This window comes from Ruditapes philippinarum, unplaced genomic scaffold (assembly GCF_026571515.1).
Source record: "Ruditapes philippinarum isolate M1 unplaced genomic scaffold, ASM2657151v2 ctg2695_1_1_1_1, whole genome shotgun sequence".
In the NCBI taxonomy this organism is placed as follows: domain Eukaryota; kingdom Metazoa; phylum Mollusca; class Bivalvia; order Venerida; family Veneridae; genus Ruditapes; species Ruditapes philippinarum.
In genome coordinates this window covers 1-144179 of record NW_026863612.1, presented here as the reverse complement: position 1 = coordinate 144179, position 144179 = coordinate 1, and the positions used below count along the sequence as shown (strand labels likewise).

The 144179-nt window shown below is 31.4% G+C and overlaps 4 protein-coding genes and 2 long non-coding RNA genes across 8 annotated transcripts; 4 read left to right on the top strand and 2 right to left on the bottom strand.

The window, feature by feature from the left end:
• Positions 1 to 31279: 31279 nt before the first annotated feature.
• Positions 31280 to 34080, bottom strand: LOC132722699 (uncharacterized). Its single transcript, XM_060707222.1, has 3 exons — positions 34031 to 34080; positions 33504 to 33589; positions 31280 to 32343 (listed from the first exon to the last, which is right to left on the bottom strand). The coding sequence occupies exons 2-3, from the start codon at positions 33559 to 33561 to the stop codon at positions 31343 to 31345; spliced, it is 1059 nt and encodes a 352-aa protein (XP_060563205.1). The 5' UTR covers positions 33562 to 33589; positions 34031 to 34080; the 3' UTR covers positions 31280 to 31342.
• Positions 34081 to 38055: 3975 nt separating this feature from the next.
• Positions 38056 to 129261, bottom strand: LOC132722701 (protein YIPF5-like). 3 transcript variants are annotated; one of them, XM_060707224.1, is made up of 8 exons: positions 129193 to 129261; positions 125114 to 125254; positions 122851 to 122892; positions 118484 to 118659; positions 117034 to 117068; positions 42888 to 42998; positions 42210 to 42391; positions 38056 to 39431 (listed from the first exon to the last, which is right to left on the bottom strand). In XM_060707224.1, exons 2-8 carry the CDS (start codon positions 125224 to 125226, stop codon positions 39269 to 39271), a joined length of 822 nt encoding a protein of 273 aa, XP_060563207.1. In that variant the 5' UTR covers positions 125227 to 125254; positions 129193 to 129261; the 3' UTR covers positions 38056 to 39268. The 3 variants fall into 3 exon arrangements, with proteins under 3 accessions (XP_060563207.1, XP_060563206.1, XP_060563208.1); XM_060707223.1 differs by having other exon boundaries at positions 129155 to 129238; XM_060707225.1 differs by lacking the exon at positions 122851 to 122892 and having other exon boundaries at positions 129155 to 129240.
• Positions 54711 to 57215, top strand: LOC132722698 (uncharacterized). The gene is made up of 3 exons (XR_009624649.1): positions 54711 to 55021; positions 55774 to 55857; positions 56169 to 57215. It is a non-coding gene; the product is annotated as an uncharacterized LOC132722698 (long non-coding RNA).
• On the top strand, positions 99015 to 102439 carry LOC132722703 (SLIT and NTRK-like protein 6). Its single transcript, XM_060707227.1, has 2 exons — positions 99015 to 99532; positions 100388 to 102439. The coding sequence occupies exons 1-2, from the start codon at positions 99055 to 99057 to the stop codon at positions 100819 to 100821; spliced, it is 912 nt and encodes a 303-aa protein (XP_060563210.1). The 5' UTR covers positions 99015 to 99054; the 3' UTR covers positions 100822 to 102439.
• LOC132722702 (large ribosomal subunit protein uL6-like) lies at positions 129213 to 142996 on the top strand. The gene is made up of 5 exons (XM_060707226.1): positions 129213 to 129292; positions 134013 to 134063; positions 134721 to 134926; positions 138152 to 138365; positions 142846 to 142996. The coding sequence occupies exons 2-5, from the start codon at positions 134018 to 134020 to the stop codon at positions 142950 to 142952; spliced, it is 573 nt and encodes a 190-aa protein (XP_060563209.1). The 5' UTR covers positions 129213 to 129292; positions 134013 to 134017; the 3' UTR covers positions 142953 to 142996.
• Positions 131626 to 133529, top strand: LOC132722700 (uncharacterized). The gene is made up of 2 exons (XR_009624650.1): positions 131626 to 131760; positions 132476 to 133529. It is a non-coding gene; the product is annotated as an uncharacterized LOC132722700 (long non-coding RNA).
• Positions 142997 to 144179: the final 1183 nt, after the last annotated feature.

Below are 144179 nucleotides of genomic sequence, written 5' to 3'. Positions count from 1 at the left end.
TTGTTCACCTGTAAGTAATCAGGTTGAATGCAATTACAAAAATCAGCTTTAATTTTATTACTGAACAGAAGAAAAAAATTAGATATTATTACATACAGTCGTTGAAAAAATATATTAATTTTACCTGTAAAAAGATGTCAATTACTTTCGCAATAAAAATGTCATAACATTTCAATAAATGTGCTATGTTATCAAGAGACCAACAGCTGAAAGACCTAAAGCTAGTATGAAAAGTGCCATAAAAACGTTGGTGCAATGCTCTTGTATCTCTGTCCTCTAATCATATTGGATTTATATGGCCTCCTGTCGTATGCCCATAATGTCTTTCTTTAGGATCTACATAGTGTACACATATCGTTATCAGTGCGTAGATGTAATTTCCTGGTTAAGAGTGCAATATTTTCTAACATTGAAGACGCTCCCTAATCTTTAAATATACGATCATTATCGTCCCTACTTTTTAAATGCACTTTTGTTTTACTAATATAAGGGTTAGACAAGAAAGGGTTGCGACTAAGTACGTCATATTCTCGATGTTAAAACTTTCATATTTGATATTAATCTCAAACTGGTACTAAACCACGTGTCAAACTGGTTCTAAACCTTGTGTGAGTCCTTTCATAGCTCGAGTCAATTTCCATACTATAATTCTGTTAAACTTAGAGACATTTTCCTAACTATGGTTCTGCCATAGTTAGAGTCACTTTCCTTACTATGATTCTTTTATAGCTAATCAATGGTCATTTCCTTACTATTATTCTGTCATGGCTAGAAACTTTTTCCGTACTATGACGTCTTTTTGTTTTCATATAGGGAAGGTCATTTCTGTTATTACCTTAAATGGAATTTATAGTTACTTAAGGCTCCTTGAATTATAAATAATAATAAAGAGAAAGAAAGCGCGTATAAAGTTACAATAAAACACAAAAATAGAAATATTACGTTATTATTAATGTTACTTCTTTAATTATTAATGATTCAGATTAAAATATGTGTGTCGTAAGTGGGTGATTTCTAGAAAAAAATCTTTATTGGTGTTTCGCTGTTTTTTGGGTTTTTTTGGGGTTTTTTTTGTCAACTAATTTCATCAATAATTATTCTTAATTACATCTACTTAATAAGTCTGATTTTATTAATATAGCTTTAAAGCATTTTTTCTTGTGCTATTGATGTAAACCCTGACTTGTGTTCATTTTTCATTTCTAAAACATATGTGAAATTGTGTTCTAATAATATCTGCTGTATACACATAAACGAGTAGACATATAGACTGTTATACCCAAGATGTTATTATTTGAAGATAAAAGTAAAATTCATAGTGAATCGGAGGTCTTTATGCACCAGTAAACCTGGAAAGTCACTGTTTCACCATAACTGTGTGGTTGGAAACCCGAACAACATAAAAAATATCTAGTATTTTCAAACACACCTTAGCCATTGCTGCGGTTGCAAACCTTAAAGTTACATCATAATTTACCTAGGGTCACGAGTTGGTAATTCCAGATGTTCAAATCATAGAATCCATATGTAATTTGAATAAATCGTAACGAAATGTTAATATAATTGAAATGCTTTGTTTCAGGCTATGGAAATTTTAAAAAAGTAATCTTATTTAATGCTTATTACTCGAACTTATTAGTGTATTGGATCACAAGAAATATTAATCAGTCATTAATTCCAGATGAAGCTAAAGTGTGCAGTGATGCACTTTAAGATGCAAAAAGATGTAAAGCTTTATTCACATTTTTACAAAGGTGTAGGTGTAAACCTTTTCCACTTTGAGTATTCTTCACATGTACATTTGATATGAAATTTCTAGTAAACTTGAAGATAGATTTAGACATTCATCTGCAGATACCTTTATAGTTTATGTTAGTGGTTCAAGTCCCGTTTGATTTAAATTATCCTTGAATTGGAAATAAAATATTATTAATGAAATGAAGCAGATGATGTTATTAAATTAACCTTACCAAATAAATAAAACCTGAATTAGAAATTTAAAACATACAAAAAGTTATTGATAAAATTGTAAATAGCAAAAATATATGATTTTTTGCATTTTCTTGGGCCTCTTTTAGCGATGGGACGCCCTGGGATAGGGTATGAAAAATGTTATAATCATCTTAAATGGTTAATGGAAAGCGTTTTTCCATGTGTTGAACTTAAACAGTGAATTATAATTATGTCCAATGTCCGTATGGAACTTACGACTATTTTAATTACAGTTTCATTTACAAATATATATTTTACAACAAAATATATTGTATATTTGGTCCTTAATTTTCAATTTGATGTCACATTTCATGCTTATATTTGTAAATATGATAATTTACGAAGGTTAGGTGTAAGGGAGGTGATATGTAACAAATTTATTGCTTAAACTGTTGAATTTTGTATGGTCTCTTTTTTAGAGTCGGGATAATGATATTTAAGTCATCTAACTCAATCATTGAGATATGCAGATCCTAGGAGCTTTTGCAAAGCTCAGTAGGTTTTTTGCTTTCATAATCATTCGGTACTTTAAATTAAATGCGGATGGTGTATTTTAGTAATATGGATAGCACTAGATACTCTTAACCAATATCTCTTTTTGATATATCCGTGACTGGATTTCGCATTCACTGCAAAAATACCCGCCTGTGAGCATTCCATACGCAAATTAAGTCTAGACAGTATTTATTCTTCTATACTATTTAAAAACTGAAACCAATTTCTATGCTTTTTCGAACCACTTTATAAGCAATATTTATCTTTGTGATAGCTTAAAAAGTTGTTTCTCCTGCACAAGGTGATGAAAAACACATGGGAATCATATTTGCAAGATGGTAAAAAAGGTGAACCTAATGTCAACAACAGACTGATTTCAAAGAGCTATGTATATAAATAAAATCTAAATTAGTAGTAGTTTTTTCTATTGCATAATCATAACGAACAGTTTCTAGGAGGGGAAAGACGTTTAATAGTATATATATTAGGATACCATCTCTATTTTACATAACTAGGTAGAATTTTACAAGCAGAAACATTCAAAATATAACAGAGCTAGTCTAAACAAACCTTTATTCGAAGTGTCAAAAGGTTTTCTTACAAAAATATTTAAAAAAGAAATTGTTTAACATAGCTTACACCAGGACCAGTGTATATTGTAACCTATCGCAAAAGAAGAATCACTTTGACATTAATGTGGTTGCACAAATTTCTTTATGATAAATACAAAGGTTATACGGAATGTATTGTATGTGCAACCTATTTACAATTTTAGGGTATCTCAACTCTTACCATGCTTAATATCTTAAAGGCAAACTCCGCAGATATAGAATGAATTCGTCTGCACTGACACTATTTTTGAAAACAATTATATGCATGTTAAGATTATAGAAGAATTTTTGCAACGTAAAATAAGTGTGTTTTGGCACTAACAAACTATTAGAGCTATCAGAGTAACTGATAACGTAATTTCCTGCATCGAAGACTAATGTGTGTAAAGCTATAATCTAAATACTTCGGGAATTATGAAGACATCTGATCATGTTCTTGAATTGTTGGTTACTCTATCATATTTGTTTAGGCCAGCAAATAATTATTTATAGTTTTTCAATAAATTTCAAGATGGTATCATCAAAACGAAAATATCTCAATCATGCAGCTACCATCTGCATAATAGTTATTATTAACTTATTTTACGAATTTGACTGGTGGGTTCCAGGAAGCGGACGCGAAAGTGATTTATATACGAGGGACGGTCAGAAAATATCCGCACTTTTCATGTTCCTCTCTTTCCACGTGCAGCTATATACACACATTATATATTGGTGAAAACTACATTTCATTCGCCAAATAACGTGGTCAGTTTATTTTCAATTATAGTTGACATGTGTATTACACAGTATTTTGCCCTCTGATATATGATAGGTGTTTCGTCTATCATGGACTCTTTTGTTTAGAGGAACAACGCTCTGTAATAAAGTTTCTGGTTGCAGAAGATGAAAAGCCCTGCAACATCTTTCAGAGGCTTAAAAAAGATGTTCTGATAAATGTGTATCACGTTCAACCTTCTACAACTGGGTTTCTTTCAGTTTCGTGAAGGCAGAAACAAGTGTTTGTGACAGGCCTAGGACTGGGTGTTAAAGGTTTTGTCAACAAAAATCGTCGAGTAACTTTGGAGGAGGTAGCCAACAAGTTTAGCATCGGTAAGGCAATCGGCACACAAAGATTTTTACCCAGTAACACCTAGGCATGAGCAAGGTAAGTGCCAGGTGGGTGCCCAGACAGCTGTCCGCAGATCAAAAGGCAACCAGAGTAACCAATGCAAAAGAACATTTAAGTCGTTTTAATCGTGAAGGAGATAAGTTTTTGAAACGCATTATTACTGAGATGTGGGCGTTCATTATTCCGAACCTGAGACAAAAGCTCAGTCAAAGCAGTGGAAACGAGCTGGTCCCCACCTCCTAAAAAGTTTATGTCTCCTTCGGCTGGCAAAGTCATGCTTGTTGCCTTTTGGGATTCACGAGGAATGATACTTACTCATTTCATGCCAAAAAGTTCAAACTGTTACCGCCAAGTACTAATCTGAAGTAATTCTGAAACATCTCAGAGAAAAGCTGAAGCAAATGCGTCTACGTCATGGTTCACAGCGGGAATACAAAAGCTCCCACGAAGATGGCAAAAGTGCGTAGACGTAGGTTGAGAATATTTTGAAAAAGAGTAGAAAGATTTTTTTAAAATGTTGAATGGTTTTCGAGAACGAGTCAAAAGTCCGGATATTTTCTGACCGTCCCTCGTAAGTTGTAAAAACTTGTTTCGCAATCGAGCTAAAATAAATATGTTTTAACCAACGTTACTCATGGCAATCGCACTTTTTATCAAGTAAGGCAAAGTCTGTGATATTTTAACACATCATTATAGTTTATAACATCAACTACAAAATTTCAATACTTTTCACATCAATCATGAGGATATACAGATCAAAGGCTTAACTTCAATTTTTCATTTTTATCTGCCGATCATATCACTATAAAACAAGAGCAAAAATAACATTCAAAACCAAAATGCTTATGAATTGAGATTCTTACTACATCAGTTCTTTGAAATAGAAATCTAATAATCACAGTAAATAGAAAATTAAGGTTATAATAAGTCAAAAGTTGAAAAACAACCGTTGACATATGTTTCATCTTCATCGTATATAAAACATCAATCTTTTTTGCGATGATTTTTTACCATTTTTGAGAATACAACAAATACCAAAACATATGTAAATATATACTCTTTTGACATCATATCATAGTTTGTATACATTTCAAGGTACGTTATATCTAATATGTATCATCTTCACACCTTTTTGAACAGAGATAAGATAAGAATCTTATAACGTGATATTGTATATATTGCACAACCTAATCAATCACTTAGCGGAGACAGATTTCTGATTTATATAATGAAAATTTCATCAAGGTATGCATTATAATTCTGCTTGCATCTGACAACTGATAATGTCAAGGTGACAAGTTGATGATAAAGTTAATAATGGAGGCTAATGTTTCTTTTGACCAGCATGCCGCTATGATGAAGACCTCATGTATAAATAAATCTAATACCATCGTATCCCTTTTCATGAATTATTCAATGAATTTAAATTGAATCTGAAAAAATGTTTGGGAATTGTTAACGAGTATAATAACATTTTTAATAAAAACATCCGCTATCAAATAAATATGTCTAAAGGAGCAGTGTTAAAATCATATTGGTTTAAACAATATCTAATTCTTCTTCCATATTTTCAAACCAAAATGCTATGCGTAAAAAACGTCTATGGTTGAGTAGAAAGCTTAAATCTTATATGAAACTCTCTCCTATAAAAACATTTCAACAACTCAGTTCAGTGACAACATATAATATAGCTTTTGTAATTACAATTTATTGTACCAGTAAAATATCATTTTGTTGCACATAATGAAGTGAAATAATATCCTCTTTGGGGCGTCCTTGGCCGAGTGGTTAAGGTCGTTGAGGGTTCGCTGGGGGTTCGAATCCCGACAGGGACTTTTTCATGTGAGGAAGCTATGGAACGTCGGTGGTTCTACTCAGGTTCCCTTTCGTGCCTGAAAAAAAATGCACAGAGGGGCACATGAGATCTTCCTCCACCAGTAAAGCTGGAACGTCGCCAAATGACCTATACTGTGTCGGTGTGACGTAAAACCCAAATCAAACAAAACAAACAAACAAATATCCTCTTTTTATTCATAATTAACAAGAGTATGGGACTGCATAGATATACAATTATTGAAAATTAATTTACCCTCAAACGATTTATATCAATACCAAATTGTGATAAGCATAATGACGGTTTCCTTAGGACAAATAGGACAAATAGTGCAATAGACAATTAGGCAGTTAAATCATGTTTCATTATGGTTTGTTTTTAAAAGTGTAGGATACGAAACAATATATCAATTAACAGTAGTCACTAATATAACTGTTGTAATTGCATCTGAACAATGGATAATTAAGAAAAACTTAAAAACATTGCCAAATAATTCTTACAATAAACATTAATAGTGCCATGAATATAATCACAAAACATTTATATAATACAAATGCTTTTCGTTTATTATTATTATCATTTTATTATGAGTAACAAAAAGGCAATAAGAAATGAACTCAAATTTGAATCATTAAAATATTTGTCTTAGGAATGCTTCAAATTCTTTATAAATTATTAAAATGTATTAACATAAAATATTTTAAAAGCATAGCAATTTTACAAAATATTAATTTGATGCTTGTTTGTTATGTTAAACGAGAGCTGGATATGTCATGGAAGAGATTCATAAGAAAGTGTACATACTTAACCAAAGTCTGCAATTCTCATTAATTTTGATGTGATTAATGCTTACGAGGGATCACTTTGTTTCCAGATTTTTATACTGCACAACAGCAAGTGTCAAGTGCCGTGTGGCAGCTGTAAAAAGTTGCCCCGTACTTCACTTCTGTGTTTTTATATTTTTTCTGGTCCTTCGGGATCATTGATGCCAGCACTATTAAGTGATGAGAATTGAGTACCGCTCAAGCTGGTGCAAGGGGCGTGAGGGATGTTGCACTTATTCATTATTCCTCATGTACAGACTCAATCAAACCGAGTCTGCACTTCTCAATAATTTTGATGTGATAAATGCTTCCGAGGGATAACTTTGTTTCTTCAATCACTGTACAGACTTAGGGCCTGAAATTATTCAATACTGTAGGCTATCCATGTTGCAGTAATTTGCCGTAAGTTTTAATTCTAAGATAAGCAACTTCTTGCTTGATACATTAAAGACATTCACCACTTTAGAACAAATCAACTTCATTGAAACATTTTTCATATAAAAACAAATGAGCAAAAACATCTAAAAAATAACAAAGTAAGTTAAAAACACATCAACTTAATTTTTCATAATTATACAAACAAATGAGCAAAAACATCTAAAATTTACACCGAGCATCTTAACCGATAGTACATGTATCTAATTTGTACTAGAATTCTATATTAAGCTAGTGAAAAGTTAATTTGACGTTCTCTATATACGTTAGTCTTTTTTTCAAATGAAAAATGAATCAAATTGAACAAACACAATGTTTCCCTTGAAACAGTAATTACTCCGTGTGCAAAATAGACTCAAAGCCCAACTTTACATGGTATTTCTCAAGCTTAAATACACATTTGGTTGCAATTAACATATCACGTTAATATTATTTTTAAACATCAATCAATTAGTAAAGTAATGAAATAGTATTATTCCATAAATATGAACAGTGTTAAAACATTCAAATGCAGCTTAAGTTATTATCCTAACAACATCTGCATCATTATTTTCCAGACAAGAGGACGAGAATTATGTTATGATTGGTTTCTATTTATCTAGGTATTTTGTGAAATTGCTGACAGTCTTGAGCTTCGGAGCTTGTTTCATGCTTTAGCACTTACTCGGCTAAAAGTATGTAATTTGCTTGTCCTTTTATTTCAAATTCAATTAGTAGTAAATGGGATTTAAATAAATGATACTAAAATTAAGTAACTACAAAACGTTGAAAATGAACATGTATTTCCAATTTGTTTCATCTGACTTTGAGTTTATTTTAACTATAAAACAGGACAAATATACATAAATATATAAAACAAAACAATATTCAAACCTGTGTCAAACTCAAAGGACAGTCTTATTGTGTCATTTTACTAATTTGCTAAATGAGTCACTTGCTAAAATATTCGATTTAGAATCATGTTTAAAATCTTATTTTTCTTGGCTTTTTTTGTACATTGTACATTATATCGGCATGTAACTACCATTTTCAAAAGAATCAATATAAGATTATGTATAAAGTTCAGGATCAAAACGGAAATGAACATGAAGAAAGCAAAATTTTTTCAGAAAGAAACTTAACATTTAACATCGAATATATACAAAATATAATACCATTCTGTATGCAACTGACATCTAGATAGATAGTTTGTACTAAAATAATAAAATCTTTCGTTCATAAAAGTACATAACATATTTTATAAGATATCGTGGTACCAAAACTGATATTGACTTAAAATGTTGACTTAATTGATATTCTTTGTATGATTGGTTACTCTGGTAGTTTTGGAGCTGTAGAAATAGGTAGGGATGGTTGCTTCCCCATTGCCTCTAGTTTTTATTTCTTTGATTAACGCCCCCCCTCCCCCAGTCTCCTGTCCCCATCCCCTTTGTGGGCATATTATTCTTTTCTTTTAATTCCTAATCAGTTACAAATTATTTATCATTTAATGATTAACCCGTCCATGCTCTGTCCTGTTTTTGTTTGGGGTCCGCCTGGGCTCCTTGCCACTGGTTCTTGTTGCTGGGTCATATGGGGGTTGCGTTCATTGAACGCCGCCTTTCCTTGTTGATCTTGTTTATCATATTAAATACTAAAACGTTATTTGACGCGATATGATATGTTAAAAAGCCGATGAATTGAAATAAATTACGATTGAATTATCAGTTTAATACCTATTAACAGATACATAGCAATTCAGCCTCTGACAATTTCAAAAATGTATAATGACTCTTTAGAAATTCAATTTATTCAGAATGATTTTGCCGAGGGAGCATAAATTATTCATTGCATATTACTATATCTTGCAAAATCAGCATGTTTTGCTTATATATATATATAATTTAAATAAGTTACAGCTTGAAAAAACTTGTTCAGTTCTTTAGATCTCATAAACCACGGTGTACCAATAAAATAATTCACTTTCGTATTATTATAATACACCCTCGGGTTTCTTAAAGCAATCATTGAGTAGAAAATAATGTGAAAATGTGGTTAGATCAGTGCATGCCATAGATTTTATAGTATTCTTGCAATGTTCTTGCCAGGAGTATTACAGTACAGCTTTATTACCTGAATCAATATGCATAATGATCAGTTAACAAGCAAAATCGCATTTTTGTATATTTGTGAACGTGTTGAAGAGTTTTCAATATATGATTTTACCAAAAACCCGAAACTTTGTGTTTGAATCCGCTGATTTGAAAAAGGACTTAAAAAGAATAGTGTTATATATATATATATATCAAACAAAATTTATGCATAACAATTCAACATCTATGACAAGGAAAGCGGTGGCCTAGTGGTTAATGTGTCTGCCATTCAACCCAGAGATCATGGGTTCGAGCCCTACTCGGGTCACGACCATGTTTCTCCATGTGACACCAGTACTGGTTGGTTCCAGGAAGCGGACTCGAAAGTGATTAATATAAGTTGGAAGAACTTGTTTCGCAATCGAGCTTAAATAAATATGTTTAAACCAACATCTATGATAATTCCTCATATATATTTAAAGATAGTTTGAAAATAAATTCTATTCATTAATCTTTATTTCAATATTAATCTAGACTTTAATAACTTATTATATATCACGAGATGTACATATTTCCAAACAAACAACGAGTGCATATAACTTGTAAATATACACAAACTATCTTCTAAAATGAACATTAAATCAGCAAAACTAACCTTAGATATCTAGATTGTTTTCCTCTTAGAAACACACTTGTTCAGTTCTTCAGATCTCCTAAGCCATGAAGTACTAATGAAATAATTCACTTTAGTAAAATAATGATAATACAGCTCACGGTTTCTTTATCAGAAATTGAGTAATAAATAAATTGAAAATGCGGTTAGATACAGCACATGACAACGAGTTTATAGCTTTAATAGTACTTGCCTAGAGTCTTACAGCTGTTTGACCTAAATCAGTGAAGATTAGTATGTAAAAAATTGTAATTTTTCACATATTTCTGAACAAATATCTGAAAAAAGATGATCCCTCGGAAGCATTTAAAACTGCAAAATTACATGAAAATTGCAGACTCGGTTTGATTGAGTCCGACATGAGGGATAATGAAAAAGTGCAACATCCCTCACGCCCCCTAGCACCGACTTGAGCGGTACTTAATTTTCCACACTTAAAAAAGCTGGACTCAATGATCTATATATTTTGATGTAAGGGATATTGATATCCCTACTGTCCTCAGATATAAACTTATAATGAAAATATGAAGACATTTGATCTTATCCATTGGTAACGATGTATAAGTTTAGTGATAAAAGAATTGAATTCTGTCATATTTTGGATTATTCATTCACATTTCTGCCTGTATGGTAAATAATTGTACAATGTGTTTTAGTGCCGCATGGCATCTGTAAAAGTTGCCCTGTACTTCAGTGTTGATTTTCTTTCTGGTCCCGAAAATCAAAAGATTCCAGCACATTTAATTGAAAATTTGGGTTTAGCTTTTTTAAACCGGGGCTAGGGGGTTGAGGATTTTTTCACTATCACCCTGTACAAAAATGAAACAGACCGGGGGTGGCAATTTTCATGCCCTATTTTTTGGGTTTTTTTGTTAAGCCCCAGGGGGTCACCCTTTCTCCAGATTTCTTACTTCACTCATTTTCAGTTTTGACAGTTTAACGAAAATATTTTCATTCCTTGGATAATTCTGGTGTCTGATATATATCTATGTCCAAACAAAATATGTGTGACATTATGCTCATTACTTGGTATCAAAGTGAATTGAATTAGTAATATAATTCAAACGATCGGCTATAATAACGGTGAATAACCAATAATTGATAACGCAAAATGTGTATGTTGCAATATATAACTACCTAAAGTATAAAAAACAGCCCCTTTTAATAATTTAAAAAAGAAAAAGAAAAAAAGAAAGAAAAAAAAACAATGGAAAAGGTAAATTAAAACAGGTTACCGTCACTTTAGATAAACAAGAAAGAAATGGGTTCAGAAAACCCATCAGGTATTGCAATCTATCAATAGGGCATCGCTACGTTTACCATATAGATAGGAAATATAATCATTGTAAGTCTTAAGCTTACTATTTGTGTTCACACTAAAATATATATTATTATGTGTCTATATATTATTTGAATATAAAAAAGTTAACCTTCATACGATAATGAGATACACATGTAGTAATAATAATAAAAAGTCAAATTTCAGTTAATTACTATACAGGCAGGAGGTTTGCACTAGGCATCTCATAGTTGACAACAAGCACATTTGTCAATTGCCTAACAGGAGAAAAAAACAACTTCGGAAAAGACAACAAAAATGACGATGCTTTCATTGTTATTACTTGTTGAAAATTTCCGGAAGTATTTCTCAATTCTATGTCAAGGACTGGTGTGTTGCTCTGGTGAAGTTAAGGTAAACCATTTTATTGTCTTAAAGACAAAATTTTTTCACATATTCAAATCATCTAGAAAAATACAAAGAGGATATTCAAGATTTACAATTATTGAGTTATGAAGACCTGATTTATTATTATCATTGATATGAAAATAAATAGTGAGTGAAATATGATAATTTTCATGCCACGAGATTTTGAAAAAATTTCTTTATTGGATTTTACGTCGCACCAGGGACTTTCAAGCTTTGCGGGCGGAGTAGTAGAGAAAGACCGCAGGTGCATCTCCGTTCATTTTTCAGGCACAAATAGGTACTTAAGTAGGACCACCGACGTTCCGTCATTTAGCTGGATAGCTTCCTCACATATGCACTGGCCCACGGCAGTGAAGGACAAGTGGTTTAGATTAAACACCCCTAAACTCTCTTGTTTGAACATATCTAGATAAAAACGTGCCAAAATGACATATAGTATAAAAATATTAAATTTAAGGCTATGCAAAGTTCAAAAGAAATGCGTTGTCTCCGTAATTAATCTTCATTTTTTTTAATCACCAACACTTAATGCATTAAATAAAGCACTGAAGTATATTTTGATTTTATGTTTAAATCCCTATCAAAGTAATGTAGTATATTTAGATGTATGTTTAAGATACGTGTCAATGCTTATAAACCACAAAATTATTAAATAATTGCTAGATTGATATCAAATTTTTACAACTAGTTAACATTTAAAAATAAAATTCAAATAAATAAAAAAATAGAAAGGAGATTTGAAAACGGTTCGTCAATTTATTTTAATTTCCTTTTTTATTGAATGTAAATTTAAATTCTTTATGATATCGTGTGATTATTTTTTCAAAATGTTTTCTGATCCTTAACATTTGCAACCCTTTGAAACTACATTTTTCTCCTTTGCTTTAATTTACATTTAAATAAAAAATTTAAAAACAAAAAAAAAAACACTTAACCTTATGCTTAAATATAATATCATTATAAATTATATTGGTTACAACATAACCTTGAATTTGACAAATTATAGAGATACATTACTCTTGGCTTGCAAAACGTTTTTCTTTGTGAAAATTATTAGAATCAGCACAAAAGCAAATTTTGTAACATAAACATGCATTTTTATCTATCACATAAAATAGGACGACTAAATATTAAAAATTTCTTACGTAGATTTTCAAGTCACAAGTTAGATTGGGCAAAAAGCTGGCAAAAATAATGAATCTCTGGAATAATATATTTCTTCAACTAAAACAGAGGGACATGATACTATCATAAAAAGAATATATTCCTGCAGCTTAAATACACATTTGCCTGCCATTAGATATATCTCATGCAGCTTATTTTGACACAGCACTCAATTTGCTATGTTATTAAATAGTATTTTGCCATAAGTATGAATGGTGTAATAGCATTGCAATGCTTCCTAAGTTATTATAGCTACAACATCTGCATCATTATTAACCAGGCAAGAGAGCTATAGGCACGCTATGATTCATTTACTATAACCAGTGTATATAGTGTATTATGTATGATAAAATGTTTGCTTTGAATTGTATTATTTGATTTATACATGAATTTAATGTGAATATTGATATTTTGGATGTAGAATATAATATTATAAAATTTTAAATGAAGAGTACAACATCTTATTATGCTTAAGGAATCAGACATTAGATATAACATTTGAAACACAATGGTCCATAACAAGCTAAAGGCTAAAATAATGTTGTTATACATTTTTAAAGCTATAGCGTATATTATTTATAAAGAGAGTTTTCGCTACATCATTTTAACGTGAAATATATAACATTATATGGTCAGGGTATCGCATTTTAACATGGCCAGCGATTGGCTGAAAAAAAGTGCAGGGAAAACCGTATGAATCACTTTATACATGAGGTGATTGGATGAGAATGAGGTATTTTTAAGTGTAAAAACTAAATTAAAAAGTAACACTATACTGTTTTCTGAAGAAATATTTCATGAGTCTCTATGATAATTTTGACATGGATATTTGCATTTATTAAAAGTGTATGTCAGTCCTGTGATCAGCAGAAAATTTCAATGAAATGGGGGGTAATCCTCTTTGAAGTCATTTTGCAAAAAATTTGGTTGGCTACCACTATATAACAGGACCATTTTTATGTGTCAGGTATTTCATTCTGCTAGAAAAATCACCTCTTTAGCATGAAAACTCAATTTTAAGGTAGGTCTATGAAAATATCAATGTGAGTGTCTGACCATATGGTTTATCTGCTGCCGATAATTATTGTTGGAAAAAAATACCGAAATACCTTTATGAAAAAAAGTTTGTCAATTGTTTTAAGAGCAAATTGTACATCCATGAAATCTTTGCTAAACGGATTTTAAAAGCCATATGAATTCGCTTTTAATGGCAAATGCTTAGTTTTGTACAACATTTTGTATCATAGTGTACGTTTTCAAAAAAGGTACACTTGCAGCAAATAGTAGTATGATGTAATTGATCTTAAAACAGTTTTAATTTTCCATAAGAAAGTAAAGAATTTGAAAATATTGTATTTTCCTTGACATTTTAGTTGCAGATATAAACGTATATTCTCAAATTACTTTCCTAGAAATGATTGTAATTCATTTAATTCATTTATGGTGTTGAGGCTCAAAAGTCTAAAAACATAAAATTTGAATTTCTTACATGGATCAGTTGGGACACTTAAAACAGAAAATATCCAAAAGATAATTAAGAATTTTATTCAGAAATGAATTGGAAATCGTATTTTGTGTCATTCTTAGCCTGGTTTGAGTGAAAGGCGTTATAACGCTTTTCAATTTTGGGTCATTATTTTCATAACTAGAATCATTATTTTGGAATACGGAGTAGGCCAATGATCTGATATTTTGCATACAAGTTATAGGTCTAGACTTACATCAAATGGAACGTTAATCTCGAAAAATTATGTTTGTCCCGTCATGTAAAAAAACCTCTATGTAGTACCTTTTAAATAGAATGCATAGAATGTTAATTAATTATACTATGTCCGAATAAATACGTAAATTCATTTAACAAATTTCATACTGGAATGTAATGGTTGTTTGATATGTGAACATATGGTTTGGATAAATTGATATAATCTACATACCAGCTTTTTCAACAATTAATTTACGAAGTTGTTACGTTTTTTATGTTAAAAACTTCAAACTATTTTTCGATAACTCAAATAACATTTACGTATAGTTATCACATAAAAGTTGCAATATATAAAAAATAATTAAATGATATATAACATGTTAGCATCTGACAATTTTATAAAGATGTGGAGATAGTTTTGAAATTAAATGTATTCACATAAAATTTTGTCAATTCATTGATAATTTACATTTTAGTGTCTCATATATATAACGGTACACATTCCGAAGTAAACGACATGTGCACACATTATGCTTAACATAATAATCAACGCTGAATCAGCAAATCGTGCTGAAATATGTAATAAAGATCGGTTACCACTTTTAATTTTTTAAATCTTCTCAATTGCTTCACACTACAGAAATATTAGAAATAATTCTCTCAACAAAATAAATGATAATACACACAGATTCATTCTCATTTAAAATAAGAGTAGGTGATATTTGAAAATGTGGTTTAGATTAAGATGATGGCATTAGTTCTTTTGGTTTTATAGGTACTTGCCTCGAGAAATACAGCTGTCTCATTTGAATCTTTCAAACAGATACAACGGTCCAGGACTATAAGTTGCTATTTGAGCCGCGTCACGACAAAACCAACATAATGGGTTTGCGACCAGCCTGGATCCAGACAACGGACAGAACCGTGGATGAGTGATGACATTTTGCAAAGTATAAGTGCCAGAGACAAAGCTTTTAACTTGTATAAAACAATAAAACGTTAGATCATTATAATAGTTTTACAGAGCTTAGAAATAATACGCAGTCTCTAATTCACAATGCCAAGAAAAACTATTTGAAAGACAGTATTGAAAACAATAAATCTGACTCCAAATCTCTTTGGAAATCTTTAAAACAGCTTGGCTTACCATCGAAAAAAGGTGTTAGTTCTTCTAGTAACATTGGTTTAAAAATAAATGGAGAAATCTGCTTTGATTTTTTAAATGTTGCTGAAAAATTTAACAGTTTTTATACTACTGTTGCTGAAAAATTAGTTGAAAAATTACCAAGAAGTTGTTTTAAATATGATAAATCTTTTGTAAGAAAATTTTATGTGTCTAAAGGTATTTTTCCAGATAGCTTTTCATTTTCAATTGTTTCAGAGAACAAAATTCTAAATTACCTTAATAGGCTCAGTGCTAATAAGGCCACTGGGTTAGATGGTATCCCCAGTAGGTTCTTAAGGGACAGTGCAACAGTTATAGCATGTCCTTTGACTCATATAGTCAATCTCTCCATTATTCAGGGTTCTGTTCCCGATGATCTTAAGAATGCACGGGTTATCCCTCTTTATAAGAAAAGTGATAAAACTGAAGTCGGTAATTATCGGCCAGTGTCTATTTTGTGTGTTTTTTCGAAAATTTTTGAAAGGGCCATATATGATCAAATGGAAGGGTATTTGAGTAAGAACAAGATTTTATACAGTTTTCAGTCCGGTTTTAGACGCGGTTTTTCTACAGACACGTGTCTTATCCATTTAACTGATTTTGTAAAATTTCAAATGGATAAAGGTAACATGGTGGGAATGGTTCTCCTTGATTTGCAGAAAGCGTTCGACACGGTCAATCATAGTATTTTATTAATGAAACTGAATGCAATTGGCCTCAGTTCTGATGCTGTCCGATTGTTTCAATCTTATCTTTCAGATAGGCAACAGTTAGTTCAGGTATCTGGTGTTTATTCCAGCCAGGCTCCCGTCACTTGTGGGGTACCCCAAGGATCAATATTGGGCCCCCTTCTATTTTTAATTTATGTTAATGATATGTCGGCTGTTGTCAGAAACAAACTTTTATTGTATGCCGACGACTCTGGGATTCTTGTGTGTGGTAAAAGTACTTCCGACATTGAATCTCTTTTATCACTTGAGATGGAGTATGTTAGTGAATGGCTTGTCGATAACAAGCTTTCACTTCATCTTGGCAAAACAGAATCTATTCTGTTTGGTTCAAAACCAAGGTTAAGGTCAAAAGGCAATTTAAATATTTCATGTAATGGTATAAATATCCAGGCTACCAGCTCAGTTAAATATCTCGGTGCAACTTTGGACCAGAACCTTTCCTGTGAAGAAATTGCACGGTCAGTGGTTACGAAAGCAAATGCCGGCTGAAATACCTGTATAGGAAAAGTCAATTCTTGGATCTCCACACTAGGAAACTCTTGGTCATGTCCTTAATTCAATGCCATTTTGATTATGTTTGTTCTTTTTGGTACCCAAGTTTGACTCAGTATTGGAAGAAAAGGCTCCAAACAACCCAGAATAAATTGGTTCGTTTTGTTTTTGAATAAGGACAGCAGGTCACATGTTGGGCCAGAGCAATTTAAGGTTCTTAACTGGTTACCGGTCTCCAAAAGAGTTGATCAGATAACTCTTTGCCATGTCCATAAAATAAAGTCTGACACAGCCCCAAGATACCTTAAGGAGCATTTTGTACCCCTTAATCAGGTCCATGACCGCTGTACCAGGTCCAGAGTGTCTGCTCTTTCAACATCAGATTCCTGTGTAAGCTATTCTTTTAGTGACACAGGACGATTTTCTTTACCAAAGGTTGGAAGCTTTGGTAGAAAATCTTTTGCTTTTAATGGTATTTCACTATGGAACGGCCTTCCTCAAAATCTTAGAGATATTCAATCTTCCCACACCTTCAAGCATGCCATCAAAGCCCATTTAATGGCCAGTTAATTTTAGTTGATTTTTCAATAGTATTGAATCTTTTAATAGTCTTAATAAAGTCCCAGATTTTACTTATTCTTTAGTTTAAGCACAACACACATATGTTGTGTCCTTTAGTAATTAACCCATTTTTAGCTTGCACATTTAACGTTTTATAATATTTTTATTAAATTTTTACAGTTTGACTGACAATTTCTGTGATGCACTATTTCATTAATTATTGATGTGATACAAACTTGAACTGTGATTTTAATGTGATACAAACTTGGACTGTGATATATTGTGATCTCAACTAAATTATTGCAATTTATGTCTTATTAGTAAAAGAATTAATTTCAATTTCATACAAATTAACATGACTTTCTGTGTCATGCCTCCAATATCAGGGACCACAATGGAAATAAGAGGAATCCTTTCCTCTTTTTTGTGTTATCCCTGGTATTGGTGGGCACTACATGGCTCATATATTTATATTTTGTCGTATACTTATGTCATGTGATATTTCTAGTCTCTTTAATCTTTTGATTATTGTTATATGTATTGTATCTTTATGCATCATTATGTCATTGCCATGTCATGTACACCTTTTACCGAATAAAATTAATTATTATTATTATTATTAAATTATTATTATTATTATTATTATTATTATTACAGACCAGCCTGCGCATCCGCGCAGTCCGATCAGGATCCATGCTGTTCGCTTACAGACCCTATAACAAGTAGAGAGACTGATAGCGAACAGCATGGATCCTGATCAGACTGCGCGGATGCGCAGGCTGGATCCATGATGGTCGCAAACGCACTATGTTGGTTTTGTCGTGACGCGGCTCATTTTTCTTAGTAGCTAAGTATTCATGTTAAAAGATTGGCATATAAAGTACATTTATGAATACTCACCATTCTCGCTTATTTGTAATGAATTTGATTAGCATTAAACAATATAAGTAGTTGAATAAATAAGATTTGAACAGACACAATAATTGAGAATTTGATTGTTTTTCTTCTTTTTTTCTGGTGAGATATTCCCTTTCCAGATTTTGTATGCACAACAACAGGTGCCAAATGTTGAAAGGCAGCTGTGAATTGTTGCCCCATGCTTCATCTCTGTGCTTTTATATTTCTTCTTGTCCTCTGAGATCATTGATCTATACTTATAGTGTTGATAATTGAATACCGCTTTAGACGGTGCTAGGGGTATGAGATACGTTGCAAAAGTTACGTTTTAAGTAGTTTTAGTGCAGGGTGACCATTCATTGCCTCGTTCTTTGGTTCTTTGAAAATACAAACACAACCACGGAACAATAAGAAAAATAAATGTACTGAATTAGGGAAACTTTCTTTGAAGAATTACATATTTGTTTCATCCACATCATACATGAAACAATATGTACCTACAAGAACTTAAATCAGATCCGGTTAGACGTAGATAAATTCTTTTGAGTGGTTTTAATAATGAAGAATCTGATACATTTTATACATATTATGTGTAAAGTAGTTTAAAAGTATATTTTAGCTACTTTACATTACGACAATGTATTAAACTCTTAAGTTCAAATGAATCAAATATATAGTTATGAAAGGTTCAAAAGAAATTTGATAACTTCATAAATCTAATGATTTTTATTTTCTGAATTTATGATGCTTGACAAAACTGTTTTCAGAATCAAATCATTCAAGTATATGCAGGTTCATGTTTAAGATCTTCTTCAATAGTTTTTAAATGCGTTTAAAAGTTCATGCCATCGAACAAGCAAAAATATTTTTTCTAAATGAACTTTTTTTTAAAATGTACTAAGATTTTCAAAAGTAGAAAGATTCAAGATCAATGCAATAATTAACATGTTATGTGCGAGTGATGACAGATTTTGCACTATTTTGCACTATTTATCATCATATTTCTACAGCAAGACTAACTCAGTAGCGTGAAAGCAGAAAGGACTAGTTTTGCATATTATGACCATTTTTTATAATTTATGTGAATTTTAAGTGCCGATTGAAATGTGTAAATTGCATTCTTTGCTCACATCATAATATTTTATTTTCAAATACATTTTCAAAACTTTCATGAAAATTACCATAAATCTAGTAATATGCTGTTTTAACCTACAAAATCATGAAATAATTTTCAGAGTCAGATAAATTATTATGAATGAGTAAACGTTTCAGAATTATTCAAACATAAATAACCAATAAATAGTGACATGAAAACTATGTGATATATCTAATTCTTTTTTATTGCTGCAAAAACATCAATTTCATAATTATGATGTGTGGTGGGAATAATTTGTAACTAATGTGGTTGAACGAAAACTTTTTTATAAACTTGTCATTTACTTTAGGACTAGGACACCTGTGAATAAAATCCTAAACATATAAAACTTAATATTTTTCAGATCCTTTGGGAAAATTGATGCAAGTTCTATGAAGTGTTGAGAATTAAGTACCGCTCAAGCCGGTGCTACGGAGGGTATGAGGGATATTGCACTTATTAAATTCCTCAGTAATGTACAAACTCAATCAAACTGAGTCTGCAATTTTCATGTAATTTTGTTGTGATTAATGCTTCCGAGGGATCACTTTGTTTCCAGATTTTTATAAAAATACATTTGACATACAATAAACATTAAAGTAAAAATATAGGAATATTTGATTGGTCAAAGATTTTGAAAAATATTATGTAACAGCTTGATTTCTTTTTTCAGGACTTTTGTCAGATTTATCATTTCAGATGCGTTTTTATGCAATTCCCTTACATATATGCATTATTTTTGTTAACCAGACAGTACATAAACAATTTTTCTGGTGTTAAGATTCAATTCCGATCTGAAGACATACAAGTATATGATACGCAAAATATCACTCAACAGGAAGTCTGTGATCTGCATTACACAAACGTTTATTCTATGGGCTATGAGGTGGGTCTTAGATCTTTCTTTTTTCAGTTCAAAAAATGTGTTAGTGTTTCATCTTTATCTAGACATATTAAATAATGTTTAACCTTTAAATCATTTCCTTGTGAATTTTCAATTTCTGAAATGTTCATTGCTTCGATTAATGTTAAAAATCATGATAATAAATCTTGCGGTGAAAGTTTTATTGTCAATCACGTCAATGTACAATAATTATACTGACACAAAAATTGTACAAAATACATCATCGGTATAAAACTTACCTTATATAAAGTCGAACTAAGTCTTGTTTTTACCAATAAAAAGGCTTGTATTATAATTGTGGCCGTACATTCTACTTGTTACTGAACATTCACAGCCATTTTAAAGCTATTTGAGGTCGAATAACTGCAAATAACTAAGCCATTCTAACCAGATTATTATTCTTTTACTTAATTTCAACAATACATTAAAAATGTAAATCAGAATCATAATTTGGCAAACAAACAAGAGATCTTTTTATAGTTTATAATTTAAACTTGAACAAACTTTCTTTTCGTATTTTGATCACGTTGATATTGCTTTTCTTTAATTTTAAAATGAATTCATGTGAAATTCTAAGTTTATTGTAATAACATCTGTCTTTATAATCAAAATTGACTGTAAAATTTTAAAAATGATATTTTAAACTTAATTAAGAAACTTTACTGTGTTGTTCAATCAGGCCTTGGACATATTTTGCTTCCAAATTCCTAAGCACTTAACTGCAAATGTTTGTTTATTAACATTTACTTATTATTTTCTTACATCTGTTCTCGATTTTATATTGCTAACAAGAAGCAAAAAAAAGCAACACTCAAGCCCCCTTTAAAGATACAATTCATTTTCTGTACTTGATACAACCCGGGGCAGGGGAATTGTAGAACGATCAGAACTTTGTCATTATCTGTTCTTTATATGTGTCAATCGAATTTATTAGCAGATACCAGTTAAATTAATCTGAGCCAAATTTGCGTTAAAAGAAAGGAAAATGAATTTAAAGGGACTCCACTGAGGGTTTTTGACAAGACGGGACTCGAAATAATTTTCTAAGATTTATGTTCCATTTGATGTATGTTTTGACTAATAACTTGTATTCAATTTTTTTTAGCTCATTCGCTCATTCCGTTTTAGCAAAATAATCATATTATTTGTGATAAATGACCCAAAATTGAAAAGTGTTCAGCGCTTTTCATCCAAATCGGGATAAGAACAGCACAAAGATACCATTTTCAATTTATTTCTTACACAATTTTTAGTTATCTCTAGAATAATTTTCTGTTTAAAGTGACCTAGATGTTCTTTGTGAGAAATTCAGGTTTTAGGCTTTTGGACCTCTGTGGAGTTCCTTTAAAGATGGTCAAAGAATAATCATGATCATATCTATATCGATGGCTCAGCGCAATACTGGTCTAACTGCTATTTTTGAAAATGTTCAGGAGAGACAAAAAACTGATTTTATTCAAATATACTTATATTAGAAAATATTTTTTTGCTATGTTAACATTAATTATAATAAGAAATAATGCCATTTATATAATTTTTTATTAAAGTGTTACAAATTGTGTATTTAAGAGTTAGACCTTTATTGCACTGAAATTCTGAGCGCAATACAAGACTAACTTGAGTTAGACTCAAATTCCCTCTTGCAATTTGGTAAAAGTGGTACAAATATTTGAGTTAGACCTGTTTTATGTTAAATATTCTGATATAAATTTGAACAAAATTGTTTTGTTAATTTAAACATTGTTTAAAATATTTTGCAAGTCTGTAGAAGAACTTTACAAAGACTAAATCCTTTAATATTTTTCTATAAATATATCATGCTAGCTGACTTTAGATGAAAGTACACTTCTATAATTCTTCTTTTTCAATTTGTTTGAGATTCAGATTTACTTAAGATCTTTTGCAGATTATCTGTGCAATAAATTTGAATTCTAAACAAAATGCAAACAGTTTTGATTCATATAGTGTTATGAACAGTAGTCATGAACAATGATGACTGACAATCCAGGTATATATTATGATATCATCAAAGTTTGAAAACAGGGATTAACGTACATTTTCTATAACTCACATTTGTACAAAGAAGAAACATTTTATTTTCTCAATGCACACCATTACCACCATTGGTGCTTAAATGCTGTGATTCCGATATTACTGTTATGCGCTAAATCTTAATGAATTTAATGTATGTGGTCCTCTTTTCTGATGATATAATCATTTATAAATATCAAATATTTTCAAAAATGAAAGCCGCTGTTAGACCATGATTTTATTACATATTTTGTATTTACTTTCTCAACTGTTTAGAGTATATTTTGAACGTGAAATGTGCAAATTTTATGACATCACCGCTCAACGGTTTTGCTGAAAACTGTGCATATCTTAAGAAAAGTGTTTCATTTTATATATCAAAGTCATTTTACCTCTAAATTTTGACCAAATAACAGGAGGTTGTCAAACATATTTTAGAGAAAAAAGTAGGGCAGTACAACCCACTATCAGGTATTCATAGAACAAAGTATTGTTAGCACATGATATAATTCAGAATCATTTTTGTAAAGTTAGATGTGCTTTAAACACTTGCAACCACTTACTCATTCAGATATGAAAAGGCGCACACCTGAAGCACCATGTACACACCTTAGATTGGCACTAATTACAATTACCATGGATAAATGTTTGAATTTTGTCATTGACACTGATACCAAAAGCAGTTGATAGTGAATTACATTTTTAATTTCATTAAATTTGATAGGTAAAATTAATGTCTTTTAGATCTAAAATGAAACATTTTTATCAACTTATAGCTGTTTCTGCCACAAAAGTCAAAGAGTTTTGACAATTGCACTCTCGAATATTCAATGGAGCTGTGTGATGTAAAAAATTGTCAGAATACAAGAACTGAAAAGGTCATTATAATATATATTTTTGATTTTTTTTCTGCACATATCACATCAGACAGAAAGATATTGTATCAATAATGCTTGTATGTTCTCACTGCCGATCAGATCAACTCGATCAACCCGATCACATTAATTCCCCGATGAAGCCCCACCAAGCTGGACCTCTGCTCAATCATTGCCAGATTTCCATCCGACCAGATCGCATTGATCGTAATCGAGAATTTGGAAGTTGCTCTTTCTTCCAATTTGTAACAGCTAATAAGTTTACATCTATATATTATCTAGGTCATGTGAACTCGTGTATGGTCGAATAACTATCGGGAAGCGATCGTGTGTGATCATGTAGCAGTCAGGTAGCAGTCTAGTTATTCTGGACAATAGATCAGACAGAGGTCGAGTTGCGATCGGATAATGCTCGAGTAGAAGTCGAGATGATCGTGTACAGATCGGGTAATATCATGTATACCTGATGTATACCCGACCAAACTAGATTGTTACACGATTTATTCTCGATCACTAGATCTTCTACTCGATCACTATACGATTGCTTCTCGACCGCTTATCTACTCGATCGCTACATGTCAAAAAAATTCGGGTAGGAAGCCCCAGCCATGCCGACCAAGCTAGACCGCTCCGACCACTCCCGATCACGCATGCAGACCGAGCTAGACCGGTACCCGATCGCTTGATCGAGTTGATCTGATTGGCGGTGAGAACACAGCATAATATAAGTATTGTGAAGAGTGTGATTTGCACATGTTGACGCTATGTTGCCATTGTACTGCTGGAGTTCATAGTGTAAAGTTTACTTATAACTTTACTTGATTAAAGAGAGTGATACAGTAGTAGATACATTATTTGAAAATAAAAACCCAAGAACGCCCCCAAAAAAACCCTGAAATTGTTCATTGTGCTACTAAGTTTGATTTGGCAGTGAAACAATGTACAATAATTATAAATATGAAACAAAGTGTAAAACTAAGAATTAGGAAATCTCAGCATATGATTAAACAAAGGTCAAACTAAACAAAAGAATTTTTTGAGGGGATCAGAGGTTATGAATCCACTAGTGTAACACGTGTTATTTTCCATTTTTTAAATGTGTGCAAGAGAAATATACACTGTCTTTTACTAAATTGTACAAAAATGATAGTTTCAACTGCACTTTATGTTATCAAATAATACAGTATGAGTATGATGTAATGACTTCAAAGACAAAATAAATGTTTGTGACACTAAATTATTATTAATTTTTTTCAAGGTTACTTGTACATGATATGCAATTGGCTAATATTTTGCGATTAATACAAAGCACTGATGGAGGCAAATAATTTCTAGTGTTTTCATGAATTCTCACATTCTTTATAACACATTTCAATGGGATATGCATATAATTCTGTACCTGGAAGTGAAACATTTAAGGTCTAACTCAAGCATTTTTGAGGAAATGTGATATATTTGACATCGCAATAAGAGACCAACTCAAGTTAGACCTATATTGCACTGACGGAATTGATCTACCTGAGATAGTCTTTTATTTTAAATGTAAATAAAAAAGGCAAAAAAAGCATAAATTACCCTAAACTTTTCACAGAATGTGTATTTGACCTTACATTATTAAAATATGTATAAAAGTGATTTTTGGTAAAAATGTCACTTAGACCAGTATTGCGCTGAGCCATCGATATGTCTTTATTACATAAAGGTATTGTCGGAGTCAAAGTCAAATAATAATATTCACACCAGCTCAATATCTGGCAATATGACAAATGTCGGAACCAATATAAGTAAAGTACACCGACCTTTGTTTATATGTATTATCACTGTGTACTCTCGAAGTCAGTCTTTATAGTTTAGTTAAAATGCAATAGTAAACAGACGACAAGCGAATAAAAACAAGTAAACTATTGGAATATCTTTACTCTTTTAATCTGTACTTAATTTATTCTTGATAGTTAATTCTTCATAATATTTTGTTTGTGTGTGTGTGCGTGTGTGCGTGCGTGTGTTGGTGTGCGTGTGTGTGTGTTTTGGTTCTTCTTTGTGTTTTATTATTATTATTATTATTATTATTATTTGATATCACACCAGCGAGAACCAGTTCACTTTGACAAGCGTTTCCATTGTGCTTTACATTTAAAAATGTTCGTTTTTTTAAAGGCACATTATACCTCAGAAATCTTTTTTAAAGGTCAAATATGTGTTTAATAATATTAAAAAATGTATTTACAGCATGTTAGATGAGGTGAATATGTCGTGAAGATAGCAAAATGTGAAATGTAAAAAATTGTATTTTGACTTCCATACAAAATACTGCACCACTATATTCATACCAATTGTCAGAGATTAAAAGAAGCAAAAGATAGTTCATCTTTATTGCCAACGAGTAACCTTTCTGAAAAGTTACCAAAAAGGTTTTTTTTTCTTTTGTTGTTTTTCTGTACGAAATCTGCAGTGGTCATAGTATTATTTTTACAATAGGTTTATCTCTTAGATTTGGTTTGCTAAATTGCTAATCATGGTCATGCAACTACATAGTTAGGTGAAGAAGCAGGCGCTTGTTTTGGTTGAGTCTATTATGTTTTGTTTAGGGGGTTGAGTTGTCATACACAAATTTACAATTTATATGCATTTATTTTTTTTCCAGTGATTGTTATTATCTTAAATGCTTCTGGGATTGTTGTTTTATCAATTCATTTGTAAATAAGATTGTTATATGTCTATTAACGGAATAATTTTAATGTCAATATTATTACAATCAGGCAGAGAAAAAGTTTGCAAAGAGTAAATCGATAATCTTTATGTAGCAAACAAACTTTGAATTGCAAGTATTTTTTCATATCTTTTCGGCAGGATAAACTGTCCGAGGATTCGTATCGTAAAATGGCTGCCATTTACAATATCAAGTGATTATCCCAAGCACCACCGCGACTTAGCGCGGGAATTTTAATTATAGCTAACTTTGGCGCGTATACCTTTTTCATATTTTATTGTAATAAATATTTACAAACTGTGTCTTTCGCGGTTTTTTTTATCAATATATAACCAATAATGATGTTAATATGAATAAATAATCATATCTCAAATCTTTGAATATGATTTACAATGAAATTCTACCTTAAGTGTATTAAAAAGGTTTTTAATTTCCTGTAATTTTATTTTGTGATTATGCTTCAAAGCAGTCAATTGACCGTGAATTTTCTTTTCATATTTTGATTTCCTTGAAATCATTTTTCTCATCTGAAGGCATGCAACTTTAATATGGTGATACATTTATTACATTCCATGAAAATGTTTAAAGATATAAAATATCTCATGACATGTTTGTTCATTTTACATTACACCTTTAATTCAGCAAACATAAAGTTTTCACAAAAAGTAGTATGCAATCGTACCTATATTACATACGAATGTATGTAATATTTTTTCTTGTTATTTTAGAAATAAGAATTATAGAATTTGGGAGGCTTAATTGGCCTTCAAAGAGAATGCAATTAAACATTGAAGCATGTGTTTTAATAAAACAACTAATATTAATAGACCAATTAACTGAAAATGAACATAAACTTCAACAGTGCCTACGGTTATTTTGTGCACAGTAAAGATAAAATTCTTTTTTCAAAATTATTGTTATTAACACAATTATTATGAAAACGACAGCTATTGTAGAATCATATTTCTTTCGATGTTTTATAAGTTTATTTTGCAATTTCATAAAATTCATATATATATATATATATATATATATATATATATATATATATATATATATATATATATATATATATATATATATATATATATATATATATATATATATATATATATATATATATATATATATATGATTTGTTAAAAAGCGGTTGCAACAGTATTATCAAATGGTTTCATTGGGATCATTGATGGAAACATTTTTAAGTGTTGATAATTGAGTAACGCTGAAGCCGGTGCTAGGGGTTGTGAGGGATGCTGCTCATTTTCATTATCCCTCATGTACAGACTCAATCAAACCGAGTCTGCAAAATTAATTAATTTTGTTCTGATTAGTGCTTCCGAGGGATCACTCTGTCTCCAGATTTTAATAGTGCTTATAAATATAATATAGATAAAGTGACACTATGTAACACACGTAAAAGAGTCTATTTTGACAAAGTTATGATAATTGTATTCAAATGTTATTCAATACCAGACATATCAACTTTGATATAACATTAAATGATCAAGATATAGATTATCACTAAGTAAAATGGCATCTTAATTAAGATAAGATAAGAAGTTGGTGTATTATCGTGACTTGTATGAACCAACAAAATTGGTTCCATATGAATTATAAACAACACAAACACACCCGACCCAATGGGCTTATAAGTCACAGTATAACATATAGCAATTAATTATCATCATGTCAAATAGTAAACAGAAGGAAATTAAATCTAGTATTTAATGACGTTTTATCATAGGAAATGCCATAAACAAGAACTGATTTCGATTATTCTTAGATTTAATAAAACTCAAAGTTATATAACATGTACATTATCAGAAATGAAAACGTACGTGTATTACACAATGCAATGCCCAGCAACCTGATATCATAGGGCTCTACCAAAAATGATGCTATAAATTTGAGTATTTGTAATGATATATAATTTATATATATTCTTATACAGAAATGAAAAACTCGGTGTTTTCTTGTTATGTATTTTTACTTTGATATACAGTACAAACTTTAAATAAATGATACTTACATTATAAAATTTCAATTGCTTAAGCAATTAAATAGATAAAAACTTCGCCCTATATTTTCTTTATAATTTAAATTTAGTGCTTATATATCAAAGCTGCATGATTGGCAGAAATAGATAACAGATTTATATCAAGACGTTTATTCAGGGATGGTAGAGAATTATTGTCAATTTGACTTCGTGATAAAACCTTGATAAAAGTGTATCATATTGCTAATTTTAGATACTTTACTAAATAAAAAAAACAAAATTACTGACGAACGCCCAAAACGACAAAATAGCCTGTTCATGGACGGTAATCGGGTAATGGTTGAGGTGAGCTACCGTCCACGCCCCTAGCAGTTGTCAACATTTATGAAGGCAAATGGTGAAACTTTGAATTTAGAATCATCAGTAGAACATAGATCATGATTCAAAACGACACTTTTCTACCATTCTACGGAAAGTGGCGTACTAGAAGTTAATTACGTTTTTTTAGAATTCTACAACGAAAGGCTCGCGTTGTCTTAAACATTATTTATGCAAAATAAGCTTCAAAGAGGTTAATCCTGCACATCTCACTCTAATGTGTTGTGTGTTTTTCTTTCTATGCATATTCTCATTTTAAAACTCAAAATTGTTGACTTATTTTCATTGCACAGAAAACATAAATTTTCCATTGGTCTCCAACAGTTTACATAACATTAACAGCAAAAGAATGGCGCAGCGGTATTGGATCGCGACAGTGAAGTAGAAACAAGTGTTTGTTTTAACTCCCTTTATCGCCAGGAACTGTGTCATTATTTTACATATTTGGCAGAATTGCTGAGTTAGGTACAACTTTTCATTTTAAATGTATTTTTATTTTCAATCTATTTGTTCTAATCAGATTTACACAAATATGACTCAAACGTTAAGGTTATATTACAATTACATATTAAACGAGACTTAAAGTTACTCCACTTAGGTGAATAAGTCGGAAAACATGTTATTTAAAATTCTTACATCAGTCGATTGAATCGCTCAAAATGTAACAATTTGCAAAGGGTAATAAAGAAATATGTTCAGAATTAAAATGAAAATCGATATTGTTTTCTTATTCCAAGCCCAATTTGATTGAAAAGCATTGCGTGTAAATGTAGTATTTGAACAAATTGGCCAAATCTGCAAGAATGTCTCATGGTGAAATTGTACTTTAAAAATAATTTTAATACTTTTAATACCAAAGTTCATTAGTACATGTAAGTATTCAAACATTATCTTTGAAATATTTTGGTGTTTAATAAATAAAACATTTCGTTCTTGAATAGTTTTGTTTATCTATTAAACAAGAAGTTGATCAGTAAATAACACATAATTATGCAGCTATATTATGTCAGTTATTCAGTTATTAGAATATGGAAGAGGTTGAATTGAGAAATAAGTAAGTTCATAGTACCATAGCAACGATAGTGCTGACGGAACAACGTAGTGTTTCTCCAAATTCACAGAGTAGTATAAACAATAAAAATACAATTCCTTGCAATTCCTTCAACAAAAACTAATGATATACGGGAACTTAATTCTTGATTAATGTAACATCTCGGATATAATTAGCATCTAATGTTTAATAAGATTAATTTTATTTACATAAACATTTCTCTGATTGATGTATTGCATTTAAACTGCAATAATTAGGCAACTCTTTGCAATGCCGACGGTGCATCAAATTCAAATCAAATATCAATTAGTACAAAAACCATCACTGCAGGTTTTAATTTGGAACAATTTGTATCAAAAAGAGATAATCAGAAGGCGGTATAATTATGATGTAAGTAATGATTTGTTAATGAACTCAGATGCAAAATGAATGGGAAATGTTATCACAGAATAACAGATGGGATGTGAATAGAGTATTATAGTGAGTAAATACGTTAAGAACAAATTGAGACACGCATTTTTACAAATAAATACTCGTAAAGTCGCATACTATGCTCGTTATAAACTTATTGTCTTGTTATCAGTGTTGTTGGTGCTGTTTTCCTTTCATACACGTTAAGCATTGTTAGTTGGAATATGAAATAGACCAACCGTATATCATTAGCTATGATATCAGCTGATTCCATGCAACGCCAACAATTTTGTCAGTGATAGAAATTTGTCGTTACTTATACAAGTTTATCTTTCGTAGACAATTTAATTCTTTTAAGAGCGACTGCTAATCAATTGCTTTATGAGGAATGCCAGTGAGAAGCATTATGACATAACAAAATTACCTTACTGCAAATCGGCGCGTTACTTCATAAACTTACATAAGAAAAAAATACCCCAATCCTCAGTTATTCGTGTATTGATGCCATGATGGATAATGTAACATATCTTTAATCAACAACACTTAAATGCATATTATTAATGATTAAAGAAAAAACATTCGCCATAAAATAAAATGCGTATGTAAGCAAATGCAAATGTGACCTATCATGTAACGAACCAACGTATTGATGACCAGATGACTAAAATATGCAACGGTTGCAACGGAGTGCACTTTGTTTTATTAGATGTCCATTGTGCATATCTTTTGTCATTATCAGAAATCATCCAAATGCAATATCATTTGATTGAAGTCAGTTCATAGTATATAAATAAGATCTTGTACTGTTCATGTACTTGTTTTGCTCACACAGTGTAAAAAATGTCAACAAGAGGAGATCCATCGAGAGCAATGTAAGCAAAGTTTAAAAGTGGAGATTGCAGAAATAGGAAAGAACAGCATCACCCGACATAGGCAGTATTCTATCTTAAACGCAGTTAAGTTTTGAAATCAATGATTCCGAAGGACGAGGAAAATATAACGCGACACCTTACTACAACACTCAATTCTTAAGTAGGTGTCAGCTAGTCTATTTTTGTATTTCAGACAGCGTCACGTCTTCCTATACTATCTTGTGTCGTTCAGACAGTCTTCAAAACAAGTTAGCCTTTTCAATTTTAAGATAGGAAAGTGCAAAGTCTTAGGCACGCTTGAGCCTGTTCGATTTTGTATTGTTCAAGAGATTAGTATCAAATCTTAATCACGTGTTACAGACGTATTACTGAAAACAGCACATCGAGCGTAACTCGAATACTTTTTTTGCGTCTTTTAGCAGACGATTTTTATAACAACATCAAAGAACTTGTAATATATTTATTGTTCAGTCTTTTAGAAAAGAAATGTCATGTTACATAATTCATAATCATCGAGTATAATTGTGATTATTATCATTGTCGACAGAATCAACCAACCGATTTTTTGAACATGGTATGCAACAGGAAGATGATATTGATCGCGAAGCTGATAAATCTACATGTTGTGGAATGTTTTCTGGCCTTGGTGTCGTTGACACCGCTCTTGGTCCAAGTACTGGCGGAAGCTTGGTTAAACAACTGTTTAAATCCGGTCTCGTTGTTTCAGATAAAGAAATTTTCTCAACATTTTGTTCGTCATTTGGTGTGTTGCAGGGTTCACCTTCCTCATTAGCTGTCGTAATATACCTTTTCAGATAGTTGTAATGATTTCTTGTTGATAACAGTTCTTGCTGAATAGTCTTACTCTTTTCCTCTTCCATGTTTATTTCCGCTTTGAGATTTTCAAGCTCATGCCTAAGAGCTTCATCATACTCCTCATCCATCTGATTTGCTATCGTTTCGGTATCGATTTCAAATTTTGTTTCATCAATATCATAATATGGCGGTACATCTCCGAAGCCGTATCCGTATGTGGCATCATCGACGCAAGATTTTCGTGCATCATGAAAGTGACGGTTAACATTCGTCTCATCTTTTTGCACAGTTACATTCAGATCACACAGTTCTGCAATAGAGGCAATAATGGCTTCCAATTCTTTGTCCTGCATGTCTAGTTTTACTTCATTATTACCAATATCTTTATTATCGTGCTCGGTTATTTTCTTTAACCTGGTATATTCATCAGCTAAAAGAGCAGCGTCTAGATCAAAGTCAGCTGTTCCATTTTTGAATGGTTTGTGGTTTTCCATCAGTCTAAGAGCATCGACTTGTTTTTGTATGTTTGGTATGTGCTCTATGTCAGACGTTCCATTAGGATTGCGTAATGGAAAGCTGGTGCTCTGAAGTTCTTCAGATTCACATGAAAGTGTTGGGTTAAACTCGTCATCTACTTCAATGTTAAACCACTGATAAAACTGTGAAGAAGACGGGAGCTCCTGCTCCATGACATCTGTCAAAAATTTATACAAAAATCATAATTTTTGAACTTTTTTGAATGACTTTATAAATGACAGATTTATGTGGGTGTAAATTCAATTTGATGCTTTAAAAACTTGTGTTAATGCCTTTGATATGTTGTGATCTGCCTGTCGTTAACGATGCATTATGATTCAAACTAGAGGAAATGCTACATTTATAAAAAAATAATAACAAGGTTCAGCATTATGTAATGGTATTAGAATTTAAAACACTTTAGTGAGTCTGATACAAAATTGAGCAAGTATGTCCATTTATTATTTCTATGAGTGTTTTTATTTGGAAAAACCAAAGATCGGTTATATATGCTGCATGTACAACAGCATGAACTATACACTACTTGAAGAACCATGAAACTACTCTGCAAGATCAGACAAGAAAAACAATAACATCCAATAATAAAGTTCTTGCGATGCTACATTGCAGTCGGGGAAAAAAATGCCATATATATGAAAGACACAAAAACAAGGAATTTTCCTTTATAAAGCTATAATCAGTGTTTACTGAACACGGTCATTTTATGTAGAACGCAATTGTTTTGAATTTAATTACAAATACAATTAAAAAAGCTATGAAGACCACCAACGGTATTGGACCAGCGGGGTGATCTCATTTGTTGATATAATTACCAAAGCATATTCATTTTATGCCCATTTTCTATATGAACATTTCTAAACAATATGTATTACAACCTTCAACCGAACAAAATAAATGTGCAAAAAACAACGTTAAACCACTCTGACATTTATGTTCGCACCTTACTTTATGCAATATTCTAACAGTTTTAAATCATTATTTCATCAAGTCCCATGCCTAAGAACATTTAAACAAATAAAAACGGCAAAATTGTGGTATTAATATGTGTTGATTCGATTATAAGTGGTCTTAATAGTGGGGTAAAGTAAAGAATAAAACAAAGAATTGGGACTGAAACTGGTGGTCTTAATAGCGAAAAGCGGTCTGGTCTTAATGTGACACATGTAACCATTGACATAAAGAACAAAAATTTCTGTTCTGGTAAAATTGGTCTTATAGCGGGGTGGTCTTAATCGCGGGTTGATCTTTGCTAAGAAGTTAATATCCGTTTTGTTTATATGTTACTACAACATGTTCTAGATGTATATACTTCTTTACCTAATGTTAAGTCAGAAATACTTTCTAGATTACAGTTTCCAGATTCTGCTTCTATCATTTACAGTCTTTTGCAATGGACTTTATCCCTGAAAATATTAATGAAATAATGCTTAAATCTGATGAAATATTCCCATATTATGTATCACAATATGTTAATAAAGTTTCGTGAACAAATAACGCCAGGTTGTGTTGGTAACGATTTTACGCGAAATAAAAAAATCATTAGTAATGATATTGAGCATATTTCACTTAATTATTAAATTGTACAACTATATGTGCATGTATTCTTATAACTCTGTATATTCAAATGTCATTAAAATTGAAATTTGTCAGTAGTATGACGATTACAGATGCATTTCTGAAACCATTTTTAAGTTAAAAATCATCATCCTTGGAAAAAAAATCAAAAACAAAAATTACTTTTTTATGAATTGATTTTTTTTTGTTTAACAAAAATATGAAAATAAGCAATGATAAACTTTTAATGTCTATAAAAAAATAAATAAGTAAAAAAGATTGACACTTACTTGAAATAATGGGCCCGGTCTTGTCGGGTGGCAACAACGTTAACATTAATGACGTCAACGCAAATTACGTCACATGTAACGTCAAAATTTCACAACACAAAGCTACATTACAGGATTAAATAGAGTCTGTCGTGAATGAATAAAAGATATTCAAGTTTTTTCTCTCTATAAATACGGGGTTTATTTTCACTGAGTGATATGAAAATAAATATTTCACGAGATAAAAATAAATCCTATATAAATAGAAAAAAAAAATGAAATTGTTTATTATTATCATATCATTTTTTTTTCTTCTCATTTTTTTTACCTTATATTCGAAAGGCCTCCCCTTTAATTGTGTATATTGGCTGGATTCAGAAAGTAATCCGGCAGAAATCCGGCAAGACACCAGTGAAAATAAGGAAAATATGGTTAACTGCAGTGAATTGAAAAATATTTATTTTACAGTGAAAATACGGAAAATGGAATTATGCACTTTATTTCATCAATTTTTCCTCGCGCGAGCATAACATTATTTTATTCAACGAGTTCAATAAATTCAGTAATGAACCTACACGAATATAATATTCTATTTATCACATATCCAAAATAAAGACTGTTTAAAGTGAAAAAGTAACATTTTTCATTGACGCGCCGATAGTATAATGCTAACATACATGTAAGCGCGTCATTTTACACTATGTTTGTAAATCGCAAATGACGCGCCACGTCAAAATATATGCACGGTCGTGCGATGTCGTAAAAGCGGCATGTGATAAAGCATTTGATATGAATTCAGTAAAAATCATTGAAGTTTATAGCCTTTTAATTTGGGATATGAAATTAAAAAAAAACCCTTAAAGGCCCATTATGTCCCATAAATGCTTTTACTTTTATTACTCAAAAGCTTTAAATATTGGTGCACTTTTATAGTATCCAAAAATAACTCAATAGCCAATTACCTGAATATTTTTCATTTGTTGCTTTTTGGCAATGAGTACAGTAAAAGTGAATTTTTTGTATGGCAGTCAAAATACTACTTTGATTACATTTTGCTACTTTTATGGCAATTATTTTACATTTATCGCTACTTTTTTATGTAACATACATCTAACATTCTCTAAAACTATTGCTAAAACATTATGAAGTCCGTGTTTGCCTTTTCTGAAGAAATAAAAATTGATTTGTTTCTGAAGCACAATGTGCCTTTAACCAAGGGAACATTACGCCGATGCATTGGTGATCATATTCTTTGAGCTAGGACATCACCATTTAAAGTGCTATTTTTTCAATGATTGGCTATTTTGTTCAGCAGGCGAAACCGGTTATAACTACATGTAAGTGTGAATACACTATTTCTGTATTATAACAATTGGTTTAGGTATTTCTGGAAGGTTTCTTTTTAAATGGAAGACTGACAAAGGCCAATAAGGGTACCTCACCATGCTTTAGTGAGCTAAACATTTCATTATAAATTGCCTTAATTATATATTCCTTCCTTTTTATTGTTCATTAAAGCTGCGTTTATAATATATTGAAAAGGAAAACAACTATCAATAACCAATTTTCATAGATAATAAAATACATGTACTGTATTGACAAATCTCATAAAAAAAACAAAAAAAAACTACTTTAAAAAGGGACGTAACTCCAACGACTTTGAGAATAGTGTCCCTTGTTTTACCACTTTATCTTGTCATGTAATGAACAGGTATTTTAAATTTCATGTTGATACCTTTCAACTTTTTGAAATTATTGTATCAGTATTTGCTTTGACCTTATTAAATGTTTGAATAGTGGAATATATTAAAGATTTTGCATGACAACAACTACGCACAACTTTCAGCTAAAATTATTTAAACTGTATCTTAGAAATTAAAACAAGAACACACAGCAAAATTGCAATATTTTATTACTGTTAAGAAGAATTTTAAACTTCAATTCCAGCATATCAAAAGTCAAATTTCAGGCAAAAAAGTTCTTACGATTTAGCATGAAAAATACACAGCAGAAATCAGAAACCAATTGGAAGTAAAAACAAACAAGGCATCTATTCACAGTTTATAAATTTCACAGCCTCCTGCAAACTTTAATTTCAATCATCTTAACATTTCTTAACTTTAATTTCAAGATAACTTTAAATAAAACACAGAATTAACACTTCTAACATCTGTTTCTTCAATCAAAATTTAATAATCTTAAAACAACATAAAACAAAATTGCTTGCATAAACAATTATATACTGTTAAACAATGTTTTTAACATTATTTAACTAAAAATCTTATATGCAATATTTCTCCCGAAATTGACAACAAGCTTTCTGACATTACTAGCAAACTTTCTGACATTATTAGAATCTATCAGTGACATTACTAACAGTCTTTCATGACATTACTAACAGTTTTTCCTGACATTACTAACAGTCTTTCCTGCCATTACTAGCAGTCTTTCTTGATATTTCTTACATTCTTTTCTGACATTACTAACAGTCTAAGACAGTATTTCCTGTCAATACTAACAGACCAAAGACAGTCTTTCCTGACATTACTAGCAGTCTTTCCTGACATTACAAGCAGTCTTTTATGACATAATAAACAGCATTTCCTGGCGATACTAACATCCTTTCCTGACATTATTAACATTCTTTCCTGACATTAGCCTTTCACGGCATTACTAACATCCTTTCCTGACATTACTAGCAGTCTTTCTTGACATTACCAGCAATCTTTCCTGACATTACTTACAGTCTTTCCTGACATTACTTACAGTCTGAAGATGTTTTCCCTGACATTACTAACAGGCTTCCTGAATTACTTACAGTCACATTATTAACAGCATTCCCTAACATTACTTACAGTCTAAAGACAGTATTTTTTGACATAACTAACAGACTTCTTGAATTAATAACAGGCTTTCCTGACATTACTAATAGTCTCTTTCTGGCATTACTAACAGTCTCTTTCTGGCATTACTAAGAGTCTTTCAGACATTACTTACAGTCTTTATGACATTACTCACAATATTTCTGATATTACTTACAGTATGACAATTCTTCACAACATTATTAACAATATTACAAATGATGCAAATAATAATTCCCGCATTACTTACAATTATTTTGACATTTCAAAAATATTCCCATTATTTCAGCTGCAAACCATCTTCCCAATATTAATCATGCACATATTGATCCCATACTTTAATACATGCACCAACTATATTTATTATCTATATTTCTTTTACAAATTATGGATCATTAATATTTTCTTGGATTTTGTTTCGTGCTCATTACTATTTCTAATTAGATAATGTTTTTAATGTAAAATTCAGTCTTTCATAATCCCTCACCACCCTAAACATCTTTCAATCATTTGTAAGTTTTTAATAGCAAATTTCAAAATATGAACTGATTGAATTAATAGCAAACAGTGCAGACCATGATCAGATAGCATGAATGTGACCACTGATTGTGGTCTGCACTGGTTACTTTATGTGTCCTTAAATCTTGGGGTGGATTCACGACATCTCATCTATAACTTGTCGCTTAATTTATTTTTTTTTTATTTCTTCTGAAATACCACTAGGAAGATTAATGAATTCTTCCCTATATCAAAATTCTTTTTTCTTTTTAAAATAACTTGAATTTAGTTAAACACCGAGTTAAAAATATGACACAGAACCTTTGAATAACAATTAAATTAAAACGCCCATTGTGCTCATTTACATTTATGTCTATATATTTGAGTTTTCTTTTTTCTTTGTTTATATAAATTTTTTGTTTGTAACTGTATATATGTACATTTGATAGAGGCTCATAGGGAAGACTGGGCTCGCCTATGCTGCCTCTTTAAATAAAGTCTTTATTATTATTATTATCAATATTGTCCCAATACAGCAAAAATAACCCCAAAAATAAATAAAATAAAGAAAAAAGAAAACATGTCAGAAGTTTTTAAGCTTTTATTAAATATTCTTTGAAATATATGATAAAAATGAAATCCAACGTTCTCTTTCATAAATACTCTACAAATTTGAGAACAAAATAGTTACTTTCATTCCTGTATTTTTTAATGATCATATCATATGCATACAATAAATATAAAATATTCAGCATTATGACTAAAGCAGAAATTTGTCTCTAGCTGTAGGATTACAGAATTATGTGACATTTACAAATAAAAATATTATCTAATACTCTCTCCGCTACAATAAATTTATATTATCCCCCCAATAAACAATGTTTGACACACAGATTTCTCAGTAAATAGATATTTAAATTACTTGAGTCCTGCTGTTTCATGCAAATAAATTGCCTCCTTAACATTGTTTTAGGAATAAATCAGAAATTTTCTTATGCTGAAATATGCAAATGTGGCATTTACTTTAGGATGTCTCATGCAAATAAATATAATTTTATTAGATACCACAACTTTTGAAATAGACAAAAACCTTGGTCCAAAAAAATTATGTTAAATTTGTTTACAATGAAAACAGTCAGGAATAGAATTAATGTTTTTGCAATTATTTTTGTTATGCCTGATTTATAAAGATAATGTAAACATTTTAATACACTTCTCTGAAAATAACAAGCTGATAACATGATAACAATCAATTGCTAAGTTTCAAGACCAGCTTATTAAGTATTTATACACACAATAATTATGTATGTTAAAGGAACTCCACTGAGATTTCAGGTTTTTATTATAAGGCAGCTAGAAACATCTTTTTAGACATAAGTTCTGGACCAATAACTTGTGGATCAAATTTTTAAAAGATCATTCCCTCAACCTATTTTATAAGAATAATCATTTTAATAATGCAAAATGGCTGAAAAAAACATTTTTCACACAAATTGGCTAAAAATCAAACAAAAATCAATATTCAATTTGATTCTGAGTAAATTTCTTAATCATTCATGGCAGATTTTTCCATTTTAGGTGATTTACCTGATCTATGTAAGAAATATGTTTTTTTTTATGTTTTTGTTTTACCTCAGTGTAGCTCCTTTAATTATTGAGGTTAAAACTAGTCAATTTGTATTCATTTAATAAACACATATTGATAAGTTTTACACAAAACCTTCACATTGTTCTTTCAGATAATATCAAGAGAAGTATTTTCACAGCGCAGCTTGAAAATTCACAGCATTTTTATCTAGCAGTTAAATAATTTTAATCAGCATTATACACAGTTAGTTTTTTTTTTCCCGATAAAAGCGTTTCTCTTTTCAGAACACTGTCTTTTCAGAACACTGTCTTTTCAGAACACAGTAAGGAGTGCAAACACTCCGTACACCAGGCAGCATGGGTATGCTACTAGTAACTGTTGATGATCCATCTCTAGTGCCGACACAAATAACTTAGAGGCTGAAATACTACACCATAGTACTGTCACGGCTGTTAGTACTACACCAACAAGACCCCTGTAAGATAAACACAGAAACATAATTATAACTGGTTAAGAGTACAATTTTCAGGATCCAAATAATGCAAAATTATTTGTCTGTTTCAAATTAATATATTTAATGGTGGAGGCATGGCCGAGTGGTTAACGCGTCAGACTAGTAATCTAATGATCGCTAGCAGCATGGGTTCAAACCCCGTCAGGGGCTTAGTCGTTGTTTCCTAAAAAAAATTGAGCAAGAAACTTTTAACACATTGCTCAGAACTGGTTGGTTCCATGAACGGATTCGAAAGAGTGTTTATAAGCTAATAGCTTCCTACGCAATCAAACTAACATAAATTCTGTATAAACCAAATTAATATATTTATATCATTATCTTTTTCTATCAGTATGTAGAAAGATATGGATTTTATTTTGATATTCTGATAGATCGGTAAAAACACATTTTCTTTTGCAAAAATTTCACTGAATGCAATTTATAACCCCACCAATGGCTTCTGTTGACTTATTAATGGACAGCAGGAAAAGAGAAAATCTTGTGGCGAAATAATACACAGGAAATTGACCTTGATCATTTTATTTAGCAAGAGCACTGCATGAGGCTTTAAAGCTCTTCTATTAAAAGTTCTTAATTTAAAAGAGGGAAAAACTATTGCTTTTGGAATTTTGTCCATTGTCATGATAAGCAAGTATTCCAAGTTTCATGTTGATACCTTTTGAAATGTTTGAATAATGGGCTACAATAAAGATTTTGCATGACTACACAACACCACCGCAATCATAACAGCTTGATTTTTTCATCGAAACAGACGAGCTAAAAATTCCATCATGAAGAGTTTGTTTAAATATGACCTATCAGGTTTAAAAACTGTCAATTCAAAATTCATATAAATTTCAAATTAAAGGGGCATAACTTTGTCACAAAGCAATGAAGAGTTACAAAACTTGACTCAAGTCTAAGCACTCTGTGCCTTTATCAGCAAAAATATACCACTAAAATTTATCTAAAACACAAAACAGCTGATTATTTAAAACCATGCAGATTTAGGTGGCCTTGATGATTATATAATTAACCACAAGAACAGCTGTATTTAATTCACCCAGAAAACTTGAACCATCTAATGAGCATAAAACTTCTAAAGTACCTTCTTGCATTTAATGTACAATAAGATTATTGCCTCTGTTAATTAGCAGATGTTATATTTAATGCTGAAATAATGTTCTTGTTTTCTTTCCCATGAAAGACAAACTAAAAGTGTACACAAATGTTACATTAAATCAGTACCCCTTCCAGATTCATTTCAAATTATCATGAATATTTTGAAAATGTATTTAAAAGTAAAATATTGTGAGGTGAACAAAATATTGCAATCTTGAAATCCACCCAAAATACCAAAAAGATGTCAAAATATGTAAAAAAAACAGCCCTTACTGCGTTAGTAATGCAGTAGAAATATGGTGATTACATACTGGAAAATAGTCTTAAAATGCACATAACATGTAAACTATAACTTGGATGTTGAATCTTTTTACATCTCTTAAAATTTAAGTACATTTTTTTCAATATTAATTTTCTTGAAATATGTTGGCTTATCTGGAGGCATGCAGCTTTAAATCAGCACCCCCCCCCCCCCACTCATGTTGGTTGGTTACTGATGATGAGTGATAAATAAATGTAAAGTATGGATAATTGGTGAATTTAAGTGACAAATACTATCAAAATAACACTATGTCGACGTCCCTCAGGGTAAAAGTGCATATTAGCAATCCGAGAACTGAAAATAACACCAGAGGTGGATACATGTTACCCTTAGAGACTTGATTTTTTCTTTTACTATACCGAACCTACATGCTAATATAATTTTTCACCGCTATGCATTTTTATTACTCATAGAGCCATTTATCATTGATTTTTTTTATTTATCGACCAGGGGAGAGGACTAGAACATTATATTTTCTTAAGTCTATGTAGATTACTTCCCCCTGGGGAATATTGTAAAAAAAATAATTGCCCAGGTGATATTCATTTCCAGGATGATAGATCAAAATAACACCATGTAACATCACATTCAAGGCTATATAGTAAAACGTTTATGTGGGGTATAATAAATGTACATTCTGTTTATTTTTCGTCCTGATAATGGCAGAACCAGTTTTCATTTCTCAATTACTAAATAGAGATTATTTCTAATTATAAAGGGGAGACAATTTTTAAACAAAATAGATAGAACAGGAAAGACATAACAAAGATACTGTAAAAAGCAGAGTGGAGTACTAATTGTAGAGAGAGCTAGCACATTGGGGACAACCAATGAATGATTACTGTATAGAGATCAGGGGAGAGAACTAATGAATAATAGAGTAGGTGGTGGTGGTGGTGGTAGTTTACCCTCTAGAGCATGACATTAAGCCACCATGAATTCAGCACAGCACAGTTAAGCTACCACATCCTTCCTCACCAGGCAGGCTGTTAAGCAGTTTACCATTGTGCCCTCATTTTCACAAGGAATTAAAAATTTCTATACATGCCAGAGCAAATGACCATATAAAGGACTTTATGAATCACTCACAATGAAAAAGACCTGCAATGGCTGGGAATTGAACCCAAATTGCACTCCAATGTTCAACCTATTGAACTAACTGGTTGGTTTACATAGTGTAGGGGAGGTTAAAAAGACTAAATATTCCTGTAGCAAGAACAGGGTGGGAGGGGTCAACTAATAAGCAAAAACAGGGGAGACAATCTGATGAAATGAATAGAGGACAAGGGGTGACAACTTATTATATAAATACTTACTGTAAAGATAAAAGAGCCGATGAGAAAGAGAGGAACACCATGGGTAGTAAACAATACCCCAGTACACTGATGATACACCCGCTGGAAACTCCCGTCATAGACATCAGGTTCAGTAAACAATACATTGCTAGGCAACCAACCACACCAATACCATAGATGTAACCGAAATGAAGTTTTCCAGACTGAAATCATATTGAACAATCTTTGTTAAAGTGTATAAAGCTATATAATTACATGCTGCAAAAATTATTGTTTGAATTTTTTAAAATGAATACTTCCAAAATGCTTGTGTAGTAAATTGCTTTAAAAGTGAATGGCAAAAGCACGATATCATCACTAAACCGATAAACCCTACTTAAAATGGCAGAATGATTATTTGTTCCACAACATTTTACTCTGTTTAAGAACAATATTCATGTGTGTTAAGTAACAGAGACATTCTATCTTACAACTGTTTCAAAAATCAAGCATTATAAGATCATGGAAACAATATAATTTTACTGTTGATTAATTTTATCAGAATATTACAAAAGATAAAGATTTTTATCCTCTTTTAAAGTATTAACATGGCAAACAAAATCCTATGTAGCATGCAGCACAGGAATAAGATGCTGTTATTTTATAAATCTTGTTGCCCCCTACAATTTTTCTACAATAATTATTCTCCCATGTACTTACAAGCATAAGACTGCCTCCAAAAGCCAGACAGAAGACCAGTGGTCCAGCCAGATCTGTGTCCTGCATCAGCTCATGCTGTGTCTGTTTTAATGGGTTCAAAACTGCCATAGTCTGTGAAATAGAAAGAAGAAATTTGATAAAGGGATGTAACTTTTCCTTACACTATCATATTATATCTCTGGAAAGTTGCTTCCCTTTTATAATTTCGTTAATACACATTTTTTTCATGCAATTACATCTGCAGAAGCACATGGTGGCATTTAAAGCCTAAGCCAGCAGGGCCTGCGATTTATTTTATCCAAGGGCTTCTTCATACTTTAATGCACAAAAATAAGGTGCATTAGCCCTCATCTTGCATAAAAGTAAAAATCTGATTTGGTAATTCTGCAATTTGTTATCCATTTTCATATAAAGAAACCATTTTGTCAAATGTTCAATGTGCTAGTGCAATGTCATTTGACAGTTATGTTATGATAATAAAGCTAACAGGGTCACCATTGCAGTAAGTTATTTTTTTTACATAGCGCCAAGGTCACACATGGTAAAAACATGCAACAACAGTATCTGTTAATGCATGTAATTCTTCTCCATTTATGTAATATACTTGCATGGGCAATTTTATGCAAGAATATTTATTAATGCACATCATGAAAAAAGCCTATTTCTTATCTAAACAACTCCCGAGTCCACCCACTGGAACTAACTGATATTCTAGTACTGATTCTTAACCATAAAAAATCTTCCAGGACAAAACTACAGAAATCTCTGACAACATGTTAACGTTATATCACCAACAAATCCAATCCAATTTGCAATGCCATTACTGAAGTCCTATCAGGCAGAAAATAAAAATAGGCAGTTAATAACTAGAACTTTGTAAGTGGCCACTCCATCAATTGACAAGATTGTTTTGAAATGGACAACTCGCACTTAATTGCCAAAAGCATTAATACCTTAAAGTACAATGTGAAAAGTAGGTCACGGTAATTACAAATACAATAAAAAAGTTGATTGAGATGCAATAAAAATATCATAATTCCAGGAAGATATCTATAATGACACTATATAAAATAATAATAATTTCCTTGCAATTATTCTTAAGTGCTTTTAGTCTTCAGACAATAAATCAAAACTGGCAGACACATTGGCTTTCTTATGTACGACAGACATGGTTTTAAATTGACACAGATTTCTGTCATCTACAGATTTTATGTTTTAAATTACATACCCTTGAGACTGTATTCTAAATCATATAAGACTAAAACTTTTCAGGCAGCAATCACGAAAGAACCAAGATTATGATGTAACTAATCTACAACAAAAACTCATATAAACTATAGCTGATAAGGCAAAATCAAAATATGAAGCGATAAGTTGCCAAGTATCATTGAAAATGCATTTCATTATGAGCAATTAACTTAAATTGAAATAATTTGGACAAACTTCAATTCATTGTATAGGTAACTTTTAAGAAAGCAAGAGAGAATTTCTCTGTTCTCTTGTTTTGCCTTAATTAGGCTATTGGTGATATAACTTGTTAACAAATTGGATTTATTTTCTTCATTTGCAATTTAGTTTAAAACACAATATACTCAGATTCAATAATCTCATCACATATTCACTATTATGAAACTTGATCTTGTAATCTTTAATTAGAATGAATATTATTCATTTTTGATGTCAAGTATATTTTTTTCAAGACTTAAGTGTATTTAAATAAGTTAATAAAAAGTCATATAAAACAAACCCAAAACATTATAAGCAATTTAAAAAGCCCAATCATAAGCTATATGGATTTATTCAATTCAATTAATTAATAAAAAAATTTCCCAACCATGTTCATAATCAAGTTGTACATTATAACACTGTTATTTAAGGTATATTAGCATTTTTCCAAACATGCGACCATTTCCTGAGATTCACCACTTCATTAAGAAATCATAGTAACCACAAGATAATTAAATGGTCAATTCCATATAATCCTTAAATTGCTGCCAGGTCAACTCTGCCCATGCAAACTGAATGCAAGTCATCTGTAACCCCAACAAATTAACAACTTGACAGAATATTTCTGATTAACACTGCAGCCTCTGAATAAAGACAGAATTCAATACATGCATTATAGCTATAAATGTGACCCTGTAATCCCCTATATTGGATTCTGGTGCAGCAGGAAATAGAAACCCTAAGTATTCCTTTAGGGAATAGCAAAAATTCCAATCTCTTTTTATGAGATTACAAAGCAGAAGGTCAGGGTGAGTCACTGAAAGATTACACTATTTTCTTAAATTTCTAAGTTTCCAGTTATTCTTGCAGGGCTAAAATTAGTTTATTTTATACTCTGAACTTATTAAAGAATTAATAACTCATCTCTAGAATTTGTAAGAGGGGGGAAACAGATTTAAATCTTATGAAAGGAGATAACTGTCAAAGTTTATTTTGTTATCTTGTTACCAGAAATTCAGAATCATAAGTCACAGCGCACATTTACAAAAAAATAAAAAGAACAGAAAATAAATCTAAATGCTAAATTGTATATAAGAAACTGTTTAAAATTGTTTGAATCTTTGAAACACAGTCAGCCATAGGAAATATCTTTAATAATTTACCAAATTCTTTTAGAACAAAGAACAACGTAATGCTGAAGAACAATTACACATGCAATTACAGAACACAACAAAACATGGACAAGTGAAGAACAATTATTAAGATATGAAGACTTGAAGGGCAGTGAACAACACATGAAGAGTGGAGATAAACATATGAAGAGCAAAGAACACGTATATTAAACAAATAATGATTGAAGGGCATAGAACATTTTTAAACAAGAAGTGCAAAGAACAACACATTAACAGCAAAAATCAACGTATGAACAGAACAGAACCACACAGGAAGACCAAAAAGATCAACACATGAAGAGCAAACAACACAATGGTAAACAAAAACATATTAAAAGCAAAGAACAACACAATTGAAAGCAGAGATCAACATATGAAGAACAAACAACACAAATTTATATCACCAAGAATAAAGAACAACATAATTATAAACAACAAAGAAATGGATAATCATGGAACCTTTTCCAACACCTAGCTTTAACTGTAAACATGTTAATCTTACATTTTCAACATCACAAGCTAATTATGCATCTTAATAACTAGTAACTCATTGACCATTCATTATCAACTGACCACCAGGAATGCCCAATAACCCTTGGGACCAAACAGTCACATGTATAATTAATTGGCTGCCAACTGCAGGCTAGTAGCAAGAAAATAATTTCATTAACAGCCTTAAAAGACAGAAATTCAATCATTTACATGAATGTCTGCATAATTCAATCATTAATTTACATGCTTAATGCTCTTTCTAAACCATTCAAAATATATTAGTTTTCTGTCTCCCAATGTAGTTTGATAATTATAAAAGGTTCACCAGAAAATGGCACACAACATTTTAATAAAGACATCTTTCAAAATAACTTAAACTTTTATGTTGCCTGGTGTCTCAAATCTTAATTCAATAGGTTAAAATTAAAGTCTTAACCCTTTACCACATATATACGCGAAACAACACACTTTCGACCCCCCTCCCTTTTTGGGGCCTCAAATAGTGAAAAAATGTCCTATTTGGGCCCTAAACATAAGTTTTCGTTTGAGCAATGTTGCTAAAAAAATTGAGCACTTTTTCGGCGCCGCCCCCCATCCAAAAGATACATCAGGGGGTTGCCAGAAGGGGGATGTGCCCCCTTCTGTTAGGGGGGGTTTGAAGGGGGGCGGAGTCCCCCTCATCGCCAAGAAAATTTTGGACTTGTGAAAGGCTAAAAATGACCCCAGGTCGACCATAATGTAACGTTTAACCAAAGCTGAAAAGCCTTTGACTCTATCTCAATCCCTTGAGAAGTTGCAGCACTTTGAAATAAATTTTGATGGAAAAAATCGAGGCAAAATAGTGATTTTTGGCAATTTTGAGATGTCCCCTCGTTGCCATGGTAACAGGAATTTTAAGACTGAGCATGTCGTTACAAAGGCAATGGTCCAGTCAACATTTGTGCCAAGTTTGATTAGTATTGAAGCATTTTTCATAGTTTCATAGTAGTTTGAACTTGTAACAGGAGGCTTTTCAGTGAAAACGGCCATTTTTCACAATATGCTCATGGGGGAAAGGGTTAACGTATTTTCTACAGTGAAAATTATATTTAAGATACTTCAGTTTCAATACTATATATATAAAACAATTCTAAATTTGTTTGTGAAAATATCCAATAATCAATATAATGATTATAACAGTCATTAAAGCATTTTCAGCTTAATTTGCATTCATTCTGTTATTGCTTTAAGTTATGGAAAGTGCATGATCTATGATTTCCTTTGATTGTATGTAAAGATGATCTCAATGTGGCTCCAATTTGATAATTAGTGCATACAAGTTTCTTTTCAACTGACAATGACAAATGGGTAAAAGCCTCAATGGCCAGATGGCCAGAATCATTTATAATATTTCTATTTCTCACTATATTTGCCAACTAAAAGGCTTTTTAGCATGGAATGAATTGGACATCCTTGGAGTCTTAAACATTCATTCATTGATTTATTTATTGCTTTTTAACAATTATTTGTCAATGAAAAAAAAACACACAAAGAAACTGAAATTAATACCCTGAATTAGCTTTCAAAAGCATATCATTAGCAATATCTATCAATTTTTAAAATTCAAATTAAAGAAATGTCGTAAATGTTTACATTTATCAAAAACTACTAAGTCAAATTTAAATACTCTCCAAACTTAACTTCATAGTCAGGCTTTTCAAACAGAAGGGGAATGGGTATTTAAAAGGTATTCATTAAATAGCTGACATTTCTTATTTATTCTGTAGTTTAATTAATTATTCAACTAAACTATGTTTACAAATGTTTCATTGTGTTTTCATTGGGGAACATTTTCACAAGCCAAACATACTGGGATCAACTAGTATTTGTTAAGCCAAAATCTGTTTGACAGCTTCTAAAATCTGTTTAATCTAGGCTCCTCATTTATTGACATTCAGGCTACATCAAAGGTGTACCATAATGTTCAGATAATATCAAAATGCATCAGTGTTTGATTTAGAAATATTTAACCAACTAGAAATTAAGTGTGCATGATATTGTTTGTTCATAATTTGACAAACAAATTTGAAATTAACAAAATTTTAATGATCATTTTAACCATGAATTCTTTATATATTTTACTGTAACTGTATAATCAGACAAATAATAAAGCAATTTAACTGTTGAGTGATGTGAAAGATCTACATGCAGACACATTTATTACAGAATTAACAAAACAAAATTTATTTACATAATACTTGTAGAAAAAGAAAATAAACATGAAAATACATATACCATTAAAAATGGAAGATTTTTTTATTATCATTCATTTATATATCACAACAAGCAGTGTAACAAACAACTTATCTTGAAATGAAAATCTAAAAGCTACAATAAAGCTAGAGCAGTGGAGACAGTTCAAAGCAAGAGAATAAACATCAAACTGACCATACCCAGACAACCTTAACACCATGTTTACGATAAAATAATCCAATCCAATTTACAATGCCATTGGTGCCGAAAATCAGAATTGACAACAATAAAGACAAACTTAGAGTTAGTGCCATACATTTAATTGCCAAGATTAGCAAGATGGACACATCTTTAAAGGAATGAATTTGTTTACAACAAATATCTGATGAAAATTCCAAATTATAATATTAATAACTAGACAAGGCTTTGCTTGTATTTTACACTGAACAGCTACTGTGAAATCTTGCTGGCATGAAAATTTGCCCAAATGACATAAAAAGTAGTTAAATTAACTACCAACGCTATTTGTTTTAAAGAATCTCAATATGTAAAATAAAAGAACAAACTAAATAATTATTGTACCCCTCAGTATTGAAAAGTGGCGGAATGGATGAGTGGTTAAAGCGTCCGACTTTCAAAGGATCGCCACATATGTTTAGTCCTTGTCACTCTGGGGCAAGAGAAAGAAAATTTACATGATTCACAAGTTTAGCTTCCTACACAATCAAACTTAACTAAATCCTGTACAAAATTAAATGCCCCTGAGGTTCCGCATTCAAGAATACACCTCAAGTTATCCATCAGAATTAGCCGGAACCTCACCATATAATGATATTATGACAGCTTCATTGTGGCTTTAAAACCAACTCAAATAAAAATGATTAACAGTCTGTTTCTCCTGAAATGTAAATCTAATCAAGCTAAGAAAATTAGTAATGATCGCTGTCCATGCAAGGCTAGAGAAATAAGACATCTAAATGATCAAACACAGGAAACCCTAAACACCATGTTTATGGTCAACAAATCCAATCCAATTTGCAATGCTATTAGTGGAATGCTTCCAGGCAGAAGAAGTTACATACATCAGGCAAACAATCATGACTACTTTTTAACATGATATTAACCATGATTTATCTACAAAATTGCTGCAAAATGGGCTTTTAAAAGTCCTTTCACAACACAATACAGCAACTTACTTCAGAACTAATAATATTTTGGGTTTTCCCCGCTAATCCGGAAATTATTTTTACAGTAACAGGCTGTAACAAAATTGGAACTTATTACAATGCTATTTAAAATACTGGCTATATGTTTTTGTTTGAAGACTAAATGAGTATCATAAAGTATTTAGAATTTATTTAGGTTGATTATGATCATAATTGGTATTTTGTGTAAGACTATAACAACTTAAGTAACTCAAGTAAAAACAGCCCTTTATTATAAAGATGCTGACTAAAATAATTATTATGATAATATTTACCAAGAAAAAACAAAGAAAAAACTACTGATTAACTGCACAAATTTCCGAGGCTGAAACTTCATCGAAGGAATTTCCTATGGATGACAACTTGCTGACCTAACTTTCTCATTTCTTATTTCTGACTGACCAATCAATATCATTTAATGACAAAAGAGAAACAGGAGTTTTTACATGATTATCCGACAATGAAGAACAAATTGATTTGGTCATCCTTTCAAGTAATCATGCCAAAAAAAGTGATACAAATTGATTAGATTTCTGTAGTGAAAATCATCATAAGAGTGATAATTGAAATAGGCAATGAAACAAAATTACTTTCGTCCCTATTTTCGTCTAAAATAATATCATATAATAATAACTCATAACCAGTCTTTTAACCCTGAGCTTACTGAATGTTTTAAATGGACTTGTCCAGCAACCATTTTTGGAACTATTTTTTGTTTGATTGGGTTTTATGCCGCAGCAACACAATATAGGTCATAATTGGGGACTGTCCGGCTATACTGGTGAAGGAAGACCTGAAGTGCTAAATCTCTGTGCATTATTTCAGATATGAACCTGAGTAGAACAATTGGCATTTCGTAAGATAACTGGATAGCAAAATTCTTCACATGAAAGAATCAAAAGTCCCTGTCTTGATATTTTTGGACCTGTCCATTATAAATTTTGGGGATATCAAGATGAAAATAAGAAGTTCCTCAGCCAACAGTTAACTGACAGATATGTGCATGCTGGCCTGGCTCTTAGATAAAACTGGAGTAATACTTAAATGACAAAAGTAAATCAATTGTGGTTCCATCAGGTAATAGGTTAGATATAAGTAAAGAAATATTAAACCACCACATTAATACAAAATTTGTATTCATATCTAAAAGCAGTTCATTTGTTATATAGAACAAAAACATTCTTGGTAAATATTCTGACCCTTTTAAGAGAGACACAATAATCATAAATGGAATCTAAATAAAATCATAAAGTAACCCCATGATCAATCTGTTGGTTTCCTGAGCAGAAAATAGGAAAATATAATGCCCATTTAGGATTAATAAAACTTCTGATTTATGTCTAGAGGATTATGAACCCCAACTTCTTTAATCTTATACAAAGGCTTTCATGCCATTCTTTCTATATCTCTGAATAAATATTCCCAGGAATTCTGCTTTATTGCAGTATCTCAACATATTACAAAATTAATAAATCATATTGAGAGCTGCAGCAGGAAGAATAATGTCAATGTTAATATCACAGCCTTTATGTCAATGTCTCCTTCATTGTTTGAAGAATGAAAGTAGCAAAACTTTATATTGTATTATTGAACCCTTCTATCACTATAAACCACTTAAAATTGACTTGCCCTAATTCGAATTTTAAAGTGTCCTTTGTTAATATGTGAGGGATTATTGTTATATGCAAATGCCGAAATTTTAAACAGGCACCAGAATTATGAAGTCTGGTTACACAAGTCCCCAATGCTAAGTGATCGTAGCCTGATTTTGTCATTTTAATATTGCCAATTATCTGAATATTGAAATCAAATTATAAAATTTTTCTACAGATAATTAAATATTATTATAAAACCTATTTGGTGTTTTGTTTGCATTTCAGGACGAATACTTCAGCAAAAACTTTATGAAAATAAATGTGGCTGCTCAGAATTTCGTTCCTGTCAGCAAAGCAAGAAGACGTTTTGGACCCCAACGAGCCTATATTCCACATAACACAACATGACCTGGAAATGAGCAAGGACCAGATGGTTGTATTGCTGTATCAGCAAAAACGTTTTTCCAGCTTTACTGGTAGGTGAAGACCTCAATGCACAAATGGGCACCCAAGTCTAAGAACCACTGATGTTCCATAACCTAGCATGATAGCTTCCTCACATGAAAGAATCCAAAATCTATGTAAAAACAGCAGTGAGTGGTAGGTGGTTTACAAGACAAAGGCCTTAAAACACTCAGCCACTGACACCCCATTAACACACACCAGTATATATTTACTAATATATAATTATGATTTAAATAAAACAGCACCGGACAGAATTTTAAATGAATTATTTTCAATAGCACTGTTAAAGCATATTTTTCTCTTTTTTTCCCCTCATAAAAAAAAAATTCTCATTTATTCTGAAGTTTTATAAATTTAACCTCTGAGGTAAATTCAATTTTAAATGCCTCAATTTACAATAGTATAATGAGAGTTTCAAACAGTAGAGAATGGGTAGTTTAAAACCTATTCAATTACGATGAATGAGGTTTCCTATTAATAAACTGTTATTTTGTAAATTATAATAGCTCCAGTTATTATGTACAAATGTATAAATCATTGTCCTGAAAATAAATCACTCATGAAAGCCAAAATATTCAAACATCAAAAAACTAATATTAATTTTGCATGACCATGTTGCGACTGCCTAAAAATTTAAATGTGCTATAAGTTTTGTTAAAGCTAAAGCACCTTTAGGTCCAGGACGGAGAGATTATATGCAACAGAATTTGAATGACACATTTTTTTATCAGCCTGTTGCTAGTGTATCTTATTAAAGTTCTAATGTTTATAAAAACTGTTCCCTTAAAACAGCATTAAAGGTCATCTTACATGACCAAAGACTTCATTATAAATACACATTATGGGGTATATATAAACAACTTAATAAACTTTGCATTTCTAAAGTTTACTATAATTATTTTGTATGTTATATTTTGGGAAAACTTTCAGGGTATTTATACATACACACTGTTATAAACACATCTAAGCTCCATCTGGTATGATAACATAAATGATGGTGGTCTCTCTTAAGCAACTCTGAGAAGAACAATATGTTACTAAAAATTCTAAAAACTTCCCTATTGAACATAGGACCGAAAGTGTGTATTATTATGCAATAAAATCACTGTTTACGTTTTATATTTAGACATGTGACTTTATCATTATACATGTGACGTAACCACTAGAAATGCGATGCACTGAAAAAAGTACGAAAACAAATCAGTTGCAATTTAGCTTAATAAATGGTATGGCAGCATTTATTTGTTTATTTTATTTAATCGAAATAAAATATCCAAAGCGGTGATTTTTAATGCCTGATAAAATTACTGTTTGTCATTTGGATGCGCATCATTATATACGAATACCAAACAGTGATTTTATTTAGCGATAAAATCACTGTTTGGGATACTTTATTTCTTAAACAAAATGATTTCCCCTGTGAAATAGTGTTCTTGAAATCATGAACTTTTCAATACATTTAAGAACAGTTCATGAACTGGTCCTAAACAGTTCATAATGATTGTTCAAGAACTTATGTTCATGAACAGTTCTTCAAGCTTGTTCATGAACTGTTCATTGACATAAAAAGAACAAAACCGAATTCTTTAAAGGTTCATGAACTTAGGATCATGAATTATTGAAGAACTTTTGATGAAAACCATGGGTTCATGATTTGTCCTTTAATAATGTCACAAACTATTGAAGAACTTTTGATGAAAACCATGAGTTCATGATTTGTCCTTTAATAATTGCTGAAATAGAAATGATTACTGCTCAAGAACACTTGATGAACTAAATACATTGGTTAATGAATTTCTGAAGAACTTTTGATGAAGACCATGTGTTCATGATTTAATTGTTATTAAATAACTACAGAAATAGAATGATAACTTGTCAAGAAAAGATATAGACCTGGGTAGATTAGCACAGGCCCAAAACATTTTTTTGCATAAAATAAAGACATCAGTATTTTTTTTTATTGCTTGACCATGGAAATTCAATCAGTCACTTCTTTAATAAAATTCCCCATTTTTTACTCAACCAACTCATCTATCTATATATTGGATACTTATACTGACGTAGCAACACAAATTTTTTGGAAACTATGGTAGCTTTGTTTGAAATGCAAGTGCCTGTTGGGCTTAAAATAACACGGGAAAGTCAAAGACCGGGCCCGCGAAGCGGGTCCAGGCTTTGGCTTGCCCGGCTATAGACTACAAAAATATACTGTATAGAATTCTATACCTATCAATGAAATTTTCAGTGTCAGTTCTAGTCGGGCGCCGCCATTTACAATGTTACTCAATGATAATAGGCGGGGTATTCCGATAACGGAACAAATCTCAACTTTTCGGATAAAAGATAATTGTAGAGTATTCCGAGTGAAAACGGAAGCGGTGCATGTAATACCGAATGACACCTTTAAAACGGAAAGAATGAAAGGAATTTTTAACGACTTCCCCGTTCATAGGCTTTGCCTAATTTCATATTAGGTTTGTGAAATAAAATTTGTAGGCCTCAATGTTTTAATTGAAATTATTCAGTCATTGTCATACATGCCATAACGTCCCGTGTCCGCGACAATCCCGGAAATAAGGTGTCTGTCCCGGAGATGATTTATGTCCCAGTAAAAAATCTAAAATAATCTACATTGAAGCAAGAAATTTTACTTTTTTATATAATTTTATTGTCAAGTTTTTGTAAACTTATCTAGAACGCTAATAAGGAACAATTATCCCCTAAGTGGCCTAACAGCTTTGCAATGGTGACACTTATCCTTTGATTGGTATATCAACGTGCCCCTTCCAAATAACAATTATCGGCAATAATTTTGATCAAATAAAAGATTAATTACCCCAGTGAAGGTGTCATACACTGGCCAACTGGCCATTATAAATTAAATTTTATTAGTGGTCAAACACCGTGAAAAATACGCGCTAAATATGAGGTGATAAAATCTACAAGATTCAGTGAATGTTTCAGGTAAAGGACATGGCTCATTGTCATTACTTAACATATCTTCATTCTATTCTGTGTCTGATTGAATTAACGATGCCTAAGTACTTTAAAAGATAGAAAAACTGTTAATAATTATTGACATTCTGACTTTGTTTATGGTGTCATTAAATTTGCAAGTTGTAATTACCGGTAATAGGGCCTATAGGCTGTATGCCACTATATAATTTGAAAAAAATACGTTTGCTGATCGATGCCCCACCTTCAAATGAAAAGTGTCTCGGAAATGAGTCTAAAAATTATGGCATGTATGGTCATTGTATTGACGGCAAAAACAACGGAATTACACGAAATTATGAGAATCGAGCACATGTTGCTGACGTAGTACACTGGTTTATTGCGTAGTACACAGATTTATTACGTAGTACACAGGTCTATTAAGCGCGCAATATTCAATATTCAAAGACGGCAAAAACTTCGTCTCATATCTAATATCATCTCCCCAATAAAGACATACAACAAGAAAAGTGAAATTGCTCAAGCAAATTATCAGAAGAAGACCTTCAAAGCTGCAATCGGTGAAATTCACTGTGAGTATTATCATAAATGCACCCGTTCATTTTTTTTCAAACAGAGCCGGCGTGTTTATGACTCCTCCAAGAAAAAAATGAAGAGTCTATAATTATTTTAATGAACTTTCTTCACTTCTAAAAGCATTATTTTGTAACAATTTGCCGACTGTAACAATAGAAATAATAATTGTATTTCCAGCTCATTCTTAGTTACAGTTTAGATACTTCAACCTTACTGGAAATATTGCGTAAACGGACATTTGTCACATATTTTCGCGACCCGTTTTTATTTATTTCTTTGTTGTTGAACAGGATCAATATAAAATGAATCAAAAACAAAGCATCGTTGAAGATTGAACATGGTTCTGCTTCCCTGCAGGAAATTATTTGCTAATGCCTTCTAAAAGATAGAATCTAGTTTAAAATAGTTTTTTGAAAAATGCATGGCAGCAAGTCTTTTTTATCCCCAGACAGTTCAACACCCTGGTATGCTGACAGTTCACTACCTTAGCCAATTTTCCTTTATATCAGAAAAAAGTTTTTCATAAAGAGACAATATTTTTATATCACCATTAATTTATGTAGTTTTATAATGGAATATGATCAACAAGGAAAATAACACATGACTGACTGTATTTTTAAAGCAAATAAGATACATCCAAAATTTTAATTGGAACAGAAATCACGTTTTCTGTTGTTGTTTTTTTTTGTTGTTGTTGTTTTTTTGGGGGTGTGTTGGATTTAATCTCTCTATATATATAATATTATAGGTCCTGCTGACAGTGTCAAATGTGAAAGTGCATCGAAAATGCAGGAACTGCTGGGGGTTGTGTGGTTGAGGCTAGATCTGACGGGTAAGCAATATAGTTGAGGTTACAAGGACCCAATTTTACAATTGTCTACAGTAGAACCAGATATTTTTGCATGGCAAAATTCCTAGAATTTTAATTCAGTCTAATTTCACTAGTATTAAAATTCGCATAATTAGCATTTTCTACTTAAATATTAATGAAAAACTTATATACCCTGATATCGAGGTATAAAAATAGGTTTGAAGGGTACTATGGAAACGCATTTTTTCGTAACATTTGTGTGATGTTAAAAACTGTCATTTCAAACACAAGACGTTATATTGTTTTTTTTTTTGTTGTTATTTCCAAACTAGATGGGAGGATGAGTGCAGAAGCCTGCGTAGAAAGATTCGACGCATGGAGGAGCCAATTACTGCTTTAGAGAGTCAGAATACAAAAGTGGAGGACCCCGAATTATAAGCTGTGGAACATCTTAGTGATACTCAAGAAGTCTTGGTTACAATAGCAAAGACTATCTTCACTGTGGAGGAACTTAGAACCCACTCTAGGACTGGAAAGATGACCAATAAGTGTAAGGATTCCCCGAGACCACCACTTGAACCCTCGAAACTCAGCAATCTTGAAAGACTAGTGAGGAGGAAAACCGGTGTATCAAAAGAAGTATTTAATAAAAAACTAGAGACTTTGCAAAAGGTCATCAGAAGGAAATAAATCACAAAATAAGTGAAACATTGGAAACTGTTCTAATTTCAAGTTCTTGATTTTTGCACTTTTGAAAATCAGCAAGCTGTATTGAAGAAACTATTTCTTAGTTCTTGTTAAACAAAGATGTGTAGTTTTTAAATTTTACAAGCAGTTTTACATGTTTGTGGTTTACTTTTGAACAATATAACTTAGAGCTTATGTTGAGTACATATTGTTTAGACTTGTCAGTCCGCAAATTGATTGGTATCATCTGTCTGCTCTGTTCTTGCATTTTTCATGAATGTGAAATAATGTAAATGTAGTTTAGGAACTGTTCATGAACTGTAGTTCTTGAACTGTTCTTGTACTTTTCGTGAAGATAAAATGGCACAATGAATTTGCACTGGAAAAAGTGCTAGAAAAGTTCATGTAGAGGTAAAATTCATGAACAGTTCATAATTTACTGTAAGTGAACAGTTCATGAGCATTTCATTGCATTTTGTTCAAGAACAGTTCATGAAATGTTCATGTTTTATTGAGTCATGAACTGATCAAGAACATGGGACAGTTCAAGAACTAGGTGTCCTCTGAACTTTTCAAGAATTTGTGCCATTTTGTCTTCATGTACATCCCATGAACTATTCATGAATCTAGGTCATGAACTAGAATGAATACTTCATGAATTATTCATGAACTGTAAGCATTCATTTCACAGGGGTTAAACTATGTTGTTTTGTGTACTAGGCTTGCTGTTGTTTTCCAATCAAAGACTCATGCTTGTTAAACAAACATGAGACCAACTGGACACATGCTGACTGCTAAAGTCAGATCGAAAACAATGATCTCCATAATTTAAAATTTCGAGACAAAAAAAAACAAGAAAAAAAATCTTAATTTATTTCATTATTTTTTCAAATCTTAGTATTCATTTTTTCTGTATTCAAATAATCAGTTCTCTGTTTCCAAAATTCATATAACAATTCCTTGCCCTAGATTAATTTTCCTTATTGCATTTAATGGTTTGGCATTTGTATGATAACTCTGACATGAATGTCTGACATAAAACCTCTTATGGTCATAAAAATTCCATCAGTAAAATAGAAAGGACTCCTGTGTAATAGCCATCTGTCTCCGAATTTCTTTACAGATTCTTAAATTTCATGACAATAGCTTACAAAATAATCACCATAAGCATCTTGCACTTATAACTCCAAAAAGCATGATAAAATGGAGATTAAAGTGGAGAATGCATATATATATTAAATGTAAAATTTCCATTTTTATTACCCTCTGGTGGATGAAGTTATAAGCTAATTAAGACATGTAATGGAAGGATTTTTGAAATGTCTGGAATTGTCCTATTATGTGTCATTGACATTTGCTAGAGATGAAAAAACTAAAAGTGCTATATGCTTACATGATACCATCATTATTGTCATAATCATCATCATCATCACAATTTATGAGTACAACAAAGAGAAATTGGTCAAAAAAATTAAAGTCTTTATGTATTTTTAACTAGAGATACAAAGAAATGATATTTTCACTGTTATCATTACTGACTTATAATGTCAAAGAAATTGACTCAATTTTCATAAAACATTTTTGATAATTTAAGAGAAATCCATTAATGTTAAACTGACACAATTGATATCAATAAAAACCACAGCAGCCATTATGAGACAACAACAAATCTGGCCAACTATGTTAAAGAAGTGGTAAGCTTCATTCTTTTGTCAAAGTGACCCGACATAGATCTCAAAACATTAACACAATGCCTGATGGACAAGAAGACCAATCCAATTTACAAAGCTGTTGGTGAAATTCTTCTGGGCAGAAAATAGAAATTGACAGAATAATAACAGAATTTCTAACTCTGACTTCAATCTCAATTCCCAATGCTGCTGCTGATGGACTGAAGTATTTTTACTGCAATAAATAATGGTACTGTGTTACTGAGACAATTACATTTTTTCAGGGCTCCACTTTTCAATCCTATTTGATTTGACAATAACATTCTTTAGGTTTTCAATTTTCAGTCCTGTTTATATAATTTGACAATTACGTTTTCTGTATGGTTCCAATTTTCAGTCCTATCTGTTTGACAATTACAAAAGGGTTCCAATTTTCAGTCCTTAATTTAACTTGACAATTACATTATTTTCTTAAGGGTCCCAATTTGAAGTCTTAATATAGTCTCTCTTGACAATTACATTTCTTTTCATACTGTGTTTTAATTTTCAGTCCTATTTAACTTGACACATTTCTTTAGGGTTCCAAATTTCAGGCCTTAGTCTAACTTGACAATTACATTTATTATTATTATCATTTATTTTAATAGCCGGGTTCCAATTTTCAGACCTTTTTTACTTGACAATTACATTTCTTTAAGGTTCAAATTTTCAGTCATATTTAAGTTATGACATTTATATTTCTTTAGTGTTCCAATTTTAAGTCCTATTTGACATGACAATCACATTTCTTTTGGGTTCCAATTTCAGTCCTATTTGACTTGACAATTACATTTCTTTAAGGGTCCCAATTTTCAGTCCTATTTGACTTGACATTAGTGTTCCAATTTTCAGTCCTATTTGACTATGATATTCTGTATCTTAACTTACAATAGTATTTGCTTTTTTCTTCAGTTTTTCTTCTTCCCCTGCAAAGTAGCTTTCATACCTGTCTGAATACATAAAAGCAGTAAAAATCTTTAATACCTTTACCAACATCTTGTTCCTGTCAAAGATAAATGTAATCAGATCTGACCTCTGTCAATGTAAAGCTTTTATGCTGTCAATAGGAGTATAGAATGTCTGTGTAGGATGGTTTTTACACAGATTATTTTTTTCAGAGGCAATCAGCTCCAGTGACTAAAAGATAAATCGCAGATAACTGGCTATGATAACTTACAATATAGCTTCCTCTTAGTCTTTTATGATGGATTTATTTTCATAGAAAAACTATTATTCTTGCATAACAAGAGTTGTTGTTAGAACATTGTGCTAAACTATTCTCAGAGCTTGATAGTAAAATAAGAACCTGGATAATGTAGAATTTTGAATTAAGTAAGAAAAAGGGCTATTATTCTGTAAAAAAACATATGAGATAAGACCTAGGATAGTAACATCCTATTATCGCTCTCAAATAGCTGTGTTTATAGTTTAACCCTTTCCCAGTACTTTTGGAGATACAGCATTACCAACTTACAATTTGCACACAAAAAAGGGATGTCCATGGCATAAAACCTGACGACAAGCAGACAGAAACTGACAAACATGAATGTGGATAAGCATATAAAAATCATCTTACATTAAGATATGTCATCTATTTCTGATGCTGATTAATTTAATATTATACTGCTTCTTAAAATTAATTATCAAAGTATGATTTCTTAAGATTTTTCCAGCGTCTAGAAACACTCAATGTCATTTAATGTGCCTTGACATTTGCCATTCCAATGTTGGCATTTCATTTAAATCCTCCTTTAATCAAACAGCAATTACTGCCTCTCTTTTTCTGCCACAAATAGTAATTTTGATTCAAGGTTATTTCCTTAAAGTTTTTTCTAACAACCTGTTTAAGTTGACCCATTCTTCAAGTCTTAAGAAGGTTAGAAAAATACCAAAGGCTTAATTTAAACACCTTAAAATCATGTTACTTTTTTCTAATTGCAAAAATTATATCAATTTAAGGCAGTAAATCATTATATAACTTACAGAAAAAAGAAATCAATTTTTTAATAACCCTTATAAGTTATTTAAGGGGAATAACTGACAATCTTAAACTAAATATTTAAATCAGACTTTTGGAGAACTGACCAAGAAAACTTATTTTTAGTCTTTGTTTAAATTTTCATTTTAATTATTTGAACATACATTGTTCATTTAAATTTTAATTTTTCATAATGGCATATTTTCAAAGTATCTTGACATTTTTAAAAGCCCACCCCCAGCATGACTAAAAGAGATGGTTAAAATTTAGGAGATAATTTAAGGCAATTTCAATTGCATTTGAATTATGAGCAAACCAGCAAACTGACCTTTGACCTGATGCTCTTAAAATAAAACTATCCTAATTTGTCTTTATTTCATATCAAATATCATACATTTCAATAGTAACAAAATAAATTTTATAATACATCAATGAAACAATTCTCTAATGTTTCACTATTTACATTAAGATATTAAACATTGGATCTTAAGCCTAAAGTATTCCTTAATTCTTGATATATCAAGAATTAAGATTGGCAGTTAAAAAGTGCACAATGAAATTGTCAATATCCAAGTATCAAAAGCATATTTGTATCTGTTTCAATATTGACTTAACACTTAAGAACAATCATTTGCTAAAATTTGTCTCATTTGAACCAAGGGTAAAAAGTTCACAGATCTTCACAAGGATAGGATCAAGCAAAGCAATTAGATCTTCTATGCAAATTGCAATAACTTTAACTTCAATACCATCTGTCTCTATTTTTGATATTGGGTTTTCTTAAGATGTACTTTAGTGAGGCAAAGTGCAAAAGAAAAAAGACCAATATTCAGAGCCTTTGTTTTTAAGAAAGCTTAAAGGGAGTGATTGTGTGTAACAATGAGCCTTCATTAAAGTACAACAACAAATATGTTGATTACTATATATTCTTTATGCTGAAGATTTTAGTTTATATAGAATTAATTCTAATTTGATTGTGAGTCAGAAGCTATATTAGCTTCTATAATAGAAACACTCTCGAATTAGTTCCTGAAACCAACCAGTATTGCGCAAATTGTCAGAGTGAAAAGTTTCTTGCTCAAGGAAAGACTTGAGCCCTGATGAGGTTTGAACCACATTGCTAATGATTCTAAGATGTAACTATTCTGACATGTAAAACACTAGGCCTTTAAGATTTTTCTGAATTATAAATGGATGTGACATACATTTAGTATAATGCCTTGTGTTATGTAAAAATTAACTAACTGTTTGCCATCCAAACTACACGCCCATATACATTCATCATTTTACAGCTATATATGAATGTTAAGCTGGTTTAATACATTCTCCACATGAAAGAACCCAAAGTCCCTTGTGTGATTAATCTAATTAACAAACAGCAGTGCTGGACAATTGATATAAAGTCAGCAACCACAGATGCTCAAAATAATGAGGTAAACAAATAAAACATAGTTTGGCCAAATTGGTGTACATACAGTCACAATTCATTCAGAGTCTGAATTATATGTGCTGCAGCTAGGCATTACTCAAAGAAACATTTCACTGTAAGATAATTATAAAATATATTTATTACACTAATAATGAACTTCAATTTAAAATAATTTCTATAGTTATAATCTCAAATAATTTGGAAAAGTACAAACAAATATCATCAAACACTTTATACCAGTAAACTGTTTAAGCAGTTGCATAATTATATAAGATAATAATAATAAGATTAACAATATTGGACTTTATTTTAAAATCATTTCTATAATTATAATTACAAATTAATTTGAAATCTACAAAAAAATAATATCAAATACTTTACACTAAGTAAAACAAGCATGCATTAGTTTTAACAGACTTCCTTATAAGGAAGTGAGAAGTCACATGACGCGGTCAGCATTTTATTGCTCGATCAATAAGTTTCTGTGTCTAATTGTAGTAGTGCGAATCCAATAGCTTTATTATACGGTCAGTTTACTCAACAACACCATGAGCGTTCTGTCAACATGAGAATTATGTGAAGATGTGTGATTATTATATGCTTATAAATGTTGGATTTGGATATTTAAAATACATTCGCTCAAAAGGTAAAGTTAACTGTATGTTGGAAAAAATAGTTCAAGATATGTGTTTTATTCTCTAGTGTGAAGTTTTCTCAATAATCAATGATAGCTTTGTGGCTCCTATGGTTCTACATGGTGTCTTTATATATACAATAGTATCAGCTTACAAGCATTTAAAATAATGGCTTCCACCGGAAATTCCCAACACTTAGCAGATAGGGGCAACCATAATGGAATGGTTCAATAAAACTCTTGTTTTTAAAATGATAAATCAAGCACAGGCATTAAGCTAAATAAACAAGCACTTTTGTTGAAATTATTATTTGAACTGTTTTTGTCAATCCCAGGTTTAATTGAGCAACTTTAAGCTTAAAGGCATTTAAATCTTGCACCAAACCTAAACGAGTTCAAACCCTAATGTCGGAGTTGAAGAGTCATTTTTTCACTCTAATTGAACGTAACCAAGCAGGAACCTTGAATGGAAAGCCATTGCAACCTGATTACCATAATAGTGGCACAGGCTTAACACTTAAGGTTCCATCAGCATTGAATGCCTGGGGCGCCACTTGGTACCCACATATCTGTATGTTCTGATCAGGCTCCTATAAAGTGTTAGCTGATTAACTTGCTCTAAGAGTCTGCATGGGCCCAGTCTGGCTTAACCACTCATCTGTGCATTCTAACCAGGCTCTATACTTATAGTTAACTGATTCAATTTCATCTTGGTAGTTTTAAAATTGATAATAAACAGTTCCAAAACTAAATTAAAAGTCAGACTAAAAATTTGAGATTCTGTAGTTTTTGTATCTGTAGTTTCTAAAGATGTTTCAAACAGAAATACTTTGACTTCATGTTTAAGTTCCATTACATAAAATGATTGAATTTCTTAAATTAAATTAAATTAAAAGGATGATTTAATTGACATAAGTTTTCATTGACATTTTGCAGCTTCCTGACCTGAGTTTGCCAGTTGCAGCAAATTGGTCAAACAATTTGTTTAAATGATTTATAATAAATAAAGACAGTTCATTATATTAAGTTACAAAACTTGACAATTTCACTTTTATTTGAAAGAAATAATTATGCAAGTCTCATTTTCATTTATTAGCACCAGTCACTATAAACTTTCTTGGACTTCTTCAAATTTTGCTTTAAAGTTTATTAAACTTTCAAATGTTTACTCAAATTTTTAGAAGAGTTTCAGTATGAAAATGAAACACTTAAAAAAAGAAAAACATGGGATTAAGGTGATATCACTTTAAGAGTCAAATAAGGTATTACAGATTTTTGAAGTACGAACTGATTGAGATAAAAAGCACATTATAAGATTAGAGAGATCTTTGGCCCTCTTATATTTCATATACAACATACTAAATCATACTGGTTTTTGTGTAAACTTTTACTTCTTCATTGTGCATCAAGTCTTTATCAAACTATGTCTCCCCAAGGGTAAGGCAAACAAACCAAGAAGTCCTGAACGATGCTTGTGGTATTATTTTTTTGTTTGGTAAGTCAGCTAAGCATAATGCAAGGTATTAACTTTTTTTAATTAAAATTTGCTGACTATGCAAAAATTCTGACATAGATTTTAAGCACCAGTGATCTTTAAAAAATATCTATAAAACGGCCATTTTAAATGTCATATTATAATTAAATATACAATGCACAGCATTTTTCTTGGCTGTTCTCACCTTAAGCCCTTCAATGAATCTAATAAATTTTTAATAAATGGTATAGCTTTTATGGTTTCAACTTACATAATTGTGCGTTGTTTTAATGCCAGTTTCTAAAATCTAGCTAACCAGTGGCTTGCTTATTGACAGCTTTTATTGAGAGTTTGGCCAATAAGTGAAGTTTCCTTAATTGAAGGGTTATTGAATAATTTGATATTTAAAGCAGGATAATTATCAATAACAACCTTTACTGTGCTGGAACCAAGTGTGATGTACCACCACTAGTATAGAGCAATGCTGGGTTAATATCCCAAATATTTATAATGCACACAAGTATTAGTTGATGGAGGTTGTATGATTTTCACCCCTTCCAACCCCACACACACTGTAAAGGTCATATGACGACTTCCAGTTTAATGTACAGTCAGAGGAAGACCTCAGGTGCCCCTTCGTGCATTATTGGGCACCTGAGTAGATTTTACTGGTTTGACTGATGTTCTATTGTAAGAATTTACAGACACAGATATCTGTATAAATCCTATAACAAATAAATCACCAGGCTGATATTGTTCCAACTCCCACTCCAATAAGTAACCATAACAGAAAACATCTATATTAAGCAATTTACTGACAGATATATCTATAGCCAATCTATAACCTGAGATCAATAGGCGCTTAAGTCTAACAGTAACTTCTTATTAAATATTGATATTTCCGCATCAACTTCATGTCCAACAAAAACAAAAACAATATCTGAAAACTTGTACTGGCACTGTCTCCAGCGATAATGGTTGTAGAATATTCATTTCAAGCTTCGATTATTTCTCATTTCATAGATGTTTTCCTCCCAGGCTGATATATCTTATATTATACTTTCCTATAGACAAATTATCCTAGAAGAAAAAAGAAGTCTGTCTTCTTTGGCCTCATTTATTAATTCCTATCAAAATTCGAGACGATGAGATTAAAGAAGTTAAGTACACAATAGTAGAAATAAATTGGAATATTTGGAGAATTGTAAAAATAGAAATTGTCAACTCGACATTTTGCTATTTTGTTACAATAAATAATAAACCTCATCAATTATGCGAGTTGCGATGTTTTCTGCAAATAATAAGTTAAACATGTGAGACTAATATTCGACACTCATGAACAAAGCAAAATGTTTGGTAGGGCTTGATGCAAAAGCAAGTAAAGCCAGGTTACTTTAATAAGCACAGCAATGCTTAGCACTTTTTGGAAGATAATTAAAGCCAGGAATGTAAAATTAATTCAGGTACAATAAGATATTTAGATAATTTAACTAGCAATTCCCTTTAAGTGACTGATACCATCACCCTTGTCAACATTAAACGACAATTTGGTCCTAAACTGACATGCACCCTGTCAAATGCCAACACTTTAGTCACAATGAAAAAAAAAAATTCTCAAATGAACCTCATGACTTAAACACAACACTGTATGAAATTAGCCACAATGTGTTGACCAAAAACGATTTATGACAATGACTTTTAGTGACCACATCTTTTGTAGCCATTTTCCGGTTAAAATCTAAAGTCACCTCTAAATCATCGCTCAAGTCCTTAACAAATCACCTGCTGACAGGATACATTTATGTGACAGCTTCACTGTCAACTTTATTGTAAAAACTGATGATTTTTACAGCTTTTTTTCAAGTCTGACTGAAGTAAGTGGGACCAATGTTACTAGCAAACTTTTGCTGACTGCATTTTAAAGGATACTCAGATCTAGTACACTGTGAAATGACTAGGTTATTTAAACAGGGACCTGCAGTGTTTCATCACTTAAAATCACAAAATTGATAACTAAATCAGAATGATAAAATATCAAAATGCATCAAGGAAACAACCTTTCATATTTTATCACAATATGAATACTGAGGTCTATTCTGATTGGTTGTGAACTTGAGCAAAATATGTTGTTAATCTTTATCTTAGTTCAATGTATCCAACTGTTTGAAGCATTGGCTAGGTGTTAGGTCAATGATAACACTATTGACATGCTGTTAGAAGAGGCAATTGCTAAGGTCTTTATTAAGACATCATAAAACTGATAAAAACTCTTCAATCATGTGTGTGGTCAAATATTTCAGTTTTAAGGTCAAACGATCATTGTTAATAATTGTTACACTGTAAATGTTTTAATGTTCATGTTTAAAAATGACAAAGTCACTGTTAACTTCATAATAAATCAATGAGTTATGTTAATTTAAGTGTCTAATTAAGATAACTTAATTATCTAGACTAAAGACTAATCAATTACAAAACTGAGTCATGTGTTTGAGATAGATGTGATTTAATGCATGACATACATTGAACTTGTATTTTTTTTTACCCTTACAACACTAAATATCTTAAATGGACTTGTCCATTTTTCAATCTGGACTAAACCATTCATCAGTTTTAGGGGAAATTAGTTTAATATATGTACATAATTAATAAGGAACACAGTGCAGACCATTATCAGATGGCAGAGATCTTGGTCAGAACTTAATTTTCACATATGTACGGATTCAGTTGCAGCCACCAGGCTAAGGGTGTGTTTTTTTAGGTTTGTTTATACTCGGCGCCGGAATTTACTATATGTCCGAGATATCAGCATCCCTGCCGTCACTGCAGTAGTCTCATCGGGGATGTCTTTTACATGCCAAATCTTCCTGGAGCCCATTCTTCGTTCAAATTGATGGTGGTGAAAGAGTCGACAACACTGCCAAGGCATCAGCTTTCGGACCAACAAACGACCCTTGTAAACACCATCCTCCAGAGTTGAGTCAGGACAGGTCAAGCAATATTATCATCTCTGGTACTTGAGATGACTTGATCTTGACCTGCCAATTGTGCCTTCTCTGGGATGTGCACGCCTCTGGAGGAATTTTGAGAAGACTTAAGTTTATGTAATAATACATGTCTATATTCAATTAAGGTGTTCACCTAAAATATGCCTTAGATTTTATTTCATCATGGTTTCTAGTAAATTGCTATACTTTTTCAGTTTAAGCCCAGTAACTCAATTAGATTAATTCAAATGTTTATATCAACAATTTGTATTGCCAGTTTAAGTTTCTAAAATATTATACTTAATCACGTTTCAAATAAAAACTTCAATAATGTTTGCTTTTGAAACAATTTTCAAAGCTCAAAATATATCAATCATACTTAAAGTCTTTCAATTGCAAAAAAAATCATAACAATGAAAATAATGTTTTCCCTTTAATATTTGCACTTAATTTTCATACTTGAGATGAATTCAAATATTTTCAAGCCATTTACTTCAATAATTCAAGCGGTTTTGAAATACAAATCCATTATTAACAATATAATATATTATGATGACATAACTCAAGGTCAGACCCCCATATCAAATATACTTATGACATAAGTATTAACAGATTTAACACCAAAATCTGATACAAAACCTGTAAATCATCTACAGTGCTACATGGTCATTTAACCCTACTTTACAGCCACTGAATGGGACTTTAACACTATGTAAGTAAACATAAATATTTGGTAAATATTTACATTCATCTTATAACGATTTGAATTTTATGCTAGATTATAGAAAAACGAAAAAAATATTTTAATACAATGTATGTACTTAATTTTACTGAATAAATTACTGATGAGAAATAAGTACTTTCTAAACGGAACTCAATGTTACTGGCCATAATAATATTTTATACTACTTTAACAATTTTTGTCTATTAATATTACTAGAGGATATTTGTCTGGTTTTACCCTACATGATTTTAACACATTTTTGGTAATAGCTTGGCACACATTTACCGTACCAGTAACTGGCTTTCCTGGATCATTAACAAATTACTTTGCAAGTCAAACCAACTACTAATTATAACCCACATAATTTCTGAATTATGCAGCAGTAAGAATAAATCATCCGTTTGGATCAATTTAATTTAAGTGAAATGTCGCCTCTGTAAAAGATCGAACCAGCCACCCTTGTATTACAAATCAAATGGTCTTCTTATTGAGCTAGAGTTGATGAATGTATTTAAGGACAATGAAAAATATGAATTTGTATAAAAACTAATTTACCAATGTTAAACGTCTAACTTATTTATTTCTTATATTAACATATGTCAGAGGTCTATTCTGCTATTTCTTTTTTCATCTACATTACATGTATTGTATTCTGCAATGCATTCTTCTATTATAATTCTGTATTTAGTATACAAGTTATAATACTACAACATCTGTTTTTATTAGTTCTCTGCATGCTTCCGTAACACCAATGTATATAAATATAATTGGGTTGCTGCCTGCAGCATTTACCTTTAACCTACCTTTTCTTGTTTGATGTATTCTGAAGCTTAGCTCAATACTTGAGCATTCAAGTATTTATATATAAAATAATATGCATAACTCTTGAAGAATACAGTCATAAACAATAACTAAAAAAAAACTCTTTATATTTTATACCATTTTCCGATGGCAATGTCGAGAGTTCTAACCATACAATAGACAAATTCATTTCTCTTACTTTATGCTTATGAATTGTGCTGGCTATTATTTATCATTTTTTGTAAGTTTGTTTTTGTAAGAAATCAAAGGACACAATATTCTTGAGACAAAAAAGAATATTATCATTATGTAATGAGAAAATTATCATAATGTAATATAATGAGAATATTATCATAATGTAATATAATATGTTGAAAAAATGAAATGCGACAATAAAAGATTGCTTCTTTAGTGTTGCTTAGACATTTTCATGAGGATTTCATATAATATATTTTCTGACTGAGACTGTCACAGAGAGTTTGAAGAAATTTGACTGTTAGCTCCCTAAGCATGACTTCTATTATGCTCCACAAAAGAAACTTTTTTGAGGAGCATAGAAAATCAAGTATGTACAGACTCAATCAAACCGAGTCTGCAATTCTCTTGTAATTTTGTTGTGATTAATGCTTCCGAGGGATCACTTTGTTTCCTGAATTTTCATGTATGACTGCAAATATTTTCAAATCTTCAGACACAATAATTAGTTGCATGTTAAATTCTGACATGAGAAATATTCAAATGAGCATATCCCATTTCTGTTTCTTGCTTCTGGAGTGGCTTTAGACAGACTTATGTTAACATGACCTCTGAATCAGGGGTCATAACTCCTGAAGCATAATGTATGCCATATGAAATTAAATTTAGTGGAAAATTGATAGCTGAGCTAGCATTAAAATGTGCAGGTTTTTGTTAGAAGCAGGCAGGTGCATCTTGGAACATGTTTATAAAACAAAGCAAAGTGGAGAACAAATGCCATAAAACAAGCTGGTCAAACAACTATAGGCATATGAGAGTAATTATTTTCCTCAGTTTAAGACCTTATTTTTATGACCAACTTTAGAGCATTTTTATCATCCCTCACCTGAGCTGTTATGAGCTTCTAGATTATGTTTCACAATGGTTTATACCTGCAGTTTTATCTCTGCAGATACTTTGATTTCTTCCTCCGAGTCAATTTGCCTGAAGCTTTTAATTTCATATTGGATCAAGTAACTAGAAAATAAACTGTTAATAGTTTGGCATGCTGTTTTATGAGGATTATCTTTCCATAGAAAATAACAGGTAAAACATTGTTTATTTCACCACATTATTATCATTATAATTATTTGATTACATCTGTAAATCTATAAATTATATGCCTTCAAGAATTTATTATTCTCCTGTGTTTTTCATTTAAATGCAACAAAAAAATGTTGAATATGTATCAATAAAACCCTTTTCAAGTAGAGATTTGAATAAACTATATCTTTCTATACAGCAACTACAATCTTTGTAATCTGTAAAGTTGATCTCTCTAATCTACTATTTTAGATTTCATTTTACAATTTCACGGCTTTTCCTATAGACATAGATCCATGTGATAATGAAACCATTATGGTCTCAATGACCTTTGATATATAGACTTTCCTCATTGTAGGAAGGAATTGTTCTCCAATCAATAGTAAACAAAATGTTGGATCAAATGTGACAAGTCTGCCTGGTTACAAATTACCCTCTCCCCTACTGTTCTGTCAAAGTTCATTGATATAACAAGAGTGCAGGGAGCTAAAAAATTGTTTGTGACAATCAGACTTTTCTAATCCATTCCTATACTTTCCTGTACTCAGTAACCCAAAATGTTTGCATAGTTTCTGTTCCCCATATTTTCCTTATAGAATAAAACTTTCTTCACTGTGCTCAATCGTCATTCGTATAGTTCTGATCATTTATGCAGAGCTCCAGATAATTTTTTTGGCCAAGGGGTTTTTACCCCTCAAAATTAAGAGTGAGGGGTAAAATGCAAATTCTGAAAAACTTCGGGGTAAAATCTGTCAAAAAAGCATTTTGCATTTTTTATAAACAAATTAAACTTATTGTTGTGTTTGTTTGTTTGTTTATTTTCTTTTTTTAGAAAAACCTTTACAAATTAGATACTGATTTAATGTGAAACAATACAAAACATGCCATGTAAAGTCAGACTTCCAGAGTATACTGGAACTCAAGTTTAGGATACACAGCAAAATTATCAGGGCTTCCATTTTCAAAATTTGGAAGTCAAAGACTTCAAAATCTCTGATATTGGAAGTCACATTTTATAGGTAAAGAATGAAAGTATTGATTTTTGGAAGTCACAGGCCAATTGAAGGAGTAAAAGACTCCCAAACTTCCACTAGTGGAAGCCCTCAAGTTATTTTATTTTCTAGGAGTCAATATTTTTCTTTCTTTATTTTTGTTGGCATGTACATTATCATGTACTCCAGTTTGAACAATTATAGTTGAAACAAGATTTTTTTATCTTTCCTTAAAAAAAATTATTGGTCTGAGAGAAAATTGTCCGTAACTGTAGACTGGGTACGAAAATATTAAGTACAAAACTGCAGGTGAGTAACATGTTATTTTGTTCCAACAACTAAAGTTAAAGAAATTAAAATATATATTTGTTTATATTGAGGCATAAGTATGTCAATAGATGCCTAAACAAACTTAATACTGTGTTAACTCCTACTATGATTATCTGGCACATATTTCATCAATAATTTCACAGGTTGATAGATCTACGGGAGTTACCTCCCTTCTGTATTTCCTGCTACTTTCGTTTTTAACATGCGTTGTTGACAACAGAATTTTTAGTTTTCAATGCAATTAAGTGGAAATATATTGTATTTTATGCTCAAAACATTTTCTTTCTACATATCAAATGTTTACACTTCTATTCTTTTACGCATAAATTTTGACATACGAGCGTATTTTCATTTTGTTGTGCGTAACTGTGACGCACGAATTTAGAAAGTGATGCGTATTTTAGATTTTCTATGCGTATTTTACGCTTATACGCACGCTATCTGGAGCTCTGTTTATGTTATTCTGTGTTCCCTGTTTTGTCTAATGTTCTGCTGGGCTCCTTGCCAATGATCCTGTCTTGGGCCCAGATGCGTTCATGATGCTGCCCTTTCCTTGTTGATCTTGTTTTATATATTTTATGATTATGGAGATATTATGGCATAATAACTTTATTTAGAAAGCATAAAGAAATCATATACTGACATCAAATCTATTTTGAAATTTTTCAGATAACATTATAATAAATATGTAAATCTATTTTTGTGATATCAACGAAATTCATCACACAGAGTAATGGTCCCTTCACCAAAAGAAACCAAATGACAGCGCAACATATTTGATTAAAAGAAAACACCATTTCTTTTTTATGTTACATTTTTGTATTCAAAACTGTTAATTTTGGAAAAACATCTTTTATAGTTCCTTTTGATCAAAGTGTTACATTAACTTTTAAATTATATGAAACAGTAAACACTGAATCAACATCAAAAACCGATTTCTGAAAGGGTGCTAAACCTCAGGCAGTAAGTAAACTGTTTATTAATGATTAAATATTCAGTGTTGATAGAAGAATTCAATGAAATGAAGATATGAATGTGTCTTAAATAAATAATACAAGATTACAGGATTTCAATGTTACAAAATATTTGTGAGATTTGTGTCTCAGTAGTGACACCCTGTATCAAAATGTATCTGTCAGTCAATTTATCCGCTAATCCAAAGTGACAAGAAAATGATCTGTTACTACTGAATGCATAGCCAGTATCATTTTTCAGGCTTAATGTAACAGGTGATATTTTGTTGTATTGTAAGTTGTAAACATTCATGATTGGAAATCAGGAAATCAAAATTTAATTTATTATAATTGTCTTGAAATATATCATTATAATTTATCATTATTATCTTGAAATACATCATTAGAATATTACAATTCTGTAAATAAAGAAAAGCAACAAATAGTAGCTGACGTGATATTTATGGTAAAATAGGTTGGAAACATTTAGTATCAAACCTATCAGTAATTTTAAATTCAATTTGTCCAATATCCTGAGGTACAATAACACTTGTGTAGTACAACAATTGTAATATCCCTTTGTTTTAAAACCCCATTTGCTGAATTTTAGAGTCTATGATTATTCCCCTTTGTTTTAAACACATCATTTACAAGTCAGGTAACAATTGGAAAACAATGTTGTCTTTTAGAATCATTTATTTTCTTTAAGGCATTATAATGTATCATGTATCTAAGATGTGTTTGCATTATTTGTTTATTCTTAAACTATTAAATTGGTATCATAAACTTGAATCTAAATAACTGTTTTAAAGTATTAGGTCAAATTATGTTCCCATATCATTTAAACCAGGATATTATTCATGTTTTTTCAAAACCACAAGATATATATCCTTGTTCAACCCAATTTTATTTGGATAATGCATCAATACAGTTCTGACAAACACTAATGCTGCACTCCTTATAGTTTAAAACAACTCTATCCCTACCAGTCACTTTATGGCTTAAAATATAATACATAGTTTAAACAGTGTTAAGGTGGTAAGGTTATCTGAAATTTCATCTCTTTCCTGTTTTATTGTTCCTGTTCGACACCACATAAAACTTCAGGTTAATCATTAGCAATCAAGTAAAGAAGTCAATTTAAGTCAAACTGTGATGGACAAAAATAGTTTTTTTATGGTTAAAGGTGATGTCAATATTTGATTTGTAGCTAAAGGGCTTATGTTTAAAGTTGTAAATGACATATTTATATAGTCACTGGTATCAGATACACTTAATCATTATACACAAAATGTGGTTGATTTCTGAGCTAAAATTAATAATTGAAACTGCTATTAAAAGTTAAATCCGTTTTTCAACTGCACATGAAAGTGGAAAATTTTCACATTACAATAAATTATTAACAGGATTTCACAGGAAAACATTGTAATTAAATGGATTTTATGAATAATTTTATAGGCGAGTAAATTATAGAGACTGTAGGGGGTAAAAGAGTTACCTTGTGTTAAACCCAACACTTTGGATTTAAAAGTTCTATTTTTTTTTTTTTTAAGGATTATTCTATTGATTTTGGTAAGTGTTTACACTTATATAAATAAACTATAACAAATTATAAGAATGAAAGTTGATGAACTTTGGTTAGTTTGACTTTTAACAATACTGTGTCTACAAAATGTAACAGTCGATTTAAAAATTTATTATACTATCGGTATTTAATAAAGTGACTTTATAAGACCTTTTGATTGCCGTCAAATTACAGTGCCGCCATTATGGTACATTACCAGATAAGTCAGATATCACTGGTAGAAATAATCAGATTAATGGTTCAAGAAGTCACCTGCATTACCATTAAATCCATGATTTAGTGAGCTAATATTATAATAAATAATGGTCTTGTGGCAAAAAATATCCCAAAATATAATCTTATATACAATGGTGATACATACATACTTAAAATTATAACATTGTCGGTAATTAGTGAATGAATTAGAAGACCTGATTTAACAGTGCATGACTGGCCTTTAATTCTCATAAAAAAATCATATTTTCAAATTTTTTGTCTTAATTAAAATGATTCGGATGTCATGCAATTTTTTGCACTCTGTTCTCATAAAAAAAATGTTTTTAGCCTTTTGGCACATTTATAATCAGCATTATTATTTTACATTAATTAATATGTATCAGATTTAATGTTTTAAATGAAGCCATTTGGTTATTCTGTTTTTTGTTTGTTTGTTTTTTTTTAAATTTTTCTCAGGTCTTAAAATAAAGTATAAAATTGTCATCTTATGCAGAGCCCCAGATAGCGTGCGTATAAGCGTAAAATACGCATAGAAAATCAAAAATACGCATCACTTTAAAAATTCGTGCGTCACAGTTACGCACAACAAAATGAAAATACGCTCGTATGTCAAAATTCATGCGTGACAGAATATAAGTGTAAACATTTGATATGTAGAAAGAAAATGTATTGAGCATAAAAATAAAATCTATTTCCATTTTATTGCATTGAAAACTAAAAATTCTGTTGTCAACAACGCATGTTAAAAACGAAAGTAGCAGGAAATACGGAAGGGAGGTAACTCCCGTAGATCAACCTGTGAAATTATTGATGAAATTTGTGCCAGATAATCATCGTAGGAGTTAACACAGTATTACGTTTGTTTAGGCATCTTAATAACATGCTTATGCCTCAATATAAACAAAAATATATTTTAATTTCTTTAACTTTTGTTGTTGGAACAAAATAACATGTTTTTCATCTGCAGTTTTGTACTCAATATTTTCGTACCCTGTCTACAGTTACGGACAATTTTCTCTCAGACCAATACTTTTTTAAGTAAAAGATAAAAAGTCTTCTTTATGTTTCTTTAATTCTTATTTCAACTATAATTGTTCAAACTGGAGTACATGATAAGGTACATGCCAACAGAAATAAAGAAAGAAAACTATTGACTCCTAGAAAATAAAATAATTTCAGGGCTTCCATTAGTGGAAGTTTGGGAGTCATTTACTCCTTCATTTTGTCCTGTGACTTCCAAAAATCAATACTTTTCCTTCTTTACCCATATAATGTGACCTCCAATATCAGAGATTTTGAAGTCTTTGACTTCCAAATTTTGAAAATGGAAGCCCTGATAATTATGTGTGTTTCCTAAACTTGAGTTCCAGTATACTTTAGAAGTCTGACTTTACATGGCATGTTTTGTATTGTTTCACATTAAATCAGTATTTAATTTGTAAAGGTTTTTCTAAAGAAAGAAAATAAACAAACAAACAAACAAAACAATAAGTTTAATTTGTTTATAAAAAATGCAAAATGCTTTTTTGACAGATTTTACCCCTTAAGTTTTTCAGAATTTGCATTTTACCCCTCACTCTAAATTTAGAGGGGTAAAAACCCCTTGGCCAAAAAAATTATCTGGAGCTCTGTTATGGTTAAGTCTTAAGTGTATTTCTCAACAAAATTCACATATTTAAAAAGAAGGCCTTAAAACAGGGGGAAAAAAAACAACTCTTGTACAAAATGATAATTTTTCACTAATGGTAAGCTTCGTTATATATCAAATAACAGTATAAATTTCTTAATCAACGGCAAAAATTTTGATCCTAGTTAAGTAGCCGTACAATGAGATAATAATAATGTAAATACTGTAGCACTGTAATACATACATTGCCGACATAACAGTTATCAGTATACGATCTATCAGTCTGTATTATCTAGAGGGGACAAAAAGTTGAAAATCATATAGATCCTGACCGATAGACAGATATATTGATATAAATATATAATATAGACCATAAGACCAGTGAAAGGTGTGTTAAACAAAGTACATGCAGTGCAATAAACTCGACACTTGTGAAATGACAGAAGGATTTTAAAACCGACACGTGGATACTTAAATGTAAATAACAGAGGATTGTGTTTTAAAAGTAATCTACTTCGGTATTGAACCAATTTAAAACTTTAAGGATAAGACATAAATTTAAACACATGCACGCAGGTATCAGGTAATTATTTTACGTCATTGCATGTGCAAAATACAATGTACTTTTAAACTTTATGACTTCCATGAATAATATATTGTGCATTTCGTCTTAAAGGATCAGGAAATAATTCTGCTTATACGTAAGAGATTTAGTTGTTCTTTTTTTCTCTTTCGATCATCAATATTTTACATATTATTATATGGAAGTTTAAGGATTCAGCTTTATGATCTATCTAGTTATAAAACAATGCATGTATATGATTGTATATGAACATAATTAAACTGTTTAGAAATATTAAATTAATTTCCATCAGTTTTAATACGAAATAATTCTTTATCATTAATAGGGGTAATATTTCTGGAAGTTAAGCTTTAAATTACAATTAAAATCCTGCTAAAAGTATGTAGAGAACTTAAAATGCTTCCTTATCATTTGGAACTATTCAATAAAAATGTCAGTATATAATTAAATTGCAAAAAGTATAGATCTTGGTCAGACTGCAACTGGGCATGCAGACTGACCCAACTCTAAATCCTTAAACTGCCGAATTTCTTTAAATGGACTCATCCAGCTACCAATGTTGGAACTGTTTATTTTCAATCTTAGGTATATCAAGATGAAAATTTTAGGCTCTGAGGTAAGCCATTTACAGTATAGAGCCTCAGGTCAGACTATATTAATAATTGTGAAGTTTGGTCTGGCTCTATACTGATGGCAAAGGTTATATAATTGAGCCGCGTCATGACAAAACCAACATAGTGCATTTGTGACCAGCATGGATCCAGACCAGCCTGCGCACCGCGCAGTCTGATCCGCCGAGGATCCATGCTGTCCACTTAAAAACCCTATAAGAAGCAGAGAAACTGATAGCGAACAGTATGGATCCTGATCAGACTGCGCGGATGCGCAGGCTGGTCTGGATCCATGCTGATCGCAAACACATTACATTGGTTTTGTCGTGACGCGGCTCATATATAGTTGCTTTCATTCCACCAAGTTATGGGTTATTTTAATACTGCTATGTCATCATGAGTTTTGCAGTTTCAATGTCTCTGGCAAGTTCCAGCAATCAAGTTAAGAATTCTTGGAAGAATTTTTATACTCTTCTCCTACATGATGAAATTAAAGGTATCCTAATTATGACGGACAACATTTCAATGGTAATAAAATAATGTACAAGAATAGCACACATTTTCTTTTCGTGATATGTTCGTAACTCCTACATCACCAGGACATAAAATGTAAAGACAATTGAGGTAATAAAAATATATTCATGTATTACTTCACCGCAGACAGACGGGCATTAAACAACATTATCATATAGACGCATACATTATCAGTCATGATCTGTAATGAAATTGTACGAGAATTAATTAGAGAAAACATTAAATGTATTTACGCTGCATCTATAACGACATTCATAACATATGATTTAAATTATTCAGACGCAACTGTGCATCTAAATATGATATATTGCGATACTTAATGTCAATGAAATTTGCGATGATTTTTTTCTCCCTCCGTCGTTATCTGTATAATCAAGGGCAAAATTATGATTAAGCATATAATAAGTTGAGACGCCATTTGAATTTCTAGTTCATCTTTTTTTTTCAAAATAATGCAGTGAGTTAAATTATGTAAAATTTCCCTATTATGTCAGAATTTTCAAAAAAGTATGGATATAAATGAAGCAAGTACAATAATATTTAAACACAGAGTCTTTACAAAAAACATAGTCAAAATTTTGAAGACTAATAATAAACAACAACAAAAGCACAACACACACAATATATCACAATATATATCTTAGAAATAAACAGATATGTGTCAGACAATTTCATTTGCTTCAAATAAATTTTTGGACAAGACTTTTAAATCATTGTTTCAGGTTTATTATTTACATGTAAAACTTAAAACTCGTAAAGCTGTTATCTTGAGAAAACCAAACTGTAGCAAAATAATGTTACCTACAGTCTGAGCCTGCCAGAAATTTGCGTTAGCCAAATATTCATCCAATTTGATTTACAAAGAAAGCAAATGTTTTTCAGTAAGTATATAAAATACAGCATAATTTGATTTGCATAGAAAGTACATAAACTGTATACTTTACCACTCAAACCTTAGGATAGGACTTTAAAGCTGCTTGCCTCCAGATGAGCCAAATTCTTCTTGAGAATAGTATACTAAAATTTTTAAAAAAATGCAAAAAGATTCAAAATTCATAATTTGCATGCTACCAAATGTGCAATTAATGACTGATTTTGCAGTACTTATTTATCCCCATATTTCAACTGCTTGACTTAAATGCAGTAAGGCCTATGTTTTGCATATTTGACCTCATTTTTGGCTATATAAATCACTACAGCACTGTTAAATTAAGTGCAGTTTGCAATGTGTAATTAACTGTATTTGTTCACTTCACAATATTTTAATTTTCAATACAATTTTAAAACTGTCTCGAAAATTAGCATGGATCTGGAGACATGCTGCTTTAATACAGATATCATCTGCTATCACTGGTACAGTTTACATGATGATTGCACAATTTCCTGTCATTTGACATGGACATGCTAATTACGTGACAGTCTCTCTTACAATTGGTTACTGAAGAATGTCATTACATGGATAAAATAAAACATTAACACTCTTGTTTTCTGTGAAAACCACTTTGTCAAAATGTCAAAACATTTCCTAGTTTGTATCATGATTGTCTTTTAAAGTCTTTACAAACTGAGCTTTAAATTACACTATGAATATTTACATTAAAGACAATTTAAGTCATCACAGACAGAGAACTGCATGGAAGCATTATTGCTTATAACCAATATATTAATAGTTGTATATACAAACCTTTCAGTTTTCATGCCACAAAAAAGGTGTTGCAGCAACTCTTAAAATTTAAATTCACTTGTGTTCAGATAAGAATTAAAATCTTATGATACATTAAGCTTTACTAACTTAGAGGCAATATTAAATTGGAAGGTCAAGGACACAATCATCATGTTACAACATTCAAAGCAAACAATATTTACAATTGGCTTTTCTTTAAAATCAATGTCATAAAGATACAAAGCCATTACAGTCCTCGATAAAAAATGGGAGCACCGACTTTTTATTACGCCAAAAACAATAAATCATATTGGTCATCATTATGATCATTAATCGCCCTTGTCTCAAGGAAATTGCTGGAGGACCCAGGAATCTGTTGGAATTCCAAGAGAATTTAATCAATACAATACAATACATTACCAAGTCTAATGTCAATTTTGTCACTCATTGTTTTTTCCCCTAAAATTGTATCTCATTGTATTCCAAATGATTTGTGAATAAATTAAGAGGGTCTGAGAAAACAAAAGCGAAAACTGAAACAGTTATATTGGGGTATTCAAGTACTCTCTAGAAATCAATTCCTTACTCCTTTAAAAGTGCACAGTCAGCAAAAGGTGGCAGATATTTTAAGACCATGCATAAATTGGTGAGTTTAATGGGCTGTTGTTATGTAAGATGAATATTTAAACAGTCTCTTAAACTGGGCATTTATTATAATTTTATGCAAATATGTATGCTTTAAACAATATTGGCACGTAGATTTAAAAGTTTAAGATATGTTTATAAGAAGTTGCAACTATGCTATACAGTTAGACAATTTTTCAACATTCTTACGAAAAATATATTGTTAAATTTTTTTTTTAAATAATGTTTAAAGATGTATTTATGAGATTAGTTACAAGTTCTGTATGCATAATAAAGCAAGATGTTTTTTACAAAAGTTACAATTTCTGTTCACATGTTTAATACCTTACTTGTAACTGTCAAATTTTCTAATGAAATATATTGTTTAAATTTCTTGTGTAAAATTAAATTATTTTAGTCTATGTAAACAAAAACATAAAAAGACTCATTAAAGGCATACAATTTTAGTTCAAATTATTAATATAGCCAAATCATTTTTAATTTTTCCCTTGGGTAAAAAATTAAATTGTATTGATATTTTTTGCAATACAATGCAGGTTACCTATTTTAACTTGAAATGAATTAAATGGCAGCTTGATTTATAAAAGAGGAGTAGAGTCATTAGGTACATATTTCCACATTGTAATATTAACAATTACTTCAAAATATTTTAGGTATTTTCATAATTTATATATATAATTCAAATTTGAATCAACATGTTGAAGTTTACAAAGCAATAATTTTGTTGCATCAAATTATTCCTGATGACCTGATAACACTAAATATAATGTTGTATCCATTAGAACATTTCAACCTCTTAAAATTCAAATTAAAACCAAAAGGCAAAAGAAAAAAAAAACCCATACATTATAATTATACATGTATGTATTTTAATAATAAAATTTTAAGGTTTTTTTAAGGGAAATTATTTTTATGATCCAATATTAAAATAACTTTGAAATTATTGAACATCAAGATAAAAATGTTAATGGTGATTAATTAACCATAAAAAATGCTTTTGCAGTTCATCACACCTAATCAATTACCTCCCTTTATAGGTAAAGTGTTCACCAAATATTTCAAAGGACAAAATATCTATGATCAGTAATTTATCATTTTGTAAAAAAGAGCGGAAACCATGAAAACAACATGCATGTTATAACAATAAAACATGAAAAGTAAAAGAATATTCATCAGATAAATTTTTATGGGACCCTTTCTTGTTATTTAATTTTTTACTTGCAAAGATTTATGTGAAATGCACTTAGACAACCAATAATTTGGAAATGCCACATCTAATGGTATTTTAATAGGATATAATATTATTGTTTATGAGCAAGAACATAAAACTTACTGGATTTTTTTTTAAACGAAATATCAGTTAACACGCTTTTGAAAATGGTATGAAAGACAATGTGTAGCACATGAAGTTTTAAGTGATAGAATTTGTGTTTGCACACCCTTAATTAAAGTTAGCAATTTATAAACTGTTAAGTGTTTAGTCTTTCAAGTCTAAATTAAATCAGCTTCCTTCATTTTGCAAAGTTCACTAAGTATGCCAGAAAAATATCTTTGTACTTTGAAAGAGAACATTTAAAAAACTTATATCTTAAATTCATTATCTAATCCAAGATGTGTTTTAAGTATGATGTTTTTCATGTCACTTATTAACAAAAGCATGCCTGGTATGCAGAAAAAAAATCATACTTATGTGTCTATCTTTTGTATAGCCTTGACCTTATATTGAAGTATGTGTGTATCTAGAGTATCTGGCATTGAATTATACGTGTATATTAATAATAAGCTTAACCTGTGGCCTTGACCTTTGGACAATATGTAGTTATGTCTTTCTGATAGAGCTTTGGCTTTACAATTTTGTAAGCACATCATTTTTTGTGACCTGGCCCTGTCGAGATTTAATTCATGAACTGATGAATTTTGATGAACATTCATAAACTGTTCGTGAACTTCATAAATTGTTCTTCAAAAGTTCATTAATGGAGTTCATCAATAAGTTCATGAACCTAACGTTCATGAACTGTTCTCCAACAATTCATCAACATAGTGTAAAACCAGAGAGTTCATGAACTCACTGATCATCAACAAGAGTTGGCTGACCTTGGTAACACCCATAATGCAAAAGTCAACATGGCCGCCAGAAACAAAGCTCTACATGTGTTTTAACAAACTTTCGGTGCAAACTTACTTAAAAATGGAATAAATAACAATGACTTAGCAAAATGAAGAAAAAGTGATGTATTTACATAATGGACTATATATAATCTTATGGAAAATTGTGTCAAAGAAATAAATTGAAGAGGAAACTGGCAAGTCGTGAATTCTAATGACAATTCAATTTGTACATAGGGAATCAATGAGCACAGTGTTTAACAAGTTTCATTACCTGTGTAATGGGCTTTTGTGTTTTGTATTTGTACTAAAACACTGTCTATTGTGCATTTTATGGCTGGTACAAATCAGCAGTCTAAGAATTAAATGAAAATTGATTGTGATGTCACATTATTATGACCCCTGGGAGAAGTTTTTGAATTGTTCGTGAACATATTCATGAACAATTTCATGAATGTGCATTTGAACAAGTTCATGAATGTGCATGAACAACAAATGAGACTTTTTTTCTTTCATGGACAATTCATGAATCGATATATTCATGAATGTTAACGAACATATATTCATGAACATGTTCATGAATATCTTGATTCATGAATTGTCCGTGAACGAAAAAAGTCTCATTTGTTGTTCATGCACATTCATGAACTTGTCCATGAATATGTTCATGAACAGTTCATGGAATTCTCGCAGGGGTTGAATACATAAAAATTAGATGCTATTGACTTGGTTGAGACATTGACCTTCAGGCTGTCTGACTCACTGTGAGGGCATCAGACTAAAAGGTGACCAATTGGCTGTTGAAGGATGAAAATATGATCAATGCAAATGTAGTTTATCCATGGCAAAGTGCAGTCTATGACATTGCAATATAGCGTTACACTACCAAAATGAATGAAGCATATTTAACACTTTAAGCCCATGGCTAAACTGAAACCAATGAGCCAAGGGCTAAACTGAAACCAATGAGTCAAGGGCTAAACTGAAACCAATAAACCCATGCCTGAACTGAAACAAATAAGCCCATGACCCAACTGAAACCAGAATAAGCCTTATATTGATAATAGCCAAACTGTAACCAATGAGCCCATGGCTAAACTGAAACCAATAAGAGCATGACCAAACTGAAACCAGAATAAGCCCATGGCCAAACTGAAACCATTGAGCCCATGGCTAAACTGAAACCAATAAGCCCATGGCCAAACTGAAACCAATAAGCCCATGGCCGAACTTAAACCAATGAGCCCATGGCTAAACTGAAACCAATAAGCTCATGGCCAAACTGAAACCAGAATAAGCCAATGGCCAAACTAAAACCAATAAGCCTATGTCAAAACTGAAACCAATGAGGATAAACTGCATGAACCCTATAACCCATTTACACCTATAAATTGTTAATATTAAGATGGTCAATAGCAAAATCTACCAAATAATATAATAATAATACACAGCTACAAAATAAATCAAAGCAGAATGACACAGCTTAGTATGAAAATCATAGCTGTTACAGTTCGGCATTGCTTCTGCAATCATAGCAAAATTCCTGCTGTATCTAAATGCTGATTGGATCACTCAGTCAGTCAGTCAGTACAATGGTTGAACAGTGTGCAAGCCATAATTTATCACAAGGAAATGACATATAGTCAAACAGTAGTTATCTTAATTATCTATTCTTGATAAATTAATCAGCATGATAAAACTCTTTATTTACAGAAGAAACCATTTGAACCTTTGACCCCCTATACTCGGAGTTTGAGCAGATAACCAGACTGCTGAGACTATCTGAGGTTTGGGATGAGTGCTCTAACATATATTATATGTAATATTCTTTGTAAAATTGACCATTTCCTAATTGATTCAGTAAAATATTTCTGTATTTAAAAGTCTGACATCTGCAAATGTTCCTAAATTAAAAATTAAGTTAAATGTTGACATTTCTGCTTAAGCCGGTGCTAGAAGTTATATGGACGGTTACTAAGCTTACACTTTCAAGTAACTGTCTGCAACATTATTAATCATGTCATTTTGGGTGTTCTCAAGGGTCCATTCTTTTAACCCATTACTTCATATACACGCCTTTTAACGCCTTTTTCACCCCCCCCCCTTTTTGTTGTCTCAAATGATGAAAAAATGCCTTATTTAGGCCCCAAACACTTGTTTTTGTTTGAAAAATGTTGTTAAAAAAAGTGACCTCTTTTTCGGCGCGGCCCCCCAACCAAAAGATACATCAGGGGGTTGCCAGAAGGGGGACGTGCCCCCTTCTGTTTGGGGGGTTTGAAGGGGGGGCGGAGTCCCCCTCATCGCCAAGAAAAATTTTGGACTTGTGAGAGGCTGTAAATGACCCCAGATTGATCATAAGGTAACGTGTAACCAACGCTGAAAAGCATTTGACTCTATCTCAATCCATTGAGAAAGTGCAGCACTTTGAAATCAATTGTGATGGGAAAAATCAACGCAAAATAGTGATTTTTGGCAATTTTGAGATGTCCCCTCGTTGCCATGGTAACAGAAAATTTAAGCCTGAGCATGTTGTTGCAAGTGCAATGGTCCAGTCAACATTTGTGCCAAGTTTGATTAGTGTTGAAGCAGTTTTTATAGTATTATAGCAATTTGAACTTGTAACGGGAGACTTTTCAATGAAAACAGCCATTTTTCACGAAATGCTCATGAAGTAATGGGTTAATGAAAAAAATAAAAAAATCTACAAAACAACAATTTTTCTTCAAATTTATATGACAGGCCATGTTTAAACATGAAAAAACGCGATTTAGGGTAATTTCAAGTATTTTCATCATTTTCAGTTAACCCATTACTTCATATACACGCCTTTTAACGCCTTTTTCACCCCCCCCCCCCCTTTTTGTTGTCTCAAATGATGAAAAAATGCCTTATTTAGGCCCCAAACACTTGTTTTTGTTTGAAAAATGTTGTTATAAAAGTGACCTCTTTTTCGGCGCGGCCCCCCAACCAAAAGATACATCAGGGGGTTGCCAGAAGGGGGATGTGCCCCCTTCTGTTTGGGGGGTTTGAAGGTGGGCGGGGACCCCTCATCGCCAAGAAAAATTTTGGACTTGTGAGAGGCTGTAAATGACCCCAGATTGATCATAAGGTAACGTGTAACCAACGCTGAAAAGCATTTGACTCTATCTCAATCCATTGAGAAAGTGCAGCACTTTGAAATCAATTTTGATGGAAAAAATCAATGCAAAATAGTGATTTTTGGCAATTTTGAGATGTCCCCTCGTTGCCATGGTAACAGAAAATTTAAGCCTGAGCATGTTGTTGCAAGTGCAATGGTCCAGTCAACATTTGTGCCAAGTTTGATTAGTGTTGAAGCAGTTTTTATAGTATTATAGCAAATTGAACTTGTAACAGGAGACTTTTCAATGAAAACAGCCATTTTTCACAAAATGCTCATGAAGTAATGGGTTAATTAAGTGTAATAAAAAATATAGACTGTAAATTACTTAAAGTTTATCCTTTTTTATGAAACTTGATTTGACCATAAATTCATATCTTTCAAACTATATTGTAGTATTAAGATGTGGCCAGTGAATATTAAAACTAAAATTCTGTCGATTATTATTTGGTCATCATACATTTTTAAACTGCCACATTAAAATGTCAACAAGTCTTACAAAAACTGTCTTGCATACATACAATGTTTAAAAAGAAAAAAAAATTTCACTGCAGCGTGTTACATGTTGACAGATTGAGATACAAAAAAAACAAAAACTTAAAGTATCTGATAACAAAACAACATCTTTAGAGGGAGAAGAAAAAAACTTGGATATCAAACACGTGTCATTTTCGATGTTGACATTATTCTCAATACAATAAAATAATGATATACAAGACAAAAATATGATGAGGACAGTTATACAAATCCTACAGAAAAAAAAAACTCCTACAGAAAAAAAACACCATCAAATTCATCAACAACTGTCATCAAATGAAATAAAATACTGTCAATGCATGTCTACAAATTGTATCAAACTGTATTAACAAGGCATATTATGTTGACAGCAAAAAATGTTGACCATTGGATGAGAACATTATCTTTTGTTTAAAGACATTATCATTGAAATTGTGTTAGAATTTATAGATTTGAAGTGTCTGTGTACAACTATGTCATATATTTATCAAAATTTATCTTTTTCAACATAATGTCCTGTGAATTTTCTCATGTTTTGACGGTTCCTTATCTGATGGTATAATCATCAATGGAACATAACATTTTATCATGGTGAATTTGTGGAAAGTCAAAAATGAATTATCTATATTATAATGGACTTTAAATAAAGATATAGTACATATGCAGTATATTATATAGATAATACAGTTACATTGTACAAGAAAATTGGTAAATATATATTTCTTAATTTCAATTTTATGTGTGTTTTTTCTTAAACATAATCTAACATACACTATGGTGTTATTTTTATGAATTTTGTGACCTATCTTTTTTTTTTCATTAAATTTCTTTTGTAACTTTGACTAAGTTTTTGTCCATTAACAAATGAAAATTCAGTCAACCTTAAAATTGGGAGAGAAACATATTTTTGAACAGTAATTTTTGATATAATAACATTATAATGTTTCTCTTTGATTCTCTTTGAAGGTAAAATAATTAAAGAATGAAATTTTTTTAATAAAATCTGAACATTATAGAGATAATTATCAAATTATATCTGAATGTTAACATATTTTTTATCAATTTTTATATTTGATAATCAACATTGATAAACCCCTGGTATCAAGATCTTAACTGACTGGTTTATTGACAATATCTTGCTATCCGAGTGCAGTATGATAACCATTCTGACATTTTTCTTTCATCTAATTAGCCAACACAGTTAATTATCATACCTTATAACAATTTAGTCAAATTTTTTACACTTATCAACCTTCAATCCCCGGCCCTAACCCCCAGTTGTTAATGCAAATTTAAATTTCAATAAATCCATCAGTTTCAAATTTCACTGAGTGTATTACATCATGACAGTTGGGCTTAAGATTACATGGATCTCAGCGAATGTTTGTTTAACAATGGTGACATGCTTTGCATGATAAATGCCTCTTTATCAAAGCAGTGCGCATAAAGTTTCTTTCAACATGTTCGTCAGACGTGCTTTTGGTTTTTTCGTTTTCGTACAAAGCTAGCTGTTTCTTTCCTTTTTTAAATTCTGTCACATTACAGTTGCATTATAACATTATAAGGATAGAAATACAATTCATTTAACTTTTTCGACGATTGGATGTTAAAACTTGTACGTATTTTCAACTGTAAGTATATATTAAAATATATTTTGCATCTTTTTTTAATGTTACAATATGATTTCTACAATATTCTTTTAACTACTGAGGAAATTCAGTTTAAAATCATCTTTTATAACATGACATAAACTATTCTAAATTTAATCTTGACAAGAATTTTTTTGTGAACATTATTTAAGACACCTTAACCTTTTCCCTTATATAAACGTGTTTCGACGGCTTTTTGCCCCCCCCCCCCCCTTTTTTGAGGCCTCAAACAGTGAAAAAATGTCCTATTAAGACCCCAAACACTGTTTTTCGTTTGAGAAATGTTGTTAAAAAAAGTGACCATTTTTTCGGCGCTGTCCCCCATCCAAATAATACATCAGGAGGTTGCCAGAAGGGGGATGTGCCCCCTTCTGTTTGGGGGGTTTGAAGGGGGGCAGAGTCCCCCTCATCGCCAAGAAAATTTTGGACTTGTGAGAGGCTTAAAATGACCCCAGGTTGATCATAAGGTAACGTGTAACCAACGCTGAAAAGCCTTTGACTCTATCTCAATCCCTTGAGAAGTTGCAGCACTTTGAAGTAAATTTTGATGGAAAAAATCGAGGCAAAAAAGTGATTTTTGGCAATTTTGAGATGTCCCCTCGTTGCCATGGTAACAGGAAATTTAAGACTGAGCATGTTGTTACAAAGGCAATGGTCCAGTCAACATTTATGCCAAGTTTGATTAGTATTGAAGCATTTTTCATAGTTTCATAGCAGTTTGAACTTGTAAGAGGAGGCTTTTCAGTGAAAATGGCCATTTTTCACAATATGTTCATGGGGGAAAGGGTTAAAGTTACAGATATTTTTTTTCAAACAGGAAATACCTAAACGGGAAATATGTTTGATTTAAATATATACAAAAACAATTGTGTCATAGTAATTAAACAAACATATTCGTTATAAATATTTAATAATAAAAAATAAAACAAAATTAAGTATTTTAACTATAAGTTAAATCAGAATATGTATTGAACTGCTTGAATAATGAGATGTCAAATACTGCACTTCATATTTATTGACCATTACTCTTAGTCTAAAACAAAGAAATCTACAAAAAAAAGTATGTAATATTGAAAATAAAAGAGCTAATAATTCTGAGGAATCGATGCATAAGTTATTTGCATATTGTTACTAAATTTTTTTTAACCCGTAACAGTTACTGTGATGCATGTTGCAGCGTCACATTATACTAAGAACGTCTCCCAACGCAGTATTTTAATGCATGAATTTGCGCCAAAATTTACATGTAATAAAGCCTGTAGTAATTTGCATGTAATGGGTGTAAAACAAGGCATTTCTTTGTGTCCTTTACTGTTAATTGTACTGATGTCTCTTAAGTTAACATGTAAAGAGATCTTTGTTTTAAATCTCAATGTTGGACTTGGCCTGGATTTATACATTATAATTTAGGCAATATTTTGTCACATTTTTTTAAACTAAAAATTTCAAATTCAAGTTAATTTCTTGCAAAATCACTTACAAATTTCAATGTCTGTACTAAAGGGTTATTGACTTTCTCAGGAGCTAATAATTAAGTAACAATGATCTATTTAAATAATAAAATCTGAAATTAAAGACTTAGACTTAAAACTACTATGACATTATTTTGTTCTGTAACCATTGTTTACTCAATGTCTGAATAATCACTTTCTGGCTCCATAAATGATAAACATTTCTAAGTATATAGTACAAATTGGCAGGCAACTTGAATATACCATTAGGAAAAAGTTCTACACCAATTGAAAATGCAGATAGGTTACCTGCTGGCATTAAAGTTAAAAAAAATTCCATGTCCTAGGTACATTTGTACTGCTACATAATGAAATAATTATGGTAACCATGAATCATGGGTAGCATTATTAAATTTTGACAATGCAGGAAATAGCCCATCAATATTTTCAATTTCCATAATGTAACACATTATCGAACGCATCCATTTTTTCAATGAAAGAGAATGAAAGAAATTTTCACTTAAAAAAGGTTGTAAAACGGCAATATATCAAGATACTTGGAGTAATTGAAAAGTACAATCAACTCATTTTGCCAAATTTATTACCTTGTGACAAAGGCAATAAAATACTGATAATGAAGAATTACACTTTTGTGCATTATTTTACACATGTTATTTCATTCGACATATTCAATTATTGCCATCGCTTAATTTGAATAAGAGATATCGTTAGCTAATGATTTTAGATCAAGGAAGTAAATGGCCAATTGTCAACCAATACTTTTCAGTTCAATATAAGTGACCAATGTTCAACAAGATTTTTAGTATTGAAAGTTACTATAAGAATTGATCCATTCAAAGATTTTATACATGATTTTCATCAATCTAGTATATCAAAATTACAACTGTATATAAGGAATTAATCTTTTGGTATGCAAAAACAGGCCAAAGATTTGGACATGCTGCCTTTAGCGCCATTGAAGTTCATCATCTCAATGTTTTCTTATAATGACCGCTATTGTCTTTAAAACTGACATTACCCCAGGAGTTCATCAGTAGTACAAAGTCCATTGCCATGGAATGATTGCAAATTTTCTGGTGAATTATGGGGTATCTTTACTATCACTTCCAGTAATTGCCCAGATAATGCTCTCAAGTCCTTGAAGATTATTCTACTTTCATTACTTCTCCATTATATACAAATTATGATAATGACATAGCAGGCAATTACCTCCCTTTATTGATCTAAACTGCATGAACAGTGCAATTTTTATGATTTTTTTTACAAACCCTGGACGCATTATCAAAGGCTGAAGGATAAATTTAAGAATAGTCATGTATTCTCCTGGTATAAAAGCTAAAAAAATGCTTATATGCCACTTACTTATTACATCCACTTTTCAGAATTTCAAACACATGAAATATGCATGAAATATTTTGCATCTACAAAGTATTAAAATTTAAGGAAATTAATTCTAAAATTGCATTTATAGTCAATGTCTATCTTCATGTATAAAGGGTTACTGAAATCTCTTTAGATAAACATTAGACACTGATAATTTCTATAATCAGAGAAACTAAGGACATGGTAATGAGACTGTTTCTTTAAGTTTCTATTTCCAGCTTGAATTTCCAAACTAAACATTTGACTCAACAAGTGAAATAGTTGCATGCAGTGAAACAAAATGAAGATCAATAACATATTCATTAGTAACAAACATTTTCCATTTCAAAGTTTAGATTGAAATGAGATGAATAAATATGATATTAGACAATAATGTTTCCCAAAGGATGGCTCATCCTTTAAATATCAGAATCATTATTTTTGACCTTTAATTTCAAATGATAGAATTTATTTCAAGGAGTGTGCCTCTACCATTTATTGAAAACTATACTGTAAATATTCCCGAGGGATAGTGAGTTAATTCAAGTTACTTTCTTCTTTTATATTCTATATTTTTGTTAAAAATTTGTTCTAGAATTGGTCTTTAGTAGGTAGGATTACTACCAAGTTTGGTTACTCCTTTTAACAATATCAGCACATCATTATTTTTTCATGACCATTTAGCAGGAATGGCATTAAATAAATTTGCAAAATAGAGATAAATATAATCTGTAAAGAAAACCCAAAATGGCAAATGCTGAAAATGTTGCAGGCTGGGTTTTATTGAGCCTGTTCTGGTTTAAGTAAGTTTGATAACTCCTTTAAACACAATACATCATTATACTTTCTTGTCGACAATTTGGCTTAATATAATTAAAATGGCTTAATTTTAATCAATATATACATTTGTTATCATGTTTGTGTACAGTGGTATTCATTGTCAACCTCTGCTTTACAGACAATCAGAAATACTAAAATTTCCATCCACATATTCATACACTGACAATTTGTAATTTTGATGCATATAATTATAAATGATGTTTGGAAACATATTCATTGTTTTTAATGTATAAAATGAAAACCCAAGTTTTCATGCGAAAAGGAAATGAATGTTCTATAAGGTGTGGGTGGGTTTCTGTTATTATTTGATTTATCAAACTGTAGCCTACAACAAGAAGAAATTTGTCCAATACCATTAACAGATTGAGAAAATCTAATTTAGTAATTCTTAATACTAAAAACATACATTATAATTACAAGTATGTTTAAATAAAGCTTAAGGTTTTCATGACTAAAATGCTTGATTGCAATCTTTGAATAGGATATAATTAATTGGGTGAATATTTCATTTCTTGTAGCCTGATCTATAACTTCCATACAACAAGATTGATGTAATGGTGTAAAAAACTATTCTCTTAGGCTTTGCATTACAAATTACATGATACAATAGACTGTTATATTGAAAGTCTGACAGGCAGAGTGGACTTACAGCCTCTTTTACTTGCCAAATGTGTTGTTTACAGCTTCTGGCCCTCAGCCAGTGTTTGTAAACAATTGTATATATTAAAGCTTAGACTAGGAGTTACAAACTACATCATAGCAAGTATTTTATTGTCTGTTCTTTCAAATCAATCAAGCTTGAGAAAAGATTTAAAGTTTTAAGTCTCTAAAACAGACATGTTTACTTTCAAAGTAACTGCTTTAAAATTGTAATAATAAATGACAGGCCGTAGTCAACTGTTGGTTCCTTAATCATTATAATTCAAACATTGAAATTATTTGTTTTTTATAAGGGATTTATTAAAATAAAGTCACTTATGTAAGTCAAATGCAAGATGTTTGAATATAGTCTGATTTTACCAAATCTAAGTATGACGTGACTTTTTTTATTTCAAAATCTCGTAAAGGCTCATTTTATAATCATATAAATTATAACTCTTATAATAGCATTAAATCATTATTATATCATTAATTATATTTGGTTTTGCCCTAATTTACATTTCCTAAGTTTGACTTTGTCGCAGTTAATAATGTTAATTACCAGAGTAAGGTTGGTCTTGTCGCATTTGTGCGTTTCCTTAGTTTTTATGCTAATATTTCCACATTTTTTGTCAGTCCATCAAACTCAGATTTTCTGGGCTATAATAACCAGTCAATTTACCAATATCTGACCTCGCCAGGGGATTGAACCTGACAAGCTACCAGTGATTAGGATTACTTATACTGGGAATTTTTTTTTAATTACAAGACTGCGTGAATAACCAAAATAGTTGTTCATTTATTGTTATCTTATAACAGAAATAGTATCAAAGCACCTTGATAGGTGACTGATTTAGATGTTCAGACCCAATTAACCTGTTATTATCAGCAAATTTATAAACACATCATAGGAAAGTTGGCAACTGATTGCCAATTATATGTCAATTAACACATCTTTTTACTAACCATTTGTTTAGCTTCTAATTTACCTGGGATTTGGTGATAAACTTAGTTACCTCTTTAATAAATTTAGGCGACTGTCTAACTTTGATAAAAATGAGTGACTTTCCTATTATCTCCCTTTAATTATAATCTCCCTTTATTACAACAAAATTTCCTCATCATCAAAAATGACTTCTTTCTGAAGCTAAAGATTGATTGAACTTACTTGTCTAAAAGTTTTTTTGTTGTTGTTTATTTTGCTTATTTATAATGTCCTAATACGATAATGCATCTTGTTTGAAATAATTCATTTTTTTGTAATTTTGAAATATTTCATTGTAACTTAGGTATTACATGTAAGTAAGTCGCCTCATGTTAGACAAACACAATATCTTTCATTTTAATTCATTTTTATTTTTTACAGGTATCTTAATGATATCTGTCAATTTTAATCTGTACGTTAACAGACTATCCTAATGATAATTCACCTTACTTATTTAATTTTCACTGATAGAACATCATCCTCTGATTATAATGAATAAATAGGATGGGTCTAGAATAATTATTAGACAACTGAAAATAGGAATGGTTTCAAATGCTAATATTTCCTTGGATAATTGTCTCCAGTTTTCATTGAAAGGTCATATTCAGAAAATTTACTCAAAGACTTAGTCCTTTTAATCTGGATTTCTAGAGGCTTGCCTTTTTACTGCCCTCAGCAGCCATCAGAACAATATTCACAGTTAAAGATAAGAATGTCAAAGACAGCTGGAATATTTTATAGTACATTATGACATACAAAAGACTCTATTATAAGCACCATTCAGAATAATAAAAGGATTGGAGAAAACATTTTCTGGTGAGGATTCAGATAGTTATTTAATCATGCAAGTAAACAAAAATATTTTTTTAAGCATGAATTTAATTTACAATGTTTATTATTTATCATAAAGAACATAAGTCAACACTGTTAGCCTTAAAAATGATTAAAAGAATCCTGTTATCATATGTCAGAACAAGTTCATCAACGTAAAACTGCTGAAGGACGTTACACAATACGCAAATTGAAATGACTTGTTTGGAAGTTACTCCATGTACATGTGTCTGTTTATAAGCTGTTTTCTTTTTCCTACTTTCTACTTTCTTTCACTACAGCAATTTATTAATATATAATTTCACTTATTTTATTTATTTTAAACACACTAAAAAGAATCAATGTACAAAATTTATAGTCCATATTTCATATATCTATGAGTTTTTATCCTTTAAATGAATGTCAAACCATAAATTATTTTCTTTTCTTCTTCGTCTTTGCTCCTTAAAGCATCAGGTGCCATAGACATAAATTGAACAAAAAAAAAATTGCCGCAGAGTAAAAAATTAATCATAAAAAAAAAGATTCTACGCACTGTGAACTGTAGACACTTTAATTCATAACGAAGTGAAGCTTGAATGCAATCTGAAAAATTCATCAGCAATGAGCATTTATCATGCTTCATGATTAGCAGAACATCTGTTTTATTATCTAGCCTTGATCTTCAAATGCTTCTCTTGTAAGCTGTTACAGATACTGACATAAAAATGCATCACATCTGTTCCCTATTTCCTGCAAATCGTTCTATAACAATTTAACCGGTTTTTTTTTCTTCCTCTTTTTCACTGTTGGGTGTTTTTTTCTTTTTCTCCGCCCTCAACTGCTATGTTTCTTTGTTTACATTCCCATGCATGTGAAAAAAAAGCGAAACATGCCAGGTTTCTTCTTGAATGAATGAAGGCAGGAAATTTCGATTTTGTTTACTTTGTTAAAAGTACTTTCATGTAATTTGATTTCCTATATAATGGTTAAATTAAACATGATGCGGCGGCGCGGCTGAGTGGTTAAGTCTTCAGACTAGTAATCTATGAATTGATGACCGTGTGTGTTCAAACCGAGTGTCTGGGCCAAGCCGTCAATTGTTTCCTTGCGCAAGAAACTTTACATTCATTGCTTAGTACTGGTTCATTCCAGGAACGGATTCGAGTGTGTTTCAATAAGCTTATAGCTAAAATAAAACACAATCAAACTAATATAAATTTGGATAAACTAATTTAACATAATGTGAAAACTTGTCAGGTAAAAAATACAAATAAGAAGGAATGCATGGATTTTATAGAATGCTATTTGTTTCTCTCAGTAAGACCAGCTTTTATCATTATATTAATAATTACCGCATAATAATGAATGACATTGCATGTAATATGATTGATCATCATGGACACTGGTATAAACTATATTATTGATCATTTAATTACCCAGTTGTCTACTCACGCAAAGACAGGTGCCGTTCTTTATTTACAATTAATTAATTAAAGCGCCTTTAAGGCGACATAAACCTAATTTCAAAAACCATCCTACAATCGAAAAGTTGCAATTCAGCAGGAAAAAATATCAAATTTTCTTCCTTCAGACGATTGGATTCTGAACAAAAAAGGAGGCTCAAGATAAATGACATTTTAGTTTGGTTGCACCATGGGAGAATGAATTTTAGGATGGATTTTTGCATGTATTAAGTCTCTAGTCTATAAATGGCGAATTCAAGAATATTAATAAAAATAGATCTTGGATAATGTATCTTTGATTGGCCGAGTAGGAGACAAGCTGATTTATGTCTGTCATTATAAACTCCTCCGCTCAAATTCCTAAATGGGCAACATTGTTTCCAGAATGCTATTAGGTCAAAGAAAAGACGGATCTATCCCTAATAAAGAGATATTTTGTCATCAAAGTAAATATAAAAAATATCTGTAAAAATTGTAATATTTATAAACCACTCCTTCTTGAGGACAGTGACTGAATTTATGCCTCTCCCATAAAAATATTTATTTGTTAAATCATTAGGTTTGAGGTATGGGCTTATCAAATTTAAAAATTACTCATATCCAGTAAACACCAATGTAAAACAATGACCCACTGCATTATTATGCATGTCCAATAATGCTAATGCTTCATACCAGCCTATATTTACATAACAATTCAGGAATAAGTCTTGTGGGGTATTTCATCAAGCAAAAAGAAATATTCAGCAGTACAAATATTAGTAGATAAGAAAGCATGAAAAAGGCAAATTTTAAAAAACCCCCCAAAAATTTCCACATAAATTTTAGAAATTACGGGAAAAAAATAACATGATTAGTATTTAAAAAGATTTGCTAATCATAAACTTTATTATAAACCAACCCTTGTAGTTTTTACTACTTTGAAAATTTACATTAACATCCTTTTGGGAAACTTTTGTCACAACTGATTACCCCCCTCAAATTTTTAAGAGCAGAAATTTGTGGGAAATTTTACCCAAACCCCCCCATAAGCCTGCTGGGGCCAAAACTGAAAATCCCGAAGAAAGCAAAATTGGGGTAAAAAATTTAAACCCGGCACACCCTTTCAACTGAAAAGAAAACGCCCCTCAAAATTGATCGGGCCCTGTTTACTTATTTTGAAATTTTCCCTAAAAATGATGAATGCTAAAAATTTGCCAAGACTGAGATAGGAAAGTGCATTTAAGATATTTAGCATGATATGGCAAAAAGAGTGAAGAATATTTTATTTCAATATTGGCTTAACTCGCCACCTGCTTTCCTTGAAAATCTATAGCATACTTTCAATAATCACAAAAGAATTGCAAAGACACATAATTTAATTTGATACCCTATATTTCTCATAGAATTCTACTAATTTTAGTCCCTTGCTTTGATCACCATGGTTTCATCTTTAATACTGAAACATAGTAATGCTACTGAATGAATGATGATCAAATTTCATCATAAAAAACTCCAGTTCTAAGATAAGAATTTCAAAGAATTTGATAATGATATAATTGCATGTTTCTCTCTCTAATTACAGGGAATAAATCAATGTGACTGGGGAAAGACATAAAAGTTTGGACGAAAGCAGTTTCAAGGGAAACAACAAGAATTTTTGGTCCAGACAGAAAATTTGGTTTTGTTGGGTACTTTTCAAAAAATACTCGGATGCCCCATTTTCCCAAAAAAGTTAAAAACATTCAAAATTAAAAAAATTTTTTAAATAAAAAACCTTTTTTTTATGGGCCTGTTTTTGATCACCCCTGTTTAAGGCCCAAATTACTACCTTTTTAAAAGGCCCTTTTCCGTTTCACAAAGCACACCAAAAAAAAACAAAAAACCGGAAATTTTTTTCATTTGCCCTTTTTTAAAATAAACAAAACTCGGGCCAAAATTTAAAAAAATTTAATTTAGAAATTGGCTCCAAAACCCCAAAGCCCAAAACAAGACCCCGGGCGACGAAATTTGGCTTTTTTCGTACGGGGCAATATCCGCCTCTAAAAGCAAATTTCGGCCCCAAAACGAAAAAAAACTCAGAATAAAGTTTGGCACGAAAATTTTTTTACTACAGATCCCTATCGGTTCCCAAAGCCTTAAAAAAATCGAAAACAAATTTGTACCCAGTGGAAAAAAAATGTAAAAACCTAGAGAAGCCTTGATTTTTAATATCCCCCTAGAAAAAAATTCCACATTTTTTGCCCCCAGATTGTTAAATACGGGTTCCTGAGAGGCCTAAAATGAGTTTTGAAACGGCAACCACAAGTAAAATTTAAAAACTCAGCTACGGGAATTTTGAAAAAAAGGGACGGAAATTCCCTTTTTAAAAGAAATTTAAAATTTTTCAACTTTAAATCCCAAAGTAGGGGGCCACCCAAACTAGTAAAAAAACCCCTAAAAAATTTAATAACATTTTAAGCCCAAGAAAAAAAAATTTGGGTATTTTTAATAAACCCAAAAAAATGCAGCAAAATTAAACACAACTTTTTAAAAAATTTTTTCAGACAAACATATCAAAAACTAAATTTTATAGATAAAAGAAGATAAGTGCATTTAAAAAAATTTTCCCTAAAGGGCCCAAATTAAAAACCCTTTCAAAACAACACATAAACCCATTTTCCCCTTCATGCATAATCCCAAAAAATCAAAATAAGTTTGAGGGTGTTTAAAAAAAGATGAAAAAATTAAACATCCTACCCATTTTGTTTTTTTTAAAATTTTAAAGGATGCAAAAATAAACTTTAATGAAGGGGCAATAGCCCACATGATCGGCAAACAAACCAAAACTCCTCCGCAAATTTCGACATATGCCCAAGTAAAAACCCTTTTAAGGGAAAACAAAAAAGTCAGCGGAAAAAAAAAATTTTTAAATAGGAGTAACACTAATCCCTTTGCTTTTCTAACATTTTTTTAAGCCGGGGTTTCCGGAAATTTATCAAAGGAATTAGACAAAACAAAAAAATTTTAGGTCTTATTCTACGTTCCCGACAAAATGTGACGCTGAATGACAGATGTTTAAGAAGCAGCGACGAGAGTCACCAGTGTGTTACAATAACGATACAAGTTGGCTGGTAAAAAAATCTGTTGCCGCACTACTGGGAGAATATACTCAATAATATTTACATAACACGTGTGACTTTTCGAATTATTAATGGGATATTACTGTATTAATGATCATCGCCTTACAGGAACTTCCAATAATTACTTAAAAAGTGTACAATATTGGTGGAAATTTAACAGTGCACCATTGAATTGTGCTGACAATGTATTGATCACAAGTTATTGATGAAAATACACTCAAAAATCATCATGAAAATATGACATGACGAAATTTCAACGTCGGAAAAAACTGTGAAAAATACAAAGTGTCAATATCTAAATGGAACATTGACAAAGTACTGTATTTCATCAGCAGAAAGGCGTGAAATTGTATTGACAGAAATCATTCTGAACGTTTTCAAAGCGTGAAAATTTGAATGGAAATATTATTAAGGAATGACAAATTAAGAGAAAAACTGTTGCTACGGAATTGTTTCCATATAAACTGAGAATCAATATTCAAGGCAGTTAATGTTGTTTTAAAAAAAAAATCTACAATAAAGACAGGAGGCTAATGTTGATGATATTTTTAATCATAAAGAATATTTCAAAGAGGGAGAACACTCAGTAAAAAATACACAGGCACTTTCCAATGGGTTTTAACTGATAAAGTCAGAAATTAATGAATGGAAAATAATATAGCTGATAAAAAATATTTTTATCTTTTTGTTAACAAATAAGGATGATTTATTAGCTTTCTTTGTGCAGTAGGAGGCAGGATCTAAAAGTGTGCTGATCATTATATTGGAAAATATTCTGTGAGAAAAAAAGCCATCGTTTTCATGGTAACCAGCTCATTGATAGATGTCTAATAGATATAGTCTCTAATAGTAGGTAGAATACAACAGCGTAGTGAAACAATAACAACTCGTGGATTTTATGAGAAAATTTTTTTTTTACATTTTCAAAATTAGTGAAAATGAGGAGTTACATTTACTATACTGATATAATTTGAAATGGAAATTCAATTATGTGAATAGGAAGAAACATATCTTGGAATATTACAATTGTGTGTGTTCTAAACTTTGGAAAATTTGAATTTAAGTGATGGAATGAAATTTTCTAGGAATACGTGTCATATTACTACACAGTCTAGCAATGAAATTATAAGTATTGATTTAAACATATGGGGTTTGAATAATTCCATGGATTATTTACGGTTAATTAGTTCAGTTCATGATTATTTTTTTGGAAAAATTTAAAAACCAAATAATTGGGAACATAAAACAGGATGCAAATTTGGAAATATATTGAACATGATCGGCTGTTTTATACAAATATCAAATTTGCTCAGGGGGGGGTTTTGGCTCCCTTTTTATGAGTGCTTTCCATCCAACAACAGAATTTGGAAAAATGGGGCGTGGCAAAAGCCCCCAAAAACGCGAAAGTGCCTCCTAAATTTTCCCCGCATAATTTTGGGTCCCTAGATCTTTAATAACCAAAAAATCACAGAATTTAAAGGGCCCACTCTTTGTGAAACAAAATTTTTGGAGATTCGTTTCCCAAACCCAATACTTTAATCGAGACTTAAACCCAAAGTTTTTTAATCGATTTAAAAACATTACATTTTTTAATTTTTTCTTTTAATAACCGGGAAAAAATTCCGCCCCAGTTTTGGGTAAAACTTAAATTTTTTCGACGCTTTTACTCCGTGGTAACAGAATTACATCTATTCCAATGAATACTTTCAAAAATGTTTCCAAACTGACAAATTTGTATTTATCGGGAAACCATATTGAGTTCATACATCCGAAAGCTTTCAATGGATTATTCAACTTACAACAACTTGAACTTCAGAATAATGCTTTGTCATTCCTAAATGGATCTGTATTTAGGTTTTTCAGTTCAGAACTTAAGGAAATTAAGCTCTTTAATAATCCATGGTTCTGCGATTGTAATTTACGATGGTTACTTGAGTGGCTGAAAAACAACAGTGAATCGGAAATTCAAAGACTAAGATGGAAATTTCATACAGATGAGCCCATTTGTGACGGTCCATCAATAATTAAACAGCGATCTTTTTCTACGCTTACTGGTGGCTGGTTTATTTGTCCTATTAGAATGTACTCAAAAGCGAGAAATATCGAGACGCCTAAAGGCGGAGAGGTTGAACTTTTCTGTAAGTACATGTCTGATCCATATGTTGAATTCAAGGGTTTAAAAAAAGGGGAACCCTTAAAAATTAAACCCGGAAAACAATAATATGAAGTTGAATCTAAAAGGCGATACCAGGGTTTTACCTAAAACTTAATTTTAAAATTTTTCAATATAACGATTTTGCAAAATACAAAAGCTACCCCAGAAAAAGATTTGGAACGGCTTTTGACAATTTTGGAAAATTTTAAGACCCCCTTTGACCATCAAAATTTTTTATTTCCCAAAGGGAAAGGGCACAGGGAAGGATAAAGGGAGAAAAAAAAATAGAACACGTAATGCCAAAAAGCTTTTTCAAAAATTGGGGGCGTCGTTTTTTTCCATTATGAAGGTGTTTTTGCTGAGGCTCCCAAGAGAAACGTTAAAAAAAGGGGAAAAAAAGAATAAAATTAGAATGATTTCGAGGACACTGAAAGCAAGGGGAATTTAAAAACCCAAAACCCCCTAAAAAGAACAAATGTTTTTAACATGAATTTCCCGGAGGTTTATTTTGTCATTTTGAGCTAAAAGGATAAAATAAATCATGTACGATTCTTTACAAAGGCCCCCGATGCCGATTCCCCATCCAACACAAAAAATATTTTTCCTTTTTAAAAACAAAAAGAAAACGACCCGGGATAAATGTTCAAACGAAAATTTAAATTTCACAAAGTAAACAAAAAAAATAAAAAATTAAAAAAGGAGTAAATTTTTCACAATGGAACAACATGCCAAATTAAAAATTTTTTTCCCCAAATTCTCAGCCCCCAAAAGCCCCTTTTTATAAAGCAATTTTTAATTTTTCCAAACGATTTTTTTGCTTCTACAAAACAATTATTTAACCCAAAATAACAATAAACTATAAAATTTTTGGGGGGTTTTTTAATGCAAAAACACCCGCCTGACTTTAGCCCTTATTCTGATGATAATGGATTTATCATTCCTTCTTACAGTGTTGGTCAAATAATGCCACACAGGGCGTCAACATTGCCACATAACGGTTACATCGCTCATGACCAAATTTACATTCCTCACCGAACCCGAACATTACCTCGCGGATATTCTCCGCACCATTCAGCAGATTACGGTTCGACGCCAGTGGTACGGAGTAACAGTGTTTCTGCTAATCATAAAAGTGCTTCAGTCGGACATTTGGGTATAATAAGCCCGCCAAAAAAACCTCCGCGTAGTTTTAATTCGAGAGAAACTGTGTCATTACATTCACAAAGTAGCTATGGTGACAAGGAAAATGGATTTAGACTATCTCTTCCAAAACCAGGGACTGTAGATAGATATGGAACAGCTGTTTAATATGTTTTTATTTTCATGTTTCTTATACAAAGCAGTCATGACACAAAAAAGTTTAAAACTTGTTTGACAATATTTTACATTAAATCTATAATAAAGTTAACATTTGATTTCATAAAAAACAACTGTTTCAAGGTTTAAAGTTATGTCTTAAATATTCAAATCCCAGATCTTTCTCAAAGAACATAATAAGCTTTTCTTATTTGCAATTCATAAAGGAAGTCTTTCTGTTACAGTTAAGCTTTCCATACACTGGGAATATACTTCTAACTTTTACTTGTGGAAAGGTTTTTTCTTCTTGTTTCTGTAAAATTTATATGCCTGTAAATATCTTTGCTTTCTTCCAGTAATTTCAGATCTTTTATTTTCCTTTTTTTTTCCAAAAATTATTATAAGCAAGATGACATTACTTCAGATTTCATGCATTTTGACAGTTCAAACTTATTTTTATATTGATCATAATTATAGATTAACATTAAAAAACTTAAAGCTAGAGAATTATTTCCTATTTCATAATCAATGAACCCATTTGGAAAATTTGATGTAAAATCTGGATGCATAAAAACCTTTTTTAAATACTATGGCTAAATTCTCAGATTTTGTTCAGATGTGACTGAAAATATTGCTTGAATGTTATACAAAATAAACAGTTTAATAACAAACATTACATCATACCTATACCATGCTACAGTTCTGTATTTTATACCACTATAAGATTTTTAAAAAAATTTTTGCTTCGAATTAAATGCTTGTTGACTGTGAATTTAAAGAATTAAACTGTAAAATTTTACATCTATGCATGCTGTTAACAGTAAAGAATCTGGACAGAATATTAAAGCATGCCTGTACAAGCTGGCCTCAGGCTTTGTAATTAAAAAGGCAAGTCTAAATTGCTTGTAGAACCATAAAGAGGAAAATCATCAGTGTTTAAAATATCTGTGTAATTCGGTACATGTCTATGTTATATATATCACTGTAAAATCTCGCCAGAGGGCATTGCATTATCATATCTATATTTGTCAAATATATATATAATTTATATCATTAACTCTAATTGCTTTTGATATGTCTTTATCCAAATAATATATGACTAACTCAAAATTATAATATCAATTGCTGTCAAATGGTTTAATGTTGAAGTCATTTAATTTTGCTGTACAATAAATTTTTCACAAGAAAGTTAATTTATTGTGAGAATAATTATTACACTGAGCAGTTTTGTCAATTTAACTCCTGTAACTTCATGATATTAATATTTTTTTCTGTTGAAATCAAAATTTGGTAAGCTGGATCATTAAAACTATAAAATTCAGGAAGATAAAAAAAAATCTCCTGTGAAAAATTCTTTTGATTTTACAGTTTAATTATGTACCTATACAAATAATTATCTGGGACCATTAACAAAATATGCAGTATTTCACTTGTTCATTTTTATTTTCAATATCTTAAGTGCAATTTCATGAATCATTGTCACATGTTTGTACACTGTCACTCATTGAAATGAAATGTTAAAATTACATAGGTAATTATTATACTTATCAAGATTTTACCTATCAGAAACTGTATGTGTCATAACAAAATTATGAAACATTTGTGAAAAATAAAAGTGTGCTTGAAATAATTGTGACATTTTTTTTTATTACATTTACTGAGTTGATTAACTCATAGATTGCTTGTTCACACCCTGTCATACAAAATAAATATACCTAATTTCTCATAATAACTGATAACAAAATTCATTATTCTAATAATAAAGAGTTTGACATTATTAAAATACAAATAAAAAAAGACATACTAAATTACTAGTATTTAGTTAACATTCTTTGATTTTGTCGGAAAAGAGGTATCTGGGGTTAAACTTCACAAATTTAATATCCCTATTGGCTGTAAAATATAACTGTTTGCAATTACATACCTGATAAAAAATACCATTTAGAAGTTACAACCTGGTCTTGCACATTTCAATACAAATTCCTTGATTTTCTAGGGAGGTTTTATTCCCATGATTGTGAAAATTTATGCATGCTCTCATAGATCTATCAGAATGAAACTTTTTTTTTCTCTTTGTTTGGGTTCATATGGCACTGAAACAGGAAAGATGATTTTGGTGTACCCTCAGGTGTTACAAACTTAAAGCAACACTAAGGGATCAAAACCCAACTCAACTGAATGAGCTAAGAGATGCATAGACTGAAACAATCCAATTGCAATTTTATTATAGTATAAAAGTTTATTGCATCAGAAATGTTTCATTGGAAGTATCTTGTATTATTTTGAGTTTACATTTTGATTTGATGCAAAAAGATCATCACATGTAACTGTCTGAGAACTGTCTGTAAATTTAATAATATTCAATATAAAGCAGCTAAATCATATTAAAGTGTAAAAGAAGGGCTTGAAATATAAAAATTGAATACTTCCAAAATGCTTGATAAATATAAATATGGTAAGTTAAAATTGGCTTAAAAATGAACAGTCATGCAGAAATATTGCCTAACAGATAAAACCCTATCTTAAAATAGCAGAAATAATATTTCTTCCGAACCATTTTATCTGTTAACAACCTTTTCATGTCTGTTAAAAAAAAGATATTTTTAAATTTTACAACTCCGATTTTTGGAGAATCTACGCAAAGAATATGGAACAAGATAACCTGTTGATAAATTTTATTAAAAAAAAAGAAAATAAAAAGATATAGATTTATACCCTTTAAGCTCATTATGATTTTAATGACCTTGAGACATTAATGTACTCTAGCGGTACATTAAGTAAAAGACCGGATATTCCTGTAACAGTAACTTAAGCATTTATATTGTCTGCATACTTTGAGTAATTAGCAACCACTAATCCAGTGCATATCTTTAAGGCATAATGCATTTTTGTTAACAATTCTATTGCATTTGGGGTTATTGTCCCTATACCTGGTTTTGTCTCATTTGATTAAACAAGAGCCACCGCCGGGCGGGGGCAACGCTCGACTTTTTACTTTTTCTAAACGCAAACATAGAAAGGTTTGAACATATATTGATGTTTCCTTTTTATAAATTTAGTTGGTCTGTCTTGTCACATTAGTTTTGTTTATATATTTTGTATATATATGAATAGAAACATTAAGCATATTTCTAAAAATAGCAACAGTACGCAATTTCTAAAAATAGCAACAATGACGCAATTTCTAAAAATAGCAACAATGACGCAATTTCTAAAAATAGAAAAAATGACACAATATCTAAAAATAGCAACAATGACACAATTTCTAAAAATAGAAAAAATGACGCAATTTCTAAAAATAGAAAAAAAAATGACGCAAATTCTAAAAATAGAACAAAAATAGCAACAGTACGCAATTTCTAAAAATAGCAACAATGACGCAATTTCTAAAAATAGAAACAATGACGCAATTTCTAAAAATAGAACAAAATGACGCAATTTCTAAAAATAGCAACAATGACACAATTTCTAAAAATAGAAAAAATGACGCAATTTCTAAAAATAGAAAAAAAAAATGACGCAAATTCTAAAAATAGCAACAATGATGCAATTTCTAAAAATAGAAAAAATGACGCAATTTCTAAAAATAGAAAAACATGACGCAATTTCTAAAAATAGAAAAAAAATGAAGCAATTTCTAAAAATAGAAAAAATGACGCAATTTCTAAAAATAGAAAAAAATGACGCAATTTCTAAAAATAGAAAAAAAATGACGCAATTTCTAAAAATAGAAAAACATGACGCAATTTCTAAAAATAGAAACAATGACGCGATTTCTAAAAATAGAAACAATGATGCAATTTCTAAAAATAGAACAAAAATGACGCAATTTCCAAAAATAGAAAAAAAATGACGCAATTTCTAAAAGTAGCAACAATGACGCAATTTCTAAAAATAGAAAAAAATGAAGCAAATTCTAAAAATAGCAACAATGACGCAATTTCTAAAAATAGAAAAAATGACGCAATTTCTAAAAATAGAAAAACATGAAGCAATTATATACATGTTTATAACCCTTCCAGATTTTTTCCGCCTTTTTGATTGGATATTGATCACCCGAAAGAAATTGATATAACCGAGCCAGACGGGTAATATACACATTAAATTTCCCCGATGGGTACCCCTTGTTGTAAACAAAATGCGCCGTGCGATGCGCATACGGTTTGATTTTATGCGATATAAATTCCGATTTACAAGCACTTTTAAACTGTCAAATGATAAATATTTACCAAAACAGAGTAATGATACATATTCTCGTCAGTATAGGAAACAAATATGATCTTTTGAAAGCTTGATATTAATTCCAAAAAAGTGCGTTCAACAGACTACTCCTTTTCTGTTGTATACATCCGTTATGTTCGAAAGAAAATACGTCATGTATTTATGTGACGTCATGTTAAGGTAAAGGGGTATCCTACAGGGAATCTTATTTCGACGTTTCATTTGAAGTAGCAATGATTTATTTTAAAATCGTCTTAACTCGGCAAGGGAAGGGTGATAAAATTATTAGTTTAGTTTTTGAGTGATATATTTGGATATTTTACCTGCCAAGATAAAATATCACCCTCGCCTAACGGCTCGGGTGATATACAATCTTAACAGGTAATATATCCACATATATCACTCCAAAACCAAAATAACATATAATATATATGTATATATATATATATATATATATATATATATTTGATATATATATATATATATTTGATATATATATATATATACACACACACATTTATATATATATATATAATACATATACTATACATACACACACACCAATAAATGCACAATCTGAGAAAATTCAGTAATATAACCTTCAAGGTCAAGGTCATTAAAGAGCCCAAGCAAATTTGGGTTTGATAAACAACAAGGTCTGGTCCTTAAGAATGTTCTGTTATAATATGAAGTTTATCCCTTCAAAAATAGCAAAGTTACAGTCAGTTACTGCCAAAACAATGAAAATTTCAATAATTTGACCTTCAAAGGCAATGTCATTAATGAGTGAAGGTCAAGGTCTTTCGGTATATTTTAACAGTTATCTTTGAAGATTATTATGTTCAAGTTTGAAGACAATCCATTCAAAAATAACAAAGTTACAGCCAATAATAGCCAAAAAAATGAAAATTTCAATAATTTGACCTTCAAAGTCAAGGTCATTGATGAGTGAATGTCAAGGTCTGACTGGTTATTTTTAAGGGATATCCTTGAAGATTATTATGTTCAAGTTTGAAGACAATCTATTTAAAAATAACAAAGTAACAGCCAATAACAGCATGAACAAGCAAAAATTGGACTTTTAACCTTGAAGGTCAAGGTCATTTATGGATGAAGGTCAAGGTTAGTGTGGTCTACTGAAAGGTCTTGTCCCAAGGGTTGTTGTGGCCAAGTATGAAGACAATACACCAAGAAATAAAAAAGTTATGATCCAGGTACAAGTTTTCGGACGGCAACGGCAACGGCAACGGAGACAGCAACGCCGACCTGACTATAACAATACCTCTACTTTTTTTTTTCAAAAAAAAAAAAGTCGAGCTAATAAAAAATGGCTGCCATATTTCCGATTTCAGACATGCTCAAAGAGCGCTTACCAATAAAGTACATTCTACCCACGACCTTGACCTTACATCAATTTACATTAATTTAACCATTGTTGCCAGGGATTGCTTTAAAGATGATTATAATCTAAGCTCCTTTGAATAAAAAAGAAAGAACCTACATAATTGTAGAAACACAGTCTAAAATCATTATAGTCTGCTTATTTTATACCATAATTTAAGTAAGAACTAAAATTTCCTGTCAAAGAAATGGAGAAAAATATCTAATACTCGGCTAATTAATTTAGTAGCAGGCAAAATCAATATTCAAGGCTGTCTTGAGGTTTTCTTAATTGTAGGGAAGGGTTCTTGTAATTTTCAACTGATTTTTCCTTTAGACTAGCTCACACAGAATACCTTATAATGGAGATAGTATGTGTGAACTTCATCAATTTAATGCGAATAAGGAATTGCTATGCTTGGATAAATTTAAGTGACTTAGAGGCAAGGACATAAGTATTTCATATATGTTGTGGAAAATTTTTGCTTTAGCATGATCTTAATCACCTTGACAAACCACCTTAAAAACTAACTCACTAATCCTTTTGTGCATTATAAATGAAAATATATTAATTCAGACCGCAGGCAGTTTAAATGTTTAATTTTAAAGTTGCCCTTTTCATAACAATGGTGCCATCCCAGTGTTATATAACATGGTGAACGAGGGTGGGCTTAGGGATTAACTTAGAAAAAAACCACATTTACCTAATTCCGGATAACATCTATCGGCTACAAAAGTCAAGGTCATATAATAAGCTAATCAACGATTTGAAAATATATTGATAAAAGAGGAACATATAAACTTAAATGTTTGTAATGACCCAGTTTGAGAGATTACCATTTATCATAATTACCCAGCAAGGAGCATGATATGGGAGATAACTCTAGCATTATCTTATCATTTCAATAAAATAAAAGATAATTTTCTTTTACTTTATATGAAACATTTGCTGAAAGAACCCAATCATCAGCAAACTGGAAGTAATACTATGAGAAAATATTTTTAATTCTTAAAGGTACTCCACAGAGGTTTTTTGACTTGACAGGACTGGAGATATTTTCCCAATATTTGTGTACCATTTGATGCAATTGTCTAGACCAATAACTTACGTGCAAATTTTCAGAACGTTCCCAGTCTCCCTGTTTTTCCAGAATTATCATTTTATTGTGCAAAAGAACACAAAAGGAGAAGCTTTGCAATTTTATTTTTCATTCAAACCGGGCTAAGAAGCGCACAAAAAATCAATTTTCAATTTAATTTTGAGGTAAAGTGTTGGACTGTGAATCAGGCAACATGGGTTCGATTCCCAGACAGTGCAGGTCATTTTTGTTGTGATTAACCATGAAATTCTTTCTTAAGTCATTCGCACTGTACCTCTGCTCTGGCAGGTACAGAAGTTATCTGAGTTCCTTGCAAAAGTGATGGTAAGCTGCTTGACAACCTGTCCAGGAACAATGCAGTGGCTGAATTGTACTTGGGTTATTCTATTTGGCTAACTGTGTTGATCCGGAGCAAAAACTACCAACATCACCGTTTCATTTTTCATCTATCCTATAATGTTCTAATTACTTTAATCACAAAATATAATTAAAACAACACTAGCATTTCTATATCTCAGTGCTTATTACAATAAAATCTGTCTGTGTTATCAAATCATTCAATAAACATAGGCTTATTATAATATAAATGGGTGGGAATATTGATAATGTTTTATCACTACACACCTTAAAACACCAGGGCCTATCTTAAGACAACAGCACCTATATGAGCCGCGTCACGACAAAACCAACATAATGGGTTTGCGACCAGCCATGGATCAAGACCAGCCTGCGCATCCGCGCAGTCTGATCAGGATCCATGCTGTTCGCTTACCAACCCCTTTTACAAGTAGAGAAACTGATAGCGAACAGCATGGATCCTGATCAGACTGCGCTGATGCGCAGGCTGGTCTGGTTCCATGCTGGTCGCAAACCCATTATGTTGGTTTTGTCATGACACGGCTCAAATTAATACGCACATGGTGACTTTAGTACCATCAAGAAACAACTTATGAGACTTTATATCTAAGAAGAAATTAGCAGCTGGGGAAATATAAACCGTTATTACAGAGGTAAATAAATGTAACACACGGCTCTCCAAGACTCTTATTGTAAACAAGGGAACCGACTCTCCGTTTATTAATTAATAATTCATATAATACTATACATTTATGATATTGTAAGAAACACATGCTACCTCAGGCTAAGTTAATAACAATATTTTATATTAGATATTCGCTATAAAAATGCTTTGATTTACATTCTTTATCAGAACTATAACATCCACCTGGCACCTTTATACAGGGGATACTGACTAAAATTGTTCATAAATTCTTTTGACTTATTTAGCTACTTAGATGTTTTATATTGAATAACACAAAGATTTTGTAGAGCAGAATCCTTTACAATTACAACTGAATTTTTGTAACCTGCCCACAGTATACAGTTTGACTTTTTTAAAATCAACTACAAAATAGCATGATTGAGTGTCACACTCAGAGCTATTCCATTTCAAAGCTAGCAAGAGATTTTAAAGTATTGTATTAACTTTGACTTCCTGTCAGCTAATATTTTTGTGTTTGAGGTCCTACATCTTGTGAGACTTTGATAAATTGTTTGCTACATAATGATACAAGAAGAAGAACAAAATCATTATTCAAGTCACACTGGTTTAATGACAATGGTTACACCTTTATTTTTGTTTCTGCTTCATTATTTTCTACATCAACTGAAAGAGTTTCATGAAACAGTAAAACTTTAAAGGCCCACCAAGGCCAAGAAATGTTTTTTTTATATTTCCCAAAAGATTTTTATTTTTGGTGTTCTGTTATAGATTTTAATAAGGTGCTTATATTTATAACTGAAGCATCTTTTGCTTCTGTTGATTTTTTGAATATTGGTACTAGTATTAAAGTGTCATTTAGTATTTTGTATGGAAATTGAATACTTTTTTGTTTACATGTTTGCAGCTATGACAAATAGTTTCAAATCCAGCACTAACTTTCATCAGGTTAAACTCCTTACAAGCTCTAAAAGCGTTATTTAAAATGCGATTAAAGTCATTTTTTGCCAAATCTAGAGGATATTGTTTTCTGAGACATAATGTAAGGATGTTTTTTAAGTTTTCATATACTTTTGGCAGAATTTATAAACTGTTAAAAAGAATTTCATTAAACTTAGCATGTTGTTAGAATATGACGAAAGAAATATTTTAAGCGAAACAAATGTGGGGGTCACAGTTCTCTTTTTTGAGTTATCTGCCCCTGAACAGTTTTAATTTTGCCCATACACTGTATGTCTACATAGATGTCTATATGAAAACTCCTGAAAACCGTCACTTTAAAGTGTCTTTAACAATGCTTCATTTTCACACAAAAAAAACCTGCATGTTTTCATAACTAGAGTCAATCTGAGTTTACAAGAGGATCATTACCATTATGGCTATTTGACATACGTTATCCACAAATAACTTCTTCCAGTCTGTAAAGCAGTCTTTAATTGAGGGAGAGAACAGTTCTTGTTTTTATAATCTGGTAAAACAGATGTAGAAACCTCTCAAAATGTTTATGTTGCAAGAACATGCAGAGCTTTATTGTTTGCTCATTTTATAAACATAGTCTGTACTCTCAGACATTTGGTGACTATAAAATACATCATGTCAGTGTAAATAATCACATATGCAACAATTATAGACCCTATTAGTATTACATTGAGAAAATTTATCAGAAACAAGAGCTGTTGGTTACGGACGGCGTGCTCAACAGTTACTATTCTCAGTGCTTGAGCCTAGATAATGTAAAAATTTCTTAGTTCAAAAAGGGCCATAATTCTGTCAAAATCAATATTACAGTTATGGGCCTTGAAAAGTGACTTCCTAATATGCTCTCAAATAAGTGTATGAAGTGTCAACCTATACCCTTCAGTAGTTTTGAGATGCCAACTTACACGCAAAAACTTAACCAAATGTGATGCCGACACTGATGCCTGTGTGAGTACAATTATAGCTCTATTTAATATTCAAATAGATGAGCTAAAATGAGACGCTCCTTTGACAGAATACTTGCATATTTTACATAGCTTACTTTATTTTTTATTGCTTTATATTAATAGCCAATAAGAAGTTAGATTTTAAACTAAAATCTCATACGCATGAAACTTCAGACAGACATTTAATACCGGGGACAAAAAAACATTTCTATTTTACATGCAAATATATTTCTATTGTACAATAAACACAATTCTGGATTCAGACTGACCAGACAGTATACACTATAACCCACCTAGGTGTGTCTTTATCAATTGATTATCCACACTACCAATGATCTATCATAGAACACCTGCTGTGCTTGGCTAAACAAATAAACACCTATAACACCAGAATGGCAACAAACATTCACCTAATCATGCTAGGAAACAACAATAACAGACAGAATGCCACAAATACTTGAATGAGCATTATTTTCCATTCATCTTGTAGCCTCTGAGTTAGCCACTATGAAAGTAGATATCATGAATAATTGATCTTTCTTAAAGTGCAAGAAAGAATACATTTACTATTAACCTGGTCAGATACCATCATAGTTTTAGACAGCAAGAGCAAGTGATTTGAAAAACAGAAATGAGAAATATAAACTAAACCCTTTTATCACTGTATAAAGAATTTCGTCAAATTTTGTCATTTTATGTACATGCAATGGGTGCTATGTCTGATCTCCTCTACAAAAAGGTTTAATTTCTTTCTCAAATAGCAGATAAATACAAATTCAACAAGTAAATTCCATTGAATTTATATCCCCCGCCAAGTACTGGTTATTACTAACACAACTGGAGACATATGGCTTTATTTTATATATAAATTTATCATGGCATGCAAATTTCCTTTTCTTATTGATGATTCCAATAAAGTCTTGCTGAAATCTATCCAGCAGTTGAAGAGAAATAGCAATATTGCTCTATATGCATACTGCAAAATAATCAAGGGCCATAACTCTGTTTTAAAGAGTCTGCCTGGAACAAGGCAATGATAAGCCCATCTCCTCTTGGTATTGATTGTTCCAATAAAGATTCATTGAATTCCAGACAGTACTTGCAGAGAAATAGCGAGGAAACGATTATTGCTCCATATGCATACTGCATAACTAATCAAGGACCATAACTCTTTAATGAAGAGTCTGAGCGGAACAAGGCAACAATATGCATATCTCCTCTTGATATTGATGATTCCCATAAAGTTTTGTTGAAATCCAGCCAGTAGTTGCAGAGAACTAGCGGGGAAACGAAATTGAGACAGATGGACAGAAGGACGGACGGACAACGCCAAAACAATATCCCCCTCCTGATTCCATCGGCCTGGGATAACAAAATGAAAAGAAAGGAGATGCAACAGTAACTATACAAAGAACAAAAAACTATTGTATTACACAAGGTACATAAAAACTTCATGCTCTTTCATTGTCCCTCATTTGCATTAAGGAAACATAAATAAACAATAAACTATAATAAGATGTTATCTCTATAATACACAGCCAAATTCCACCAAAATAATGTAATTATGCCAAGATCATAAATTCACAAAGTTTAAGATTAAGTGCCTGAGAAAACAAAAAGTAGGTGAATAAGACAAAACTTTGTTAAGTATTAAACCTGTAGCACAATGGATAAATTTGCCGCATCATGACAAAACCAACATAATGGGTTTGCGACTAGCATGGATCCAGAGCAGCCTGCGCAACCGCGCAGTCTGATCAGGATCCATGCTGTTCGCTATCAGTTTCTCTACTTGTTATAGGGTTTGTAAGTGAACAGCATGGATCCTGATCAGACTGCACGGATGCGCAGGCTGGTCTGGATCCATGCTGGTCGCAAACCCATTATGTTGGTTTTGTCGTGACGTGGCTCAAATTTGCACTTTCATCCCAATCATCGACAGTCTTAAAGGAACTCCACTTAAAGGTCCAATAAAACCTAAAAACAATAGGAAATTCTTACAAAGATCAACAAGGGCATTTAATAACAAGAGCTGTCGGTAGGACAGCACGCTCGACTATTCTAGGTAATTGATAGTATTTAAAGAGCCTTAATAATGTTAAATTTTTTATTAAAATTTTTAAGTTCACAAAAGGGCTAATTTTTTTTTATAAATTCATGTTAAAGGCCTGAGAGAGAGTCTAATTATACAGTATTGGCTTGACTATTCGGGAGGTAATGTCACAAGGGTGTTTTATTAAGTATAATAATACTAATTACCTATGAATACATAAATTTGACAGAAAAGGTACAAAGGCTTGTTATTAAGATGTTTTATCAAGTAAATCACTGCTTTATTATTATGAATGCGTAAAATTGTCCCAAAAAAGGCACAAACCCTTCAGTAGTTATTGAGATAACAGCTTACAAACAAAACTTTACCATGAATTTCTAAGTTGAAACAAGGGAGAAAAATCAGCCTAAATGCAAGCTTTGTCAGTGACCTACAATTATGACCCTAAATGTGAAGTTTTAAATAAATATCTTTAATAGTTATAGAGATATGTAAAATTGTTACTATAAAAAAGTATTTTAAATTTCAAGTGAATATCTCAAGCAATAATTGAGATATTTGACTTTACAAAAAAACTTTAACCAAAATTTCTAAGTTCCAAAGGGGCATAATTCTGTCATTATTGTAGGCAGAGTTATCCAACATGTCAATCTGATGTACTTTGTTACTATAAATAAGTATTGTAAGTTTCATTTGAATATCTCTAGCAATAATTGAGAAATTATTTGACTTTACAAAAAACTTTAACCAAAATTTCTAAGTTAAAAAGGGGCATAATTCTGTCAATATTGTAGGCAGAGTTATCCAACTTGTCAATCTGATGTACCTTGTTACTATAAATAAGTATTGTAAGTTTCAATTGAATATCTCAAGCAATAATTGAGATATTTGACTTTACAAAAAACTTTAACCAAAATTTCTAAGTTCCAAAGGGGCATAATTCTGTCAATATTGTAGGCAGAGTTATCCAAGTTGTCAATCTGATGTACCTTGTTACTATAAATAAGTATTGTAAGTTTCAATTGAATATCTCAAGTAATAATTGAGATATTTGAATTTACAAAAAACTTTAACCAACGCAGACGCTGACGCCGACGCCGGGGCGACTATAATAGCTCTCATATTCTTCGAATAGTCGAGCTAATAAAACAGATAATTTTACAAAAGGTAATGGAAGAAATATACCAGTACTCAGAATTAAACTGAAAGTAGATGTTTTTGTTCAGTTCTTAACCCAACTGAGTTAAACAGACTTTGAATGTTTTTCACTTTTAGGTCATTTCGCAAAACTGCAATTTTTATCAAAATCCAATAATGGACCAATAATATACATCAACAGCACCTTTGTAAAAAAAATTCTACTAAAAGTAACCTCAAGTTTTGAAAAAATAGCATTCTTCCAAGTTAACTTTCCCATGAATGAGTGACAACTTAATTTCTCTTTTCTGTACAATATTTTAAGCGCATAGCCTGATTTTTTATTGAGTGAATTCTGGCTGGAAAAAATGCATCCTAAGCACTTCTAACACACAATACTACTACTAGTAGTATGCCTGATTGACGATGGCAAAAGTTTACAATTACAAACAGACATTACATGTTTCAAGTGTCTCTAAAGGTACAGAGAAAACTAGTTATATATTTTGGCACTTTTATTGCAACTGTTCTTCCTTCTAGAATTTTTTTTAATAGAAAGAACAAGTCAAGCAAAAAATAAGGAGCAACTGTGTTAGGAGTTATGCAAGAACATTTTTTATTGAACTGCCTGGTTGTATCATTTGCAAAAATTAAAACTATTCCATAAACTAGGAACTATGTCAATGGGTGTCCTCCTTATGGGCTTTGAGAACATCTTATTAATGATTTAAAGCACCATGTTTCAAATATTCTGAGAAATGGTTGCAGAATTTCAGGAAACCTAAAGTGTTATCAAGTTATCAACAATGTCTTTTGACTAAACACACATATATAATATTATATATATACACATATATATTCAAATACTTCAAAAATAACTAGAACTATCACTAAATGTGATTAATACCCCCAAAAGTCTGCTTCGGAAATGAGGATGTTACTAGTAACAGAATACCTTGTAAAAGAATTGAAACATAGAGTTATGGTTGTGGGCAATTAAAGATAATTGTGGTTCATGTATGTTGCATTTCCTTTCAGTGTGGTTGGCCATTGATGAAGTTTAATTGAATTACTCTGTAATAAGTCCAGAAAGACAAAGAAAAAGAACAAAGGGCAATAACTCTATAAATACTTAAGATAGAATCATAGTTCTTGTGCACTGCACTTCCTCTTATTGTGCTTGACCATTGTATGAAGTTGTTTTGAATTCCAACCTGTACGTTTTAAGTTATGCTCCGGACAAGGAAAAGTATCAAAGGGCAGTAACTCTGTATTTTGTCAAAATGGATTTATGGCTCTTGTGCACTGCACTTCCTTTGAATGTCCTTGACAACTGTTATGAAGTTGTACTGAATTCCAAACAGTAGTTTTCAAAATCATGCTCTGGACAAGGAAAAGTAACAAAGGGCAATAACTCTATAACTAGTCAAGATGGAGTTATGGTTCTTGTGCACTGCACTTCCCCTTATTGTGCTTGACCATTGTATGAAGTTGTTTTGAATTCCAACCAGTAGTTTTCAAGTCATGCTCTGGGACAAGGAAAAGTAACAAAGGGCAGTAACTCTGTAATTAGTCAAGATGGAGTTATGGTTCTTATGCACTGCACTTCCTCTCAATGTGCTTGACCATTGTATGAAGTTATAATGAATTCCAACAATAAGTCTTCAAGTTATGGTCCAGACAAAAGAAAGCAAAGGAAAAGTAACAAAGGGCAATAACTCTGTACTTAGTCAAGATGGAGTTATGGTTCTTGTGCACTGCACTTCCCCTTATTGTGCTTGACCATTGTATGAAGTTGTTTTGAATTCCAACCAGTAGTTTTAAAGTCATGCTCTGGACAAGGAAAAGAAACAAAGGGCAGTAACTCTGTAATAAGTCAAAATGGAGTTATGGTTCTTGTGCACTGCACTTCCTCTCAATATGCTGGACCATTGTATGAAGTTATAATGAATTCCAACAATTTGTCTTCAAGTTATGGTCCGGACAAAAGAAAGCAATGGAAAAGTAATAAAGGGCAATAACTCTGTAATTACTTTAGATAGAGTTATGGTTCTTATGCACTGCACTTCCTCTCAATGTGCTTAACCATTGTATATAGTTATATTGAATTCCAACCATTAGTCTTCAAGTTATGCTTCGGACAAAAAAAAGAAGGCATTTGAAAAGCAAACAAAGGGCAATAACTCTGTAATTACTTTAGATAGAGTTATGGTTCTTGTGCCCTGCACTTTCCCTTATTGTGTTTGACAATTGTATGAAGTTGTTTTGATTTCCAAGCAGTAGTTTTCAAGTTATGCCACGGACAAGGAAAAGTAACAAAGGGCAATAACTCTGTAATTAGTCAAGATAGAGTTATGTTTCTTACGCACTGCACTTCCTCTCAATGTGCTTGACCATTGTATGTAGTTATATTGAATTCCAACCATTAGTTTTCAAGTTATGCTCCGGACAAGGAAAATGCAACAGTCAAAAAAAAAAGCAATGGAAAAGCAACAAAGGGCAATAACTCTGTAATTACTTTAGATAGAGTTATGGTTCTTGTGCACTGCACTTCCCCTTATTGTGTTTGACAATTGTATGAAGTTGTTTTGAATTCCAACCAGTAGTTTTCAAGTTATGCCCCGGACAAGGAAAAGTAACAAAGGGCAATAACTCTGTAATTAGTCAAGATAGAGTTATGATTCTTGTGCACTGCACTTCCTCTCAATGTGCTTGACCATTGTATGTAGTTATATTGAATTCCAACCATTAGTTTTCAAGTTATGCTCCGGACAAGGAAAATGCAACGGACGTGTGGACCGACCGACAGACCGACCGACCGCCCGACCACAGGGTGACTCCTATATACACCCCCAAACTTCCTTTTTGGGGGTATAAAAATGTACAAAAAATGCAAATATCACACATATAGTCAAGTCTTATAATAAACCAGGAAACCTAGTAATGAGATGAAACTATCAAGTAATAAATTAATTCAAACATTTTTTTTTTCTTCCCCAATTTGCACCTGGATTTCCAATGTTAATGTCACATTGGATAAATAAACGCAGCTACATATTTCACACTATCTGAATATTACATACTCTGTTATATGTTATTATCATATTGACTATTCTAACACGCTTCACACTATCCACCTATCAAACAGACATAGGGCAATCAAGTGCATTATTACACAATATATGCACAGCATAAAAAACGAATGCTTACACATGTATACATCATATATGATGTCAATAAACTTAATGACATCAGGAAAATTACTTCTATGCCCATTTTTACTACATATATTTTTATCAATTCTGCTGTTTATTAGCATGATAATCGGCCCTCATGATTATGTTCCTGTGCATTATTCTGCCACAATGCACTCAGAATTGATATCTATTTCCTTATTATATCACTTACCTTTTGTACGATGTGGTCAAAATTTATACCAAGTTCTGAAAGCAGAAAAAAAGCAAACTTATTTGAATTAATGTTTTTTTTGTTTTTGTTTTTTTAACTGGGTTTTACATCACACTAAGACAGTGTAGGTCATATGGCGACTTTCCACCTTTACTGGCAGAGGGCACCTGAGTAGAACCATTGACGTTCTGCAAGCTAGCTGGATGGCTTTCTCACAAGAAAGAATTTGAAGACCCTTGCGTGGCTGGAACCTACAGCAGTAGGAGGCAGGTGGTTTGTAGTCAAGGACCTTAATCACATGGCTACGGATGTCCCAGTTTATCATTGAGTCAATGCATGTTTTCTCTAAAAATGATCAATTGTTTTGTCTTTATTGAAATACAGACAATTTCATCTAAGATATCAAGTGTAGTCTTAAAGAACCGGTTGTTTCTTTATTTCTATTGCATTTTCCTTTATGACATAAAATTTATAACAGTTTTCTAGAGTTTTCTAGCCTTGTATAGTCCTGGCATATTGGCAACTATAGATAAGCTTATATGATACACAATGAATGTTGGAACAACTTTTTGATCATTCCTTTTGTATGTACCAGTACATTTTGCTTTAAGTTAATTTGTAATACTTACAGCCAATTCATACAATATGATAATAGTTAGAAAAATAACAAAATTTTGTAAACTACTGTAAATTTTCAGTTTTAGTTAAACATTTATTTCGATAGCCAAGTAATACACAATTCTTTAGGCTTAAAACTGTATATTAATAGAGTAAAAAACTTTAGTCAAAACTTGCATGGAGGAAAGTTAACGCATAAGCATTTATGAATTCACACTAAAAGCCACTTCCCACTGAAACCAGTGACACATTAGCTGAATATATATCATAAAATAAATTCTGTGACAAAAGGAATGGAAGATATTTACTTACTATATTTTATAATGCATTTAATAAGACACAAGGGAGACAATTTTGATATCAAATTTAACTTTGTACTGTAACACTTACCTCCCCTACCTGCATAAATAACCTGACATTAACCTACACAAACAAAATATCACTATACCATGTCTTGCAAGCCTATACAATTAAATGTGTACCATGAATTTGTGGAAACAAGCACCCGCTACTTCAGATTACCATACCTTTCTTTGGAACCAATAGATGTTTTAAATTTCAACTTTTCTTGCCAAAACAGGAAACCAACTGTTTATACACAGTGAATGATTTGTATACACCAAACTCTACAAAATACACTGCTAAATTTTACTGTGTGTTTTGTAATAATTAAGGGTAAATAAGTCATAGAGGTAGATGCTTGGAACAAGTTTCTAGATGACTTCTATTTTGCCTTGATTCTCCTCATTTCGCCTAGTTTGCTTAGAAACGCGAAAATACAGTAACCCTGATGTTATGAATGGAAAAAACCTATCATCTTTATGAATAATACCTTCCATCAACGGAGGTTCATCCTCGTAGTTGTCTCCCCCTGGTGGTGCTGAGAAGGCTTGTGCCGAGTCAGGAGTGAGGATGGACGGATTATATGGCGCGGGTTGTTGGCCGGTGTAACTTGCCTCCATTCCATAATTAGTGCTCTGGTTACTGTAATCGAACTGACCAAACTGCCTGAAATCACAACCAAATGATGTTCAAACAAACTCTTTATGTAAATCTTAAAGGGACTCCACTGAGGTTTTTTGACATGACAGAATTTAAATAATTTTAATTATTCAAGATTAATCCATTTGATGTAGGTCTAGACTAATAACTTGTCTGCAAAATTTCAGATCAAAACATCTTTCTAAATGCCAAAGGTAATCTATGCAAAAAATTCAAATTCTATTTTCAAAGGCATTTGAATCTCAGTGGAGTTCCTTTAATCAGTGAACTACAATGTATACAACTTGATTTGCTAATTAAGGTAAAGATACACAATAATATGTAACATACATGTCAGTGACACATCACTATTGTTGAATCATCAATTGAATAAGAATGACTGGCTGGTGCGTACATATGCCTACATCATTAATACAATTGCAGTTTAAAAAGATTTTTAATAGGATATATGGCCCAGTTTAAAGGATTGTACTAAGACATTTATAACCTGGACTGTTAGTCAAGATTTATATAGCAAAAATAGCATATAAACATGGCCATATAAACTGTCAAAAATTTTTTAAAGAGCCAACATGTACATTGTACTACATTACATGCATTATTGGGTTAAAATCAAAATTTATTCATAAACTTACAGCAGCCTAAAAGTATAAGAATGATTAAAGTCAAGATTGTCCAATGATATTATTACAATATCAGTAATATTTCAATAACAATATGAATGATTTGTCTCGCAAACTGATAAGTTAAACCAATTCAAATTACAGCATACATGTCTCATAATAAAAATTGTAAGCTTATTTCTAGTTGTATTTATCCTTTTTATAAATTAGTAAAATTGTTTGCGTCAATTCCAACATTTATCTGGAGATATGTCTCTTATTTCTGACCACATCTGAAACATTACTGCAGTCAGGTAACCATAGGTGATTACTGTAAACAGGTCTATGAAAAAGTTGTATATCTTAAGTATTTCAACAATGGTTAAGGAAAATTATCATGTACACCTGTGTACAAGTATACATAATTACATTTTATATAATAAATAAATCTACTTCTTTCTATAAGCAATAACAAGCCTTTTAATTCTCTGAACAAAAAAGAGCAATCCCATAATTAAATGTACAACAATTTATAAAAAAAAAAAACCCCAAAAAAATGACCTAATTGTCTACTTGCAAATAAAATCCAGGGCCAACCCTCCAACAATGAAACATTTTAGAAACCAATGTCTATGTACTTTGACTTAAAGACTATCTTTTACATCTAGAATTCGTACAAGGTTTCATATTTAAACATCATGATAAATGGAACAGTAAAATCATGTAATATAAATGGTTGACAGACACCATATAACTCACAGTACACCATGAGTTTATCACAAGCTAAAAATCTATCTTATGAGAGAATTCTAATCAACACCAGTTCTGTTTTAGAAATATCAATGTTTTGTATTAAATGGGATTTTTTTTCAGAACAAAAAGCTATTTGCCGGTTTTCAGTGAGTGAATTAAATGTTGAATTGATGTATCAAAATAACTTAAATGAGAAATTTTTTTTTATTTTTTAATGCAGAAAGATCAAGTAATGAAGGAATGAGGTAAATAGATTTTACAGCATACCTGTGAGTGCTTTAAATAGTCATAGGGTTTAAATCAACCATACATTACAATAACTTCACTGTATAATAGGCAAAAAATCATGGGTAAAAGTTTGGAATTAAAAAACAATATCCTAAAAAACTAAGAGTCACTTTTAAAATATTAAGTTTTCATAACTGGCAGAGAACTTTTGAAAGTATGAATATCCTGAAAACTTTTACCCATGAGAAATGGATTTGCAATAACAATTTACAATTTTCTTCAAATAATACAATTTTCTAATGAATATTATAATTGTTATATTTTTGCTTATTTCTTGCAATGACATGGTCTGACTGCTTTCTTACTGGCAGTTAAACATCCCTTTCATAAATGCTAGTTGAAAGTTATCATGTTGCAATAATAAGCTGTGGAATGTTTTACAGAAATAATGCTGTAATGTCAGTGCAAATCCATGAATTTCTTTTTGTTCTAAACAACTTAAGCCCATATACTTACAGTATAAAATGTCTGTGGGATAAAATAGTTGTTATGTGTACAGTCTATATATTGAAGCAAGTTGTACATGTATGCTACATCATATAAACATATCTTAATTTGTTAATTACTGATGTATTATAAATTTGAGCCGCAACACGACAAAACCAACATAATGGGTTTGCGACCAGCATGGGTCCAGACCAGCCTACGCATGTTAGCAGTCTGATCAGGATCCATGCTGTTCGCTTACAAACCCTATAACAAGTAGAGAAACTGATGGCGAACAGCATGGATCCTGATCAGACTGCGAGGATATGCTGGCTAGTCTGGATCAATGTTAGTCGCAAACCCATTATGTTGGTTTTGTCATGGCGAGGCTCATTTATACATTTGAAATCTGTGTATTAAAGTAGCCTTCAGCTTTACTTTTCTGTTGGTAAAACAAATCTTTGTTGTTTCAAACTAAGTATTTCAGTAATTTTATCATGGCATCATATCACTGTGAAGCCTTCCTCAAAACAACATCCCGAGAGCTATTTACAATGTATTACCTTCAGTGATGTTCTAAAAATAGAAAATTGGGAAATGAATTGTCTGCTTTACTAATTTAAAAGAATAGAAAGTGGACTGATAAATTAAAGGTATCAAGGGGTTTCCTTAGTGTTTATGTATTATATCGTCGGCAAATTTCATTTTCCACCTTTAACAATTATATGAAACAAGTTATCTTAATATATGGTAATATATTTAACCTTGAGAAAAGCTGAAGACTGCTTTAAAGATTACATATAAAGGATTATGGATAGATAATCTACAATGTGATTTCTATAGAAGAATAATGCTGTAAGCATCAAGTGTGTTTACTTTTTGAGCTGCGTATTGACAAAACCAACATTGTGCGTTTGCGACCAGCATGGATCCAGATCAGCCTGCGCATCTGCGCAGTCTGATCAGAATCCATGCTGTTCGCTTTTAAACTCTATTACAAGTACAGAAACTGATAGCGAACAGCATGGATCCTGATTAGACTGTGCGGATGCGCAGGCTGGTCTGGATCAATGCTGGTTGCAAACGCATTACATTGGTTTTGTCATGACACGCCTCATTTTATCTTGTAAAAAATCTTGTAAAAAATAAAAACGTAAAGTAAAGATTACAATGTTGTGTCTTAAAAAATGAATGTTATTTTATATTTCTAAATTAGCAGTTCCAGAAATATGTTTACAGTCTAGAACAAAAATTGTTTACTTTACAAAATACATTCCAAAGTACTTATCAATTACATTTATAACAAGTTTTGTATAAAACTTGCACAAAAAAGTAATTTGTCAATTCTAGAAGTACATGTACATGTATTTTACTCCTAGAATTCTATGTTACTGCATGAAATGTTAATGTCAGATACTGTATAAGAAAGTAAGAATATTTGTACAGAAGCTTGGATATTAAAATGTTAACAACTTAGACTTCAACTAGATAGTGACTAACAACAGTTTAAGTAAAGTTAAAGTCCAAATAAACATACTGAAAAATATAAAAGTTTCTTTCAAAAAGTAATTTGTCTTTCAAAAATTGCATATTTTTTAAGATATACTATGCTCATCTTAACTTAACTTAAGGTAGTATACTTTTATATACTTAGAGCTTTATTGAAATCTAGGAACCTATTACTGAATATGTCAAATTTTAATGAAAGAAGACAAAAGCTGTATTTGGGAAACAACATTCCCAATAACTGGTTAAGTTGATTTGGTCTTTTCATTAAAACACTGCTAGTTTTTTAATGACACTATGTTATTGTTGACACAATGTTTACCTATAGTGTGTAGAGTTTCAAACAAAACATAAATATCTTCTCTGTCCATATTAAAAAAAATGTTAATTTTGCATTTAAATGAGACTGTATACCAATTATCAGAATATTCAAATGTTACATCTAAGCATTATATAAATTTAATATTGCTTCTGCATAAAAAAACATGAATATTCAAGAAAATAAAACAAAACATCTTCACATGTATATAAATGAACTATTACATTCCAAGCTCCTGTTGGTTATTAGAATTATATAAACATAATACTACAAAATATTCTATATTTTTGTTTACATCCTTACCTCCCTTGATTATAATATGGATAGTTAAACTGGCCAAACTCTCTGTAATAAATATACCACATTGAAAAAATCATCAAAATATTATATTTTACATCTATTCTTCAAGGTCATGCTAGCAAACCTTCAAGGTCATGCTAGCAAACCTTCAAGGTCATGCTATTAAACCTTCAAGGTCATTCTAGAAAACCTTCAAGGTCATGCTATCAAACCTTCAAGGTCATTCTAGCAAACCTTCAAGGTCATTCTATCAAACCTTAACCTACTGGAACCCAAAGTGATAAGTCTTTGCCACTTTGCAACCTCACCTGCGTAGAGCCAGGCCAGTCGTCTGACAAAGCTCAATACTGTTGGTGGCATACAATAAAATCCCTGAAACTTCAAATGGATTGTTGCAAATTCAAAATTGAGCAATTCCATTACAAAAGTTCAGCAATTTAAAAGTGAGAACAGCTGACCTCCAATAATTCAAGTCCCTTAAGTTATTAGAGTAACATAAAATCTTTTTTCAGACATAACACACATTCAGCAAAATAAGAAACAAGAGGGCCATGATGGCCCTGAGGTCGCTCACCTGTATATACCCCCCCCCCCCCCGGGCCAATTTTTACCCAAGGGCTTTTATTTGTTTATTCGAACAGACTTGGTAGACACCCATAAGAAGATGTTTCATGCTAAACATCTAAGTTCTAGCTCATTGGGTTTTTTAAAAGAAGATTTTTTATGTTTTTACTATACACATATAGTTAAAAACAATGACACCCTGGGGCAGGGCCAGTTTTGACCCCGGGGCTTTTATTTGAACAAACTTTGTAGAAATTTACTAAAAGATGTTTCATGCTTAATATCTAAACTCTAGCTATATGGGTTTTTTCAAAGAAGATTTTTAAGTTTTTGCTATTATACACAAAAAAGGAAAATCAATTTTGACCCCAGGGCTTTTATTTGAACAAACTTGGTAGACACTCACTAGAAGATGTTTCATGCCAAATATCTTAGCTCTAGCTCTTTGGGTTCTTTAAAAGAAGATTTTTTTAAGTTTTTACTATATGCATATAGGGAAAATCAATGACCCCCTGGGGCGGGGCCAATTTTGACCCCAGGGCTTTTATTTGAACAAACTCGGTAGACACTCACTAGAAGATGTTTAATGCCAAATATCTTAGCTCTAGCTCTTTAGGTTCTTTAAAAGAAGATTTTTTAAGTTTTAACTATATGCATATAGGGAAAATCAATGACCCCCTGGGGCGGGGCCAATTTTGACCCCAGGGCTTTTATTTGAACAAACTTGGTAGACACTCACTAGAAGATGTTTCATGCCAAATATCTTAGCTCTAGCTCTTTGGGTTCTTTAAAAGAAGATTTTTTAAGTTTTTACTATATGCATATAGGGAAAATCAATGACCCCCTGGGGCGGGGCCAATTTTGACCCCAGGGCTTTTATTTGAACAAACTTGGTAGACACTCACTAGAAGATGTTTCATGCCAAATATCTCAGCTCTAGCTCTTAGGGTTGTTTAAAAGAAGATATTTAAAGATTTTTCTTTCGGTTGCCATGGCAACCAGAGTTCTGCATGGAATTAAATTCTTTGAACAATTTTTAAAGGTGACCACCAAAGGAACATTCCTGTGAAGTTTGGATGAAATTGGCTCAGTGGTTTATGAGGAGATGTCATTTAAAGCAAAAGTTTACGGACGGACGGACGACGCCGGACGGACGGACGGACGCCGGACGAAAAGCGATAACAAAAGCTCACCCTGTCACTTTGTGACAGGTGAGCTAAAAAGCAAGTGCATAGTATTAGAATGTCCTTTATTCTATCTATGGTATGCATAGACTTATGAGCTTCACTAGAAATGCTGAAAAGAAAATTAGATGCTTTACGACTGTAATTGAAATGACTTGACTTCTTTTCCAACACAGTTACCTCCCATGTCTATATGGGGTATTACCATCTCAGACACTGAAACAAATATTCATCACAGTACACATGAATTGCTCATGGAATTGCTTTCCTCATTGTCGGTTACACACTGTATATATATTCTGTACATACTACATTATCTAATGTAGTATGTACGGATATATACTACATTAACTAATGTAGTACATAAGGAATATATACCATGGGTAACCAACAATGAGCCATGCAGATAATAACCCATGGATAAAAATAAGACAAAAACTTAGCTTTGTTATAGTTTAAGAACTTATTTTGCGAAAGGTTCATAAAGACTATATAAAGTGCAGTAAATTTTGACTTACTGTTCTTGCCCATATCCACTTTGGGCGTAGTTTATATCTTGATTCTGATTCGGGTTGTTATAGTAATCACCACCACCACTGTAGAATCCATCATCTTGCCCAAAGCCTGACATTCTTCTTGAAATTACTTAAAACCAAACACTGGAAAGAAATGATTACTTTTTATTTATATAGCCACCTTGAATAGCAGGCACATAGGGCCTTGTAAGGAGCTGCTTGCAAAACAAACTATCATATGGTAAAACAAGAATGTTCAAAAGTTGATTTTACATGTAATTTATTAGTATATTTCAACTTGCTCTTAACTATTAAATTGCACAATAGGTATAATTTTTTTAACAGATTTTCCCAGACAAAGTGCCTGTTAAGTGTAATTGCTCCAATGATTTTACTGACTTTATTGCATTATCATGTAGCTTTAGTCAAAATCACACCACGTCTTAGGAAAATAGATTCTAAGGAATTTTTTGTTCTAAGTCAGAATCTATTTCAATTTATTAGACAAAATTTTATAAGCTTGTAATGTTCATGTTGTCCCAGCCTATAATTTTGCACAGAATAGTAAAAATAGCAGAGCAACATTATATTTATTAGGACAAAGTCATAATCTTGCTAGAGACTTCAAAGGCATGCAATAATTGTGTAGGCAACCTCTGACAACTTGCAATTAGTTTGGCTGTATGTACCTAGATAAAAATAGGAAAGTCATTTATAAAGAATTTAAGGAAAACTACATGTATGTTTATTCGTAAAATTATTTTTTATTTGTAAAATTGTCATGAATTTAAATAATGTAAATCATTGATTTGTGATTAGTGCCGTTACTAGTATTTATAAGTTTGGCAAGGTCTTCTGACAGAAGTAAAAACCAGTGAAATCATTTAGGACAAATTAATAAGGCTAGAATGAAACATGACTTATCAACATATTACTTTACTCCATTGCATATTCTATGAATGAATATTATTATGTCAAGTTCCTGGCCCGATTATTGGAAGACTTTCCCTACGAGTCAGTTTTTAGCATTCACATCATGTCACAGTATATAAATGTGTACCCTGAATACCTAAAGCAGTGTCTTTCAAATACAGACCCTGCTTAAATCTAGAACGAGACAATCAGTGTCGTTTTTCTAAGAATAATTTGATAACAGTGAACATAAAGGGACTACGATGATTCTTATCAGCTATTACTGATCTTGATGAGCTGGCCCGAAGGGCCTATGTGCAAAGCGAGCTTTACGGTAACGAGAGTACCTGCTAGATAGTGATGGTTTTGAAAACTTTTGTCCGAATTACTGAATTGACACATCGCAACTTTTCGAATTACAAGATAACGATAAAAGCCAATGTACTTTGATTGAAAATGGAAGTGTAGACTGGTCTCCTGCGCATTTATATGGGAACAATAATAGAAAGGGGGAACCAGAATAAACGGAAGTAGTGTATAAAACAGGCTGGTAAAAATGCCTGATAGGGCTTAGACATAGAATATCAAATTTCTAGAAAAGATCATTAATATGTTTCTTTCTCACTTGTTTTGCTTATTAAGCATTGATATATGATACAAATCAAAATCAAAATATTTTGGTTATCTTTTATTTTCTTAGAATTATTTCGCTTTTTTCTCATTTTCTAGAAACAAAATATTTGAAGTTCATGAAAATAATATTGTAATGTAAAATTCTAAATAGCAATGTGTCCAACAACTTCATTTTGCCCTAGATTATTGCGCCAATATCTTTATTCTATATATAATTATATTTGGATTAAATATTCTGTTTCTGGCATTTATATTTTGACAATTCTTTGACACTGAACATTATACTTTAGGTTTTCTCTGAAAATTGAATGAAATATATGCTGACAGGTGTTGGCGCAATGAATTAGAGTATAAAGAAGTTATCTAACCTATTTTGTTTTACACTTTTCATATGTAACATACTTTTTAAGTACTTCAAAAGATTACTGGAGGTTACGTACCACGGAGGATACGTACCAGGAGGTTACGTACCACTTATATATTTTGGAGGATACGTACCATATATATATAATTTATATAAAATACAAATAATATAGAGCATAACAATTATAAAAAAAGACCAAATTATAACTTTAATATTACTTTTTAAAAATCACATAAGAGCAATTAATATAAATGCAAACGTTTTACCTATATCTATGTATGATTATCACACATTCAGAAATTAGTAATCTAACAAATCACAAACAAATTGCAAACTATTGACATATAAGTGAATACACTGATTTTATCAGTGTGATATTATTTATTTATCACAACTCTGATCTGGCTTTAAGTAGATTCTGACAAGAAGACAGTAGCATCCAGGAGCGGTTTAGTGGAGCTGAAAAATATATAAATTGACTTGTTTGTAAATATGAGTCTGTAAATAAAATGTAACCTGCATATTTTCTGTTATCAATTATTTTGTCTTGTTTATTTCAGTTAAGTGCGTATAAATAAAACTCAAAAATATTTTTAAAAATACTTGTTAATTGTGTACTGTTGTTTCATTTCAGAGCGTGTCACATAATTATTGTTATTTTCATTTTATGCACAGTTCAGTTAACGTGTAAATAAAACTTAAAGTAATGTACAAATGATAAAATATGTAACGCTTGTTTAGTTTTTTATCCAAGGTAAGTAATTTTGTCCGGTTCTTATTATTTTGTTTATTTCAGTTAAAGGGAGACACAGGCAAAATTTACATTTCTTCATTTTGATTTTTTCATTCATTTTTCTATAAATGTCCAATGTCCTCAAAATAAATACACTAGGCAGTCATAGGAACAAAACTTTACTTCTTATAAAGAATAAAATGGTGGTTTCCTAACTTGACCCGCGTGGGTCAGAGCGTTAAGATATCACATAAGTTCCCACAGTGAACTATGGAAACGTTAAAGAGCATATCAAATGAATGACTTAAGACTTGTTTCAATCATACAATATCCACAAAATCTATTATTGTAACTTCCAGGGTTTCTTCAAGTCACATGGCTTGTTTTAAAACTATTCGGTGATTCTGTCGCGTCTAAATTTCGTTCAATACATCTAGATATATTTACGCTTCAGACCCAAAATATATAGAATTTATACAGAATTTCATGCTGGGACTTTAGAAAATGTTATTTTAGCGTGATTTGAGTACATTAAATCATTTTGCTGTGGTTTGTTTCATTGTACTGTTTCAATTTTAGTGTGTGTAATTATATTAGTGTTATTAATTATTTTTATCGTTTGTTCGTTTCAGTTTTGTGTTGTAAATAAAACTTGTTTTTTATCGTTAATTTTGGTTTGTTGTTTATTCTTATATATTCATACATATTTAATCTCATTACAAAATACAATTTAAATGCGCGAATTTGAACAATAAACCCGATAGTTTCACACCTTATCCCTTATTATCACTTTATTATATATTTCTATAGTGGTACGTAACCTCCAAAAATGGTACATTTATGCAGTGGTACGTAACCTCCATGGTATGTAACCGCCAAATTCCCTTAAAAAATTATGAGTTATAAAAACATGAAAAAAGGAAAATAAATTGCACAAAAGTGACAGTAGCCAAATATTTTCTTTCTGTTTATGTCAAATATTATTCTCAATAAACAAACAAAGTTTGAAAAAAATATCTTTATTTCTTTTCTAGAAATAAGATTTTTTATGACATAAGCCCGATCGGGCATTTTCACCAGTCTGTACAATACCTAATGACAATTTTAAAACGGAAAATGTAAAATAAAAATGAATGATTATTTTAAACTATTTTGCGGTAAATGGAAATCCAGCTCGCTTTGAGGATTTGCCTTTTTCATATTATTTCTCATTACTACTTATTAATAAAAAGAATCAATTTTTCAAATTATTATAAATAGACTGGCATTATGCTTATCCGAAATATATGACACATCAAAAAATAAATTATTTCATTTTCAACAAATCACACAAAAGAATGATATCACTATTTATATAAATATGACGGAAATATAACAATATATTCTTTAAATCAAGGATTACCAAGAACACAAAACAAGTTACGCGAAAACTTGTCTTACGTTATCTTGTTGGCGAAAATTTATCGACTCTCACGAAGTAAAAATCTTATACACACCGGTTTTCAACTTCCTTTTCCGGTTAGGACCACTACAGAAAGTGGTAAATATCAAACTGTATTTGATAATCCTTCTACATCAGGCAAATCATACCTCTAATCTCAAAGAAGAACTCAATTTTCAAAATAATGGTTTATATCTTCAAGTCTGCTGAAGATTTCCTTTCACAGATTTATTTATCTCTCTTCCAATAACACTTTAAAACTATATACTGACTGTGCACTCCAAAAAAATGTAGATTTGTGAACATTTATTTATTTGATCCACATTGATTTACATAATTACATGTAAAATAGAAGTACCCTGCGATTGTGACCGGCGGGGAAATGATAAATGCGTGGTTTAAATGAAAATCAGTAATTTTTCATAAATAAATTGATCAGCATTTTCTGACAGTTTGAGTTTCTCCAGATTAATGATAAAGGATATATGGACAAGCTGTAATTTAGTGTAAAGTAACAATAGATAGTCTAGAAATCTAAATAAAATGTCGGTACTTAAATTAACAAAACTTGCTACTAGACAAATACAAAGTACCGTTTTATTACGATTGTAACGATGTTTACTGGTCCTATAAATATGAAGTCGCTTTCGAGATATTTTTTCTTCAGGGCAAAGCAACGTCATATCAAAATTGCTCAAAAACCCATAGCATGTTCCGCCAGAAAATCGGGCGGAACGAAAAACAATGAAGACAGCATGTATTTACATAAGTTTTGACCTATTTATGAACAAAACTAAAAACTAATACCTTTTGTCAAAAAAATTAAACTGTCACATCCGAAAAATCATGATTAAATCCTCTCATGTATTTAAATTCCTTTTACAGCCGATAAACAAATGGTGACCATAAAGTGCGCGAAATCTGATTGGCTAATTCAAATGCAAGCGTTTAACTGAGTCGGAACAAACGAACGGAATATTTTTTTTAACGAAATAATTGCCCATGCATCGTCAGTGTGTTCGAATATATTTTTCCGTTCAAAAATTTGGAATCAATCTGTAAAGCACCTTGCTTAACCAGTATGGCTGATAGACAAAAATAGATTGATGTTTATATTTTATTTTAAATTGATAAGTACATTGTATGAGAGTTTTTGTGTATGATTGAGCATGAAATTGAAAGAAAAGAAGATAAGCTTTTGAATAAAGCTTGAAAGGCAAGACAATAGACATTTTTTGATTTTTTTATGATGTTATGCGTTTTGAGCAATAACTATTAGACGTCAGGCTTGACCGACATAAACTCTAACAAGCCTGTAACGTCTAATATATTGGACTACAATGTTTACATGAATATTTAAAGGGTAATTTTCTCTTTGGATGACTATTGCTTTAGTGAAAATAAAGTGAATATTGAAAAATTGTGATTAATGATAGAACAGGAAGCCACAGCTTATGAGGCAGTATTATCATTATGAATACATTTATTAAAAATCAATAAAAAAAATTATTGTAATGATTTATGACTGCTGTAGTGTGATATGTATCATATAATTTGTGTTATTCACATCCCATGTCCTATGAGGCCTAAAAAATAGGTTTGTTTCTGGTAACATCTTTGAAAAAAAGATGGGTCGGTAGGTAAGCATTTTTTACTCTGGAAAATGACGCTGCACTTTGAAGACGATTTTAACTTACCATACATCTAGCCTCAAAATCCATTGTTTTTCTGCCCGTAAATGATTCGTATATATCGTGCACCGTACTGCTATTGAAAACAGATTTGATGACGCTTATTTCATCTTTCGGTGTGAACATTTTTCAATTTTTATTGCCAGTAAAGTTGACAAGACTGCGACCAGGGCGCAGCCATTCTGTTGTCATGACATTGAGTAGGCTAAATTATTGACAAATTCATATGACGGTAAAAAAATCTGTTAACGCCCGTACCGGGATGGCTTTTCGTCAAATTTTTTTTTTGAAGGCTGTAAAAAAGTTTCAGTTGGCGCTAAAATGTTACGGTCGGTAGGGTTACCAGAATTAAACTCTTTTTTTAAGGCCTGATGGTTATTTGAAATTGATTGAGTTACATTTTTAAAACTGTTCAGTGTTAACTGTTATTGTAGCAACCCCAACTGATACGCCTACAGCTTAAGAAATTAGCGTAAAAATCGATAGTGTGTTCATAAAATTGATTGTAAAACATTAAATTTTAATATTGACCATTATAAAAGTTATATGAAATAAATCAGTGATAAATTGTCTTCAAAATGATATAAAATTCATTATTCATGCATATTATGCATTTTAATCATTATCAGTTAATCTTAATATACAGGTGTATTTTCGGCCGATTTTACAAAACCCGATTGTGGACACGCGCTTGTCACATGTATGCCGCATGACCTTATTTGCTGGTCATTTGTTGCTAATTAATATTCATGATTTTTTGCAACCAATCAGAAATATGTTTACATTTCACCGCGGAATTTTCGTCATTTAAATATGTTTACAAACAAAAAAGTTATGACGCCCGATACTCGCCGACGATTTGCTTGAAAACTATCGGTAAGTGAAGAAAAACGAATAGTGTTCTAGAAAATAAATTGAATTATCTTTAAAATGATTCATAAGTCATAAAATTATGTTGCCATTAAAGCACCCGCATCTACGATTAAATACAGCGAGTTGTGGAAATTCAACAGTCCATCAGAGTCCGCCATTTTGAATTCACCGACGCGGTGAAATCCGATTATTTCCATTACTGATTTATCACGTATAAACGAGTAACAAAATAAAATTATGGTAGATAAAGTCTTGGTTTATAATAAAATATATCAATATATAATTATTTTTTTAAATATTAGCGCATTTGTCTTTAAAATTGAGATATATGTTTCGGCGGGCACCTGCTCAGTTTCGGCCAATTTTCAAATTCTAATTTTTTTTGTTTTTTTTTACCGATGCTTCAGGTTTCAATGAGATATCGTATATTTAACAAGGAAATCACTTTTTATTAAATATTAAATTAATTTTTTACGGTTTTATAATTAATTAAAGCAGAAATTTATTTCTAATGAGCAATTTACATGGTGAATGCAGGGTCGACCTGCTGCCAGTGACAGTTTTAACTGAAAAAAATCTGTTAACCTCTACGCATATATATATATATAGGATAAATAATATTTTTAAACAATGTATTTAAACTTATTTTGCCAGCATTTCTTTTTAATTCATGTATGATTTATTATAAATACTAACTTTATACTTTATTTTTTTCCAGGTGCATGACAGACCTGACAAAAAAAAAATATCATGAAATAATATTGATGATGACAATATTTGACAACACTTGGATCATTTGGACAAATATAAGATGACAAACCAATGCTGTTAATGAATAATTCTTGTCATATAGTAGAATACATTACCAAACACAACAAGAACTGTCCCAAAATTGTTAATGGGGATGCTGAGATGTCTGCTTTATATTCATTGAAATCCCAAATCAGCTATGTTAAGAAATGGAGTCGACTAATTTCAAAGAAAATGGCTAAAGATGAAACTCCTTTAAAAACAATCTGGAAAAGGGGAGAAGCAGATCCTTCTATAGCATTTAAAAAGTATATGATACCAACTGGCATTTATCTGCAAAATATATGATAACAGTATACATTACCAATCATTGCAAGAACTGCCCCAAAATTGTAATGTGGAAGTATGTTTAATTGCCGAGATTTATGCTTATTCATTGAAATCCGATGAAATGAAGTCAACTAATTTCAAAGAAAATGGTTAAAGATGAAGAAGACTCCTTTTAAAACAAATCTGGGAAATGGGAGAAGCAGATCCTTATAAATAACATTAATTAATTTAAACAATTATGTCCTACCGACTGGCATTTATCGGCAGAATAAATCATATCGATATTATAGAGCTCTTGACAAAGACAACTGATATCCAGCCTCCAGGTGCATCAATTTATGTTAGCAATGAAAAACATTCTTAATTTTGATCTCAATTAATAGCAAATCAAATCAATTTCATTTCTTTTGGTCTAGTGAGGAATTTCGGGCTGTTTGACTTATGTTCAATTTAGAATATACTGCTATAATTCGAGACTGCGGGAGTTCTGGAAGAAGAGAGTTATTTACTAACTGCAAAAGAAGTGAATAATTATTTTTTGAGAAAAAAAAAGATAAAAGCATGACATTGCAGATGCTGTAGAGCAATTTGATATTCATTCATGTTGGATTTCATTATACAGTGCTGCTGTAGTTTCTTGTTACTTTATATATGTCGATAAATGAAAAATGAATAAATTTTTTCAAAAAATTTATCGATACCTTGCCCACTGTATTAGACTTAGTATGATTGTGGTCTTCTACAGTTAATGGTCTGTAAAATAACCCACTTATATTCAGTAATAACTAATCTACCTATATTCTAAATTTCATCAAAATATCTCAAATAATTAAACAATTATAGTATTTTAAGTGTGGAATTTGTCATTAACGTTGTCATTTCGGTTCCGTCAACACGAGAACATTTCTTGTTGATTGTATATACATTTGTAGTAAAAAAGGCGCAATTTCCATTATTAAATGTCATAACTGTTTCATAAATTTTAAATACATTTTGAAAAGGAAAACTGTTCTGAAATGCTTATCATGAGCACTATAAGATGAAATAAATTGTTTATAAATACAATAAAATAAAAAAATTAGTGTGGGGTTGCTAGTTATTGATTATAATATTTGATGTCATACCCAAGATATTTTAGTTTTCATACTAACGAAGCTTACATTTGATATTTTCAGGAAAGATGAAGACTCTTTTAACAACACAGACAATTGTTATTCCTGATGGGGGTATGTTACTCAGAAAATACATATTCATGATCTTAGAAGTTTATAAACAGATTAACTTGGCAAGAAACCCCCTCCGTGGTCGAGGGATTAGAGTTGATGACTTCTAATCCAGTTACCTCTCTGGCGTGGGTTCGATTCTTTGGTAGTTTAGCATGGAGGAAGGTAGTCTAGTACTGGTGTAACTCTCCAGTAACAATGGTTAGGAAACTACCCGCCTATATGTCACTGAAATACTGTAGGGAAAAGGCGTAAAAATGAAACAAACAAACAAAACAAACTTGGCAAGAAAAAAATCTTTACTGTAATGTACCTATTGTGTCCTCATTTGTAAGTTTTGAATTCTCTAAAATAAGTGAAAGGGATACTTTGATAAAGTTAAATATAGAACTTTGTACCAGAATAGGTATCCAGTGCAGAACATCAAAAGCAATCAAGTGTATAAATTTTTTAATTGAGTGATATTTTTAGCTTTAGTGAAGTACACAATGACATAAAATTTAATTTCAATTTTGTTTTGATTGTCTTTTGTGAGTAATGGTTGAAGTCCAAATATTATGAATATTTTTTGTGTAAATAACAGGCTTATACACAATTTGAGATACAGGCATATGGCATATATATTTGTAATTTTCAGTTAATATGTTTACTGTTAAACAGTTGATGTCAATGTCAAGTCCAGGAAGGTGATGGTAAAAGGTCCTAGAGGGTCTCTGTCTAGAACATTCAAACATTTGGCTGTTGATATCCAGATGGATGGCAAGAAGAAGATCAAGGTCATCAAGTGGTTTGGCAAGCGTAAGGAGTTGGCTGCTGTCAACACAGTCTGCAGTCACATTCAAAACATGTTCAAGGGTGTAACAAAGGTAGTTATGTAAATTTATAATATGAGATTACTGTTAGATTGCTTAAGCACATTGTGCCCAAAGGTATGCTTTTGTAATGGCATGAGATCAGTGATTTTCCTGCTTATAACACAGACTCTGAAAACAGCCTGTTCCCAATCGAAATTTACTTTAAAATCATGCAGTTTTCCTAAATATTTGAACTTAAACCTCCTTTTTTACTTTCCAAATAAGCAATTTTAGTGATAATTTTTTCCAAAATCAAGTAGGTAAAGCCTCTTCCCAGTTAAGTGAGAAAAATTACTGGAGATTATTTTTCAATTGTTTAAGCACATTGTGCCCAGAGGTGAACATTTATAATGGCATGTTTTCCAGGATTACTGTATTCCTAGAAGCTTTCGCAAAAGAAGTAATTTGTGTTTTTCATAAGGATGGCATTTTTGCAACGATAAACTTTTGCCTGATAGTGACCTCGAATTTTAAGTCGCCTGGGATAAATATATTATATATATTACAAATATCACATTTAGGTTTATGTATTTGTCCACTCTATAAGCATAGGTAAAAGTTATGCTTACTCATCAGAGTATTTTATAATGACCTAATGAAAATCTAAGTGGTTGAAGCCCAAAATGTTTGTGGATTTGTTACATGCAGCTTTTTATGCTCCCCGAAAAAAAATTCGGGGGAGCATATAGTCGCCGCCTTGTCCGTCCGTCTTTCCGTCCGTCCCTCCCCTGTTTTTGTCCGGGACATAACTTTGAAACAACAAGAGGTATCAACATGAAACTTTGTAGGTAGATAGCTCTCATTGAGTAGGTGTGCAGTGCACAAGAACCGTAACTCTGCCTTGCCTAATTTTTGAATTATTCCCCTTTGTTTATTTTTACACTGAAGTTTGTCCGGGACATAATTCTAAAAGTATAAGAGGTATCAACATGAAACCTTGTAGGTAGAAAGATCTCATTGAGTAGGTGTGCAGTGCACAAGAACCGTAACTCTGCCTTGCCTAATTTTTGAATTATTCCCCTTTGTTTATTTTTACACTTTGAAGTTTGTCTGGTACATAACTCTAAAAGTATAAGAGGTATCAACATGAAACTTTGTAGGTAGATAGATCTCATTGAGTAGGTATGCAGTGCACAAGAACCGTAACTCTGCCTTGCCTATTTTTTGAATTATCCCCCTTTGTTTATTTTACACTTTGAAATTTATCCGGGACATAACTCTAAAAGTATAAGAGGTATCAACATGAAACTTTGTAGGTAGATAGATCTCATTGAGTAGGTGTGCAGCAGTGCACAAGAACCGTAACTCTGCCTTGCCTAATTTTTGAATTATCCCCCTTTGTTTATTTTACACTTTGAACTTTGTCCAGGACATAACTCTAAAACTATAATAGGTATCAACATGAAACTATGTAGGTAGATAGATCTCATTGAGTAGGTGTGCAGTGAACAAGAACCTTAACTCTGCCTTGCCTAATTTTTGAATTATCCCCCTTTTTTTATTTTTACACTTTGATCTTTGTCCGGGACTTAACTCTAAATGTATAAGAGATATCAACATGAAACTTTGTAGGTAGATAGATCTCATTGAGTAAGTGTGCAGTGCACAAGAACTGTAACACTGTCTTGCCTACTTTTGGAGTTATTGCCCTTTGTTCATTTTGACACTTTGAACTTTGTCCGGGACATTACCCTAAAATTATAAGAGATATCAACATGAAACTTTGTAGATAGATAGGTCTCATTGGGTGGAAGTGCAGTACTTAAGAATCATTACTCTGCCTTGCCTTATTTTGAAGTAATTGCCCTTTGTTTATTTTTACTTTTTGACTTTTGTCTGTGACATAACTTTAAAACTATTAGAGATATCAACATGAAACTTTGTAGGTAGCTAGATATAATTGGATATAACTGCAATGCTGAAAGAACCTAAACAAAGCCTGGTCTAATTTTGGAGTTATTGCCCTTTGTTCATTTTTACACTTTGAATTTTACCCGGGACATAACGCTGATATCATCAGGAAACTTTATAGATAGATAGATCTCATTGAATAGAAGTGCAGTGCAAAAAAACATAACTCCGCTTTGCCTAATTTTGGAGTTTTTTGCCCTTTGTTCATTTTTTTATACTTTCTTGTGTCCAGAACCTTCTCGGGGAGCATCACCGGGTTCAACCGGTTCTTGTTTTTTGTGGAAATAATTTCTAGGAATACAGTATTAACTGTTTAATCAAGTGGTAGAAAAACCTTATACTTTAAATGATGTCATTTCCATGTCTCTTTTATGAATGAATTCTTATAATGACATGAATGTCTAGACATGAATGTCTAGAGGTTAAGTATTTTGCATGAAGCATCTCCTTGTGGTCCTCTGCAAAAGTTCTTTAAATCATGTCCCTTCGGTCAGAACTGGTAGTCAGAACTGGCCCACCATGGGGTTCATTTAGCTTATATAGACTTACAAATTAAAACAAATCTTATTGCAGGGCATTTTTTGTCAAAATTGTGAAGAGGCCTGGGCCTGTTCATTTTGTGAAAAAAGCATGATATGTCATAAAATTGTGGGGAAAAAATGACTATTACTTGGCTTTTCACAACATTTTGGAATCTCAAATTATGGTTAATTATATTTTCTGACCTGTGTAAAATCTGCTTTATGTCGGTACGTTAACCCGGTTAACATGCATAAAAACCATTTTACTTGATTAAAACTATTTCTGTGTTAATGCAACTGGCGTAAATCAAGTTTTACCGGAAGGTTAACAATGTATTTTGAAAACAAAGTCCCAATATTTTGTGAAATTTCTTTTGAAATTGTGATTTTTTTTCTGCCGCTTTGTAGAAAAAAAGTGCAATTTTGAATTGTGAAGGGGCCTTATATTGGTCCCTGTTATAGAAGTAAAAAAAAGTCTTGTATTGTGTAAAATTTCAATCTGCTTGTCAGGAAGCATTTTGTAGCAGACATCTACAAATATTTTTAAAATTATGCAGCCTAGGGAGTAAAAATGTCAAAACTGGACATGATGTCATTACTGGCTTAAAAAAATTTCTAGCATTATCCTCTGGTGAGCGATGTCAGGACCATGTTTACTTGACTTTATGTTGTTGGTACATTGTGACTTGTCTCGGATGAAAATCTCTGATTGTCTTATTACTGTGCATAGTCGGAGAATTGGACAATTTCCTAAAATTGTTTTCTGTATTCCATTACTAATATTATGTCATGTTATTTGTTTTAGGGATTTTTGTACAAGATGAGATCAGTGTATGCCCATTTCCCCATCAACGTTTCAGTTTCTGATGATAAAAAGGCTGTTTCAATTAGAAATTTCTTGGGAGAGAAATACACAAGACATGTAAGCATGTTGGAAGGTGTCTCCATAAACAGTGCCCCAGGACAGAAAGATGAATTTCATCTTGCAGGAAATGACATAGAATTGGTGTCCAGATCAGGTAAATATCAGTTGATGGAAAGTTTATATAATTTTTATGCTCCCCGAAAAATTTCGGGGGGTGGGGGGGAGCATATAGTCGCCGCCTTGTCCGTCCGTCTTTCCGTCAGTCCGTCCCCTTTTCTTGTCTGGGACATAACTTTGAAACAACAAGAGGTATCAACATGAAACTTTGTAGGTAGATAGATCTCATTGAGTAGGTGTGCAGTGCACAAGAACCGTAACTCTGCCTTGCCTAATTTTTGAATTATCCCCCTTTGTTTATTTTACACTTTGAACTTTGTCCAGGACATAACTCTAAAACTATAATAGGTATCAACATGAAACTTTGTAGGTAGATAGATCTCATTGAGTAGGTGTGCAGTGAACAAGAACCGTAACTCTGCCTTGCCTACTTTTTGAATTATCCCCCTTTGTTTATTTTTACACTTTGAACTTTTTCCGGGACATAACTCTAAATGTATAAGAGGTATCAACATGAAACTTTGTAGGTAGATAGATCTCATTGAGTAGGTGTGCAGTGCACAAAAACTGTAACTCTGCCTTGTCTTATTTTGAAGTTATTGCCCTTTGTTTATTTTACACTTTGAATTTTGTCTGGGACATAAGTCTAAAACTATAAGTGGTATCAACATGAAATTTTGTAGGTAGAAAAATCTCATTAAGTAGGTTTGCAGTGCACAAGAACTTTAACACTGTCTTGCCTACTTTTGGAGTTATTGCCCTTTGTTCATTTTGACACTTTGAACTTTGTCTGGGACATTACTCTAAAATTATAAGAGATATCAACATGAAACTTTGTAGATAGATAGTTCTCATTGGGTGGAAGTGCAGTGTTTAAGAATCATCACTCTGCCTTGCCTTATTTTGAAGTTATTACCCTTTGTTTATTTTTACTTTTTGACTTTTGTCCGGGACATAACTTTAAAACTATAAGAGATATCAACATGAAACTTTGTAGGTAGCTAGATATAATTGGATAGAACTGCAATGCTTAAAGAACCTAAACAAAGCCTGGTCTAATTTTGGAGTTATTGCCCTTTGTTCATTTTTACACTTTGAAATTTACCCGGGACATAACTCTGATATCATCAGGAAACTTTATAGATAAATATATATCTTTGAATAGAAGTGCAGTGCAAAAATAACATAACTCCGCCTTGCCTAATTTTGGAATTTTTGCCCTTTGTTCATTTTTTTTATCAGCTCACCTGTCACAAAGTGACAGGGTGAGCTTTTGTGATCGCTTTTCGTCCGGCGTCCGTCCGTCCGTAAACTTTTGCTTTAAATGACATCTCCTCATAAACCACTGAGCCAATTTCATCCAAACTTCACAGGAATGTTCCTTTGGTGGTCACCTTTAAAAATTGTTCAAAGAATTTAATTCCATGCAGAACTCTGGTTGCCATGGCAACCAAAAGAAAAAACTTTAAATATCTTCTTTTAAAAAACCATAAGAGCTAGAGCTTAGATATTTGGCATGAAACATCTTCTAGTGAATGTCTACCAAGTTTGTTCAAATAAAAGCCCTGGGGTCAAAATTGGCCCCGCCCCAGGGGGTCATTGATTTTCCCTATATGCATATAGTAAAAACTTAAAAAATCTTCTTTTAAAGAACCCAAAGAGCTAGAGCTAAGATATTAAGCATGAAACATCTTCTAGTGAGTGTCTACCAAGTTTGTTCAAATTAAAGCCCTGGGGTCAAAATTGGCCCCGCCCCGGGGGTCATTGATTTTCCCTATATGCATATAGTAAAAACTTAAAAAATCTTCTTTTAAAGAACCATAAGAGCTAGAGCTTAGATATTTGGCATGAAACATCTTCTAGTGAATGTCTACCAAGTTTGTTCAAATAAAAGCCCTGGGGTCAAAATTGACCCCGCCCCAGGGGGTCATAGATTTTCCCTATATGCGTATAGTAAAAACTTAAAACAATTTCTTTTAAAGAACCCAAAGAGCTAGAGCTAAGATATTAAGCATGAAACATCTTCTAGTGAGTGTCTACCAAGTTTGTTCAAATTAAAGCCCTGGGGTCAAAATTGGCCCCGCCCCAGGGGGTCATTGATTTTCCCTATATGCATATGGTAAAAACTTAAAAAATCTTCTTTTAAAGAACCATAAGAGCTAGAGCTTAGATATTTGGCATGAAACATCTTCTAGTGAATGTCTACCAAGTTTGTTCAAATAAAAGCCCTGGGGTCAAAATTGACCCTGCCCCAGGGGGTCATAGATTTTCCCTATATGCATATAGTAAAAACTTAAAAAATCTTCTTTTAAAGAACCCAAAGAGCTAGAGCTAAGATATTTAGCATGAAACATCTTCTAATGAGTGTCTACCAAGTTTGTTCAAATAAAAGCTCTGGGGTCAAAATTGGCCCCGCCCCAGGGGGTCATTGATTTTCCCTATATGCATATAGTAAAAACTTAAAAAATCTTCTTTTTAAGAACTCAAAGAGCTAGAGCTAAGATATTTAGCATGAAACATGTTCTAATGGGTGTCTACCAAGTATGTTCAAATAAAAGCCCTGGGGTCAAAACTGGCCCCGCCCGGGGGGGGGGTCATTGATTTTCCTTATATGTGTATAGCAAAAACTTAAAAGTCCTCTTTGGAAAAACCCAAATAGCTAGAGTTTAGATATTAAGCATGAAACATCTTTAAGTAAATATCTACAAAGTTTGTTAAAATAAACGCCCGGGGGTCAAAACTGGCCCTGCCCCAGGGGTGACATTGTTTTTTAACTATATGTGTATAGTAAAAACTTTAAAAATCTTCTTTTAAAAATGCCAATGAGCTAGAACTTAGATGTTTAGCATGAAACATCTTCTTATTGGTGTCTACCAAGTCTGTTCAAATAAACAAATAAAAGCCCTTGGGTAAAAATTGGCCCGGGGGTGGGGGGAAAGGCTTCAAATGAAACAAACAAACAAAACAAGTTGATAAAGTCTTGTATGAGAAAAAACATTTCAGTCTTATTTTGTGAAACTACAATGCCAACAGTTTAGATATTTAGCATGTAGCATAACCTTGTCAGGGTTCGCACAGGTCTTGAAAAGTGCTTGAAAACAATCTCTGTCTTGTAAAGTGCTTGAATTGAGGGTGTCCTTGACAAAATGCTTAAAAAGGGCTTGATTTTGAACAAAAAAATCCTTGAAAATATCTGATTCTTGTAAAAATAACAGTGATCGTCAATTAAAAAGGAAATTTAAACAATTTTTGTTAAAAATGGAAAGGAAAACTTTGTCGAGAATTTTTATTTACTTATTTATGTTTGGTTAATCATGAGTATGAAATGAACAGAAAATCTGTTTGGTGTCATTGAAATATGTTTTTGCATGTGTACAACGTCATTACCGGTTTTCAGGAGAATAAATAAAAAGTAAACTTTGATAATTATGGTTAAAAAGTCTAAGAACGGAAAAAATGAATGTTCTTGTTCAAGTTGCTTCATGATTATCCAACAGTTAACATACAAAGCAATGTTTGGAATGCCCATTGCAGAGTATTGGCGAATATGCATGAAGATAATTGAAATAAATGGTATACATGTGCTAAAGTGAAAGTCCATAACGAGAAGCAATATATTTTAAGAGAGGAAACACCTTCAAGGAAAATGAAGGATAAATGACTGTGATACGGTGCCTGAATGTACAATTTGATTTTAGACAAAAATGTTTGCTTGACAAATTGATTGTTTGCAGGAAATCTATTGCCGAACGATGTCAGAATGTCTTTGAAAATGCAAAATTGGCCTTTAAAAAGTCCTTGTCAATGAAAAGTGCTTTAAGTTATTTGACAGATTTCTGTTTGAACCCTGCTTGTGAACATCTGTGATTTGCTTTTCAAGCAGCATGCCTCAAGATTCATGATGATTTTAATTAAATTGTTTATAATGCATTTAAAAGTAAAATCTGGTGAATTGAACGAAGAAGGTCATTTACACTAACATATTACAAACGGCACTTATAATCCATGTAAACTACCAGACAGGTCAAAACATTCAAAAATAATGTTTAGATATATATGGTGATATTCACTGCAAAATCTGTCATTAATTGCATAATGCTTGAATCTTTTTATAAATCTTAGTACATTCTTTATCCAGTTTGATTTTCTTGAAATATTTTGGCTCATCTGGAGCCGTGCTGCTTTAATTGGGTAGAAAAAAGATTTTCAGGTCTCAAAAAATCTGGAAAAGAGGCAATTCCTTCAGTTTAATCAACATACATGTAACCTTGAGCATAGAGATCTTGTTTAGACCAAAATTGTTTCATTTTAGTAACTATTATTAGAGAGTTTGCACCAATGAAGTCATTGAAATAGGCCTGCACTATTTCCACTTCCGACAACTACATTAGTCTTTGTAATAAAGGACTTTACTGTTGTTCTTTTGGCCTGAAATATCAGAATAATGATTGTTTCTGTTAGTTCTAATCAAGTAAAATAAGAAAAAAATCTAAAACTAAATGTATTTCTTTTTTCAGCTGCTCTTATTCAACAGTCCACTTCTGTAAAGAACAAGGATATCAGAAAGTTCTTGGATGGTATCTACGTTTCTGAGAAAACTACAGTCGTGAAGGATGAGGATTAAACATGGACTTTGTTGTAAAGAGAAAAATAAAGAGAAAAATTGCACCATTTGTGTTCTCTTGTGTTTGTATATACCAAATGCTGGAAAAAAAGTAATATGGCAGAAAAGAGAAATGTAGAAAAAGTTATGTTAATTGTTGTAGATTAAATTATTGAACCATTTAGTACAAGTTAGTGTCACTGATGAATAACTTGATAATTAATAATTAGTCCTGACAACTATTATAGAATTGGAATATCATCTCATTCTATTTTTAGCTCACCTGTCACAAAGTGACAAGGTTTGAGTTTTTGTTATCACAATTCATCTGTCCGTCCGTAAATTTTTATTTCAAATGACATCTCATAAATCGCTAAACCAATTTCATTCAAACTTCACAGGAATGTTCTTTTGGTGGTCAATTTAAAAATCATTGAAAGAATTTAATTCCATGCAGAACTCTGATTGCCATGGCAACCGGGGAAAAAACCTTAAAAAGTCTTCTTTAAAAAATCAAAAGAGCTAGAGCTTAAATATTTGGCATGAAATATCTTGTAGTCAATGTCTCCAAAGTTTGTTCAAATAAAAGCCCTGGGGTCAAAATTGGCCCCGTCATTTATCATAAAACATCTTCAAATGAGTGTCTACCAAGTTTGTTCAAATAAAAGCCCCTGAGTTAAAATTGGCCCAGCCCCAGGGACCTATATAAGGTGAGAAACTTCAGGGCGATCATGGCCCTCTAGATATTTTAATTCAACTTGAATATAATATAAATAGATACTTAAATAGAAATATTTTCAGTGTTGCAACCTTTGATCAAAGAACTAAGTTCTGTTGAAGATGTAAAAAAAGGTGAGAAAATTCTTGAAACAAAAGATCTATGAATGGGAAATATAATCATGAAATTGACATTAGAAATTTTGTTTGTTAAAGAAATAAGCCTGCACCATGATTCAGTGACATTAACAAATAGTCTGTTACATAAGGTAGCAATACTATACGTATACAGTATTGATTGTATAAATGTGACAGAAAATTCTGTATATTTAAGACCAGCTGGTATGTTTCAATAATGAATACCCTTTAATGGACACAGAAGTTAATTTATTTGAAGAATTAGTTGCAGCGTTGTTTAGAAAGGACTTTTTGCATTAATTATTAAGTTGTTAAACATCGACTACGTTGTAAATCGTCAACACCCAAAATATTAATTTTTATACCCCCGAAACGAAGTTTTGGGGAGGGGGT

What these genes read in the sequence shown, in the direction of transcription:
- LOC132722701 (XM_060707224.1), bottom strand. Translation starts at nt 125,226, where the DNA reads ATGTCAGGCTTTGGGCAAGATGATGGATTCTACAGTGGTGGTGGTGAT. An exon ending in TGAACCTCCGTTGATGGAAG is followed by an intron (nt 117,069 to 118,483) that starts GTATTATTCATA and finishes TTCTGCTTTCAG; the next exon opens with AACTTGGTATAAATTTTGAC. An exon ending in TTGGAGGCAGTCTTATGCTT is followed by an intron (nt 42,392 to 42,887) that starts GTAAGTACATGG and finishes ATATGATTTCAG; the next exon opens with TCTGGAAAACTTCATTTCGG.
- LOC132722702 (XM_060707226.1), top strand. Translation starts at nt 134,018, where the DNA reads ATGAAGACTCTTTTAACAACACAGACAATTGTTATTCCTGATGGGG. An exon ending in AATTGTTATTCCTGATGGGG is followed by an intron (nt 134,064 to 134,720) that starts GTATGTTACTCA and finishes ACTGTTAAACAG; the next exon opens with TTGATGTCAATGTCAAGTCC. An exon ending in TGTTCAAGGGTGTAACAAAG is followed by an intron (nt 134,927 to 138,151) that starts GTAGTTATGTAA and finishes TATTTGTTTTAG; the next exon opens with GGATTTTTGTACAAGATGAG.
- LOC132722703 (XM_060707227.1), top strand. Translation starts at nt 99,055, where the DNA reads ATGAATACTTTCAAAAATGTTTCCAAACTGACAAATTTGTATTTATCG. An exon ending in TCCATATGTTGAATTCAAGG is followed by an intron (nt 99,533 to 100,387) that starts GTTTAAAAAAAG and finishes AATTTTTGGGGG; the next exon opens with GTTTTTTAATGCAAAAACAC.
- LOC132722699 (XM_060707222.1), bottom strand. Translation starts at nt 33,561, where the DNA reads ATGATAGAAGCAGAATCTGGAAACTGTAATCTAGAAAGTATTTCTGAC. An exon ending in TATTTCTGACTTAACATTAG is followed by an intron (nt 32,344 to 33,503) that starts GTAAAGAAGTAT and finishes AATTTTTGACAG; the next exon opens with ATGTCATGGAGCAGGAGCTC.